General features: G+C 43.4%; 6 protein-coding genes, 1 long non-coding RNA gene and 1 pseudogene across 16 annotated transcripts; 4 read left to right on the top strand and 4 right to left on the bottom strand.

The window, feature by feature from the left end:
• The first annotated feature begins 22867 nt into the window (after positions 1–22867).
• Positions 22868–29352, top strand: LOC135552264 (glyceraldehyde-3-phosphate dehydrogenase-like). The gene is made up of 12 exons (XM_064983781.1): positions 22868–22956; positions 23467–23509; positions 25819–25918; positions 26025–26134; positions 26404–26494; positions 26761–26876; positions 27109–27190; positions 27307–27458; positions 27640–27718; positions 27836–27919; positions 28454–28551; positions 29053–29352. Exons 2-12 carry the CDS (start codon positions 23487–23489, stop codon positions 29120–29122), a joined length of 1005 nt encoding a protein of 334 aa, XP_064839853.1. The 5' UTR covers positions 22868–22956; positions 23467–23486; the 3' UTR covers positions 29123–29352.
• Positions 29353–37876: 8524 nt separating this feature from the next.
• Positions 37877–45365, top strand: LOC135552263 (glyceraldehyde-3-phosphate dehydrogenase-like). Its single transcript, XM_064983779.1, has 12 exons — positions 37877–37935; positions 38449–38494; positions 40104–40203; positions 40407–40516; positions 41959–42049; positions 42345–42460; positions 43383–43464; positions 43742–43893; positions 44118–44196; positions 44438–44521; positions 44862–44959; positions 45075–45365. Exons 2-12 carry the CDS (start codon positions 38472–38474, stop codon positions 45142–45144), a joined length of 1005 nt encoding a protein of 334 aa, XP_064839851.1. The 5' UTR covers positions 37877–37935; positions 38449–38471; the 3' UTR covers positions 45145–45365.
• Positions 45366–50239: 4874 nt separating this feature from the next.
• On the top strand, positions 50240–62883 carry LOC135552261 (non-homologous end joining factor IFFO1-like). Of its 4 annotated transcripts, none has more exons than XM_064983778.1 (9): positions 50240–51538; positions 53770–53830; positions 55120–55215; positions 55434–55574; positions 55875–56056; positions 56363–56483; positions 57076–57186; positions 57737–57867; positions 58472–62883. In XM_064983778.1, the coding sequence occupies exons 1-9, from the start codon at positions 50523–50525 to the stop codon at positions 58632–58634; spliced, it is 2022 nt and encodes a 673-aa protein (XP_064839850.1). In that variant the 5' UTR covers positions 50240–50522; the 3' UTR covers positions 58635–62883. The 4 variants fall into 4 exon arrangements, with proteins under 4 accessions (XP_064839850.1, XP_064839848.1, XP_064839849.1 ...); XM_064983776.1 differs by having other exon boundaries at positions 57737–57924; XM_064983777.1 differs by having other exon boundaries at positions 55872–56056.
• Positions 62884–63575: 692 nt separating this feature from the next.
• On the top strand, positions 63576–72686 carry vamp1a (vesicle associated membrane protein 1a). The gene is made up of 5 exons (XM_064983774.1): positions 63576–63822; positions 64766–64883; positions 66297–66455; positions 70125–70176; positions 72287–72686. Coding segments are annotated over exons 1-5 (348 nt in total). The 5' UTR covers positions 63576–63820; the 3' UTR covers positions 72304–72686.
• Positions 72687–74444: 1758 nt separating this feature from the next.
• LOC135552257 (zinc finger protein 665-like) lies at positions 74445–86493 on the bottom strand. Of its 5 annotated transcripts, XM_064983769.1 has the most exons (8): positions 86023–86493; positions 83109–83311; positions 82163–82267; positions 81989–82081; positions 81625–81735; positions 81355–81478; positions 78262–79782; positions 74445–78073 (listed from the first exon to the last, which is right to left on the bottom strand). In XM_064983769.1, exons 1-8 carry the CDS (start codon positions 86360–86362, stop codon positions 76191–76193), a joined length of 4380 nt encoding a protein of 1459 aa, XP_064839841.1. In that variant the 5' UTR covers positions 86363–86493; the 3' UTR covers positions 74445–76190. The 5 variants fall into 5 exon arrangements, with proteins under 5 accessions (XP_064839841.1, XP_064839842.1, XP_064839843.1 ...); XM_064983770.1 differs by lacking the exon at positions 83109–83311 and having other exon boundaries at positions 86023–86127; XM_064983773.1 differs by lacking the exons at positions 74445–78073; positions 78262–79782 and adding an exon at positions 80261–80866.
• A 2309-nt stretch (positions 86494–88802) lies between these two features.
• Positions 88803–102097, bottom strand: LOC135552247 (zinc finger protein 26-like). Of its 3 annotated transcripts, XM_064983753.1 has the most exons (8): positions 101523–102097; positions 95467–95669; positions 94276–94380; positions 94102–94194; positions 92461–92571; positions 92190–92313; positions 90605–91636; positions 88803–90470 (listed from the first exon to the last, which is right to left on the bottom strand). In XM_064983753.1, exons 1-8 carry the CDS (start codon positions 101863–101865, stop codon positions 89044–89046), a joined length of 3438 nt encoding a protein of 1145 aa, XP_064839825.1. In that variant the 5' UTR covers positions 101866–102097; the 3' UTR covers positions 88803–89043. The 3 variants fall into 3 exon arrangements, with proteins under 3 accessions (XP_064839825.1, XP_064839826.1, XP_064839827.1); XM_064983754.1 differs by lacking the exon at positions 94102–94194 and having other exon boundaries at positions 101523–102096; XM_064983755.1 differs by lacking the exon at positions 101523–102097 and having other exon boundaries at positions 94892–95558.
• A 1527-nt stretch (positions 102098–103624) lies between these two features.
• LOC135552256 (uncharacterized) lies at positions 103625–107256 on the bottom strand. Its single transcript, XR_010457416.1, has 3 exons — positions 106842–107256; positions 106536–106659; positions 103625–103820 (listed from the first exon to the last, which is right to left on the bottom strand). It is a non-coding gene; the product is annotated as an uncharacterized LOC135552256 (long non-coding RNA).
• Positions 107257–110809: 3553 nt separating this feature from the next.
• On the bottom strand, positions 110810–137799 carry LOC135552246 (chromodomain-helicase-DNA-binding protein 4-like; annotated as a pseudogene).
• Between the last annotated feature and the right edge of the window lie 6380 nt (positions 137800–144179).

Genomic DNA, 144179 nt, shown 5'->3' with positions numbered 1-144179 from the left:
GTCCTTGGACACTGTGCTATCTAACCTCCAAACAAGCTTCAATGCCATTCTACACTCCTTCTGTGGCCTCCAACTGCTCTTAAACGCTAGTAAAACCAAATGCATGCTTTTCAACCGTTCGCTGCCTGCACCCGCACGCCCGACTAGCGTCACCACCCTGGATGGTTCCGACCTAGAATATGTGGACTATAAGTACCTAGGTGTCTGGCTAGACTGTAAACTCTCCTTCCAGACTAATATCAAACATATCCAATCTAAAATCAAATCTAGAGTCGGCTTTCTATTCCGCAACAAAGCCTCCTTCACTCACACCGCCAAACTTACCCTAGTAAAACTGACTATCCTTCCGATCCTCGACTTCGGCGATGTCATCTACAAAATAGCTTCCAACACTCTACTCAGCAAACTGGATGCAGTTTATCACAGTGCTATCCGTTTTGTTACTAAAGCACCTTATACCACCCACCACCGCGACCTGTATGCTCTAGTCGGCTGGCCCTCGCTACATATTCGTCGCCAGACCCACTGGCTCCAGGTCATCTACAAGTCCATGCTAGGTAAAGATCCGCCTTATCTCAGTTCACTGGTCACGATGGCAACACCCACGCGTAGCACGCGCTCCAGCAGGTGTATCACACTGACCATCCGTAAAGCCAACACCTCATTTGGCCGCCTTTCGTTACAGTTCTCTGCTGCCTGTGACTGGAACAAACTGCAAAAATCGCTGAAGTTGGAGACTTTTATCTCCCTCACCAACTTCAAACATCTGCTATCTGAGCAGCTCACCGATCGCTGCAGCTGTACATAGTCTATCGGTAAATAGCCCACCCAATTTTACCTACCTCTTCCCCATACTGTTTATATTTATTTACTTTTCTGCTCTTTTGCACACCAATATCTCTACCTGTACATGACCATCTGATCATTTATCACTCCAGTGTTAATCTGCAAAATTGTAATTATTCGCCTACCTCCTCATGCCTTTTGCACACAATGTATATAGACTCTCTTTTTTTCTACTGTGTTATTGACTTGTTAATTGTTTACTCCATGTGTAACTCTGTGTTGTTGTCTGTTCACACTGCTATGCGTTATCTTGGCCAGGTCGTAGTTGCAAATGAGAACTTGTTCTCAACTAGCCTACCTGGTTAAATAAAGGTGAAATAAAACAATATATTAAAAAAACGTGTATGTTTGCAGGTTTGAGTGATTCGAACTGACGTATGTTTGCAGGTTTGAGTGATTCGAACTGATGTATGTTTGCAGGTTTGAGTGATTCGAACTGATGTATGTTTGCAGGTTTGAGTGATTCGAACTGATGTATGTTTGCAGGTTTGAGTGATTCGAACTGATGTATGTTTGCAGGTTTGAGTGATTCGAACTGATGTATGTTTGCAGGTTTGAGTGATTCGAACTGATGTATGTTTGCAGGTTTGAGTGATTCGAACTGATGTATGTTTGCAGGTTTGAGTGATTCGAACTGATGTATGTTTGCAGGTTTGAGTGATTCAAACTGACGTATGTTTGCAGGTTTGAGTGATTCAAACTGATATATGTTTGTAGGGTTTGAGTGATTCAACCGTGTATGTTTGTAAGGTTTGAGTGATTCAAACTGACATATGTTTGTAGGGTTTGAGAGAGTCGAACCCTTTGATTGTGGTACATTAGGTATTAAGTCGATGTACTAGGTTATGTTTTGAAACGGTAAAGGAGAAGTGCACGGTGTTTACTAGACAGTGGCTAGATTGGGACACATTCTAAGGCAGCACACAATTGAACCTGATCATTTATATTGTATTCAAATTAAAACAAGTAATTGAAATACATACATACAGGCAGAGAAGGTGGTGAAAACATTGAAATCAGCATTAGAGACCAATGGAGGAAAAGATTGGAGAAAGAAAGGAGAAAAATTATACAGACTATGGATAGAAGAGGGCAGTATTGCCGTGCCCAACGGGCTCCCAGTTGAAGGGGAGCCTGGTAGAATGCTGGAAGCGTGAAGCGTAAAACATACATAACCTGTTCCGAGTGGAAACAGGGAGGAGAGCTGAGTAAGGGTAAAATCAAGGAAGACATGGAGAAGGCTAAATTGAAGGAACGCATAGGACTGGCTATGCTGGAAAAACTCAAGAAAATGTGCACGGATGAAAACCCACCAAAACCATAGGGAGGTAGACTATACCCGGAACTCCCTAAAGCGCCACCACCCTATGATAGTCCACGAATAATGGCACATGTACTGGATCTCTCAGCCACAGTAAACTACCACAAAAGACCAGATGATGGCAGCAGTGGACAAGAATGGTGCCAGGCATCAGAGGGAAGAAAAGAAGAAATACAGGCTCTGGTGGAAGCTGCCAGAGAGCTGAGCAGAGGAGTGGCTGAACTAAGTAAAGTACAGATGGAAGGAGGAAATATGAGCATAGACAGCAGGAGTGAAAGTGGATCCTCTGATAATGGAATCAGATGGACTGAGACAAGCCTGACAAATACCCAAGAGGAAGAAGAGGAGCGGAGGAGAGTATGGAATGAACTCCAAGACAAACTCAGAAAGGAGGAGGGAGCAGTGAAAATACTGGAACGGACCCTGAAAGACATGGAACGGATTGAAATAAGGCGTAAGGAACAGACTACGCTGAATCAATGCACACCGACATCGGGGCCAGGTGTACATTTCATCAGGCTGGGTACGCACAGCCAAGGAACAGAGGGATATGAAGATGGTGAAGACACACCCCGGGTTGGGCCCCCACAGTGTGAGCTTGACCAAAGATTAATCTGTGGCGTATTTGAGGAGGGCCTATGGGATCAACAGTCCGCTCCTGCACACCACACCAGGAGTAAGACCAAACAGGGTGGTGCTAACATGATGCCACTAATACAACTACCTGGTGGACAAACAGTATACAAACCTTGGGCTCACAGGGACTTGCAGACTCAAGCAGAAGCCCTGCCGCTACCAGAAGAGTCTGGATGTAGGTGGGTGAAGGCCTTTGAGAGCCTGACTGCAGCGGATGAACTGACAGTAGGAGACATGGTGGCTGTCATGAATAGGTGCATGGGGGACCAGGAATGTTGTGAACTCATGAATGATGCAGGGATGAGAGGGATGTTTGCCATAAAGACTCCATTTGATCAATACCGCAATGGGATGTGGACTGCCATCAGGAGGAAATACCCCACTCGACCCAGGCCTCAGTTGATGAAATCATTGACCCTGGAAGAGGATGAAACTGTGCCGGTTTATATGAGAAAAGCCAGGATCCTGTGGAGACAGGCCTGGCTGGAATGCTGAGCCAGATAAGAATGAGATGAAACATCTATTTCTGGAACAGTGCATGAAAGGGCTGCCAGACCAGGTGCGCACAGAGTGTGAAAAAGTGGTGGGGATCACTGTGAAGAATGTGATGGAATTCACTGAGATTGCTCAACACCATGTGGAGAGATGGAGAGAAGGAAAAAAGGAAGGAAGAGGATGAAATAAAGCAACTACAGAAGAACGTCTTGAAGAAGCAACTGGCAGAGGATAAGCCAGCAAAACAGATGCCTCTAACCAGCACTCCTCAACCTGCACCACAACCTTCTGGAGCCAACACCAGTGACACTGTTACTGCTGTGGTGCAGACTATGGCGGGATTGATGACACCCCAAAGGAATGTGTATGGGGGGCAACCACCTTCTACAGGATGGCGAAGCTACAATCAAGATCCAGACAGAGGGGCTAACCTCACTTGTTATGGATGTGGAGGCTATGGTCACTGGGCATGGAGTTGTGGGCAGTCATCAGGAGTAGTCCGGAGAAGAAGTAGGGGACCTTTTGGACCCCAAAGAGGGAGAGGCCAATGGAGGACACGCAGGAACTCAGAGAGCTGGCAGGGTCAGAGAGGGGGTTCACAAGATCAACAATACCAACAACCACAATGGATTGCAGGTTGAGTTTATTTGGAGAAGGATTGAATGAGTTACAAGAAACATCGATTAAATTTAAAACTAATGATTGGAGGGAGTACATTTCCATTTTCCCAGAGACATGATATCTTAAAGGGGTATACTCACATATGAAATATTAGAAGTTTTTATTTTCTGAGGCTTAATTAAATAGGTGAAATCTTTTGATAGAGGAATGTTGTTTAATATAGTAAGAAACACTTCTTTGGAGGGGTGGTATGACTTATGACCTCCATTGTAACTTTCCTTTGTGGTCTGATCAGCCTCATTGGAAAGCCATTTGGATGGAGAATCTAAGATCATTTGTAATACTGATATTAAGATAATTTAATACAAAAAGGCAGTGAAATTTACATTATAGTGTCATTATATTTTCTCTGATGATTGTGGTGTGAAAATTAGCAAGGATAAGTTTTAATTATGGTAGACTCATGTTAAGTATTTGGGACATATTTTGAGCCAAAAGGGCAGGGAAGAAATTTAGATATTTGTGTTTGGTTTTAACACCTGTGTATAGGAGGGTGCCAGTGTACCTGTGTAATGGGGGAGGGTGTCCGTATGGGGATTACATGATCTCCAATTTGGGACAGTTCTGGGATTGGAAAAGAGGGTATTCTTATAGCATAGGGGATCCCACAAAGGTGGATAGGTTTTCCATGATATAGGGAAAACCTGGGAGCACTGTCGAACTCTGTAAAGGTGATGAAATCCTACTAACCATTAAGTCCATTAAGCTTTCTGATGCAGGAACCTATACCCTCGGTCTGGAAAGAAATGGGGCTGACACGATGGGTGTGTTCTCCTTAAAGGTGCTGCCGAGGCCACCGCGGTCCCAGACGAACCAGAGCCAGACCCAGACACACTCCTCCACCACTCCAGGCTCAACCCTTCCTCCACCAACCAAAATACCAAACCCTATCCAGGTAATTAATGTTAAGGATATCACATTACAAAGGAAGGATGGAGGTGTATACTGGAAAGTTTTTACCATGTTAAACCCAACTCCACCCTTTGTAAGACTCTGTCTTTAGTGTTCCCGGAAGTCCCTCCTCAAAAGGCTCCATGGGGTGTTAAGGCGTACGGAGGTAACTGCAGTTGCATCACCGGTACAGGTAGGGGTTATGACTATGGGCGGTTGCCTGCAGCAGATTAAAGTAGTAACATAACCTTTAATGCCACCTGGCCAGTGAAAGGCTTGAATCAAACTAAGGGTGTTGCCGATGTATGGTGGATGTGTGGCCCAAACAGGCATTTAACACCTGTCCTTAGAAATAACTGCCAGTCTGATAATACCACTAACCATTATTGAAGTTACAGCTAATCAGCTCCTGGGTTCTACTAGAAAAGCACCTAATGATGTTCACCCGTACTACAGATATAAGCGTGATGCACCTTGGTCTCAGATAACAGATAATATACATATCAACCTACTAGGTGTGCCAGTAGGTGTTCCTCAGGAATTCTAGGCCCTAAACAGGAATGATGGTTTATGGCATCTACTACCAATTCTTGGCCCTGCTATTGTGGATGCCAAACAGACCTCATGGATAAATTATATATACTATAATCAACAACGTTTTGTTAACTATACCCGCTCTGCCCTTACTGGTATGGCTGAGCAATTGGAGGCTACTACCAGGAACCACCCGGCAGAATATATTGGCTTTAGATAGGATCCTGGCCAGTCAGGGAGGGGTTTGCAAAATGTTTGATGAACAATGTTGTACATTTATACCTAATAATACCAGTCCTGATGGGAGTATATCAAAAGCATTGGTTGGGTTGGACGAGCTTTCGGGCAGAAATGAAGGGCGTGGCTGGGGTGGAGGAGTCTGGCTGGATGTCTTGGATGGGGGTGTGGCTGGGTGAGTATGCATCACTGGTGGTTACTGGATTTCTGACCCTAATTCTTGTATTTTTGTTATTGATGTGTTGTGCTGCTTGCATCGTTATCGTGTTTTAAGAAGTCTGTTACAGATGTGGTGAAGGCTTCAGGCATGATGCCTTTGCTTGATGCTCCAGTTGGAGATGCTGATACTGAATCATGCTTTCAGGGGAGGATGGGGCTGACTGAGGATGACCCCTAGTTTGCTGTGGGTGAGGTTGTGGAATGATAACTTCTTAAATACATAACGTGTACGATATAACTTGTCCTCTCTTATGTGAAGGTTCAGAGTCCCTGGGTGGCAAGGAGCCCACCTGGTACAGGATAGGAGTAGCTGAGAGGACCAGATGGTTGATAATAATGCTTTGCTCTGCTTTACTCTGTTTTCCGTGACCAAAGTTATCCTATATCTTAGATGTCCATTATGTCTTTGTTCATTATCTTTGCCCATTTTCCCACCAGTAAACCAGCAGCATGAGAGAAGTTTGGACGGGATCTCTCTCCATGCTTACCCCATTGGACTCATGTCTCACTCCTAATAGCTTCGACGAGATGCTGTGTACAGGTTGCTGGCTCAGACTCAGGTCTCACGGTAGAACTGGTAAAGGACCATACTGAATGCCGTTGTCACCATTACTTCAGCCGGTTAGAGGGGGTGTTAAGGGTCACACTGTTCTTGGTCAAATTATCCCTTCCACGCATGCAATTATCCCTTCCATGCATCACACCCTGATCTGTCTAACCTGTCTGTGTGCTTGTCTCCACACCCCTCCAGATGTTGCCCATCTTCCTCATTGTCCCCAGTGTATTTAGACCTATGTTCTCTGTTTGTCTGTTGCCTGTTAGTTTTGTTTCGTCAAGCCAACCAGCGGTTTTTCCAGTGCTCCTGTCTGTCTCTAGTTCCTGTTTTCTAGCTTTCCCAGTTTTTACCATTGTGCCTACCCTGACCCTGAGCCTGCCTGTCATTCTGTACCTTGTCACACCCCCCTGGATTACTGACCTCTGCCTGCCCTGACCCTGATCGTGCCTGAAGTTATGTACCTTTTGAACTCTGCTCGGTACTACTGACCTCTGCCTGCCTTAACCTGTCGTTTGCCTGCCCCCTCTGTTTTTGTAATAAACTTTTATTGCCTCGAAACTGTCTGCATCTACGTCTAGGGCTCATTCAGGAAATCCAGACAAACTTTTTACTGTATGACAAATTTTTACTGCTACCTTACTCTTAAAAAACTTCTTAGGGATAGCAGTTCCGCTAGCGGGACAACTTCTGGTGAAACTGGAGGGCGCGAAATCCAAATAAATAATCATGAAAATTATGGAATTTAAACATTTATGTACATATAAGTGTCTCATATCGGCTGAAAGCTTAAATTTTGTTAATCTAACTGCACTGTACTATTTACAGTAGCTATTACAGCGAAAACATGCCATGCGATTGTTTGAGGATGGCACCCCACATCAAATATTTTTACACCGGCACCAGCACATACATTCACAAATAACGATTAAATATTCACTTACTTTTTGAAAATCTTCCTCTGATTTGTCATCCAAAGAGTCCCAGCTATAACTTGTAGTGTTGTTTTGTTAGATAAAATCCGCATTTATATCCCAAAAAAGTCTGTTTAGTTGGCACCATCTATTTGAGAAATCCACTCGTTCAGCTAGCAGGGAAAGGAATCCAAAAATGTACCCCTAAACTTTGTTTCAACAATTCAAAATACATTTCTATCTACTCCTCAGATAGCCAATAATGTAATAAAACTATAATATTTATTACGGAAAGAAGTATTATCAATAGGAAACCGATTTTAGCAGGTGAGTAATGTATTCATGCGCGCACAAACAAGAATTTCCAAGACTGTGTCCGTCTGCTAAAGCTGATATTTCTTATTAGTTTTTGAAGTTACAAGCCTGAAACCTTGAAGATAGACTGCTAACACCCTGTGGAAGCCATAGGAATTGCATCCAGGGAGCTTATTTTCAATATGACCTTTCTCTTGCCTTTCTAAGAGGATGGTCTCTCTCAAGAAAACATTTTTGGTTGGTTTTTCTTTGGATTTTCTCTGACCATATCTATTGTGTTATATTCTCCTTCTTACATTATTTTAACGTTTCTACGAACCTCAAAGAGTTTTCTTTCTAATGGTACCAATTATATTAATTTCCTGGCTTCAGGGCCTGAGCTACAGGCAGTTTACCTTGGGCAAGTCATTCAGACAGGAAGTGGAGGGAAAAAAGGGCCTAGCCCTAATTAATACACATTTCTAAAACAAATGTCAAAGAGAATAACAACACACAGTTGAAACATTTTTTCCCCCAAATGTACTTACAGTATACTCCCCTATCATCTTGGCGATTTCACTCCAGAGTTACAGGTCAGGGAGTCAGAGGGATAATCCTTAGGGGAGAAATCCTGACCATCCAGCAGACCCAATCAGGTGATATTTGTTATTGAAGCAAGACAAAAACAAAGACAAGAAAACAACAACAACAGCAATACACATATATCACTCGAGGTGGGGAAAACTTAAATCAATTTGGAGTAACTGTCAACCAGTATATTACCAGTATATATTTCTTATTTTTTAGGCAGGCATGTGAACAAACTCAATTTGCTTATTTACCAAAGGGCCAGGGCCCCAGGGGACTGGTAATTCCCCCTTTGGACACATAACTCACATCGTAATGGTAAAATAGACTACAGATAGGTGTCCCACATTCAGGGGCAGCGATTTCTCTCTGCCCCCTTTCCTGGTCTGAATCACACATGGGGCTATTGATAAATTATAAACTTATTCTAATTATTAGTGTTTACATAGCCCATTTAAATCAAGCCCAATGTCTCCAGTCTTTCTATTGAGGGTGATCAGGCCTCACCAGGAAGTCAGAACAGAGATCCGAGGTCAGTGTTGGGGAATAATCAGAATTAGTTGGTAACATAGGTAAGATGTTTAATAGTCATCATATGTTTGTAAGTTACTTCTCATCAGAATGTTTATACTGTGGCCGGGGTTGCAGTTATCTGTTCTATGTCAAGACTAAGTTACTTGGGCCGGAGAGAGGCAGAGGTCAAGCGTGTATCTCTTGGCTCCACAATGTCTGTGTGCCAGTCAATGTGTCTCTGTGATCTTGTCAAGTTAGGATGGATTTGATATATGCCTGTTGATATGGAGGATTTGTTTAGGTTCTGAGTTTGAGAAAATAACATAGTTTAGGAGACAAAGCTGAACGATAAATTATGCCGATGCTGTCTGGCTATGTGTGTCTTTGCTATAAAGGATATCAGTTGCAATGTGTAAGGGACTCTCAGAGAATTCATTTATAGACACTGAATTGATCTGAGAGTCACAGGGTTGTGATGGAGCTCATATAACTAAAGATGGACTTTGTGATAACTAACTCTGACTTGTGTGTGGTTTGCTCTCATGATTTGGTAAATACAGGAAATTTCCACGACATCAGTCAGCCCTGTTAAGTGAGTGTTTGTTTTCCTGTACCTCAGACATTATTTAAAGATATTTTACATGCGTGCAACAAAAACCCTGATGATAGAAACTTCAGAAAATGTCATTTGTGTACCCTTTAAGTTGCATCCTTTCTAACCCGTGAAAACCCCACTAAAACCAAATAGAAAGACCCCACACCACAAATCAGTATTAACACCATTAAAACATATTCATAATAGGTGGATTGAGCGTGGGTACTGGTGTGTGGGGTAAAACGTAGGGTAAAAACAAACCAAATTTACTTAATTTGGGAGCTCCCTTAACAGCTGGATCCGGGTACTTTTAACTGCTCTCCCAAGGCACTTGCCTTTCAAAGGGAGATACAGAATCATTGATAAACATGAAAAAAAACTGGTAGCGGACATCAGTCTATACAGAATTATACTTCAGACACATCAGATGACACAGTGTCTTGTCAAGCTGAATAGGCAACTTCCAAGGTAAACAATCCCCCAGAGCCCCTCTCTTGTAATCATTGTCATTTTGACCTGTTGCATCGACATACTATACAAACTCTCCCTGGGATATAAACTTAGTCAAAATATAGAACCTGTTGTTTTACAAATCTGCTAGGACCTTCAAAATGTTATTGCTGGCTTATCAGCTCAATATTCGGCACAATTTTTTACAATTTTGATCTACTTCAGTTCTGGACACAGTTCCATGTAATGGAAACATATTATTGTTTTAGATGACATTACCTTCTTACTTACTGCTACCCAAACTACAGAATTTAGAAATAAATGGTCAAAAACGTTTCTTATTAAATTGTTCATACCTCTGTCCCAAATTTCCCCACTGTCTCTCTTACAGCCTGTTTGAGTTCAATGTGTACTGGTGGCTATCTATTGTTCCACTGGAAGTTTATCTCTAAACCAAAACACCAGATGGCTTAAACATGAGATCAGTGGACCAGGCCTTGAAGAGTGAGCAGCCTCTAATTTAAAAACTTCTTAGGGCTGAGATCCCGCTAACGGGATCGATATGACAACAGCCAGTGAAAGTGCAGGGCCCCAAATTCAAAACAACAGAAATCTCATAATTAAAATTCCTCAGACATACAAGTATTTCACACCATTTTAAAGATACACTTCTTGTTAATCCCACCACAGTGTCCGATTTCAAATAGGCTTTACGGCGAAAACACCACAAACGATTATGTTAGGTCAGAGCCAAGAAAATTCATATTTATATAAAAAACATCTCAGTATACATTTGCGCGTTATATTCAGTAGTTCCAAAAACAACTGATGATTTTGCAGAGAGCCACATCAATTTACAGAAATACTCATTATAAATGTTGATGAAAATACAAGTGTTATACATGTAACTTTAGATACACTTCTCCTTAATGCAACCACTGTGTCAGATTTCAAAAAGCTTTACGGAAAAAGCCAACCATGCAATAATCTGAGTGCGGCGCTCAGAGACCAAACAAGCCAAAAAGATATCCGCCATATTGTGCAGTCAACAGAAGTCAGATTTAAGATTCCTATATAAATATTCACTTACCTTTGATGATCTTCATCAGAATGCACTCCCATGAATCCCAGTTCAACAATAAATGTTTTTTTTTTTCGATAATGTCCATCATTTACGTCCACATTCCTCCTTGTTGTTAACGCATTCAGCCCAGTAATCCATCTTCATGACGCACGAGCAGATGAAAATTCCAAAAGTTCCGTTACAGTCCGTAGAAACATGTCAAACGATTTACAGAATCAATCTTTAGGATGTTTTTAACATAAATCTTCAATAATGTTCCAACCGGAGAATTCCTTTGTCTGTAGAAATACGATGGAACAGAGCTCGCTCTCACGTGAACGAGCGTCATGAGCTCAAGGCATTCTGTCAGAGCCCTGACTCATTCCCCATCTCATTCGGCCCCACTTCACAGTAGCAGCATCAAACAAGGTTTAACATATAGTGGAAGCTTTAGGAAGTGCAATATGACCAATATCTCACAGTCTCTTCAATAGGGAATGAGTTTAAAAACGACCAACCTCAGATTTCCCACTTCCTGGTTGGATTTTTTTCTCAGGTTTTTGCCTGCCATATGAGTTCTGTTATATACAAGACCTCATTCAAACTGTTTTAGAAACTTCAGAGTGTTTTCTATCCAAATATTCTAATACTATGCATATATTAGCAACTGGGACGGAGTAGCAGGCAGTTTACTCTGGGCACCTCTGGGCACCTTATTCATCCAAGCTACTCAATATTGCCCCAAGCCATAAGAAGTTGTTAAGTAGCAATGCTCAATCCCTCGGTCTTACTTCGTCAAATTACTAAAATATTGCATTATTGGATTGCAACTTGGACTCCCTTCCCAATAGGAATACCTCAATCACTACTGCTTAAACACACGGATCACTCTCAAACAACATTCTGCTTTTCCCCCTATTGCAAGGTTTAAAACAAAACAAACGTAATAACTTTCTCCATATTGGAAAACATTATTTTAATCTTAGTATAACTTCAAAAGTTACTACATATTTATTAAAATTTTCTGTTGGATATTCACTTTCTGCTCTAATATTGACTACGTTTATCACTTTAAGATTCCTATGTAAATGCTTTGGAGAGATCCATACCTGTTAACTGAGTTGCACTGCCTATCAGTCCCCTGTAGATGGCATGCTCTGTCCATAAGAAGCCTCTACCTAGCACTTTAAACAGGTGAGTAGGTGAATACAGAAAATCATTGGTTCTATGTAAGAGAGTATGGGCTTATTTCAAAATGTATTACTGGGGTGTGATGAAATCTCATTAACATGTATAGTTTTATTGGTTAGGGGTAAATTAAGTCCCATACAACGCTTTAACCTCATATTCATCAAGTTATCCATAAAGTGAGCACTCTGAACAGAATACTTTTTACACCACTTTTTACGTCTACGTGTGGGTGTGCAAGTTGTGTATTATTATTTGTTCTATTGTTACTTCATCAGATCTCTAGTATCCCATTATACAAATATTATGTTACTTTATCTCTCGTAACCCATTATACATTTGTGCTACATCACAAATTCCTCTTCCACACCAGTGTTCTATTCATACAGGGGTTTAGAAATTCACTAGTGTTCTATTTAACAGCATATTCGGAAATAGTGCTTTCTCCATACAGAATTCCTTTATAACGTTATAAATCTTTAGGTGTTCACCTCTACACCGCAGCAACAACGGTGGTGGACAGAACCCCTAGATAACGTTATAGATCTAAAAACTCAGCTCACACAGAACTGGTTGGGGTATCCATTCTTTCACGCACTCTGTAATCCTCTTTCACACAGGAGCTAGTCCCTTGACAGCTCTCGTTCAATCTGTACAGTCAGTTTAATATCCACATTTCAATCATCTTATTATCCAAATTCCAAACAGCGTAACACCCACATTTCAATCAATCATCTTATTATCCAAATTCCAAACAGCTTAACACCCACATTTCTATCAATCAGTTTATTATCCAAATTTCTAAGGATCCGCATCTTTTTTTCCAGTTTTCGCCTAAAATGATATAACCAAATCTAACTGCCTGTAGCTCAGGACCTGAATGCAGGCTATACATATTCTTGATACCATTTGAAAGGAAACACTTTGAAGTTTGTGGAAATGTGAAATGAATGTTGAAGAATAGAACACATTAGATCTGGTAAAAGATCATACTCTAACGGCTGTCTTGGGAAGAAGGTGAGGACCAAAGTGCAGTGTGGTAAGTGTTCATCTTTTTTCATGTAAACTGAATAGCATAACAACAAAGAAAACAACCGAAACAGTTCTGTCTGGTGCAGACACACAAAGACAGAAAACAACCACCCACAAAACACAATAGAAACCAGGCTCCCTAAATATGGTTCTTGATCAGGGACAATGATTGACAGCTGCCTCTGATTGAGAACCATACCAGGCCAAATACAGAAATAGCAAATCATAGAAAACTAACATAGACAACCCACCCAACTCAGGCCCTGACCATACTAAAACAAAAGACAAAACAAAGGAACTAAGGTCAGAACGTGACAAATACAAAGGAAAACCAATGCATTTTGTTTTTTTTCTTTGTACCATCATCTTTGAAATGCAAGAGTAAGGCCATAATATCTTATTCCAGCCCCAGCGCAATTTAGATTCTGTCCACTAGATGGCAGCAGTCTATGTGCAACGTTTTAGACTGATCCAAAGAACCATTGCATTTCTGTTCAAAATGACTGCCCAAATGTACCTAATTGGATTATTAATACAATTTCAAGTTCTTTGCACTCGGACGACGCTGTGCCAATCACGGCCGGGTGTGATATTCAAACCAGGGACTGCAATTATTAGGAAATGGAAGACATACAAGACCACTGATAATCTCCCTCGATCTGGGGCTCCACGCAAGATCTCACCCCGTGGGATCAAAAAGATCACAAGAACGGTGAGCTAAAATCCCAGAACCACACGGGGGGACCGAGTGAATGACCTGCAGAGAGCTGGGACCAAAGTAACAAAGCCTACCATCAGTAACACACTATGCCGCCAGGGTCTCAAATCCTGCAGTGCCAGATGTGTCCCCTGCTTAAGCCAGTACATGTCAAGGCCCGTCTGAAGTTTGCTAGAGAGCATTTGGATGATCCAGAAGAAGATTGGGAGAATGTCATATGGTCAGATGAAACCAAAATATAACTTTTTGGTAAAAACTCAACTCGTCGTGTTTGGAGGACAAAGAATGCTGAGTTGCATCCAAAGAACACCATACCTACTGTGAAGCATGGGGGTGGAAACATCATGCTTTGGGGCTGTTTTTCTGCAAAGGGAGCAGGACGACTGATCCGTGTAAAGGAAAGAATGAATGGGGCCATGTATCGTGAGATTTTGAGTGAAAACCTCCCTCCATCAGCAAGGGCATTGAAGATGAAACGTGGCTGGGTCTTTCAGCATGACAATGATCCCAAACACACCGCCCGGGCAACGAAGGAGTGGCTTCGTAAGAAGCATTTCAAGGTCCTGGAGTGGCCTAGCCAGTCTCCAGATCTCAACCCCATAGAAAATCTCTGGAGGGAGTTGAAAGTCCGTGTTGCCCAGCAACAGCCCCAAAACATCACTGCTCAAGAGGAGGTCTGCATGGAGGAATGGGCCAAAATACCAGCAACAGTGTGTGAAAACCTTGTGAAACGTTTGACCTCTGTCATTGCCAAGAAAGGGTATATAACAAGTATTGAGATAAACTTTTGTTATTGACCAAATAGTTATTTTCCACCATAATTTGCAAATAAATTCATTAAAAATCATACAATGTGATTTTCTGGATTTTTTTTCTTCTCATTTTGTCTGTTATAGTTGAAGTGTACCTATGAGGCAAATTTACAGGCCTCTCTCATATTTTTAAGTGGGAGAACTTGCACAATTGGTGGCTGACTAAATACTTTTTTGCCCCACTCTATGTATAGTCTACATTATCTATAGTCTTGTGTGTCTATAGTCTCAGTAGTTTACATAATCATAAACGCTTTGGTCTTTATAGGCTCTATAGTCTTGCTGCTTCCCATACACGTAAATAACACCTCATATTCAAAAACACCTTGTGTTATTGTGTAGGCTAGTGGTACCCTCCTTATACATCTTTATGTTTAGTTTCATCTGTTTTATCATTTATTTTACAAATTAATTTAAATTGACTTACTGAAATCAGTTGCCATCCCTCAATAGTTTGCAGATGATGTGTTTTCTGCTAGGCAACTCACAGTAAGGGTCTGGTCTGGGTGGGTCCTCTTTTGGTCAGACAGGAATTTCCCTCACACTTCATAAAATGCGCCACTGGTTTTCCTCGCAGACCCTATCTGGAAAGATCTGCAGGCAGAATCAATCATCCAATTCCGACAATCATAACGCTAGATGTAGAGTTTACAAAGGAGGGTTTAGTGTTTGCATTGAAACATGGCAAGCCCTCCATAAACATCCATAAACACTAACATAGACTCTGCGGGGTCATATTTAATAGGTCACACCATCACAAGTTGGGTTGAAAACACAAAACCAAAATGAGCATTTCCTATTGGACCAAGTCCGAGTAGCCCCTCCCCTTTTTCAGTGTGTGTTTTTCCGTTCAGTGTCTATTGGTACTTCTGGTCTGCTATCCTGTATACCTCTCTTTGTCAAACAGAAAGAAGATGGACATTTGACAGAGGCGTAGCTACAGCTGTTGGCCTAATTGATGTTCCCTAATCATGACTATATATATATACATTTTTTTTTTATTGTTTAACATTTTGATGGTTGCTTAAATGCTTATTTATGCAGAGTACTACAGGGACTGATACCCTTCTTTTTTACAGCCAGTGGCTCTATATGGTTCTCAGCCACTCAGTTGCTTCATGACAGACTGTAACAGCGGCTCGTACTGGAGGCTTTTATACTGAACACTACTCAGCCCTGATGCACACCGATCACATGTATCAACTCTTTTCTTCTCCAACTATTCTCTATATTCTCACTAGTTATTTCCATATCAGACTTTTGGGGGACAGAAAAGAAAGTGGATTGATTAAGTGGAGTCGTTGATGTAGCTAGATTGTCGATTTGATTGGAAAGGAGAATGTACAGATCTAGATGTGCTAGTTCAGAATGCTGTCGGAAGCAAACTGCACAGAATTTCTCTCTCACATTCATTTAAACAGCAATCCCCTGTATTGCTGGTTGTTTGCCCAAAAGAGCTGCAATTAGTGAACTGGAAAATGAATTGATAACCGAATCTAGATGGTAAAGCTTTAAAAAATATGTATTTTCTGATATATAGACATTTTGATAGGCCCCATCTCAAATAATTCAACAACGTCCTGTATATTTCTATTAGGAAGAGGCCTTTCTTTGACCGACTGTGCTTTACGAAGAGCCTTATTGATCAGTACTGTAAGAATAACCATTTAAATGTGCTTAAAAGTACAAGTATCCAGAATGACTGGCTACGTTGATCAGTATGGTTTGACGGATGCCTCAAGAATATTATTTCATTTAGGTAAAATGTTAAACTAATGGAAATGTATTTTGATGCTATGACCTTTTGTATTCTGGCTAATTGAATACTGTACTTCAAAACCTTGGGTGTTGTTTTTGGAGTTATCTATTCTTAAGGATTAAAGCACAACAACAAAAAACAAAAATGCTGTTTCTTATTTCTAGAAGTTCTACTATCATCATGAGCTTTGTAGGTGTATTCCTGTTTATTTACTACTTGTAATCCTTTCAGTCCAGTGTATGAGATGTCTATTGAGAAAGATAAAGGCATCTTTGTTTGCATGGATAGTATTGACAGATTATCAATCTGAAGTTCTCCAACAGTGCATCACTCTGAGATGTTATTTCCTTCTACATCAAATAACTTCATAAATCCAACATTGTACTCTGCTGGCCCATTCCCTAAGTATTAAATCTCCAGTGCAGTGTTCAATCTGGCTACAAGGTGTCTAGCTGCTCTCATCACTGCTTTGTTATAGACCATAGGATATCCCGTGCTTTCCAAAATACCAGATGGTGTCTACAATCTCCAATTTGATACTGATCTATTGATTATATAACAAATGTACACTACCATTCAAAACTTTGGGGTCACATAGAAATGCCCTTGTTTTTGAAAGAAAAGCACATGTTTTGTCCATTAAAATAACATCAAATTTATCAGAAATACTGTGTAGACATTGCTAATGTTGTAAATGACTATTGTAGCTGGAAACGGCAGATTTTCTTAATGTAATATCTACATAGGTGTTCAGAGGCCCATTATCAGCAACCATCACTCCAGTGTTCCAATGGCACGCTGTGTTAGATAATCCAAGTTTATCATTTTAAAATACTAATTGATCATTAAACCCTGTTGCAATTATTTTAGCACAGCTGAAAACTGTTGTGCAGATTGAAGCAATAAAACTGGCCTTTAGACTTGTTGAGTATCTGCAGCATCAGCATTTGTGGGTTCAATTACAGGCTCAAAATGGCCAGAAACAAAGGACTTTCTTCTGAAACTCGTCAGTCTATTCTAGTTCTGAGAAGTTAAGGCTATTCCATGTGAGAAATTGCCAAGAAACTGAAGATCTCATACAACGCTGTGTACTACTCCTTTCACAGAAGAGCGGAAACTGGCTCTAACCAGAATAGAAAGAGGAGTGGGAGGACCCGGTGCACAACTGAGCAAGAAGACAAGTACATTAGAGTGTCTAGTTTGAGAAACAGACGCCTCACAAGTACTCAACTGGCAGCTTCTTCAAATAGTACCCACAAAACACCAGTCTCAACGTCTTTAGTGAAGAGGCAACTCCAGGATGCTGGCCTTCCAGGCAGAGTTCCTCTATCCAGTGCCTGTGTTCTTTTGCCCATCTTAATCTTTACATTTTTATTGGCCAGTCTGAGAAATGGCTTTTTCTTTGCAACTCTGCCTAGAATGCCAGCATCCCAGTAGCCTCTTCACTGTTAACGTTGAGACTGGACAACAGGACAAGAAAGTCAAGGTATTGGAGTGGCCATCACAAAGCCCTGACCTCAATCCTATAGATAATTTGTGGGCATAACTGAAAAAGCGTGTTCGAGCAAGGAGGCCTACAAACCTGACTCCGTTCCACCAGCTCTGTCAGGAGGAATGGGCCAAAATTCACCCAACTTATTATGGGAAGCTTGTGGAAGGCTACCCGAAATGTTTCTCCCAAGTTAAACAATTTAAAGGCAATGCTACCAAATACTAATTGAGTGTATGTAAACTTCTGACCCACTGGGAATGTGATGAAAGAAATAAAAGCTGAAATAAATCATTATCTCTGCTATTATTCTGACATGTCACATTCTTTAAAAAAAAGTGGTGATCCTAACTGTCCTAACACAGGGAATTTTTAGTAGGATTAAATGTTAGGAATTGTGAAAAACTGAGTTTAAATGTATTTGGCTAAGGTGTATGTACATTTCCGACTTCAACTGTACATATTCCATTACAAATCAGCTGTTTCCAGCTACAATAGTCATTAACAATGTCTACACTGTATTTCTGATCAATTTGATGTTATTTTAATGTACACAAAATTACCTTTTCTTTCAAAAACAAGGACATTTCCAAGTGACCACAAACTTTTGAATGGTAGTGTATATATACAGGTAACTGCCAAAACAAAGGAAACACTTGAATAATGAGGGATACAAAGTACAGTATATTGAAAGCGGGTACTTCCGCACATGGTGGTCCTGAGCAATTCCTAAGCAGTTAACATCCCATCATGCTTAGGGTCATGTCTAAAAATGTTGGGCAGGCCCACTTGCCAATTAATTTGCCTGCAATGGTTATGCCCCATATGATAACAATGCCCCCATCCACAGGGCACGAGTGGCCACTGAATAGTTTGATGAGCATGAAAACAATGTAAACCATATGCCATGGCTGTCTCAGACCATATCAAATTATTTAATTTCTTGTGGCAGAATGGTGTCGCATCCCTACAATAGTTCCAGATACTTGTAGAGTCTATGCCAAGGTGCATTGAAGCTGTTTTGTCTCGTGGTGTCCCAATGCCCTGTTAAGACACTTTTAAATTGGTGTTTCCTTTATTCTGGCAGTTACATGTATGCGGCATTTATTCATGGTAGAGATTATTTGGAAGATTTTCTTTTTACAAGAATACTGAGTACGAACTCCAGGAAACATTCAGAGGCCTGTTGCAGGGGGTTCTATATCTGAAGTGCAGAATCAAAACCCTTATTCCTGAACGCTGATTTTCCTGCAAATGCATCGCTATTTTATTCGACCATAGAACTGAGTTTTTACATGAATAAAAGAATGATTCCTGAAATGTTAGAAAGATAAGCCTAACGACAGACAATGTGCACAACAGCTCTTTCAACTCCAGTGGGTTGCTCAAATATGTACACCATGGGCCCGTCGTGGTTAATGCCAAGTCGAGGCCAGTATCAAGTGAAGGCAAAGGCAAATGTTTAGATAGTAGTTCTGATACAAGCTATTTTGCTGAGTTCCCTAGGGTAGGGGTGGTCAAACTCATTCCATGGAGGCCAACGTGTCTGCAGGTTTCTGTTTTTTTTTCTTTACAATTAAGACCCAGGCAACCAGGTGAGGGGAGTTCCTTACCAATTGGTCACCTTATTTCATCAATCAAGTACAAGGGAGGAGGGAAAACCTGCAGACGCTCGGCCTTCCGTGGAATGAGTTTGACGCATGTGCCTTAAGGTATCCATTGCACCAAAGCCTTCCAACGCCATTCCTTCAGGGTCAAACGCTGGTCTTTGCTCCAGCACCACTCTATCATGGTCACATACATTCGATAAAACCCACATGGAAAATGAAATTGGCACAGTCCTTTCTGGCTCTTGATATGTTCCATTTTTAGGATGTTATTTGAGCTTCCAACATCAACATGTCTTGACGAGACTGAACTTGGGAGAATGTGAGTGTTGGGAGAGTGTTGTAATTGACAAATTGATGAGTATCAATATGAAATTGGCTGCAGGCACAATGAACATCAATGTCTCTGCAAATATGGTCACTCACTGAATGGAGATGAGTTGAAATGACAAAGCAATCGGCCTGTGGTAGCTCTCCAGCACCCCACATTTGAACCCTTGCAGTAGTTCAATCACATAGGCAAAGTAAAGGTCAACCTAAAAATATGGCAGATGACCTTCTCATAATCTGCCAAGCTACTGAATACATATACACTGCACTCTGGGATGGCCTATATCTCTCTATTTATATAGATTTATCATGTCAAAGAGGGTGACATTTTGGTAAGGCGACACCGAAGGGCAGGCACAACTTTACCATGGATATATTCTGTGATATGGAAATATAAATGTTTTATGAAATCTTATCAATGTCTTAATAGGCTATGTTAAGGTTGGGCAGATGCTGCCCTGGACTGGCAGCAGCAATCACTTTAATTGTTTATGGGGTTGTCATCGGAAAGGGGGATTGATTTGATTTGGTGTAACAGTGTAGCTTCCGTCCCTCTCCTCGCCTTGAACCAGGGACCCTCTGCACACATCAATAACAGCCACCATCGAAGCACCGTTACCCATCGCCCCACAAAAGCCACGGCCCTTGCAGAGCAAGGTCTCAGAGGCAGTGACGTCACCGATTGAAACACTATTAGCGAGCACCACCGCTAACTAGCTAGCCATTTCACATTGGTTACAGAGGCGTAGGTTCTGTAGGGATATATGCCGTACTCAGAACAACTGGGAACTTGAATAAATACGAGGTCAAATCATGACATCAGTGATCTTCAGGTGGGAAAGTCGGGTTGGATGACCGTTCAAGGCTATTCTTCTCTGTCGGAGCTAGTTTTTTTCAGTTCCCAGTAGTTTTGAACGCACTGAAGTCAGAAGTCAGAGATTTTTGAGTTCCCAGTAGTTTTGAACGCGGCAATAGCTAGGGGAAGAGCCCCATTTCGTTCTCTCATTATTATCTCTCTGAGGTAATACCTCCCGCTGGACTGTGATTTATGGCTAGCTACTGTAGTTCAGGCTAGGTTTGTTGTTTTATGCAGCTCCCGTTACCCCGCTGTGTAACATTAAAACGCCTGTTGGCATTAACTGTAATTCCCCTCTCTGTCCTTTTGTTATTTAAGCTAGTAGGGCTATCCCACTTCTGACACCAGTGTAGCGAACAGCGGGGAAGGGAAGTGAACCTGGGTCACTGGTGTGAAACCTTACACATTGCACGAATACAGTTAACCCACTTGGTGGGAATTGTGACGTAGCTCAAATAGCGAGGATCGCCACACTACCCCAAAAATTTGCTGTGTTGGTATCAGAAGTGGGATGGAGCCCGTGAGGCCATCGGAGAGACGTGTACATGTGAGGGATCTGGCATAGAGAAGCGTGGGGACACAGGGTAATGTAGTGACCTTAAAGGGATACTTCGGGAATTAGTCCATGATGCCCTTTATGTACTTCCCCAGCGTCAGATGAACTTGTGGATACCATTTTTATGTCTCTGTGTCCAGTATGATGGAAGTTAGAGGTAGTTTTGTGAGCCAAAGCTAGCACAATGACTGGAAGTCTATGGGTATCTGCTAGCATGCTGCTTGGTACAGTTGAAACCAGGATTCATCTGTGAAGAGCATGCTTCTTCAGCGTGCCAGTGGCCATCGAAGGTGAGCATTTGCCCACTGAAGTCAGTTACAACGCCAAACTGCAGTCAGGTCAAAATCCTGGTGAGGACAATGAACATGCAGATGAGCTTCCCTGAGAAGTTTCTGACAGTTTGTGCAACAATTCTTCAGTTGTGCAAACCCACAGTTTCATCAGCTGTCTGGGTGGCTGATCTCAGACGATCCCACAGGTGAAGAACCTGGATGAGGAGGTCCTGGGCTGTGAGGCCCAGTTGGACGTACAGCCAAATTCTCTAAATCTATGTTGGAGGCGGCTTATGGTAGAGAAATTAACATTCTCTACCAATAGCTCTGGTGGACATTCCTGCAGTCAGCATGCCAATTGCACGCTCCCTCACAACATGAGATGTCTGTGGCGTTGTGTTGTGTGACAAAACTGCCTTTTATTGTCCCCAGCACAAGGTGCACCTGTGTAATGGTCATGCCGTTTTAATCAGCTTCTTGTTATGCCACACCTGTCAGGTGGATACTGTGTGTGACTGTGTGAGAGCAAAGTCTTGCATTTCGCTCATCTCAATGGTTGCTTTCCCCTGCTCAGACATTGCATGCATCAACCAATGGTTGCTTGTCACGTCATCGACTGTGTCAGACTGACAGATTGCTATAACATATGATGTGGTTAGCTGATACATAAAATACCTGTCCAGGCCACAGGAGGCAGCAGAGGGATGGATGGGTCATAATAATGGCTGGAACAGGGGTAATGGAATGGCATCAAACAAATGAAAACCATGTGTTTGATACCATTCCACCAATTCCGCTACAGTCATTACCACCAGCATGTCCTCCCCAATCAAGGCACCACCAACCTCCTGTGATCCAGGCGTTGTAAGATCTGGCAGGCATCAGCAATGCCTAGGCAGGGAAAAGCACCCAATATCTGCAATGCTGCTCATGGTAACATCATTTGGCTGAGTCTACCTGTATTTCCATGTGTGTTAACAAGTGTCAAATTAGTTTACCAATCCATCTAGCCTCACCTGTTTCATTTATTAGTAGGTATCTTGTAATGAAACAGGCAGGGAACAGGTCTCGAACCCTCGACCTTGTAGCCCGAAGTCCAGCGCGCTATCGACTGTACCGCAAAAAGCATGCTCGAACTGCAGAGTCGATATGCGCGCTTATAAACCCAGGGTCGTTACAATATTAATGCAATATAAAATTAGGCTGCTAATGAGAACATATCTTTTTGCCAAGATGCGCCCAGTTGCCTAATATGCCATCTAACCAAAAACAATAATAATGGAGGGTACAAGGCACGACTGTCCACACCGTCCAAATGAACGCTGCAGGTTTTTTGTTCCGTATTTACTGCAGATTGACAAACCACTATGACCTTGACATTCTGACCGGGCGTGCGCACGCGGAGGCGTGTCCACGGACTCAATGGGAAGATAAAATGCGAGCGCACCTTTACTCGTCCCCGCTTTCCCTTTCGAACAAGTGGACAGACAAAGGCTCTACAAGAACGGTACTTTAAAAACGTTATTTGCTCTTTTATGCGTTCCAAAACCAACTTTAATTGACATTTTCAAGTATGCCTTAATTGTATGTAATTTACGCACTGTGCAGTGTAGGCCTAGGCGTACATGGTGTTTTGAATAGCTGTCTTTTGACTTTGGGCTAACCTATGTGTTTTCTGTGCATGCAGACTTAGTACATTTTCCATGACTTATGTCAACTGTGTACATTAACAAAACACTGCTGATAGATGGCACAGATTTAATGGCCATTTAATTTTTTTTATATATATACGTAGATCAGTGTTTCCCAAACTCAGTCCTGGGGACCCAAAGTAGTGCACGTTTTTGTTTTTTCCGTAACATTACACAGCTGATTTCAAATGGCTTAATCAAAGCATGTTGAGTTGATCATTTGAATTGTCTGTCTACTACTAGAACAAAAACCAAGTTTGTGAAATGCTGACATCAATGTGCATTCTACTCCTACTTAATGGTTTTAATTTATGTTTTACTTTCAGACTATACCATATCAGGCAAAATGGTGAAGATTGGGATCAATGGGTAACCTGCTTTTTGTCAATACTTTTTAAAGAAATTATTGGTTTTCTATCAGAACTAGAGGAGAGTTCAAAATGTCACAGAAGCAACCCAGGCTTGCGTTGCACAAATCCCTTGAGACAGTTTGTGTACTTTGGAACCAAGTTGGAGGAAAGCTCATGCCATACTGTAACTCCTAGTTCACAAGCCTGGTCTGGACACTCATGACCATTCTCTACGTATTTATAGTTTGGGTGTCACACCGCCTCTACAGCGCGCTCTCGTATCTTATCAGCTGTCACATTCCTGTATTCTATCCATCTATTAATATCCTGCTAACCTTGTCAGCTAAAGTACCCTTTTTTTGTTGAGTTCTTTGACCAATCTTATCCTTCTAACCTTTATTTGACCATTAGACTGCCGGAAGATATGACTGCTGTAAGCCCTTTCCCATAATCAATCTGTAATGATGCCCATTTCTAATCTGGGACACTGATGTGCTGATTGACCTATATACAGTAAGGAAACTAAACTCTTAAAACTGAGCGCAATCGATCCTCGTGACTGTTCAGTTCCCTCAAAGCCTATGTCATAAGACCCATAAAAGGTGTTAAGTCATACAAAACTTCATTGACTAGAACAAATTGCTTGTTAATGGTAAAGGATAGCAAGGAATTTGCTCCACAATGCCAATTTGACTGGCTCATTCTGTTGCCAAATAGGCTGCTTGTTTTTCACCTTGTTTTTAGTCCTGATGCACTTTGACTCCTTTGGTGGTCAATACATTGACCCCTATGAACAGGACCCCCTTTCAGCTGGGGGTGTGTCTGATTGTGTCACTGGGCAAAGTCCAAATGCATTAAACATTGTGGTGATCCTTATGAGTGACACTGAATCCTCAGTCGCAGGGATTTTATCATCCCCTCTGAACTTGATTGGTCTGTATATATCACAAGACAAATCTGTGCAGTAATTGGCTGCTAATGTTATGTAAATAGAAGTTATTTCAGCTGCCCAGGAATGGACTTTTCTGTTTTTTGGGATTGGGATTTAAAACAATTCTAGACTGTAATCCAGTTGACTTTGTATTTCAGTGGTGTCTAGGCTTTTCTCAGCCACTGACTGCAACTCAAGTCTCCAACATTCACAGTATTTGACCAATGTGGTCCTATCAGTAATCAGCCAGAGTTAAAACCGTAACCATCAGACTTCATTAATTTCACGTAAGGGAGCTGTCCCAAGTGGATTGCACTTAACTATCCACCCAATTTATGCTGAAACCATCTACACAACTGATGGCAAGATGTACATTAAGCTATACTGAACAAAAATATGAACCCAACTATTTCAAAATTTCTGCCGAGTTACAGGTCATAAGGAAATTAGCTAACTGAAATAAATAAATTAGGCACTAATCTATGGATTTCACATGACTGACCAGGGGCGCAGCCATGGGTTTGCCTGGGAGGGCATAAACCCACCCACTTGGAAGCCAAGCCCACCCACTGGGGAGCTAGGCCTAGCCAATCAGTTTCCCCCCCACAAAAAGGCTTTAAGACCGACTCCTCAGCACCCCACCCTCCCCTCAGACTATCCCACAGGTGAAAAAAACGGATGTAGAGGTCCTGTGTTGACGTGGTTAAGGCTGATTGGACTTACTGCCAAATTCTTGAAAATTACGTTGGCTGTGGCTTATGGTAGAAATTCTCTGCCAACAGCTCTGGTGGGCATTCCTGCAGTCATAACAATTGCATGCTCCCTCAGCTTGTGACATCTGTGGCACATTTTAGAGTTGCCTTTTAGTGTCCCCAGCACAAGGTGCCCCTGTGTAATGACCATGCTGTTTAATCAGCTGCTTATTATGCCACACCTGTCAAGTGGATGGAATATCTTGACAAAGGCTGAAATGCTCATAGAGGGATGTAAACAAACTTGTGCACCGTTTTACAAAAGCTTTTTGTGTCTATGGAACATTACTGCTGTCATATTTCAGCACATGGGACCAACACTTTACATGTTGCATTTTTGTTCAGTGTATAAAAAAAGCTATGATTTGAGGTTAATGTCCCTTTAACTGTACAGGCCAACCAAGCTTAAACAGATGAGTCTTTAACCTGCTTTTCCAATTTGTCCTCAACCCCGCACTTCTCATTTCTGGTCACGCTGCACCAACCCAACCATATTGGGCATAAACAAAGGCTGTGGGCTGCAAATGTCAAGGTTGGCAGGTGTTCTAGAGCTGTCATCAGACATGCCAGTTTAGGGCTTCTGCCGCATGCCGGTGTGGTAATATGATACATGAGGATTAACTGTAAGACTCTTTCCCCTCTCAGATTTGGGCGTATTGGGCGTCTGGTGACCCGTGCCGCTGCCAAGGGCGGCAAGGTTGAGGTCGTCGCCATCAATGACCCCTTCATTGACCTGGACTACATGGTGAACGTCATACTGCGTTAAATGCAGTACACATAAACCAGTTTTAGCTGCTCGTGTTTACTGTACCATCACTTACTGGCTTTAAAGTCCTGCCCCTGTTCCATAGGTCTACATGTTCAAGTATGACTCCACCCACGGTGTTTGGAAGGACAGCGAAGTGAAGCAGGAAGGTGGAAAGCTGATCATTGGCAATCTGCACATCACAGTTTTCCATGAGTGAGTGTGTTTTCCTTGACTTATTCTTTAGGTACATTGGTTCAAATGCCACATTTGGATGCGTTTGTGCACCCATATTATGCTTAGTGGTGAACTAAAAAGAGATTCCTCTCTGGTTCTGGGAAACTGCCCCATTGACCGAGTGCTCTAGTAGGCTAGAACAGGTATATTATGCCTATGGGTTTCACACACAGTGAAACCTTCTACTTCTGTAATTGGAACGCTAGTTTTGTAGTTTAACCCCAACTTCATCTCGTTGCGTTCTTCAGGAGGGACCCCACCGCCATCAAGTGGGGCGAGGCTGGCGCGGACTACGTCGTCGAGTCGACTGGTGTGTTCACCACCATCGAGAAGGCCTCTGTAAGTACCTCCGTTCACTAGCAGTAGGAAGGCCATGGTCACATTTTTAGGTCGTTAGTGATTTGGCGTTCATTATTCTGGTAGGCATGTTATGCTGTGTGACCACACTTTCAATTACGACCCCTTTTTTTCTCTTTAACTCCCTTTTTTTAGCATTTCATATGTCTTTTTCTGCTATGTGCTAAAGGTTGGCTGGCTTAGTTCATTCAGTAGCTTTGCATTTCCACAAACTTGACCTTTGCCCTCATCCCAACCACCCACCACAGGCTCATCTGCAGGGAGGTGCCAAGAGGGTCATCATCTCCGCCCCCAGCGCTGACGCACCCATGTTCGTGATGGGCGTCAACCACGAGAAGTACGACAACTCCCTGAAGGTTGTCAGGTGAGCCTCCTGTTGCGTTACCTTTTTTAAGGAGCGTTGGTCATTCCCTGCGGCCAAATAATGGCTGAAACGAACACATACGCAGTGTGCCGTATTCTCACTCCTTTGTCAGTCCTGAGTAATACTATTTCAATTTAAAGTGTAATTTCAGCGGATTATTTTATGACTTGGTGGCACAATGTTTAATCATTAAATATTTAGTGTCATGTTAACACTTTCTATGTCCTCACAGCAATGCCTCCTGCACAACTAACTGCCTGGCTCCCGTCGCCAAGGTTATCAATGACAACTTTGGCATCATTGAGGGTCTTATGGTAAGAATGTATCTTCATTCAGTGTTTGACTTTTTTTTTGAATGTGTCCTTTAATCTTAGTGGTGCTCCTTGAACGATGCATGGACTAATGTCGTCCCCCCCCCCCCCCCCCACAGAGCACAGTTCACGCCGTCACAGCCACACAGAAGACTGTTGACGGGCCCTCCGGTAAGCTGTGGAGAGATGGACGTGGTGCCAGCCAGAACATTATCCCCGCCTCCACCGGCGCCGCCAAGGCCGTGAGCAAGGTTATCCCCGAGCTGAATGGGTAGGAACCAATCCGGGACAATAGTTTTTTTTTAACAGAGGTTTGATATCATAGGTAACTGCTGAGATTTATATAGCCTTAGTGATTTTTACTAGGGTTTTGTTTTTTGAAGAAATTGAGGCCCACTTGCGCTTGTAATGGTGTGGATCCTGAACCTTTTGTGGGTCTTTCTGACCCACAGCAAGCTGACCGGCATGGCCTTCCGTGTCCCCACTCCCAACGTGTCCGTGGTTGACCTGACTGTCCGTCTTGAGAAGGCCGTAAGTCTCCCAACAACCTTTTTATACTAGAGGTTCAACTGGGATTTTGGTGCAAGTTACCAGCATTACAGCAACAGGCACTTCATACATGTTTACATGTTCGCTCCTCTGCTTTAGGCGCCTTATGATGAGATCAAGAAGGTCATCAAGGCTGCTGCTGAAGGACCCATGAAGGGAATTCTGGGATACACAGAAGACCAGGTAAATATTTCCCCATTCCAACCTTGTGTCCCAATCTGTCCTTTTCTTGAAGTGTGCACTTGTACACTACTTCCCATGAATTTAAAGTCATCAGATTACTCTAGATCAGGGTTTCCTGAGCCCCCCACCCTGGGTACACCTTGTTTTTTGCCCTATCATTACACAGCTGACTTGCATAACCAATTATCACGCTTTATTTGAATCTGCTGTCGTGTTAGGTTGACAAACAAAACGTTTGGGGAAACCTTGGTCTAAAGTACCCCAGCCAGGCCACATATTTGGTGTATTCCACAGCTGATTTAGAGGTGCTTGATTAGGTGACAATTTGAACAAGTAGTGCTAGTTCTGGAACACATCAAATGCATGGATGTAAAGCACACTTCAGGGGAAAGGAGTGATTGGGACATAAGGCAGCCTTTCCCTACTCCTATGCCATGGGCCTCAAGGTCATAGGCTGAAATGTCTTAAGTGGCAACTCTAGCGAGCGCTAGTGATGGTTAATCGTTTACACTAAAACTTGTTGCGCCCCCTCAGGTGGTGTCCACAGACTTCAACGGCGACTGCCGCTCCTCAATCTTTGACGCCGGCGCCGGCATTGCCCTCAACGACCACTTTGTCAAGCTGGTCTCATGGTATGTATGCAGGAACCTACACATTGTGCTCACACCAGGTGTCCACCGACTCCAACGTTTCATCGACATCTAAAGCTGTGCATCATTTGCATTGCAGTGAACGTTGCAACTGTTAAAAACATTACAAGGGGCAGTATATGTGCTTTGAGGAACACTGAAACTTGCCTTTGATTTGTTAGTTTCCATCCACAAATTGATACCTTGCCAGGATCTATACAAGGGGCAGTATATGTGCTTTGAGGAACACTGAAACTTGCCTTTGATTTGTTAGTTTCCATCCACAAATTGATACCTTGCCAGGATCTAAACCAGGAAACAAACATTCAATTAACAAAAGGGCTTATTAAATAAACTTATTGATCGCGGTATGAAAACTCAACACATTTTGGAGAAGAAAAAACAATGTTTGAACTTGATTGCCACATTAATTAACATTAGTATGGCCTTAGCTTTCCTGTGATTGTAGGTTTTTGTGAATTTTCAAACTTCTGTCTTCTACAGGTACGACAATGAGTTTGGCTACAGCAACCGTGTTGTTGACCTGTGTCTGCACATGGCCTCCAAGGAGTAAAGCTCCACACCACACTTCCAACCACTCACGACCTCTTCCTTCTCCTGAACGGGCACCCCACCAGTCCGCTGCCAGAGAGCCTGTAGTGAACTCAACTCAATGGGAACATTTTTATAAGTCACACCTCCTGTTCAGTGAGGATTGAGTATTTTTGCCTGCAGAATATTTCTGTTTACTACACTGGCTTAATTTGCACTCCTTACAATAAAAGTCCTGTTATTGAACGATCATCTAATTCTTCCAGCGCACATGTTCATTATGGCACGCAACTGTTCTGAAACATTTTTGCAATGGAACTAATGTAGCTTCCATTTAGTGCCTAATAAACACCGCACTGGGTTGACTAATGTCTCTACCCCACATTTCATCCTGTCACCACAGACGGTCCCGCCGATAAACTGGAGAGATGTGCCAGCCAAAACAGGCTGTGGTATGAACCAATCAATGAGAACTGGTTCCTCAATGGGTTTTTATCACCAGTGATGGATAAGATTTGTATACTGCTTTTCACTAGTGGAATCAATTCTTAAGTTGTCGACACACCCAATTCGCTATGAGTTAAAAAAAAAAAAAAAAGTTGAACCACAGTATTGGACAGATTCGAGCAGGTTCGTTTAATGTTTACGTTTAAGCCACATTTAGCTTGAAATAGTGTGGATCTAAAGGGAACTAGGACCTGCGGCAAGCTGACTGGCATGGCTTCCGTGTGCCCCCTTGTCTGGTTGACCTGACAATCCGTCTTGTGACGACGTAAGCTCTGTTTGCTACATACTTAAGTCAGATTGACATTGTTTGTGGTGAGTAGGAGGGGTGTTGTACCAAAGTCATCAGCGACGGGATCTCTAACAGAGTATCAAAGCCAATGGCACGTGTTCTAACTGCTGCTTTACCCATTCTGGTCCAATTTGATGGTTCGGGAGGTACTCTGATCCAAATGTTTGGCTGGTTGCGCAATCAGTCTAGATCGCCAGGCAAGTAAGTCTCCCAATCAGTATATCCTATGCTTTTGTTAGTGGCAACCAGAGTCCGGGTTGGTGTCAATTTACTAAATCAACTGAAAGTTGGGGTGGCAGGGTAGCCTAGTGGTTAGAGCGTTGGACTATTAACCGGAAGGTTACCAAATTCAAATCCCCGAGCTGACTTGGTACAAATCTGTCGTTCTGCCCCTGAACAGGCAGTTAACCCACTGTTCCTAGGCCGTCATTGAAAATAAGAATTTGTTCTTAACTGATTTGCCTAGTTAAATAAGTCCAGTGTTCTCCAATGCTTCTCTATAGCTAGGTTTCCATCAAATTAAAAATATTCCTGCAAATATTCTAAAATCTGCATAAAGAGACTTTTCCACCAAATGGACTTGAGGATAAAAGCCAGTAACGCAAGAAGTTGAAAACCTGGTGATTTTGGGAAATTTACAGCTCATTAGTTTCTTGAAATCACTATGACAACTGGATTTGTGTGCGTGCAAGCTTTCCTCTGCATTGCTTTCACATGTCAGATCAGAGAATTCTTCAAGAAAGGAAGTAAGGATACGTTTTGTAAGCGCATCGGAAAGGGCCCAAGTTTTTCCTACTCATGTCCTGGGCCTCAAATACACACTGCCATGTCTAAGCTCCGACACAAGGGAGGAGTAAAGATACATTTTTCACAACTCCCTCATCCTTCAGGTGGTGTCTGCAGACTTCCTCAGTGTCTGCTGCTCAATCCACGTTCCCTAACATGGCAGCCTTCTCTCCTCCAGAAGCTGACATTGACGCAGAAATACACCACCGCCAACCTAAGCTGTGCCACTGGAGCCTTCGGAGGAAAAGAATCTCCGAGGATCACTACATTCCAAGCCAGAACCAGAATCCTGGTCTACAAACCACTAGTGCTCCCTACCCTACTGTACGGACCACATACAGCAGGGATCTTAAAGCCATGGAGTCTCAGCACCAAAGATGGCCTCCGCAACATCATCCTCAAGGATCAGCAGGGAAGACCGGCACACCAGTGTCCTCGAGGAGAACGTCCGCAGCGTCACCACCACCCCCGTTCAACACAAGCTCTGGTGGACTGGCCATGTTGTCAGGATGCCCGCCTCCTGAAACAGTTCCTATAATCACAACTAAACGCAGGACAGCTGGCTCCCGGAGGACAAAAGAAGTGACACAAGGGCAACCTGAATGCATAAACAAGTGTTTTAGCCTCGAACATGTTAAGTGATAACTTTTCAACAACTTTCCTGAATTTTAACCTTAGTATCATGCATCGTCTATTTAGTTTTAAACTGGTTTGTATCAACCAAGTTATTCTGGAAATCTTATAACATTAGCAAAACAAACATTGGGGAAATACTGGGTTGTAGGTCTTGTGGTTATAGAAGCTGACACAATGTGCCATATGTATTTGACTGCACATTTTAATGGTAAGGCTGCATAACTCACCACCAGGTATCAAATCAATTATAAGGGGAGGGGGAATGGTGACACCTCCACACATTACATCATGGCAATCTTCTACCCAGAAGCCCTCACTCTAATACAGGAGCCAATTAGAATGGCGGTATGGATGTTGTTCACAAAGTCTGATTCATATCACAGCCCATATTCCAGTCTCACGCTTCCATCCCAGTCTTCGCCCCCCTATCCTCGATCCCACAGCCTGCCTCTCAGGGTCGCCTTGCCTAATGTCTTACCCTTTTAAACTGTACAAAGAGAGATGTATAGGCCATCCCAGATCGGTTGCAGTGCAGTAGCGTAGCAGACCATTGAGAAGGTTATCTTCCGTATTTTAATGCTGACCGTTCCTTCGCCTGTGTGTTACGCAACTAACTCGACAGCCTATATAAGCATTATGTCTACATATATGGCACGTGTATGTCTACCCTTGCTGTGTCTAAAGGATCAAGACGTCTAGCTCGTCCATAACCCGTCTGAATGTTTTCATTTCATCTGAAAGTAAGAGAACGCGAACAGGGTGTTGGATGCATGTGCCGAAGAGGACAGAAAAACGTACCAGGGAGAGCTCTGTCCTGACTCCAATAGTCAGTCAGCCCAAGGTGTTTGCAATGTCGTTCAGTATGGTGGCAATCATATATATTGTACAAAAACACATCCCCTGCAGTCACTACCATTACAAATACTTAAAGACAAGCGAGCATCACACATTTTCTTTGGGAAATGTGTTTTTTTCTAGTAATCATTTGCTTTCTTCCACCACCTGTAGCACTATAACCTTGAAAGCCACAAACACCAAAACAACTTTAAAACGTCAAGACTGGCACTGGTCAAGTAACTTAAAAAAAAAACGTATTGATACTGTTTATTTGTTACACACTACAACCATACTTGTGTAAATTCCAATGCATTTCAATAGCCATAGGTTACATGGTCAAAACATTTGATTGGGGAAAGGGGATACCTAGTCAGTTGTATAACAGAATGCGTTCAACTGAAACGTGGCTTCCGCATTTAACCCAACCCCTCTGAATCAGAGAGCTGCAGGGAGCTGCCTTAACATCCACGTCATCCGGGGAGCCGTTGTTGTTGGGGTTGAACTGCCTTGTTCAGGGGCAGATGGACCGTTTTTACCTTGTCGACTCGGGGATTCGATCCAGCAGCCTTTTTGTTACTCGCCCAATGCTCCTAACTGTCAGGATACCTGCCGCCCAGAACTAGTCTTCAAGCGCTTAAGCCACAAAAGACCAAACCATCTTTAAAGCATATTGATATATTTTTTTACCTATAACTATTTCACATTTGCATGAAGCTCCATAGGCTATAGTACTTTTTGGATTCACCACTGATCTTGAACCGTTTACGCTACAAACACCAAACCTACGTTGAAATGTAGAGTCATCTTAAATTGACCGTAAAAGCTTTTGGATACCATTTACTGTAACCGTTTTAAATGAGCATAAAAGCTCCATGCTACAATGACACTGTAACGTCTTCTCGAGACAGAATGGAATTGCAGAGAGGTACGTTTCAACCATGTTTTCCCTGAACTCAAAGCTACCCAGGGATTGGTTACACTGCATGTACATGAAAAACTCTTCAACTCTGAACTGAGCATCCTTTTCCCTCGCAAGCAAACTACTCCAGGTCAATGAACTCTCTCTTCCCACGTTCACCACCCTGCCTTTACTATGTGTGACACCCCCCCCCCTCCCCAAAACAACCCAACAAACCCCCTTCCTATTGGCTATAACTTGTAGCCGATACTCACTATGGATGAGCAAGCGCACACATTTTCATCAGGAAATGTCCTTTTCTATTTTTGGAGTATATAACTGATTGACATCAAACAGAGTTACTCTGGAATTAGGAAAGCAAACTTAGCAGAACATACCATGGGAAAATACACTGTCACCTCGTCTATCCTCGGTCCCACAGCCGGCATCTCGGTACCTCCTTGCCAAAATGTCACACATATTTACACTATAAGAAGAGAAAGATATAGGCCTTCCCCGGGCCGGGTGCAGTAGCATGGCAGACCATGGAGAAGGTTACCTGCCGTATGGTTGACCTTTAGGCTGACCTTTCCTTCGCCTGGGCCCTATGTGACGTCTGTGCTCTGAAAGAAGATGGCTCAATTTAGAGGAGAAGCCTAATTTCATGTCAACTCACTTTTCTTGCATACTCAGACATCTGTAGCATATAGACCAAGACGATCCACACAGAGAGATCACCTCTACTCGTCTTAAGGGTTTGAAACGTAGGGTGAAAGATGAACAAGCTACTGTGTGTCCAGTCATTTCAATTAATCTCCATTCAGTGACAATATCTGCAGGGACTCTGATTATGCAGCCAATTTCATATTGTCACTCATCAATTTATCAAATGTCACACCCCAAACTCTCCCAAGTTCAGTCTAGTCAAGACACGCTGATGTTGAAATCTTAAATATCATCCTAAAGATGGCATGTATCGTAAAACGGAAAAGTGGGTTTTATCGAAGAAGGGTCTACTTGCAATGATTAAGATATGTGGTTGTTTTCCCTTGAAAAGTGGAATGCGGGGACTGTAAGCCGCTCTGCAAGAGCATCTGCTAAATAACTCAGTTGTAAATGTATATTGAACGGACGTGTCATGAGTTACGGTATGAAGAGTGGTGCTGGAGCGAGAGCCAACATCTGACCCTACGGGAATAGAGTTGGAAGGCGTTGCTGTACATGTCAGAAGGATTTCAGCCGAATTGCCCCTATCCAAATCCCTATGTAAACATTTGCCTCGGGCTTTAATTGAGACATGTTACGACTTGGACCGAAACCATGGCAGGCCCATGGTGGCCACCACTGCGGCCAGGCAGATTCCTACTGTGGCGTCTTTCCCTGCATCAGCAGTGGTGCCAAAGCCCTCAGGGAGAGGAGCACAGCCGGCCCTGGCCCCCGGATCTTTACCTGGCCCTGGGCCAACCTCCAGCAGCAACTCTGGATCCACCGTAGATTCCTCTGCTGGGTGATAAGACTGTAATAAAAAAAAACATCCTCCTGACTCAGAAGTAGGAATACATGCATGAATGTAACGAATACAACATAAATACTGAGTATAAGAATGGAAGTACAGCCGGAATGGAATGATAAAAAACACTAACAATCGCCCAGCAGAACAACGACCGCTTTAAGATAACAACGAACTGTATACAGGCGGCAGTGCAAACACAACCCAATGCCAAGGATCGGAACAACAATGCCAAACATACATTTGAATGCGCACTCAACTTTATGAGAGCAGCTCAGGGGATAGTATGCCAGGAGACTCTGACCTGCTGCTGGGAAACTGTGGCTAGTGGGAGAGGTGAGCGGATTTTCTGGGCAAGCTGTAACGGGATTGACCAATGGGAGGCCTGGTCACTCAAAGTTACAGACAGTTACAGGGGGCTGAGATGCTCCCTCCCTCCGCTCATCGGGCTTAAGATGCTCCCAAAGACAAACTGCCTCAACTCCCTTCCTGATCTCTTATATCTGTTTTTGTATGCTACAGTACATTTGCATTTCCTTTTTGTGTCGATTTTTAAGCGGGTTTTAGATACTTTATGTGATAAAAATCACTGTATCAGTTAGATGTATTAGTAATATTATTGTTCTAGGAGCCTTGCAGCCTGGGCACAGGAAGGAGCTCACCCTGCCCCGTTTTATGCCTCTGCTATCTTCCACAGCAAAGCTAAAGTTTGGGGGAGCTTGAGAAAGAGATGAAGAGAGTGTCAGAGATCACCAGCGGGGGAATTCTAAACAGGTATTCCTAACGGACAGTAGAACAGGAGGAAGCGTGGTAGGAACAAGGGAACGAGACACAGTCTCAAGAGACTCACCGTTCAAGTGACGCCCGCTATCCTCAATCCCACAGCCTGCCTCTCGCTTTCACCACCTTAAATACAAAAAATATTGGTCACGTACACATGATTAGCAGATGTTATTGTGAGTGTAGCAAAATGCTTGTGCTTCTAGTTCTGACAGTGCAGCAATATCTAACATGTAATCTAACAATTCCACAACAACTACCTAATACACACAAATCTAAGTAAGGGAATGAAATAAGAATACATACATATAAATATATGGATGAGCAATGACAGAGCAGCATAGGCAGGATGCAGTATACAGTATATACATATGAGATGAGTAATGCAATATATGTAAACATTGAAGTGGCATTATTAAAGTGACTAGTGATCCATTTATTAAAGTGGCCAATGATTTCAAGTCTGTATGTAGGCAGCAACCTCTCTGTGTTAGGGATGGCTGTTTAACAGTCTGATGGCCTTGAGATAGAAGCTGTTTTTCAGTCTCTCGGTCCCAGCTTTGATGCACCTGTACTGACCTCGCCTTCTGGATGGTAAAGGGGTGAACAGGCAGTGGCTCGGGTGGTTGTTGTCCTTGATGATCTTTTTGGCCTTCCTGTGACATCGGGTGCTGTAGGTGTCCTGGAAGGCAGGTAGTTTGCCCTAGTGATGCGTTGTACAGATTGCACCACCCTCTGGAGAGCCTTGCGGTTGTGGGCGGTGTAGTTTCCATACCAGGTGTTGATACAGCCCGACAGGATGCTCTCAATTGTGCATCCTTAAATGTTTGTGAGGGTTTTAGGTGACAAGCCAAATTTCTTCAGCCTCCTGAAGTTGTAGACACATTGTTGCGCCTTCTTCACCACACTGTCTGTGTGGGTGGTCCATTTCAGTTTGTTTGTGATGTGTACGCTGAGGAAATTAAAACTTAATCAAGCCTACTACTGTTGTGTCGTCTGCAAACTTGATGATTGAGTTGGAGGCGTGCATGGCCACACAGTCGTGGGTGAACAAGGAGTACATGAGGTGGCTGAGCACGCACCCTTGTGGGACCCCAGTGTTGAGGATCAGCGATGTTGTTTCCTATCTTCACCACCAGGGGGGCGGCCCGTCAGGAAGTCCAGGACCCAATTGCACAAGGTGGGGTTGAGACCCAGGGCCTCAAGCTTAATGATGAGCTTGGAGGGTACTATGGTGTTGAATGTTGAACAACATTCTTATATAGGTATTCCTCTTGTCCAGATGGGACGGTGCAGTGTGCGGTGTGATTGCAATTGCGTAGATCATTTTTGTTTGTGCGTAGGCAATAAATTAGACTCAAATTCTGCATGCATAGTAGCCTACTGTAGTGGTAGTAGAAGCCTTCTGGGCTCAAGTTTTGCACTAATAGATCCTCTCACTATCCACACCTGTCTTGGGGGCGGGGAAGGGGGTTATAGAGGATCTTGTAAATGTCAACCTCCAGTGACTTTTGTTTTTTTTTCTTACATGGACTCACACACCCTGTCCTCTCTCTCTCTCTCTCTCTCACTCTCTCTCTCCGGGTTTATTTTGGTCCAGAGAACATTGATGCTTCGGTTCATGATAAGTAATAAAGAACCTATAACATTCAGTATCTACACTTTAGTTGCCTTTACATCCAAATTCTCGGAATATAGCATAACGTTTAAATGTATCTTGCGGAATCAGGCATCCTACAACACATGCAGGATATCACATAGCCATGGGTACCAGAACATCACATGCCCCATCATGTCTCAAAGTCAGTGTTGACTTGGACTGAAATAGGTTCCCGGTACTCATTTTGGGTTCTGGTACTGTTTACATTTAGGTGCAGGAGCTCCACAATACTTTTGAGATAATATTCTATAGGAGGAACAGGAGCTCAAGCAGGAGAACATTTGAGGTGGCGGTACTCAGCTACGGTGAGCTCCTGTACAAGTCAAACACTGCTCAAAGTGTCATACTCTGAATATGAGCCGGCTTGACTTTAGACAAGTCCAAGGGCAGCTGTGGTCTTACCTTGGGAAAAGGCCAATTGATGGACCCACTGTTATCACTCGAAGAAGCATTGGGTTTCATCCCGTGTTCTTTCGACTGTTTTTCATTGCAACATACTGTCTTGCAGCCAAGCACACCCAATGCCCTGGAAAAAAATATTATTCAAATGTTTTCCCAAAGATTATAGCCTTTAAATAAAGATCATGTTAAACAGCTGGTTAATACAATTATTATCGAACTATCAAATCAATACAAATACAAATCGTCCAATTATTTGGGCCAAGATGCATCCAGTTCATTCCACACGCAATGGAGCCAAGATGATCACATCAATAGTGGTGGGTGTCATTCAAAGGAATTTCCTGTTCTGTAATTTATGTTCGTGTCGATTGCGACAACGACCTTGGCTCCCCATCCATCTGTGGCTTGACATTCTGAAGGGGCGTGTGCACATGGCTTTGTGTTCACGTGGGGGCGTGTCCATGGACCCTATAGGAACATAAATTGCTAGCGCACCTTGCCGACATTGTGGACAGAGCAACTCACAAACGGTACTTTTCAACCTTATTAACCTCTTTATGGCATCGTAGCCAACTTGACATTTAATAGTAGAATTATGCGTTGTTGTTTTTTTGTGGCAATTTACACTTCTGCAGGTTGAGTCCTACCTGGCGTTTTGAATAGATGTCTTGTATGACTAAAATTTGTATAGATGCAGGCTACAATATGTGTAGATGAGAGAGAATAAATTAGCCTACGTGGCATGAATAGTTGAGTATTTTAGGTGAGCAACCATTTTGGCCTCTTTGAAATTATTCTAATGTCAGGTATGCATTGTGCAATTCTTGGGATTCTATAGATGCCACAAAGTAGATTTGTATCTAACATTGTTAGATTCTTTCTATAGAGACGGTTAATCAGTAATGCTTAATGTATTGTTGTACATAGATGATTTTAGTTGCTTATTCAAATTTTAGTTGCTTATTCAAATTGTGCCTCATGTCCATACTGTGCTGGGGTTTTGTAACACAAGTTAATGACCTATTATTTTGTTTTACCTTCAGCGAACTAGACCAGATCAGGCAGAATGGTGAAGATTGGAATCAATGGGTAAGTTGCATATTTTAACTTTTAAATTCTATATTTTAAAACTTAACAGGCTGCTGACAGGATCAAGTGACAAGGTAATACCCTGGGCGGCATTGCACTTCTGCACTGTACATTCTATAGGTGCTTGCTCTCAAGTTCATAAGCCTGACCAAGCTGCTGGACCATGCATTATGACTTATTTATTTTTTATTTTAGTTAGGGGTGTGTCTGCTTCTGCCACTGGGCAAATTTAGAGTATTTGAAATTGTATTGTCTTAAAGAGAACATAAGAACTCTCTGTTGACAGGATCGGGTCACGGGATAGACCCTGGACTGCATTGCACTTCTGTACTGTACATGCCATAGTCCAGGGTTCCCCAACTGGCGGCCGGCCTGCGGGTGACTTTTGTGTCGCTCCAAGTTTTCCAACAAATATATTTATGTATGTTTGTTGTTGGACATAAAACGCTGTAAAAACACCAGAAAATCAGCTCTAAGTGATTTTACTTTAGGAAATCTGTTCCAAAGTATTCCCACGTGTAATAGAAAGATATACAGTATGTGATCGTATACAAATGTAAGCAAGTTTTACTTCAATATTATATCCGTTTGGGCTTCTTGCAGTTATTTGTAATTATGTTCCGGGCCCCTGACCACCCGCTCAAGAAAAAATAAGCCTGCGGTTGAGTCTAGTTGATGGTCCCTGCCGTAGGCGCTTGCTCTCAAATTCACAAGCCTGGGGTTGTACAGTACTAGAAACTAAACAGAAGCATACAGGCTGAAATGAGAAGGGACTACCTGAACTTGTCCAATGAATGCTTATTTTCATTTTCTGTTGCACTTTTTTTATTGTTGTTGCTATGGTGTGTTTCAACACCTCCCTGGTCTGGCCACTTACCATCCTCTTCTTATTTATGGTTTGGTTGTCACAACGCCTCTTTGCAGCACTCTTGTATCTTTCCTCTCCTCAGCTGTCACATTCCTTTATTCTACCCATCTAATAATACCCCGCTAACCTTTTCAGCTGAAGTTCAGAGGTCACAGCGAGACAGTTTGGAGGAACTCTTACACCGATCCTATTCCTCTAACCTTTTATTTGACCAATAGTCAGCTGTCACTAAACTGCAGGAAGATGAAAGTTTGTTATGATAGACCCTTTCCCAAAATCAACCTAACAGTTTTACTGTGCCCACTTGAAAGACGAAACGCTGCGACCTGGAGATTGATATTTCACTCCTCCTAAGTATGGAAACTAAATTATGTCTAATGACTGACTAAAAGATCATGCTGACTGTTCGCAGTTCCAAAACAGTTTGTGAAGTATAGTATGATGTAACTTTGTTGACCAGAACTAAATGACTTGTTAAAGGAAATTGATAACAAGGTATTTTTCGCCAGAACACCTTACCAAAACCTTTATTTATTTGCCTTGTGTTCTTTCGGATGCTTGTTAACTCCTTTCTGATGAACTTTGACTCCTTTGCTAAGCCATATGTTGACCCTTGTGTGCAGGACTCATTTTTAGGCGTGGGTGTGTCTACCTGCGTCACATGGCTGCTGCCACCTGCTGGTATAGTGTGTGATATGCATTTGCTTATATATGAATTAAGACTGATTTTTCTCTTCTCAGATTTGGGCGTATCGGGCGCCTGGTGACCCGTGCCGCTGCCAAGAGCGGTGAAGTCAATGTCGTCGCAATCAACGACCCCTTCATTGACCTGGACTACATGGTGAACTTTATATAGCCTACTGCCTAATACCAAAATATAGGTTACTGAAATTGAGGGAGAAATGTAAACATATTTTACCAAAGTCAGACCTTGAGTGGGTCCTTTTTTTTTCTTTTTTTTTTGGTTAAACTCTAGAAAAATCTCAGGTGCACAGGTTTACTGTTCTCATATTCAACACTTCCCTAAAGGTTGTTGTTCCATAGGTCTACATGTTCAAGTATGACTCCACTCACGGTGTATGGAAGCACAGTGAAGTGAGACAAGAGAATGGCAAGCTGATCATTGGCAACCTGCACATCACAGTTTTCCATGAGTAAGTGTTTTTCCTTTTCTTTACTAATGTTCCAGCTGTATTCATTGGCTTATGTTGTGCATGGTTTGAAATGACACTGTTTTGTGCAGAATCAAATTGATGGGTTATATATTACTTCTGGCAATATGAGTATTTGTCTGTATCTTAAACATTCACATTGACTCTTGGGAATGTCTTAGCAGTAGGCTAGACCATGTATACAAGGTATGTGGATACCCCTTCAAATTAGTCGATTCGGCTATTTCAGCCACGCCCGTTGCTGACAGGTGCATTAAAAAAAATCGAGCACACAGCCATGCAATCTCTATAGACAAACAGTGGCAGTAGAATGGCCTTACTGAAGAGCTCAGTGACTTTCGATCTGACACTGTACTAGGACGCCACCTTTCCAACAAGTCAGTTCATAACGTTTCTGCTGTGCTAGAGCTGCCCCGGTCAACTGTAAGTGCTGTTATTGCGAAGTGGAAACGTTGAGGAGCAACAACGGCTCAGCCGCGATGTGGTAGGCCATACAAGCTCACAGAACAGGACCGCCGAGTGCTGAAGCTCGTAAAAATCATCTGTCCTCGGTTGCAACACTTACTACAGAGTTCCAAACTGCCTCTGGAGGCAACATCAGCACAAGAACTGTTCGTTGGGAGCTTCATGAAATGGGTTTCCATGGCCCGAGCAGCCACCCACACCTAAGATCTCCATGCGCAATGCCCAACGTCAGCCGGAGTGGTGTAAAGCTCGCCGACATTGAAATCTGGAGCAGTGGAAACGCGTTCTCTGGAGTAATGAATCACACTTCTACATCTGGCATTCCGACAGACGAATCTGGGTTTGGCTGTTGCCAGGAGAATGCTACTTGCCCAAATGCGGAGTGCCAACTAGAGTTTGGAGGAGGAATAATGGTCTGGGGCTATTTTTCATGGTTCGGGCTAGGCCCCTTAGTGACAGTAAAGGGAAATCTTAATGCTACAGCATACAATGACGTTCTAGACAATTCTGTGCTTCCAACTTTGAGGCAACAGTTTGGGGAAGTTCCTGTTTCAGCATGACAATGCCCCCGTGCACAAAGCGAGGCCCATACAGAAATGCTTGTCGAGATCTGTGTGGAAGAACTTGACTGGCCTGCACAGAGCCCTGACCTCAACCCCATCGGACACCTTTGGGATGAATTGGAATGCCAACTACGAGCCAGGCCTGATCGCACTACATCAGTGCCTGACCTCGCTAATGCTTTTGTGGCTGAATGGAAGCAAGTCCCCGCAGTAATGTTCCAACATCTAGTGGAAAGCCTTCCCAGAAGAGCGGAGGCTGTTATAGCAGTAAAGGGGGACCAACTCCTTATACAGGTGAACCCATCCCTGCATTGCTATGGGAGTATAAAGGACCCCTGTAATTCTAACCCTGATTTTGTGGTATAATCCTAACTTCCATCTCTTTGCTATCTTCAGGAGGGACCCTTCCCAGATCAAGTGGGGTGACGCTGGCGCTGACTACGTTGTTGAGTCTACTGGTGTGTTCACCACCATCGACAAGGCCTCGGTAAGTACCGCTCTTCACTAGCAGTAGGAAGTAGGTCACATTGACAACGGTCTATACTTGAATTCTGTGGGGGGAAAAAAGGTTTTAATACTTCATGGCTATAATATTGTGGGTGAGCAGTGAGTAAGCACAGTGCTGTATATATTTTCATGTTGTAAATTGTTTTAATCGCCTCCAGACTACCAATTTTTTTTGCATATCATCGGCTGTATGTGACTGAACCAAGCAAGGCAGCCTTGATGTTGTGTATTTGTTGTTACACAAATGTACCCTTTGCCCTCTCACCCCACCATAGGCTCACCTTCAGGGAGGTGCCAAGAGAGTCATCATCTCTGCCCCCAGCGCCGATGCCCCCATGTTCGTGATGGGAGTCAACCACCATCATTACGATAACTCCCTGAAGGTTGTCAGGTAAGCCACTCCCCTCCACCATAACATTATTTTAAAGGAGCCGTGTGACACGTACAAACAGTCCTGCCACATAGTGATATATTACTTGTACAAACAATCACTCAAACACACACTCACTCTGTTCCAGCAGGTCATAAACCCTCCCTCTGTCTTACTGAGAATGCGAGTACGAAACGTGGCCTGAAAACATCGGGACAATATCGCTAGAGAGGGTGTTTGACAGATTGTTGGAACAGAACTCTTTTCCACCATTTTGTCAAATTGTGTGGACTCGCATTCCACGCGTTGTTTACGTCACAGGGATTTCCATAGACCTTGTATTGAAATGATATGGCAGCCGCATGTCTCCTCTTGAGGTAAGAAAACAACAAATCAGACTGGATAACATGGAAAAACGATTGGTTTTAATACAGTTTGCAGCTCTTTAAATGATTACTTTATGGCCGTGTGGCACAATGTTAAATTACTAAACGTTTGTGGCGCTGTCATATTATTATTATTATTGGTTCTTATATGCCGCTTTTCTAAAAGGCAATAAAGGAAACGGCAAGATGAAACAAACAAGAACATTTGAAAGAACTGAGGTGGAGTGGGAGTTATGGGAAGGTTTAGACAGGACTAGGAGGACCGGTGGAGAGAAGTTCTGGACCCTGAGTGTAGCTGTAGAAAAGACTGTCGCCAAAACTCTGGGGTTTGGACTAGAAGAACACTCCAGCAGAAAGGGACAGTTGTGTTGCGTCCAGGTTTGTTTCAGAGAGGCAGGATTTAATGTGATTCAAAGGCGGGTGGAGGAGTGGCTTGATGTAGATATGCTGATCTTGTAGTCGGCGTAACAGTGGACGTTGAGGTTGAACTGGCGTAGCGTCTTTTCCGAGTGGGCGCATGTTGATTTATTATTGATAATGATGTCATGTCCTCACAGCAACGCCTCCTGCACAACTAACTGCCTGGCTCCCATCGCCAAGGTTATCAACGACAACTTCGGCATCATTGAGGGTCTCATGGTAAGAATGGATTCAAACAGCACAATTACCACAGGGACTGGGCTGTGGCGGTAAAAAGTGAGTCAACACTGGTGGAGACGTCAATGTACATGCTAATGCTTACAACATTAACGTTGCTGCTCTGCACAAGCCCTGGGTTGTGTTCGTTAGGGTACACAATGGAATTTTTTTTTTAAATTAGGTTTTCTTATTAGTTCAGATAGGCACCAAACAGGAAGTTACTAATGGACAACACCTCGCATAGACTAACATCCATATCACTTGTTTCTTCCCACAGAGCACAGTTCACGCCGTCACAGCCACACAGAAGACCGTTGACGGGCCCTCCGGTAAGCTGTGGAGAGATGGACGTGGTGCCAGCCAGAACATTATCCCCGCCTCCACCGGCGCCGCCAAGGCCGTGAGCAAGGTTATCCCCGAGCTGAATGGGTATGAACCAATCCGGGGCCACTGGATTCGTAATGGAGGTTTTACGACCATGGTGATAATGGATGGGATTTGTATCGTGCTTTTCACTAAGGGCGCATCTGAATATTGCAAAGCTTTTACATTTCCCTAGCCCCATCCCTCGGCTGTATATCAAAACCAGGGCTGTCATTATTTTTTTAATTCAATCCCAGAATGTTGATTTAACTGAACTTCATGACCCACAGCAAGCTGACCGGCATGGCCTTCCGTGTCCCCACTCCCAATGTGTCCGTGGTTGACCTGACTGTCCGTCTTGAGAAGGCTGTAAGTCTCCCATTCTCTGCTCTTTTTTATGTGTTTTATTGAAGTTAATGTTATACACAAGTAAAGCGACTCTGAATACCGACTCTGAATACCTTATTCCTCTTGCCCATGCTTCCAACCCACCGACAAGCTACCCTTTGTTTTTGCACATTTCCTTACTGTCAACATAACATGCAACAGGCATTTGTCTCCATTTGGTTACATTGTTCTACATTTTAATGTTTTCTCCTGTCTGCCTCAGGCCCCTTATGAAGAGATCAAGAGAGTCATCAAGGAGGCCTCCAAAGGACCCATGAAGGGAATTCTGGGATACACGGAGGACCAAGTAAATATTTTCCCATTCCAAGACCCTGCTTGAATACTATAAAATGCATCATTCCTTCCATACTTTCAGAAATCTGATCTAGCATGATTTGATAGCTGTGAGTAAGGTTCTGTGTTGCTCTCATGTCAGTGATGACCACAAAGAAGGAAATGAGGAAGGATGCATTTTAAGAGTACATCAACAGGGCCCAAGCTTTCCTTACACTCATGTACTGAGCCTCAAGGTCATATGTTACAATACCTGAGCTCAAACACTAGGGAGCAGTAGAGTGATTGTTAATTGGTGGTTCACTTCAGTTTTTCACATAATGAGCCTAAAGCCTGTTGCTCTCCCCCCTCAGGTGGTGTCCACAGACTTCAACGGCGACAAACGTTCCTCAATCTTCGACGCTGGGGCAGGCATTGCACTCAACGACCACTTTGTCAAGCTGGTCTCATGGTATTTATCTATCTAGACCTACCCCCCCCCAACAAACACACACACAATCAATATTATAATTTTGAGTATTTATATACATCATAAAGACTCCTTCCTCTTGCTCCCTCTCCCATAGGTACGACAATGAGTATGGCTATAGCAACCGCGTCATTGACTTGTGTCTGCACATGGCACTCAAAGAGTAATGTTTCCACAACACACCCCCCACCCATGGCCTCTTCCTTCTCCTGAACGGACATCCAAACAGTCCTCCGCCAGAGAAAGAACCAGTAGTAAAGTCTATAGCAATGTTTTATAATATGTCACACTTCTGTTCAGAAGACTGAGTCTGATTTTTGCCTGCAGAATATTCCTGTCCACCGCGCTGTGCCTTAGTTCACAATAAAAGTCATTTGTTTCTGAACAATTTGTTGTTGTCGTCTCAGTCCTCAGGCGCACATCTTGTAAATGCATGAATTGTTCAAATCCACGCATGAATTTAGATCTGTTTACATTTTATTTCTGTGAATCAAACTTGTTATTCAGGGTACGTTTCATTACAGCTCAACAGAGGCTGTAAAACGAAGCATTTGGACCATGAATGGCATGCTAAAATATTCCCATTTACTCAAGTCTGAGTTTTAAAATAATGTTGACAAGAGAAGTGGAGACGGATTTATCTTGCCTGTCAACACCTAGTGGGAAATGAAAGTATACCGTTTCTGAGGAGTGATTGAGAGTTCTTCAGAAGTGGGTTTAACTTTTAAGAACCTTTTTAACTGAAACCATTGTCCAGATGGAAGCAAAAAGTAGACAAGTTCAGTAGTGCATTGTTTTCTAACGAAAAATGCTTGACTCCATATTGTTTTTGGTTCCTTAAACGGGTAAACGGATTACATGATGGCATGAGCTGTAGTCAGTGATCAAGTCAATAGCTCAGTGCATTCAAATCACACGGATCACTGCTCTTTAAACACGAGACAAGGAAGGAGAACAGGCAAAGAGACTATTGTTCATGTGCGCACTTCTGAAGAAAATAGTTTTCTGTCCAATCTATTACTATTCACTTAACGATGATTAAGTATCTCTGTGCATTCGGAAAGTATTCAGACCTCTTAGCTTTTGCCAAATGTTACGTCATCCTTGCTTCTGTGATCTAGTTTACGAATATGGTCAGTGATCAAGAGGACATCGTTCAGGGTTAGCAAGAGCTGGAAACTGTATTTATTTACCATTCATCTCAGAGGCACGAGATGCAAATGTGTGGCAATTCCAAAGCAATAATGCATGCTATAATATCACATTTGCATTTTTCAAAATAAACATGTAACTTATGAAAAATACTCTTGCTTCAAATCATCACCAATGTAAACAATTAGAAGTTTTCCTGAAAAATAAACACTTTATTTTTCTCATCTGAATCAAAGGTGTTGCGTTTTGGGGATAAGCACGAGAAGTTGTCTGTCCGATGGCGTGTTCGAATGGGCCTCGCGATCTCATATTTATCAGATGGGGAAATCGTAAATATTACATGAATGGGTTTGTCTTCGTCTTATTGCCAAAGTTAGCTTGTGCCTTTTAAAATTTGAAGGCTGAAAGGGTTTGACATGCCCCATCTTGCGCTCTTTCTCTGTGTCTTATAGAGGAGGAAGATAATGTTGGGAACACCTCTCCCAGCCCGACCCCAGCTGCTCGTACCAATGCCACATCCACAAGTCAAAGCAAAGAGAAAGGCATGGCTCCTGTACCCACAGCCCTGCTTGTTGATGAGGAAGAAGCACTTTCCTCCATTCAAGGTCTTACTGCCTATGTCCACTCCCCTAACACAGGTCGGTCAAATTGACATTGTCACTGTGGAAAATGAGTGCACCCACTTAAAGGGGTAGTTTTCCAGGTTTTTACTGCAATCCTACTGCAATTGATTTTGTGTTCGAACAGGTAGACACTTTTTTTTGAAAAGTGATCTTCCAAAAACGTAGTGATATTGTGGTAATAGCATTTGTATTTAAGTATTTCTCAGCAATTTTGAAAAATATTTCTATAGAAGCATGGCAGGCATTGCTTGCTTCACATGGCTTTCTGTAGAAAACTATCCCTTTATGTTGATTGTTTCTGCCCCTTCACTTGTTCAGGACAGGACCAATGTAACAAAACAACCACTGACAAGATACCAACATCCATAACTTCAAGTATATTAAATCCTGACAAGTTTACTAGAACAAAGACCACCACCACCTTTGAGAGAACACCATTTTCCTCAATTACAAGTCAGTATACACAATTCTACCAGGACAGTGACAACCACCATTGAGAATAGTGCAACATCCTCCATTTCCAACTGTGAATATCTCTTCCTGTTACACTAGGATGCATAAGTCTGATTTTAATGCCTAGGTCGATTCCTGTGGGGGACATACTGTACACACACAGTACACGTTCAAAATGCTATTGGAAGATGATCTTAGTGAATATTTCATTCCTTCTGACATTTCAGTGGATGGCAGGCCAGAGATTGACATTAGAAAAGATGCTGGGGTGAGATCTACACAAGATGCGGCAGGAGTTCATGACCAACAGCGATCTGTCCACAATAAGAGGGCGTGCCCTGTCAGCAAGTCATGCTCTTCTCTCCACTCATCCAAGTGACTGCAAGTACAACATTCAACACTTAACCTTGGATATATGCACAACTTTTATGTATGTGTCAATATGGTCAAATAAAATCAATGTTATTTTCCCATATTTCAGCCGTCCTCGACCAAACGAGAGGAAATCGCGTAATGGAGCATCAGCGCTTGATGATCAGCAACAACGTCCCTGACATTGGAGGTCTTTCTACTCCAAGAATTCTTAAATGATCCCCAGGGAATTCTCATTTTTCTGGGGTCTTTTGGGAATTCCCCTAACCTCTCAACTCTTTCCAATACCAATACATGTAATTCACTTACGTTACACTTGTTGGAGAACTGTGCATTGAAATTACAACCATTATTAGAGATAATGGCTCGTCTGAAAAGTGACGTGTTGGTTATTTCCATTCCAGTTTTATTGCAGTCTAATTCATTCTACATCTTCCTTTCAGCCTTTGAAAATGGTGACCTAATAGACCTCTGTGCTGTATGTACCTGTTGTTGCCTGTTGTTTTAAGGTGGTGTATAGCCAGTCAAAAGAAAACATCTATTCAAAGCCATGCTTGCTTCATTGTAATACATGTACATACATACATACAGTACCAGTCAAATGTTTGGAAACAGCTGCTCCTTCAAGGGTTTTTCTTTATTTTTACTGTTTTATACACTGGAATAATAGTGAAGACATCAAAAACATGAAATCACATATATGGAATCATGTAGTAACCCAAAAAGTGTTAAACAAATCTAAATGTATTTTATATTTGAGATTCTTCAAAGTAGCCATCCTTAGCCTTGATGACAGCTTTGCACACTCTTGGCATTCTCTCAACCGGCTTCATGAGGAATGCTTTTCCAACAGTCTTGAAGGAGATCCCACATATGCTGAGCACTTCTTGGCTGCTTTTCCTTCACTCTGCAGTCCAACTCATCCCAAAGCATCTGAAGTGGGTTGGGGTTGGGTGATTGTAGAGGCCAGATCATCTGATGCAGCACTCCACCACTCTCCTCCTCCACAGCCTGGAGGTGTGTTTGGGGTAATTGTCCTGTTGAAAAACAAATTATAGTCCCACTAAGCGGAGATCATCTGTTCACCTACTCTGCGTCTCACAAAGACACAATGGTTGGAACCAAATATCTCAAATTTGGTGTCATCAGACCAAAGGACAGATTTCCACTGGTCTAATGTCCATTGCTCGTGTTTCTTGGCACAATCAATTATTTTCTTCTTATTGGTGTCCTTTAGTAGTGGTTTCTTTGCAGGAATTCGACCATAAAGGCCTGATTCACGCAGTCTCCTCTGAACAGTTGATGTTGAGATGTGTCTGTTACTTGAAGTCTGAAGCATTTATTCGGGCTGCAATCTAATGAATTTATCTTCTGCAGCAGTGGTAACTCTGGGTCTTCCATTCCCATGGCGGTCCTCATGAGAGCCAGTTTCATCATAGCGCTTGATGGTTTTTGCAACTGCACTTGAAGAAACTTTCAAGGTTCTTGATTGACTGACCTTCATGTCTTAAAGTAATGATGGACTGTAATTTCTCTTATTATTTGAGCTGTTTTTGCCATAGTATGGACTTGGTATTTTACCAAATCTTCTGTGTAGCACCCCTACCTTGTCAAAACGCAACTGACTGGCTCAAATGCATTAAGAAGGAAAGAAATTCCACAAATTAACTTTTAACAAGGCACACCTGTTCATTGAAATGCATTCCAGGTGACTACTTCATGAAGCTGGTTGAGAGAATGCCAAGAGTGCGCAAAGCTGCCATCGTGGTAAAAGGTGTCTACTTTGAAGAATCTCAAATATAACATATATTTTGATTTGTTTAACACTTTTTTTGTTTACTACACGATTCCATATGTTTTTTCATCGTTTTGATGTCTTCACTATTATTCTACAATGTAAAAAATAAGGGAAAACCCTTGAATGAGTGGGTGTGTCCAAACTTTTGACTACTACTGCATATGTTCATGTTCATTATAATTCCATGTATTCTGTGTAATTTTAAAATGAAAGGGATTTGACAAAAAAAATGCATTTTGTGAATGTGTTTTTAAAGGATCAAAACTGTGAGGGGATTATTTTATTTTTCAAACTAATGGTATCTGAGCATGTTTCAAGGGTATATCTAGATTTTCAGTGAGTGAGCAATTGTTATATTACTTTAACAGTGAATAACTGGGGGGTATATGTACATGTGTAGCATATATTTCAACTAAGTGGAGGCTTACTTTTTCACAAAACACGGCCCAAAAATTCCAATAAACCAGTAGTAGCCCATAGCTTTTAGACAATATGAGCAGAGAATTTTACACACAATCTTTGCTAATGTAAACGTGCAGTCAAGACGAGGGCCAGGCAGAAATAAACAGGGCACTGCGGTTTTTAACTACCGCCATGACTGAAGTAAACGCGCAATAGACATCCTCACTTTGGATAGGCTACTGCTTGGCTTGAGTGAATTTCCCGACACTTTTAATTGATATCATAATGTGTGTTTAACACCAATAGCATCATTATTTGTTTCAATTATTTTGTTTAAATTCTTTATTTCAATCGAATATGGCTCACAATTTAGGAGTTTTACGGCACACTCAGCGTCACTTGAGGACGTCGGAGCACATAAGAGACTTATCTCCTACGCCAAAGTTAGTAGTTGCACTGCGGCCAGCCAGGTAGCTTACGTAGCCTTCACCGCTTGATTGCTGCGGTCTTTCCATCACTGGCGCGTCTAATTTTAAGACCTGGAATAGGCTACTTGTTTAATAGCACCTATTTACCTATAGCCTATAAATTATTTGATTTGTTTTCCGGTTTTCTTATTATGTCTTGGTGGAACGCATAAGCTAAGTCGTCATAGGTTAAGGCTATTTAGGGATAGTTTTAGAGCAAGTTGGCTATTATTTGCATCAGCAGTTAGCTTTCAAGCTAAATTAAGAAGTCTGTTTTGATGCCTGATTTTGAGCATTTCAGATTTTCATACTCAAGCATGAATCCATTATTGGGGGAGAACGCGTTCCTGGTTCAGCAACAGCAGCACAACCAGATGGGGAGCAATTCTGATTATTCCATGACAGGCCTAGACTCATACGGTGCAGGTGACTCGGGCTTCATCTTGGGCGAGCACACCGGGTTTGGACAAGATGGCATATCTGGCCTGGACATAAATTCGCTGCCACCTTCAGGACTCGCTTATTTGCACCAGAACAACATGCACCGTGCACCGCCGCCCCCCGCAGCGATGGCCCTGCGTAACGACTTGGGTTCCAACATCAGTGTTCTCAAGACCTTGAATTTGCGCTTCCGTTGCTTTTTGGCTAAAGTTCATGAACTGGAGCGTCGGAATAAAGCTTTGGAGAAGCAGCTTCAACAGGCTTTGGAAAACAATGAGGACAATTCAGAAGGACACGGGAAAAAGCCATTGACTAAGGAAATGGGAGTCCAGACTGGTTTCGTAGGGCCCATCGCAGTTAGGCCCGGACATATCCCCCTCCAGAACGTCAATAACTCTGCATACCTGCCTGGGGGTCTTCTCTCTCCATCACTCAACAGGCCTATAACTCCCTCCTTTGAGTCCAACAGCAAATCAGTATTTAGGAACTCGACTCTGACTGACTCGAATGCCAACCTCAATTCCAACCAACTCACTCCACATATTTGCCTCAGTCCTTTATTAACCCCTACTGATACTTCCAATCCTATATCCAACATTAACGAGAAATATGTCAGTTCTGGGACTGGTATGTCTACTAACCCGCCTCCCCGGTTCCTTCCCGGCACCGTGTGGTCCTACAACCACGACCGCAGGTTTGGCACAGGGAGGGAGTCGCGCGTGACAGATATGGGTGTGCCTTGTGCCCAAACGGACGGCGTAGGTGTTCAAATCGACACCATCACCCCTGAGATACGGGCCCTGTACAACGTGTTGGGCAAGGTGAAACGAGAGAGGGATGAGTATAAATGCAGGTATGGATGAAGCCGTCTGGACTATCATGGTTAAAGATCTGGGTCCTTAAGCCGATGTTATTGTCACTTGTAGGCCTGATGTGTGATGTCATTTATTGTTTCTCTAGCCCATCATTATTAGCGCAACACCCCTAGCCCAGGATTGGCCAACCCTCCTCCTGGAGAGCGAAGGGGTGTGGAGGCTTTTGTTCCAGCCCTGCTCGAGTCACACATCCGGGTCTACTAATCAGTGATCCTGTTTTATAGCTACATGTCCATAACACCTCAGTGTCGTTCTGCCGACGTCTTGTCAGAATAGGAATAGAAAACTAGCAAAATGATTGCGTTAGAGATATTTACAGTGGGTTATCCTATTACAAATGTGGAGTGCAATGTATTTCAACTAACTGTAGCCTATTTTGAACCCGTTCAACCATTGAGTGTTTTTGCTTTCTTCATACCAAATTACACCCCCAGAACCCAAGAAAATAACATTACATCACCATGCAAGGTCTAGATGAGCTGCATGCGTATCTTGTAATATAAGGCAGAACTTTATTACAGGCTCTGGGGTTGTCCAGCTGATGCTCATGCTACAAAAGTACTGTGTAGCTTAGAGCTGAGTTGAAATGAAGAGACATCGGTTCTGTTGTTTTTGTCGTCGTCATCCATCATCATCCTCGTCATCATCCTCCATAAGATGGCTTCTGGTTACTCTGTAAATCTTGGAAGTGTTTTAGCTGCTCTACTTTTTGCCCTTCTTCAAATTGCCCCTGTACTCCCCAAATGATATGGCATCACAAGTATTCACTATAGGCTTGTAGGGGATCATAGTTCAAACATAGTTGAGCACAGCATTTAAAAGAACAGCATTGGCCAATCTCTTATCCAATAGGAGGATTATCTAGAGAGGGCTGAATTGGCTGGAGTGAAGTCAGCAGTACACTTGTTTTTGTCTCTTACATGGCCTTCCCCCATCTCTCTCCCCCTCCTCCGCCCCTCTGCGTTTTGTCTCAGCACCTGCAATGCAGCACTGTGCTGAAAGCTGTGACCGCTAGTGGTGTCACCAGAGGCTCTCCACATTATTCTCTCTCTCTCTCACTCTTTCTCTTTTTCATTCACCTCCCGCTCCCACTATTTCTCTCTCTCTCTCACACACACAAACTCTCTTTTCCATTCTCTCTCTCTCTCTCACACCCCCTCTACCCATCCCTTACGGCCACTCGCCCTCTGCAGCATCCGTGAGAAGATGCGGACATCACTAAATGACACCAGTAACCTTCCCTACAGCCTATAGTCCACTGTCTGAATGTTAATGGCGACAAGGCAGCGTCATCTCTCAGATTACAAGCCTCTATGACTTGCCAGTCGAAACACCCTCCTCTAATTCTATTTTATGGAGAAGGTCAAATGGCTTCACAGGGAAACATTTCCAATCATTTGCTTCGGATCTCATTTTAAAGCCACTTTCTCATAACAATGCAATATCAGACAGTTGGTGTTTGTTTAATGAGTTTCCAGGGGGCTGTGGGAAGATGGAATAGAACTTAATTTTCCATTCAATTTATGAAGTGTATACCGTTAATGGCTTGTACAACTTGCAATATAGGCTGCCCAAGTATACCATTAAAAACAGGCTACTGTATACACTGCATCCCCACTTGAGCAGACCGATAACAGTGCGTATAGGCAATGTGCAATATTGCACATGCACCCTCCTGGGCTAGACCACTTCTCACCTTCTGTAAGTGTCGCAGCCGCGTGCTCTACATGCATACTGCATCTGTTGCGTAACACAGCTGAGTAAGGGAGATCAGGCACACAACATGGATTCAAACACCGTCAAACTTTATTGAACCGCATGAACTCAACACTGTAGCTTATAGTACATGGTCTTAGGCTCTCTGTCTGATTTCTGTCTCTCTGGTATTTGTAACCAGTGTTATTATTTGACTATTTTTGGCATTGGGCAAAGTGATCTACCCTCAGTCACAGATGGTTGCAATAATTGAGGTTCTGGAGTACCCTAGTAGACAATAATGGCAATTGTGGGATTGAGCTGCTAAAATTGGGTGTCTAAGTTGAAGTTGTATCTTTGCGTCTTTGACACTGGCTGTCTGGAAGCAGTGTCGTTATAACCGTGAATACTGACGTCAATACTGTTCCTAAAAGAGAAGAGCGTGATGATGGTGTGTGATGACTCGCTCATCAATCTCCGTTCTCAACAATAGGGTGTGTGTGTGTTTCAATAGATGGGAGGAAGAGTACACAGTCAGAGTGGACCTCCAGGAGAAAGTGGCTGAGCTGGAGGAGGTAAGCCCTTAGCTGTGTCAATGATAAAGGGCAATCTGCTACGTACAGTTTTTTTTAATTCATGATATAAAGCCATTAATTCTTGAAGAATAAAACCTATAAATACCTCATGAGCTTAGTCCAACTGTCTAACCCCCTCAGAACCCAAAATACACTGAATAAAAATAGAAAGCAACATGTGTTGGTCCCAGGTTTCATGAGCTGAAATAAAAGATCCCAGAAATGTTCCATATGCACAAAAAGCTTATTTCTCTCAAATGTTGGGCACAAATTTGTTAGTAAGAATTTGATCCTTTATCAAGATAATCCATCCACCTGACAGGTGTGGCATATCAATAAGTTGATTAAATAGCATGATCATTACACAGGTGCACCTTATGCTGAGGAGAATAAAAGCCCGCTCTAAAATGTGCAGTTTAGTCACACAACACAATGCCACCGATGTCTCAAGTTTTGAGGGAGCGTGCAATTGGCATGCTGACTGCAGATATGTTGCCAGAGAATGTAATGTTAATTTCTCTACCATAAGCCACCAGACCAGGACCTCCACATCTGGCTTCTTCACCTGCAGGATTATCAGAGAGGGGAGAGCAATGGAGGTGTTGAGGAGTATTTCTGTCTGTCATAAAGCCCTTTTTGGGGAAAAACATATTCTGATTGGCTGGACTGGCTCCCAAGTGGGTGGGCCTATGCCTTCCCAGGCCCACCCAGATTAGATTAGGACCTAATGAATTTATTTCAATTGACAGATTTTCTTATGTGAACTGTAACTCAGCAAAATATTAGAAATTGTTGCATGATGCGTCTTATATTTTTGTTCAGTGCATAAGTGTGTTTAACGCCATTGTTTGTAAACAATGTAATTGTAAACAACCCCTGTATAGCTTTAAAACATGGTCAAACTATCATTTTGAGCTCATGGATGGTCAGTCCTTGTGTCCATAGCGCTGTTTATGAATTTGATATTGGTTACATTTCTCCAGCCCCATCCCTAAGCTGTTTACCTAAACATGTGGCGGGTGGCTGCTTTGTTATTGTTTGAACTGCACATGATCCCTTTAATACTTCACACTAACATTATGATTCCACCTCAGATCAGCTGGGTTGATTGGAAAGCAGCAATAGAGAGTGTATTTTGTAACTTTAGCTAGAAAGAACTACAAATTAACTATACAATACACCACCCATTTTGTTGATTTGGTGTACTTATACTCATATATGTTATGTCATAAGTGCTATGCAAATTAGGCTCTTGGTGTGTGTGTGTGTGTGTGTGTGTGTGTGTACAGGACCTCCAGGAGAGTGAGGTGTGTCAGGATGAGCTGGCCCTCAGGGTGAAACAGCTGAAAGCTGAGCTGGTCCTCTTCAAAGGCCTTATGAGCAACGTGAGTCCCTCGTAGCACTGTTGGAATAGCTCACCCCAAAAGTTGTTGAGATTTGTATACTTCAAAAGTAGTCCCACTCGTTTTTGAGTTACAAAATCTCGATACTTTTATGGTATTGGTACAGTTTGCTTCGGAAATGTCTTTGAAAAATACAAAGGAGATTTGGGAACACATATTTCCTTTTGCGAGTGTCACTCGCTCTCCGCTCTCTTTATCAGAACCTGTCGGACCTGGACAGTAAGATCCAGGAGAAAGCCATGAAGGTGGACATGGACATCTGTAGACGCATCGACATCACAGCTCGCCTGTGTGATGTGGCCCAGCAGAGGAACTGTGAAGACATGATCCAGATCTTCCAGGTCAGGACCGCTCATAGGCCGCTATACTACTAACTACACTATCTGTTAAGTAGCCCCTAGACATGGATTTAAGTACAACTTAGCTTAGCATTTACCACCGTAATGGTTACGTGTAGGATTTTTTCCAGGGTAAGCTAATTCTAGCTAAATAGTATAATGACCACGTGACCGAATCTTTGGAGGCAAGTCCACTCATATCTTCTAGGTCAACTCACACCTGTGTTATTACACCTTAAAAACCATGTTCATTACACCTTTATTGCACTGCTATTACACAGTTGTTACACCTTTATCTAGCAGATGGCCACACCTCCTTCCACTCTGACCCGCCGGCCCCGGAAACAGGCGGCCCAATCGGTTAAAGGCGGCGACGGGGACGAACCAACCAGCATCTCTGAGAGCGAGGCGGGCAAGGATGAGGAGTCGTGTAGCACGTCAGCCAATCAGATCAATGAGGAAATGCAGAGGATGCTGAACCAGTTGTGAGTTCTCTGGCTGCTCTTTAACTATGTAGGTTATGGTCAGCAATCGAGGTCTTGCTGAAGTCTCCAACGTCACACCTGGAGAGCCACTCTGCACTAAACACACTTCAAAAGCTTGTGGTCTAAATTTCAGACCGTGGTTATTTGAATCCGGACTGTTAAGAGTTTGAGCTGGATAAAAATCCTACACACTGCTGATCTCCAGGACTAGAGTCTGTCGCTTGTAAGATGTGAGTGGACCAGAGTCGGCCAGTGAACTATAAATAGATGTACAACTGGTAAGCCATACTATTGTTGGTCTTGCAGGAGGGAGTGTGAGTTTGAGGACGACTGTGACAGCCTGGCCTGGGAGGAGACTGAGGAGACTCTGCTGCTGTGGGAGGATTTCCCAGGATACACTCTGGGGGCAGTGGAGACACAGGGGGAGGTAAGCCACTATACTTGCCGCTAGACACTGGCTGATCTAAGATCAGTTATGTATTTACCAATGTAATGGTTCATGTTAGGAGCTGGCTAGGCTAAGTTGATCCCAGAACTGTGTTAATGGGCATGCTTTCACCAAAGCCACTGTACTTCCTGCTTGTCAATCATTCTTATGGTTGGGCTGCCGTATCTGTGTGTCTGTGTCCTACTTAACACATTGCATGTACGACTGTGACATTGGCATGTCCTGATCCCTGGATCACAGTGTAATGTAGATAAGCTGGTAACACACACACACACACACACACACACACACACACACACACACACACACACTTATCTTGATTTACCCCGGTACTGTTAGTCAATCTCATTCCCAATAAAAATCTGGTTAATCATGAGTGGACAATTTAAATAATAGTGACAATTTAAAAAAAATCTGTAGACAATATCAGAAAAAAGAGGCAGGGCAATGAATGATAAGTGTTTTAGATTTACATATACTGATTGAAGTTCTTTTCATCTCATTCATATTAGGCAAATTAGCACAAAACAATGTTCTCACGCTCTCTCTTTCGCGCACACACACACAACAGCAACAACAGCAGCAACAGCAGGAGGAGTCCATAGAGAAGGTAATACAGGACACAGAGTCCCTCTTCCAGACCAGAGAGAAGGAGTATCAGGAGACCATCGACCAGATCGAGGTGAGACACACGTACACACACACTCACACAAACAAAGCCCTTCTCTAAGTACCAGTTTTCCCGCTGCTATTTGTACAATATGAGGACTTTGCGGCATGAGAAGGCTATTTATAAAGCCTGCAGAGAGCGATGAAGCACTGCTGTAAACAGAGCCATAAATACATCGAAGTTTCTCTGAGATTATTATATTATGGAAATGAACAAGACGGCCATTCCATATGCTTACATGAGTTACTGTTGAAATGAGTTCCTGTGCAGATGATAAGTTAAATTGAACTAACAAATTGAAGGTGATATAGTCTCTTTATTTTTTTAATAGAGCTCCTTTCCAGAAGTCGTCCTCTTATTCGCTAAATTGCTAAATTCATTGCTAAGTACAAACACAATCAACCAAAAAAGCAAACACCGAAAAATAAAAAAAGATTTATGCAAATGACTGCGGCCTTTGGTTTTGCACTTGCAAAGATCCTGGCCCTCATTACTCAAAAAAAAAAAATTGTTCTGGTGACAATTTAAACCGGAGCGAATGTCTTACGTTGGTTCCCCGCAGTTGGAGCTGGCCACGGCTAAGAGTGACATGAACCGACACCTGCACGAGTACATGGAGATGTGTTCCATGAAGCGAGGCCTGGACGTGCAGATGGAGACGTGCAGGAGACTCATCACCCAGAGTGGAGACAGGTATCAGACACCTCCGCATGGTGCTGAACACTCTAAACGCTCAAAAAGATACCCTAGGTATGAGATATCAGTATGAGATACCTGTATGAGATATCCAAACAGTCAAAGAGTTACCCTAGAGATACCTAGAGATACGGCTGGTATTAGACACCAGAAAGCGGTGGTAGATAACAAGAGGAATGAGATCTATGCTGGAACTGAATCCTCTCGCAGGGTGATGCCAAGCACCTGGTTCATTCGTAATCATCTAACAATAACCCATGTAACGAAATACAATTCTTAATTTTGTGAAATATGTGCTGGGGATGCATCTATTACACATATGTTACAGTACAGGTTAACTCTTTAATTCTCCCAACTGTACTGATAGTGATAGAATCCATATGTCATTACATTGACCTGTCTGTGAGTATGGTAGCCTAATCCCAGATCTGTTTGTGTCGTCTTGCCATCTCCTATGGTCATTATAACGCCAATGACCATAGGGGCTGGCAAGACGGCACAAACAGCGTTGGGACCAGGCTATGAGCACGGACTGTTTGGGTCGTCTTGTCTCAAGGTCATTGGCAGTTGTATTGACTCCGCCTCGCCGTCTCCCTTTCAGGAAGTCTCCCCCTCTCGTTACTGCGGCCATGGAGGACTCTGATGACGGAGAGAAGGAGAGGAGTAAGGTGTCCCCACCCGCAGACTCTGAAAGTGATGAACCCTACTGTGACACCAAGGTTAATAGTGGTACGGTCCCTCACTTACCATGGAGGAAGTCCTAATCCTTACTGATGATGCCCTGTAGATGTACCATAGTCTGGATAGTGCTGTTGTTTACATTTTTTTTGCCATAAATGATGTAAAGCCAGCAGACTCTTTCCAGGGCCATAAGTCACCACTGCCCTCTTGTGGTTCAGGTTATTACAACACCTAATCTGATAGGACAAAATGGCATTTAGAAAAGGAAATCAATTGGATTTCTTAACATTGTGATATTTCTATGATATGAACGATCAAAATATATACCTTTTTGTTTAAGTTTGCCCATTGATCTTGCTATATGTATCAAGATTCAACCGGAAACAATTTGCACACGGTTTTTGTGGAATAGATGCCTTATGTTACATTGCAGTTACAGATTTGAAACATCAGCAGAATTTTTGAAGGCAAAAAAACAAAAAAAATGCACCATTGGCAAAAAATTGGCACAGGATAAGTCATTATATAGCAGTCTGTCACATCTGAACAAAATGAACATTTACAGTTTGCTAAAGGGAAAGGGGCCGAGCTGTTGATAGCCATCGATGAAAATCTATTTTCTTTATAGTTAATATCCTTCTCATTCCATTTTCCCCATTTTGAAAGTATGGATACAATTTCTGAGAAGCATATAGAAAGATTCAAGGATGTAAAGCCTTTTTAATCAATCTCACAACATTCATATGTACACATGTTATTATCCGAGAAGTTCACAACATTCGTATATGGACACAACATGTTATTAACAGAGAGGTTCACAACATTCGTATGGACACAACATGTTATTAACAGAGAGGTTCACAACTTTGTTATTTACTTTGCTTGGTTACATATTCATGCACTTTATTCATTTCAGCCCTTTTTCATTCCTCATTGAAATTCAGATAGCTACAAGTATTTTTTTTTAAATGAATAAATAACTTATTTTTATTGCTATTTATTTTCTATTACAATTGCAACAATGAAAGTATGACAGTTGATATGTTTTTTTTTTTAGATGAAATGCCCAGCATGATATTATGTCGTTTTGCAAAGACATTTCACAAAAGCCATCGATATAATTATTCTCAAAAGTTTAGATTTAAAAGAAAACCATTGGGACCATTAGCTTTGTACAGTCATGCACATTGCTGTAATCCCAAACTAGAACCAAACATAGGAGCATACTGCATGTGGATAGTGTTGATGTCACAACCCACATAAACGCGTCCTATAAAAGCACTCACTCAATGCAAGTGAAAACATACCCAGTCAGCAGTGAATTCATCTTCACCTGCATTGGGGGGGAAAAGCTATCTGATTCGACTGCCGTTTTGGTGCGCTTTTTTAAAATCGAGAGCCTAAGAGGTATGAGTTTAAAGGCCTCGGACAAAGGGATAAGCTAGTATACCTGTTGGTGTGATATTAATCCTGTTCAGGTCGATAAAACATACTGCTAGCAGGCTGCTTTAGGAGCTCGTTCAAGGTCACTCGGGAACGGTGACAATATTTACATAGCGCGCGACCTTCATTTATCTGAGCACGGGTAGACCACCGAGTGTGTTTAACCATTTGCTTTGTGAGATCTGTGGTTGTAGCAAAGTTTCATTGCGCTTGAACATGCTCAATGTTTACAGTTGGAGGAAAACGTAAACAACAATCCTTTCTAAGGGCTCGATTCAATCAGCGTAGAAGATCGGCGTTTATCGCACGATTGACATTCAAAGATTTCTGTGTTCGCGGAGACCGCACATTCACGGTAAACGCTACTCATGTCGGCTCAATTGGAAATGACCTTTAAATTTCAACTACACGATTCAATCGGGCCGCTCCTTTGTTTATTGATGTCTGAACGCGTCTTGTAAAAACCTTTCCCCCTACTTTGTACAGTTTTGTAAATCTCCACATCTAAAGTTGCACAAAATGATCTTGTGTTGAACAGTAATTGTGACGCTGTGTACAAATGCTCAAATATAACACCTTCACTAGCTGTTAGCCTACTGAATGTAAATAACATGTAAGTGTACACTGTGAATTTCAGAAAGTGATTTCAGACAGTATGGCTGAAAAGGTGTCCCATTGTATTGTGAGTGTCTTTGGGTGTTCTCATGGATACACAAAAAGCTAGTATACCTGTTGGTGTGCATGTATGTAGGTTACCTCTGTGGATATTATTTTGTGCAGGGTTTAAAATGACACTGTGAGTTTCTGAGATACACTGCTTTGCGCAGAATCTATTTCAAGGGTTATAATTGATGGGTTATATACTACTTCTGGCAGTATGAATATTTGTCTGTGTATCTTAAACATTCACATTGACTCTTGGGAATGCCTTAGCAGTAGGCTAAACCATCTATACACTATATATACAAAAGTATGTGGACACCCCTTCAAATGAGTAGATTCAGCTATTTCAGCCACACCTGTTGCTGACAGGTGTATAAAATCAAGCACACAGCAATTCAATCTCCGTAAACAAACATTGGCAGTAGAATGGCCCGTACTACAGAGCTCAGTGACTTTCAACGTGGCTCCATCATAGGATGCCACCTTTCCAACAAGTCAGTTCGTCACATTTCTGCCCTGCTAGAGCTGCCCCGGTCAACTGTATTGTGAAGTGGAAACGTCTAGGAGCAACACCGGCTCAGCTGTAAAAATCGTCTGTCCTCGGTTGCAACTCTCACTACCGAGTTCCAAACTGCCCCTGGAAGCAACTTCAGCACAAGGTTTGTTTGTCGGGAGCTTCATGAAATGGGTTTCTATGGCCGAACAGCCACACACAAGCCTAATATCACCATGTGCAATGCCGGCTGGAGTGGTGTAAAGCCCGCCACCATTGGACTTCGGAGCAGTGGAAAGGCATTCTCTGGAGTAATGAATCACGCTTCACCATCTAGCAGTCCGATGGATGAATCTGGGTCTGGCGGATGCCAGGAGAACGCTACCTGCCCCAATGCATAGTGCCAACTGTAAAGTTTGGTGGAGGAGGAATAATGGTCTGGGGCTGATTTTCATGGTTCGGGTTAGGCCCCTTAGTTCAAGGGAAAATCTTAACGCTACAGCATACAATGACATTCTAGACGATTCTGTGCTTCCAACTTTGTGGCAACAGTTTGGGGAAGGCCCTATCCTGTTTCAGCATGACAATACCCCCGTGCACAAAGCAAGGTCCATACAGAAATGGTTTGTCGAGATCAGTGTTGAACAACTTGACTGGCCTGCACAGAGCCCTGACCTCAACCCTATCGAACACCTTTGGGATGAAGTTTAACACTGACTGCGAGCCAGGCCTAATCTCCCAACATCAATGCCCGACCTCACTAATGCTCTCGTGGCTGAATGGAGGCTAGTCCCCGCAGCATTGTTCCAACATCAAGTGGGAAGCCTTCGCAGAAGAGTGGAGGCTGTTAAAGCAGCAAAGGGGGGAGGACCAACTCCATGTAACCGGCCATGATTTCAGAATAAGATGTTCGACGAGCAGGTGTCCACATACTTTTGGTCATTTAGTGTAGCATCTGCAAGTAGTGCACAAAAGGCACAAATCTGGTAGCCAAAGTTCCAGAAATGCGTGAAAAAAGGAGACATCTATAGGCCTACACGTGATGATAATAAACAGAGATATCCACATACTGCACCTTTGGCCATGTAGTGTATGTCTGTCTATAACAATAGCAGGAATTGTTTCAGAGTTTACTTGTTCAACCTCTCTGGGGATTCAAAACATATCTTTCATATGATAAAAACATGAATGTCTGCCTAGTTATTTCTCTAATCTTTACCGCAAAAAAAGTCAACACAGACAAATGTACAGAAAGAAGCAAGCCACACAGCAAAAGCAGTCTGAAGACTTCTATCACCATAGCGACCAATAGACTACCATACCTCTTCATGCAACTGTGTACAGAAGCTCAGCAAGTAAACTTTTGAAAAAATGGAAATGTAAATAAATCCATCTGTTGAAATGTGAATATCAGTAACAGCCGTCAAATAACACGATTGTATGTGGTCAAGAGTTAAACATGACATGTCCAGTCTCAACATTATTTGAAACGCAGGTGATTTTTTTTCCCAATATGAATTTGTCAAACAGCAGCCTTGTAAAGGAAGATTAGATTGATTTAAGGGGTTGCAAACTATGACATGTACTCCTGTGAGACCAATATATTTGATCTGGGACTGTGTGTACACTGTATCTGTGTTACTGATCAACCTCTAGGTTTCTGGAAACAAAGGGAAACAATCTGTCAATGTATTAATGGAAGTGGTGTACAGAATAAAATGTCTTGAAGGAGACTGGTCCCTGGAGTTTGTTTCTATTAATTTCCATGACAGAATTCCCCCCCCCCCCCTCAGGCCCATACTCCCAAATTATTTTATAATTCGCTTTCCGTTTAGATTTTCCTAAAAGTCAAACAAGAAACGAGTGACTATTTTGAAGTCATTGCTGGAGAGGCTTTTTGCTACGTGACCACTACAGATGACCTCAACTTCATAATGATCTGCTGCCTAAACAGGATTTCTTGCTTATGCATAAGCTCGAAGCAACCAGCACACAGACGCACTCACTCCCATCACTCACTGTATGTTGAGCTAGTTCAATTTCTGTGGATTTATTCTTAGAAGCTGACATTAGTTACTTTCAAGCATCATTGGTCTGAGATAACCGAAACAAAGCAGTATGCTCTCCCTAGAGGTTCACAAAAGCAGGTCAGAGCAGCTGTAGTTTTTCTGATGGAATTATACATTCTGAGAGAGCGCACTTTTCTCAGAAGCAAGTGATCATTTCCATTGGCTATATTTTTCAATAGTCGACTATATCGCTCCAAAACTTGTGATCTAGAGTTTTGACTTCAAATATAAGTGTTTTTACAACCATCGATTGGGACGGTCACATACACAAGGGAACCTGCTGCATCACTCTGTGTGCCTGCCGACTGCGAGTCGTGCGTCAAAGGCTCAACGACATTATCCACAGGCGGCGCATCGCAGTTGTTTCAGCAGAGAGTTTGGAATAAATTGGACCAAAGTGACAGAAGACGTCTGGATTCCTACGGAGTACTGAACCAATCGTTCCCTTGTCTGTGGATAGTACTACTTTCACAAACATAGCTATAGTCTCTCTCTCTCGCTCTCTCTCTCTCGCTCTCTCTCTCTCGCTCTCTCTCACTGTGCGAGCCCGCCCTCTCTCCCTTGAAAGCGGATTATTTATTATAAAGCAGCTACCATCGACATGTGAGTAAACTGAATTGTATCCTGTTTTTAAATCCAGCTAAATGTATACGATGTATTTCTAAAATAGTGTCTGAAACGGTGTGTTAAACAATGATTTTAGGACGTTAGAGAAAGTGTTTGTTTTGGTGTTGTCAACTCAATTGAATTATGGGTTAAGGTCCTGCTAAGCTAAAGCGCTATTAAAATAGTTGCTGTTGTATATTTATTTTAGTATTCCAATAGTCTACCCGAAACAATCAAATAGCAGGCCTATTACAATGAAACGTTAAACTTACATGTCTCTCAATATATTGTCAGTCTCACCATATCATTGGTAGAATGCCTCATTCATCAATGACTCAGTCAATATTCATCACTGTGCTCAACTTCATATGGGCTTTTATTGAAGTGTTGTAGTGTTTAAAAAAAATATCATTTTGATAGTTTTTTCATCAACTCGGTCACTTGCCTACCGCACTCTGCCTGGCTTGTTTATCTGAAACAAGATGCATCCATCTTTGTTAAGAGCAGCCTTCATGGCTTTTTCCCCCACTAATCCCTCTCCATTTTGCCAGTGGAAATCAAGCCTGTCTAATACAGGCTCTGTACCAAATCAAAACCAGAGTGGTTGTTTGGTCAGAGTTTACTCAGACATGATGATATGATTTGCTTTTATAGTTTAAACACGATATGGACAATTGTATACCATAGCAGATATATAAAAACAACTGACAAAAACTGCTTATTAATAGTTAGTGTTTGAAGAGGCCCACTTCAGTTATTCTTCACTTAGATGCTAATGCTAGTATAGCCTACTTACTATATGGCTTAGCAAGATCGGATAAAAATCAAAGTCTATGTGCTTGCAGCAAAAAGGTTATGATATTAGTTCCTAACTAGCAGTAAAATGTCAAACAGGTACACAGTTGCTGTTGTTAGGAACATAATGCCTCTCTCTCCACAGGTCGACCCCAGACGCAGGAACCTCGGGAGCCGCTGAGGGAGAGGGGGGGCCTTCGGGCGCAGCACCCAACCTCACCAGTAACCGACGGCTACAGCAGACACAGGCACAGGTGGACGAGGTAAGACTCTGAGAATAGGGCCGTTTTTTAAAAGTGTTGCCCTCTTGATATGTCAGTGCGATTCATTTATTTAGACGATCATGTAAGCAACCTTTATCTGTCAGGGATGTACAGAAGGCGTATATGTGAAGCAAACTATTATAAAGACCAGGTGGAAGGTGGGATGAGACGATAATGAAGGGTATGAATAGAGGGAAGGAGGAAAGGATGAAGGGTACACTCTTTACTGTAGTACGACGTAAGATGACAATTGTTTCCTGAGAAAATCAAAGTCAAGAACGATGGGAGGACGGGGGTCCTAGGTGGAGAAGATGGGCAAGGTGATGGGAGGCAGGAAGGGATTAAAGGATGAGTGGTCCATAAAAGGAAGAATAATCGAAGAAAAGAGGGACGAGTCTGTGAGAGGGGGCTGATAACATTGGGGCCGAAAACATTGATCACAGAGACGACCTGACGCATTCTCTAGCCATCTGTGTGAGTCACATCAACCTTTTAAAGTTTAGGTTTTTACACATCCTTTGTAATCCCCCATAATGAGGATGAAGAGGGCCCACAGAGGTAAAAACGTTGCTATTGAAATACCGTAGCGTTCAACCAACGATTCACAACATCCGTTCTGTTCAGGCGTGATTGATTACCTGGTCATTGGGTAATGTTGACCCTGTCCTTACCATCTACCGTACATCACTGACATTAGCAGCTAAAAGTTCACATTACTTCTACTCTGTCAGAATTGATTTCCTGACCATTTGGGGCAATGCTATCCTCCACTGCAGACGTTCTACATGTAACTGACTAAAATAATGGAAACACTTGAGTAAATGAGGGCTACAAAGTATATTGAAAGAAGGTGCTTCCCCACAGGTGTGGTTGAGGAGTTAATTAAGCAATTAACATCCCATCGTGCTTAGGCTCATGTATAAATAAATGTTGGGCAGGCTATTATTTTGGCTACCATGGCTATGCCCCCATAGGATGACAATGCCCCCCACAGGGAACTCTTGGTCACTAATGGTTTGATGAGCATGAACATGGTGTAAACCATCTGCCACGGCCGTCTCAGTCACCAGATCTCAACCCAACGGAACACTTATGGGAGATTCTGGAGCGACTGAGACAGCGTTTTCCACCACCATCAACAAAACACCAAATAGTGGAGTTTCTTGTGGAAGAATGGTGTCACATCCCCCCAATAGAGTTCCAGACACGTATAGAATCTATGCCAAGGTGCATTGAAGCTGTTCTGCCTCGTGGTGCCCCAACGCCCTATTAAGATACTTTGTGTTGGTGTTTCCTTTATTTTGGCAGATACCTGTAGGTTTCTTCATCAACAAGAATACAGTGCTGAGGTCTGGTAAAGACAAACTAGCATGATGCCGACTGTCCACTCCTTTCTACTCCTGTCTCCTATAGGTTGTGGACATCATGCGTGTGAACGTGGACAAGGTGTTGGAGAGGGATCAGAGACTGTCGGAGCTGGACGACAGGGCCGACGCGCTACAAGCCGGGGCCTCACAGTTCGAGAGCAGTGCTGCCAAGCTGAAGAACAAGTACTGGTGGAAAAACCTCAAGGTTCGTGTTTGTGCGTATGTGACCGACTGGGGTCAAACCCAGTTCTCCTGCGCGCCGCAGGTCTGTATTAGCCCTCTGAGTTAACGCCTAGGCATTACTTCAGGGGGCTAACATAAGTCTTCAGGTCTCGTGCAACTCTTCACACAAGCAGGAGTCATTTGTGAAATAACCTTCACATAGGTCACTTTAATTATAAAGTGAGTTTGCTGTTTTATGCTTAGGCTTGCATAGTGCAGGCTACCATAGCATGGCTGTCACACACTAACTGTATATCATGATAAGGTATTGGGGTATTTCCAGTGCTCAGCCATTTTATACAAATTATTTCCCTATCCAGAGAGCACTCTCTCTCCAACATATCAGACCTAGGTTCACATAGTATTTGAAATCCTTCACTTTAGCTGCGCTTGACTGAGCTTACCTGGAACCAACAGAATATGGAACCAACAGAACATTCCCAAAAGTGCAAATCCTGCCAGTCTATGTGACCCTTTGCCCCTACAACTACCATCTTAGGCCTTTGTTTTCTCCTTTCTCCTGTGACTTCACTTAGGGCTCTATTCACTCTGTACCGCTGAAGTGTTACAGATTGCACGATAGAAATGTAATGGGAATTTCCAGTTGAGCCGACATATGCAACGTTTTTTATCGTGAATGCAGCCACTAACATGGGAACATTGCCTTGAAATTTCAATCACACTGTAACGTTGAACTTTGGCGATACGGATTGAATAGAGCCCTTACTAGACACAAAATGTAGATCCTTTTATCAACCATGCTTCAATCCACCTTTCTCACAGCATGAATTTATAAACTCTCAACCAACCCCCAACCACCCCCTTCTGCTTTTGAGCACAGATGGCTGTCCCGTCGCCTGTCCAATCACGTGTGTCCATTGAGGAGGGGGAGTGGTTAGAAATCCCAATCTGGATTACAGTGTGGTGCAGGATTATAAACTCAGCTGTGGCTCGACTCGTGATGTAACCCCTACAGCTCATCCCTTTCTCCCTCTCACTCTAATGCATGCTCCCTCTATTCCTCTCTTCCTCTGTTATGTACTAACCCTCGCTTCCTCTCTCTCCCTCTCTCTTTTGCCCTCTTGCTCACGATCCCCTTGTATAATCTCAGTCATCCAGTCTCCGCCCCCAATAGTTTATTTGTATTTTTCTCCTCTCTTATGCTCTACAGAGCCGGCTCTAATATAATATTCATCACGGCTAACCTCTCTCTGAAGTTGAATTATTATTTGCCATACAGGCATAAACCACATCACACCGATGTACCTGTTTAGGTCATTGCTGATGTAAAAAGGTCTTTAGAAAGGAATGTGATTTGATGATTGGCTTGCAGTAGTGTCATAGTCATGCTTACGTCTTCTTGGCATATAATCCACATTGGACGTGCTGCAGCAGTATTATAGTGCTTTTGTTTCTAAACTCAGCAACAACAAAAAAAACGTCCTCTCACTGTCAACTGCGTTTATTTTCAGCAAATTTCACATTTGTTCATACAAATATTTACACAACAAGATTCAACAACTGAGATACAAAGTGAACAAGTTCCACAGACATGTGACTAACAGAAATGGAATAATGTGTCCCTGAACAAAGGGGGGGGGCGGTCAAAATCAAAAGTAACAGTCGGTATCTGGTGTGGCCACCAGCTGCATTAAGTACTGCAGTGCATCTCCTCCTCATGGACTGCACCAGATTTGCCAGTTCTTGCTGTGAGATGTTACCCCACTCTTCCGCCAAGGCAACTGCAAGTTCCCGGACATTTCTGGGGGGAATCGCCCTAGCCCTCACCCTCTGATCCAACAGGTCCCAGGCATGTTCAATGGGATTGAGATCCGGGTTCTTTGCTGGCCATGGCAGAACATTGACATTCCTGTCTTGCAGGAAATAACCCACAGAACGAGCAGTATGGCTGGTGGCATTGTCATGCTGGAGGGTCATGTCAGGATGAGCCTGCAGGAAGGGTACCACATGAGGGAGGAGGATGTCTTCCCTGTAACACACAGCATTGAGATTGCCTGCAATGACAACAAGCTCTGTCCGATGATGCTGTGACACACCGCCCCAGACCATGATGGTCCCTCCACCTCCAAATCGATCCCGCTCCAGAGTACAGGCCTCGGTGTAACGCTCATTCCTTCGACGATAAACGCGAATCCGACCATCACCCCTGGTGAGACAAAACTGCGACTCGTCAGTCAAGAGCACTTTCTGCCAGTCCTGTCTGGTCCAGCGATGGTGGGTTTGTGCCCATAGCTGATGTTGTTGCTGGTGATGTCTGGTGAGGACCTGCCTTACAACAGACTACAAGCCCTCAGTTCAGCCTCTCTGAGCCTATTGTGGACAGTCTGAGCACTGATGGAGGGATTGTGCGTTCCTGGTGTAACTCGGGCAGTTGTTGTTGCCATCCTGTCCTGCAGGTGTGATGGTCGGCTGTACCGATCCTGTGCAGGTGTTGTTACACGTGGTCTGCCACTGCGAAGATGATCAGCTGCCTTTAAAAAGGTTGGCTTTCCAGTCCGCTGCTCTTGGATTGAATCCCGGCCTATGTGACGCACTACAGTTTGATCTGTTTATAATCAGTAGCTGATCTACTGTACATTGTAAATAATCATGCGAGAGATGGAGAGAAGCAACAGCAAGCAATATACACTATATATACAAAGTATGTGGATGCCACTTCAAATTAGTGGATTTGGCTATTTCAGCCACACCCGCTGCTGACAGGTGTACAAAATCGAGCACACTGCCATGCAATCTCCATAGACAAACATTGGCAGTAGACTGGCCTTACTGAACAACTCAGTGACTTTCAACATGGCACCATCGTAGGAGGCCACCTTTCCAACAAGTCAGTTTGTCAGATTTCTGCCCTGCTAGAGCTGCCCCGCTCAACTGTAAGTGCTGTTATTGTGAAGTGGAAAAGTCTAGGAGCAACAATGGCTCCGCCGCGGAGTGGTAGGTCACACAAGCTCACAGAATGGGACCGGCGAGTGCTGAAGTGTCGGGAGCTTCATCAAATGGGTATCCATGGCCAAGCATAGTTTTCGCTAGGCCCTTAGTTCAAGTGAAGGGAAATCTTAACACGAAAGCATACAATTACATTCTAGACAATTCTGTGCTTCCAACTTTTTGGCCATGGAAACCCAACAGTTTGCTCCATACAGAAATGGTTTGTCAAGATCGGTGTGGAAGAACTTGACTGGCCTGCACAGAGCCCTGACCTCAACCCCATCAAACACCTTTGGGATGAATTGTAACGGGAACTGCGAGCCAGGCCTAATCGCACAACATCAGTGCCCGACCTCACTAATGCTCTTGTGGCTGAATTGAAGCAAGTCCTCGCATCAATGTCCAAAATCTAGTGGAAAGCCTTCCCAGAAAAGTGGAGGCTGTCATAGCAGCAAAGGGGGGACCAACTCTATATTAATGCCCATGATTTTGGAATGAGTTGTTCGATGAGCAAGTGTCCACATACTTTTGGTCATGTAGTGTATATGCAAAGAGCAAGGTTACAGCTGTCATGATGAGAAACTAAGTAACATTGAAGGGATTTTAGATTCAGCCCTCTCCAGATTAAACATGATACAGAAATGTGTTAGGGATAATATAGAAGTGTTCATATTTGAAGTTTTTATATCGTTTTTTTTTTCAGATGATGATAATAATGGGAATCATAGGAGTCATATGTGTTGGAGTTGTCTTCTGTAAGTACCATATATATATATCTATACTGAATCAAAATATAAACGCAACATGTAAAGTGATGGTCCCATGTGTCATGAGCTGAGATAAAAGATCCCCGAAATTTCCCATACACACAAAAAGCTTTTCTATAAAATGTTGTGCACTAATTTGTTTACATCCCTGTTAGTGAGCAGTTCTCCTTTGCCAAGATAATCCATCCACCTGACATGTGGCATATCAAAAAGATGATTAAACAGCATGAAATGCCACTCAAATCTGCAGTTTTGCAACAACATAATGCCACAGATGTCTCAAGTTTTCAGACGTTTTAGCAAATTTGTCAGCTCGTCCAACCGACCTCACAAGTAACCACGCCAGCCTAGGACCTCCACATCCTGCTTCTTTACCTGTGGGGTTGTCTGAGACCAGCCACCCGGACAGCTGATGAAACTGAGGAGTATTTATGTCTGTAATAAAGCCCTTTTGTAGGGAAAAAACTCATTCTGATTGGCTGGGCCTGGCTCCCAAGTGGGTGGGCCCTCTCCCAGGCCCACCCACAGCTGTGCCCCTGCCCAATCGTGGGAAATCCATAGATTTGGGCCTAATTTATTATATTTCAATTGACTGATTTCCTTATATCAACTGTAACTTAGTAAAATCGTTGCCATTGTTTTATGTTGTGTTTATATTTTTGATCAGTATACATTTTCACTTACAGACGAAGTCTGCTTCACTTGAGTTTGTGAAATTGTGAAACACATGCACATTTATTTTTGTATCGCTATAGCCTGTAGTCTGAAAACAACTGTTTACTCTGTGATATTTATAGTGCATTCAGGAAGTAGTCAGACCCCTTTACTTTCCCCACATTTTGTTACGTTACAGCCTTATTCTAAAATGGATTAAATATTTTTTTCCCCTCATCAATCTACACACAATACCCCATAATTACAACGCAAAATCAGGTATTTAGACATTTTTGCAAACATATTAAAAAAACGGTCACATTTACATAAGTATTCGGAACCTTTACTTTGGCAGCGATTACAGCCTTGAGTCTTCGAGTATGACGCTACAAGCTTGGCACACCTGTATTTGCAGAGTTTCTACCATTCTTCTCTGCAGATCCTCTCAAGCTCTGTCAGGTTGGATGGGGAGCGTTGCTGCACAGCTATTTTCAGGTCTCTCCAGAGATGTTAGATGCTGCCACCATCATGCTTCACCGTAGGGATGGTGCTAGGTTTCCTCCATTTTGTGACCCTTGGCATTCAGGCCAAATAGTTCAATCTTGGTTTCCTCAGACCAGAGAATCTTGTTTCTCATGGTCTGAGAGTCCTTTAGGTGCCTTTTGGCAAATTCCAAGCGGGCTGTCCTATGCCTTTTACTGAGGAGTGGCTTCCGTCTGGCCACTCTACCATAAAGGCCTGATTGGTAGAGTGCCGCAGAGATGGTTGTCCTTCTGGAAGGTTCTCCCATCTCCACAAAGGAACTCTGTCAGAGAGACCATCGGGTTCTTGGTCACCTCCCTGTCCAAGGCCCTTCTCCCCCGATTGCTCAGCCTGGCCGTGTGGCCAGCTCTAGGAAGAGTCTTGGTGGTTCCAAATTTCTTCCATTTAAGAATGATGGAGGCCACTGTGTCCTTGGAGACCTTCAATGCTGCGAAATGTTTTGGTACCCCTTCCCTAGATCTGTGCCTCGACACAATCCTGTCTTGCAGCTCTACAGACAATTATTTCAATCTCATTGCTTGGTTTTTGCTCTGACATCCAGTCAGCTGTGGGACCTTATATAGACCGGTGTGTGCCTTTCCATATCATGTCCATTCAATTGAATTTACCACAGGTGGACTCCAAGTTGTAGAAACAGGAAACACCCGAGCTCAATTTCAAGTCTCATAAAGTCTTTGAATACTTATGTAAATAAGGCATTTGTTTTTATTTTTAATACACTTGCAAAACATTTGACATTATGGGGTGTTGTGTATAGATTGTATTGTGTGTAGATTGATGAGAAATTATTTCATCCACTTTTAGAATAAGGCTGTAACGTAACAAAATGTGCAAGAGGTGAAGGGGTCTGAATACTTTCCGAAGGCACTGTACATGGTCTCTTTCATCTTCTCCCTTGCAGTGTATTTCTATTATTGAGCTGGCCTCTTCAGGGACGGACAGCAAGCGCAAGACGAGATACTGAAATGCCGCCAAATCCACGTGTGAATCCTGCCTTCCCTTGACCCCTCCTTCATCCCTCTCTTCTTACCAATGCCTTCCATCTGAAAACCACCATGCACGCGTAGACGTCGGCGCAGTGCCTCTCCCTCTTCTATCCTCACAGTTGTTCTCTACCGCTGTGTCCTTGAGCAAGGCACTTAATCCCTACAATTGCTCTGGCGGCACTGCTCGGCGGCTGACGCTGTGCTTCCCCGGACCTTGTGGGTGTGCGTGTGTAAGGTTGGGTATTGTGACAGAAAATCAATCAACTTCTGTTGTAAAATGGACAATAAAGTATCTATTCTATTTTTGGCGCTCTCTCCAAGTCTTTTGTCTTTCTTCACCCCCCCATTTGTGCGTTCTCCCTTCAAGGGACAATTTGTGATTGCACAAGGCTTATAACATTTAAATGACTGCATGGACTTCTCTGATATATTGAGGGGGAAAAGGCAGGGGGACCACATGGACAAAGGTTATAGAGCTGGAACAAAGGGGGAGAATGAATCCTGTTTCAAAAATGAACCCTGATCGCTCCATGTTGAATGAGTTTCCCTCCATTTTTTCCAATCAATGATTGTCCCTTCTGTTTTTCAAATTAATATGCACATCTTGTGAACTAACTTGTTAGGTATTATACTGGTCTTTTGATATCCACATATCCTTTGTTTCTCTCCTTTAAGACCCGTATACCTCCCTCCAATCTAACGTCACTGTAAAAAGATACAGTAATAGCAAAGACGGACAACAGGATATGAGAAATTGAGTTTCACTTTGACTACACTGTACTAAACACACCCCCATGTAGGTTTATGACAGTAAACAGAGGGAAATATAGTTCACCCAGTTTACTTTAGTGGACAATCTGCACGGATGTAAAATATCATACATAATGGAATGGTTCAGATTTATGTACAGAACAATAAGAAATGGTCTGAGACCAGGTAGCCATTGACGACTAACAAATCAACCAATATTTGGATATTGCCACCGAGTTTATCCCCTGAAAGTAAGTTAGATGATTAAAACTAATGCCATCCTGAACTACCCAGTAACAGATAATTTTAGCCAAAAAAAACCTGGTTGCCTCTGCCAGGATGCTGAAACTTGGCCGCAAGTGATTTTCCAGCAAGATAAGAACTCAAACAAACATCTAAACCAACAATCTTATCTGCTTATTTGTGGGTTCTATCCATAGAGATCCTATTATATTACTAGATGGCGTATGTCATATATCCTCAAAGTTCCAAAATGGCAGCCATCTTGGTCAGGGAGAAATCCAAAACCAGTCTAATTGGAATGAATGGCAGTAAAGGCATAGGTGATGCATTTCCTGCTTTTACATATGTAGGAAAATAAAAAGCATGTGATGTCATAAATTGTGTAATGGGATTTTAGTCACCCTAAAATATTGTCATCTAATAAATACAGTTTATATGAATTATATACACATTCTGTATAAATATCAGATTTGTTCTTGGAAAGCCGTGCGTGCCATTATATGATACAATATCAGTAGGTGTTGCATTTACTACTTGTCAAGCCCAAATCAAACGAAAAGCATTTTTATTTTTTACAAGCAGGAATGAGAGAATACAGATGGGTCGCGAGCGTCAACACCGTCAACGGCATCATGTGCTTCAATTTAGAAAGCACGTGAATTTTTCTCGCGGCTACACAAAGCAACGCTGGTAAAAGTGAGCAGATAAATTGCCAGAAAATAAACGGTGTGCATTATGTCAGGAATTAACATTTATAGTCAAGTGCCTATTTTGTGTTAAATTTAGCAGCCAGTGTCAATAATACATATTTGAAAACAATAACTTTATGCCTACCTGTTCATTTCAACACAGGCATATAGCCTAGGCAGGCTATGGCTGGGAAAGTGAAGGAACTCTGTCCAAGAGAGAATACTGTTATGTAGAAAGAATTAGACAAGCTAAATTCTTTATATAAACCGCTACAGTAGGGTAGCTACAACTCTCCTTGTGACCCAACATAACAGAAGGCCGATACAGTGGCACCCGTATGACATAAAGTGAGTCAAAAAGGAACACAAGAACTGACAAGGGCTACATAGCGAACATAAAAATACAACCGTTTATTATGGAATTCACGCGCTCTACTCTCGCAAGCAAATTGACACCGTCGCTTTGTGTGGTTTCGGCTTAAATCCTATCAACTGATTTGAGACCGTGTATGGCTGTGGATTGACTAAATTGTTTGAATGCAATGTTCGCATATTTACGGTTAATAAAAAATAAAAAAAATGGAGTCATTCCTCTAAAACTGTCTTGCTAGCTAACAAAAATACAGTGCAGGTAAATTCTTCACAATATCTTACCACAGCACTGGCAAACCATGTTGACAAACTCCCTGACCAATATGACTGACCTTTGGACCATCATAAGAAGGTTCATGAATATTCTAGTATTCAAATGCCTAATTATACAAATGTAATTATTTGCATAATTTCTAATCCCCTTTAATTTATTCCCCCACCACCACTCCTGATTGCACTAAACTAATGGACAACCATAATTCTACTAACAGCTATTTTTACTCACATGTACGGTACATGCAGTTAAATAATTATACATACAGTACCAGTCAAAAGTTTGGACACACCTACTCATTCAAGGATTTTTCTTTATTTTTCCTATTTCTACATTGTAAGACAAGACATCAAAACTATGAAATAACATATATGGAATCATGTAGTAACCAAAAAAGTCAACAACAAAAAAAATCTAAATATATTTTATTTTTGAGATCCTTCAAAGTAGCCACCCTTTGCTTTGCACTCTTGGCTGGTTACTACATGATTCCATACGTGTTATTTCATAGTTGATGTCAATGTCTAGTTTTACAATGTAGAAAATAGTCAAAAATATAGAAAAACCCTTGAATGTGTAGGTGTGTCCAAACTTGACTGGTACAGTATGTATAATTTGTACATGTAAGTAAAAATAGCTGTCTTCACTATTATTCTACAATGTAGAAAATAGTTCAAATTAAAGAAAAACCCTTACATGAGTAGGTGTCCAAACTTTTGACTGGTACTGTATATTCCTAATTTTCTCTTTCTGCAAATGCTGGATTATCACCCGCAGTGGCCAATCCATCAATCATTCTTCAAGCCTCAAAATGTCCACAGATTAAACCATCTTTCCAAGTATGATGCCATTTTACAATTGAAACCCATTGAAAACCTAACCTTTGAACTAAAGAGGGCGGTCCATAAACGCAGACGAAGGATATCAAGGATCTGGAATGAACGTGAGGCATTCATTTTGACCCCTACCTTTGAACAATTATTTTATTTTTTAACATAATCTCTTTATCTGAGCAATTCTATTAGTATAAAATAATATTTCCCTTTTTCTTAACATACAATATAGCTCAGTATTTCAAATATTTATTTGTTGAATTTTTGCTAATATTTATCAAGGGTGTCAATAATTTCAGACCCCACTGTAGTTTGAATTTTTAATTAGCATGTTTTAGGAGGACTTATTCCCCCCGCTGCCCTTCCTTCACCCGACAGTTGACTAATGGCAGATCAAAACTCATTTCACACATATAATAGTTGTCGCCTACAGACCAGATTAAAATCACAATAGTCTGATGAGTGACAATATTAGGCTATCAATTGCCAATTGTGAATGAAGGATTCAGCACCGAGCATAGCGCCTCGGTGGGGCTTCGTTCATATGATGACGAGTAATATGTAACGTAACAATTACTTTTCTCAAATGTAATGAGCAATATATAACAGATTACTTTAATGAATCCAAACACTGATCGAAGACCACAAATCCCCAACATTACAATGATGTGTAATGTAGGGGGGTATAATGTAGGGGACTTGTATGGCTATATAAACACAACTTGTTTTTTTGGTGTACCCTCAAAAGTGTTCTACGGTTGAACGCCATGCCACACACTTGACATTTGAACGGCTTCTCTCCAGTATGGATGAGCATATGTCGTTTTCTATCTTTGCTGACATAAAAGCGTTTCTCGCATACGGGGCACGGATACGGCCGCTCCCCTGTGTGTCTCCGTAGATGCTCCTGCAGCTCACTCTTCTGCCTACAACCTTTTCCACACTCTTGGCACTTGAATGGCCGTTCTCCAGTGTGTGTCCGGGTGTGTATCCTCAATTCAGCTGTAGATTTGAAACCTTTCCCGCAGAGATCACAGAGGAACGGTCTCTCGCCAGTGTGGATTAACATATGCCTTCTTAACCATACCAACTGAAAAAACTTCTTCCCACAGTCTGGGCAGATGAAAGCCGCATCTTTGTGATGTAACATGTGTTGTTTCAATAGCTCTCTTCTCTGGAACCTTTTCCCACAAGTGGAGCAAGAGTGGGGTTTTCCCTCAACATGACTCTTAGAGTGTGATTGTAGTAGTTTTTCACTCCGGAAACCCTTTCCACACTCGGCGCAGAGGAATGGTTTCTCCCCTGTGTGAATTCGCTCGTGAATAGTCAGGGTATACTGTGTTCGGAATAAACGCTGGCACACAGAGCATTGGTAAGGAGTGGACTCATTTCTCTGATGTAAGCGCAGCTCAGTTAACGAAACAAAAGTCTTCTGACAAGAAGGGCATGGGAACGGTCCCGTAAATTGATGAGTACGACTGTAGTGGCTCTTCAGGTCCATGCCCTGTGAAAAGATCTCTTCACAAAAGGTGCACTTCAAGATGTCAGGGCACTTGTTGAGACTTTCCTTTTGGTGAGAAGCAATGTGCCTTACCATGGTTGCTTCAAATTTAAAAGTCTTCTGGCATATGGGACATGCTTTGGGAATTGTCTTTTTATTAGAGGACTGTGCTGTAGTACTGGGAACTTGAGAGGTTGTTGGTTCCTGGGTTGCTGTACTGGACGGCTGAGGAATCTCATTTTTCTTTTCCCTAAGAGTCGTCGACCATGCTGGCCTACTCCCATTTTTGTGACTTCTATCTAACCGACAACCTCTTTTGCTCTGCTGGTGTCTCTTCCTTTGACTGTGGGATACAAAAGCCTTCAAACATCGGGGACACTTGAAGCGGCTTTTGTCTGGGGCATGATGGTAAAAATAGTGGCTTTTCAAACTAGACGTTTGTGAAAAAGTTGCATGGCATACAGGGCACGTTTTGGAATGATTTGTATTTAAGGGACGTCCTGGAGTTATGCGTGCAGAAGGGCTATTTGACCCCAACTCCTTCCCTTTTTTGACGGCTTCACTTGTAGGACAACCTCTTTTGTTACTCTGGTGTTTCTTCAAAGCACTAAGGAAGGCAAAAGCCTTCAGACAAAGAGGACACTTAAAAAGTCTTCTGCCTTTGTGAAACACAATTAGATGCCTTCTCAACATATACTGAACTTGAATAGTCTCATGGCTTAGATGGCATGTTTTTGGATCAGTACTTGCATTACTGGACTCTCCCGAGATCCTGTCCTTTCCATGCTGATGTTCATTGACCTCCTGTTTCATCATCTCCTCACAATCATTCTGCCAATGTTTTTGTAAGTCGTCCGGATGGTCAAAGCCTTCCCCACACTGGGTGCACTGGTGAGGGCTCTGCTCAGTGTGAGATCTCATGTGTGTTGTCAAATCCTTTGCTTCAACAAAACTCTTCCCACATAAGGAGCATATTTTGGCGCGTTTGCTTCTTTTAGAAGACTGCCCCGTGGTATGGGAAGCAGGACGAGGATCACCACCTGGTGTTGAGAGGAGAGAAGTACCATTGTTAAAGAACACAGAGATGTCACTCTCAACCCAGTTATTTCACACACAACTGACATGCCCCTAACTTAAACCATGGAATTAATTCTACACACACACACACACACACACACACAAAAGGCCATAAATATATTGTTTAAAAATATACAAATGTTTCACTCACCTGTCACAAGACCGTTGTGTTCAACTTGGGTTTGCGGCACTACGGGCTGAAGTTCCAAATCAGACACATCTTCAACTGCCCGTTTTCTTCCAATATTAATTTGGCTGTCACTTTCATCCCTCTTTCTCTCTTCCGTTGGCTCTCTGGTGGGTGTCTCGTCTTTCCCTTTTCTAGAAACCATTTCCTCATTTAGATGCTCCGACTCGACATCCACAGAAGGCCCTTCATCCTGATCTGAAGACATGACTTCATCTGAAACCTTGACAGTTTCCTTGGAACCAGGCATGTCAGGCATGGCGGCGAGAAAGGTGTGCAGTTCAGAAAAGAACGGACAGGTCGCTCGGCCACTACTGCTTGGGTTCCTCAGTGCTTGTCTGTAGCTGTGCTTCATGTGCTTCATCTTTGATTGGCACTGCTTCCACGTCCTTTTGATGCCAATGTTCTTTAGCCGCTCTGAAACTTCACTGTACGCGTGTTTCTTTCGGTAACTCTGCTCCATCATCTGAAGAACCTGTTTGTTTGACCATACAGAGATCAGTGCTTTCGTTCCCTCCAGGGTCCAGGTCCGTGTATCATTGTCTACCAATGTTGTTGAGGACATATCTTCAACCATCTGTTTGCGAAGTTTTCTGGGGGGGATTTTCATCTTGCTGTCACTTTGAGGGCTGCAAAAAGCATCATCCCTCTTTCCCTCTTCTGTTTGCGTTTTGGTGAGGGTCTCGTCTTTCCCTTTTCTAGAAACCATTTCCTCATTTAGATGCTCCGACTCGACCTCCACGGGCCCTTCATCCTGATTCAAAGACACGACTTCATCGGAAACCTTGACAGTTTCCTTGGGCCCAGGCATGTCAGGCATGGTGGCGAGAAATTTGTGCAGTTGAGAAAAGAACGGACACGGTCGGCTTCTTGGGTTCCTCAGTGTTTCTCTGTATCTCCACTTCAAGGCTTTTATCTTATTGTGGCACTGCTTCGTCGTCTTTTTGACACCAAGCTCCTTTAAACACTCCGAAATTTCTCTGTACACATGTTTTTTTCTATAACTTTGCTCCATTTTATGAAGAATCTGTTCATCTGACCATACAGAGATGAGCACCGTTGTCTCATCGGGGGTCCAGCAGGTCCATCCGACGTCATCTGCTGTCATTGATGACGTTGAGGACATGTCTTCTCCATCGACAATCTCGACCTGTAAAACATTATAAGCCAACTGATGTTGCAGTCTCTCCTCATAGTTCTTCTCTCCCCATTCTTTGTTCCTTCTATCCATCATTTCCACTGTCTTATTAACCGTGTCCAAACTCATCCCCAGCTCCTTCTCTGCATGATCTTGCTCCTTCTCTGCATGATCTTGCTCCTTCTCTGCATGATCTTGCTCTATCAAAGTGTCCCTTTCTTTTCTGGGTGCACATGTGTCTATAGACTGGCTATGTGAGCGTGCTTCATCAATGTCCATTTCCACCCTCTCCGAGAACGTGTGAGACAGTGAAGAGAGGATGCGATCATCAGCACAAGATGAATGACCTGAAACATTGAAAAAAAAGAGAGAAAACAATCAAATATTTTGTCTTCCTGTGACTTTAATGATATATACTCATTGATTCTTGAAGAATATACATTGCACTCAGAAGGTATTCAGAACCCTTGACTTTTTGCATATTTTGTTATGTTACAGCCTTCTTCTAAAATTGATCAAATTGTTTTTTTCATCAATCTAAAACACAATACCAAAATATGACAAAGCAAAAACAGGTTTTTAGAAATTTCTGCAAGCATATATAAAAAATAAAAAACTGAAATATTACATTTACATAAGTATTCAGACCATTTACTCAGTACTTTGTTGAAGCACCTTTGGCAGCGATGACAGCCTTAAGTCTTCTTGGTTATTATGCTACAAGCTTGGCATACCTGTATTTGGAGAATTTCTCCCATTCTTCTCTGCAGATCCTCTCAAGCTGTCAGGTTGGATGGGGAGCATTGCTGCACAGCGATTTTCAGGTCTCTCAAGAGATGTTCAAGTCTGGGCTCTGGCTGGGCCACTCAAGGACATTTAGAGACTTGTCCTGAAGCCACTCCTGTGTAGTTAGTCTTGGCTGTGTACTTAGGATCACTGTCCTGTTGGAAGGTGAACTTCACCCCAGCCTGAGGTCCTGAGCAGGTTAACATCAAGGATTTCTCTGTACTTTGCTCTGTTCATCTTCCCCTTGATACAGACCAGTCTCCCAGTCCCTGCAGCTGAAAAAAGGGTGCAAGGTTTCCTCCAGATGTGACACCTAGTATTCAGGCCAAAGAGTTCAAACTTGGTTTTATCAGGCCAGATAATCTGGTTTCTCATAGTCAGAGTCTTTAGGTGACTTTTGGCAAACTCCAAGCGGGCTGTCCTGTGCCTTTTACTGAGGAGTGGCTTCCGTCTGGCCACTCTACCATAAAGGCCTGATTGGTGGAGTGCTGCAGAGGTGGTTGTCCTTCTAGATGGTTCTCCCATCTCCACAGAGGAACTCTGGACCTCTGTCAGAGAGACCATCGGGTTCTTGGTCACCTCCCTGTCCAAGGCCCTTCTCCCCCGATTGCTCTGTTTGGCCGGGCAGCCAGCTCTAGGAAGAGCCTAAAGGTATGTTATTGCTTTGTCATTATGGGGTATTGTGTGTAGATTGGTGAGAAAAAAAACGATTCAATACATTTTAGAATACGGCTGTAACGTAACAAAATGCTTAAAAAGTCAAGGGGTCTGAATACTTTCCGAATGCACTGTATATGCTTGTTTTAATCCATTATTTGTAAACATACTTGTAAACTAACACTTTATAGCCTCAACATGGTTAAAATGATAATTTTGGAATCATGGATGGTCAGTCCTTGCATCCATAGCGTCGTGTACGAATATAAGTGGTTACATTTCTCCAGCCCTATCTCTCAGATGTTTACCAAATCGATACCTTGAAAATAGAAACAGAGCGTCACCCATAGCATACGCCCAGGTTTCCTGTCAAACAATGGGAGCATCTCTGCAAAAGTTCCTGTCCAGTGTAGCAGGTTTAAATGTAATACATTTATTTCCCACTTATGGGAACAGAGCTGGGAACAAAAGCCTACCATTAGCGAACAAAAGGCCATGGCATCTGTGGTGTTGGAGGAGAGTCTTCAAAGGCTGAGGTTGAGTCACAGACTGTGCACACTCCTTCAGCATAGAGGGGGCAGGTCTGAGCCAGGACGCAGTCTGAGAACGGGATGTGGTTTTAAATGTGCAACAAATTCAATTGACCAAATAACAACAAGAATGTATGGTACACTCAGCAATATGACAACATCAATTCAAAAATCGGCCAAGGCTGACACCGCCGGCTCTTCCCAAATTGCTCATACCTCTTGAAATGTTGGTGTTGGGAGCAGTTTCTCTAGCCTGGAGAGGAACTCCCACATCAGAGTCTGCAGTGCCGTGTCATACAGGGGGCCAAATTCCTCTGGAAAAACTTCCTAGACGAGTCGAGTATAACAGATTAAATAAATGCATTCTTAATTGAGTGTGAGGCATCCTATTGACATAATTAGTAACTATACAAGTCAACTCGATATTAGCTAATGCAAGCTGAGGTTTAGCTGTAAGGAGTAAGACAGTAACAAGGATTTCAATGGAATAGGATATGGAATAGACTGCGCATGCACTGCTGTTCAGTTTAACTCCTAGATTTCAATGTCAGTTTAGCAGAAATATTGTTCTCACACCAACCTGGAAGAAGTGTTCCCTCTCAAGTGGGTCATCTAGAAGAGTTTGGACAAGTTCCAAGAAGTTTGACTCTGATGCCTCCACCTCTGTATCTATCTACAGAAAGTATACATAACACAGTAGGCCAATTAACCTGGCCGGCAGAGTTACAAGTCTTCATCACAGACTGGCACTCACCTCCTTTTCTCTATGAGTGATGATGCAGGTCCTCATCCTGCTCAGGTGTGGCTGGATGGTCTCCGGGTCGGCTGAATGATCAGAGCGACACAACTCCAGAACCAGCTGTCAACAAACAGGTAACACTGAAACATTTTGGACACAAACCAATCTGGCAGTGAGCACGATATAGGAATGTTCTAGTATGTGCTATATACTATAAAGTCAAAGCCTGTATCAAGTGAAGCAATGTCACTCAGTCGCCATACTGGCCATACATACTCGTGAAAAGACCATAGCTGTTTGGCTAACACAGAAACTGTGACAGAGAGCATGATCAGAGAAAGCAGCAAAAATGATTGGTTACGTGGAACCTTCCTGCTGCAGAACCCATTGTAAATCAGTTATATGGCATACCTCCACTTAGTACCAAAAAATATGGTCTAGTTTTAGGGGCCCTTACTGTAGAGGACTCAACAATGATCATGTGTGTGAAATATAACAAACATTGATTGATTAGACATGATTCCATTTGAATTATTTGTGTACTTGTTTGACATTTTATTATTATCGAGCAAGTAACATACTGTATGCAATTCGCTGCACCCGCTATAACATCTTCTAAACTGTGGACGCGACCAATAAACTGATGTGATTCTCTATTTTTACCTTTATGGGGAGTCCCATTGAAACCAAGGTCTCTTTTATTTATTATTTACCTTTATTTTACTAGGCAAGTCAGTTAAGAACAAATTCTTATTTTCAATGACGGCCTAGGAACAGTGGGTTAACTGCCTGTTCAGGGGCAGAACGACAGATTTGTACCTTGTCAGCTCGGGGACTTGAACTTGTAACCTTTCGGTTACTAGTCCAACGCTCTAACCACTAGGCTACCCTGCCGCCCCCTTACAAGGGAACCCTACATGCGGACAATGTCACCCAACCACACCCCCTCTTAATTTCTCACCTGTGCCCGCAGTCCCATGACGAGCTGGACTTTCTCTCTGTAACTCATCAGATCAGGGGTTATCTCCAACACAGTGGTCACAAACTCCTCCACCAACCCGTAGTCCACTGTGTCTCTGCGCTGAACAACTTGCCATAGAGCTGCGGACACCAGCCGCAGTGGAGGAACCAGAAGACGCAGAGACGACAGAGGAAGAGGACGACCTGGTAGGAAAGAAACGCTTTGTTGACGTTCCAAGCCACCTTTATTGCGATTGCGGACTATCAGACTTTTACACATCATGTGGTTTTGTTGCTGGGTAGCCTAAAGTGGGTGGCAGTAGTATGGAGCGAAATGCCTGCCAAAAGGTTGAGCGTATGTATCGTTACGATCGGATGAAAAGCCATGCGTGAAACGTAAACGCAAATTTTTTATCTGTGAACATACAAACACCATGTTACGATTACAGACTAACATTGCAGGCTTGAACAAATCTTGTGTTGCAATTCTGACATATACAATAATACCTTTCAGAGTTTGGGCAGTTTCGTCTCACCAACAACAACAAAAAACATACACCAAACGGTCTGTGAGGGGTGCTAACAAACATAACACACGCAAACAAGCATAACACCGTATTAAAAAATTACGTAGACATCCCCATGCATGCCCCTTATCAAAATATGACTAATTCGGTATTGCACCACCCCATTCTCTGGGCTCTGTTTGCAATCATAACCAGTAGTATCTACCAGGAATAATTAATCATAACCAGTAGTATCTACAAGGAATAATTAATCATAACCAGTAGTATCTACAAGGAATAATTAATCATAAACCAGTAGTATCTACCAGGAATAATAAAACATGGAACAATAATAGATGTTTGGTGAATCTATGAATTATATATGGCCACTGGAGTCTTTGCTACTCAAAATATATTAGAATATTTTTTATATTGATTTCATCACTAAATTTACATTTTGCCAAAGCATATTCTGTAGGAGGGGTTAATATGAAGTTAAAATAATTTGACATGATTTATATGAATCGGGTAATGAACACACAGACTTTGAAAATAACACGGGAGAGGTTAAATGTAGTCTGGCATAGGTTTATTCCCACACTTTACAATAACTCTGTTGCAGTGGTCTTAGGTAGTCACCATATAGGCTACTCCCTCCATCGACACACTGCTGCCCAGTTGAAGAGCTTGTGATCTCCATGCAGCACCACGCGCCATAGAGTCATTATAGCCTCATGTAGGACTATTTGCCTACTAGCCAAATAAAGTGCAGAGCATGCGATCTTCAGTTTCTTGGCCATTTCTCGCATGGAATAGCCTTCATTTCTCAGAACAAGAATAGACTACCGAGTTTCAGAAGAATGTTCTTTTTGAGCCTGTTATCAAACCCACAAGTGCTGATACTCCAGATACTCAACTAGTCTCAAGGCCAGTTTTATTGCTTTTTTAATTAGAACAGTTTTCAGCTGTGTTAACATAATTGCAAAAGGGTTTTCTAATGATCAATTAGCCTTTTAAAATGCTAAACTTGGATTATCTAACACAACGTGCCATTGGAACACAGGAGTGATGGTTGCTGATAATGGGCCTCTACACCTATATAGATATTCCATAAAAAAATCTGCTGCTTCAATCAAATGTATTTACAAAGCCCTTCTTACATCAGCTGATATCTCAAAGTGCTGTACAGAAACACAGCCTAAAACTCCAAACAGCAAGCAATGCAGGTGTAGAACTACGATGGCTAGGAAAAACTCCCTAGAAAGGCCAGAACCTAGGAAGAAACCTAGAGAGGAACCAGGCTATGAGGGGTGGCCAGTCCTCTTCTGGCTGTGCCGGGTGGAGATTAACAGAACATGGCCAAGATGTTCATACGTGACCAGCAGGGTCAAATAATAATAATCACAGTGGATGTCGAGGGTGCAACAGGTCAGCTACAATAGTAATTTACAACATCAACAATGTCTACACTGTATTACTGATAAATTTGATGTTATTTTAAATGAACAAAAAAAAAGAAGCTTTTCTTTCAAAAACAAGGACATTTCTAAGTGACCCCAAACTTTTGAACAGTAGTGTATGTTCAACCTTTTGGCAGCTCTCTCACTCCATACAGTATCCTAGAAGCTTGCCATTGATTGGACAGTTTGTTACTACTTCTACACTGTCAGTGAAATGAGTAAACTACATGAATGAAGGTAACTAAGATTTTTTTTAAATAATAGATTACATGCATTTATTTGACACTCCTCAATATAACAACTAACATATACTACAGTCAATTTAACATAATGAAGCTTTGATTTTCAGACAGTTTTTTTATTTTTTAAACCTCCCCACCTTGCCCAAATCTGATCAGAATTTTATTTTGATAAACTGGGCCCTGCTGTTTTCTTGAGCAAGGCACTTAAACTCCCCCAGCTGTTCTCCATCCAGGGGTGCTGCACACTGTGCCTCTCAACGTGTGTGAGTGTGTGTTGTCTGTGGGATATTGGGAAAGAGGACGAATTCCCATTTCAACTAAACTTGTCCTCCAGCCAGCGCTCTGCTCTATCTTTTGAACCTTTTTTCTGGTCGCAATTAAGCCTGGTTACAATCTTTAGACAGGCAGCCCAATTCTGACCTTGTTTTTCAGTAATTGGTATTTTAACCAATCAGATCAGTTCTGTAAAAGAGTTGCTGTGAGAAGAGCTGATGTGATTTGTCAAAATATCAATTAGTGGGGAAAGAAATAACTGAATTGGGCTGCCCATCTAAATGCATCCTTAAAATCTTGAAAACGATGATCTGTGTGACTGGGTTTACACGGGCAACCAACTTTATTTTACACCAATTGGTCTTTTGACCAATCACATCAGATATTTTCACATCAATAGCGACACTGAAAACTATTCATTTCAATTTGCTTACCATTATCTTCCTCATCGTCGGTTTCCTTAGACTCGGGCATGTCAGGCATGGCGGCAAGAAATTCGTGCAGTTCAGAAAAGAACGGACACGGTCGGCTGCTGCTCGGGTTCCTCAGTGTTTCTCTGTATCTCCACTTCAAGGCCTTCATCTTATTTTGACACTGCTTCCACGTCCGTTTGACACCAAGGTCCTTTAGCCGCTCCGAAATTTCGCTGTAAACATGTTTGTTTCTGTACGTTTGCTCCATTTTCAGAAGAATCTGTTCGTTTGACCATACGGAGATCAGCGCCTTTGTCTCCTCCGGGGACCATGTCCATCCGACATCGTCTGCCAATGACATTGTTGATCTAGTTGAGTTGATAATAGCCTACAGCAGCTAGAAAGTTAGATAGTACAAGGTTAATATTAGTGGTAGTACCTAGCTAAATTCAAACGCTTCGGTCGCCTGAAGAGTGGACTACTCCCTCTTTGGCTGGCTACTTCGTGACGTATTGACGTCATCTACAAGGACCCGTGGTCGAGTTCCAGGTGGTCTTCTTTGCAGTCGTGCTGCGTGTCTGAATAGTGCCAAAGATGTAAGAAATGGAAAGGAATACGGACTAATTTACCGAATCAAGTTTGATTTAAATGTCTCTGTAAAACAGGCCAGATGATTGTATCAATGTCTGCACACGGAGTTCAATTTGATCATAATACATGTATTCTATAGAAGTGGCGAGGTCTGACATAATTCCATATTTCAGAGATTACAGAAAAGCATGTCTTATTTAATTAGGCAATACATTTTACATTTATGAAGTACTTTGAAAACTTGAATGAAAGAGTGCCTTCATGTTCCATCATAGACCTATGAATTAAAATGTTTACGCAAGAAGGCTTACCATTTGTCCTATGGTTTAGGTATCGGTTGCGGATTTACCATCAAGGGGCCTCGTAAAAAGGATTATATTTTTAGGAATCCAGTCTCAATTTACTGTTGGTAGTAGAATACACAAGGTTGCAATTTCTAAATTGGTAGTGCATCAGTAGTTGATAGTCACTCAGTTAGCCCACATCAGTTAAAATGTTATATATTCCTAGGTAAATTAGTCTCGCTTGTAGTAATCAGGGATGAATTACCGACCGGGCACGAAGGGCACCTCCAGGGGCCCCCCTCTAGCCTTTTGGGGGCCCCTCTTGATTTTGTTAGTCAACCAGATATTGTATGAACATGGCATAAGTCAAGGGAAAATGTGTAAAATTGCAGGAAATTAGTTTTAAAACTGCAAATGTTTCTCTTCACCACATAGCAAATTGTGCAGTATTCCAGGAAAGTAGCTTTAAAACTACAAATATGTTCTCTGCTCAGCAAAATGTGTGGAATTGCTGAAAATGGACTTTTAACATCGAATTTGATCATTATATTATTTCGATCACCCAAAAAAATGGATGTTGAGGTGGTGTTGAACAATTGAAGCACCCTATCGATATGGCTCGAGTCTGATAATCTGTGCAATATGACTGAAATTGCAGGCCAGAAACATCAGGGTCATTCCTACAATGTGGTGCTTTTTCTGTTCCCAGGAACTATCACTTCTTATTTAGTGTAAAATGTTGATTCCAAAAAGCTTTAAATATAAAAAAGTCAAGTGTCACCGTAAAAACACAAAAATGTGGATCTTGAAAGGAAATTGTATGCATACATTTTTTCAGTGGATGTAGGTTTTTTTTGTCATGAACTCGAGTGTTATCCATCAACTTCCATAAGAAATAGAACCCATTAAAATATTTAAAAGCTTTCTTCATTATATTATAGCCCTAGTTAATTTCTCTCTCTTCAAAAGTTTTTTCATGATTATTGTATTTATTATTTTATTTAAGATTTGTGTGTCCCTGATGTCACTTCCCACCCTGTTATTTTGTTGTACTACTCCTTTAAAACAGCCCCTTCCTACAATGCCACCACATAGAGCTTGCCAGCTTGTAATCCTTTAAAGCAGACATTCCTATGGGGGAAAATTAAAATGGGGAAAGAATAGGGTTTTGGGTTAAATGCCGATAATAAGGTCGGAGGTTAACACAGGCTTAGGAGATCTTATATACGTTTAGTTTATTATTACATAAATGTTTCAAACCTCAAAAGTCTCGTTAGCTGACGAAGATTATCTCATAGAACAAAAACGGGTCAGATCTCATAAGCCTGTGTTTATCACAGACCTTATTTTCGCCGTTTATCCAAAACCCCTACAAAAGACGCCATTAATTTCCCCCCATAGGCTTTGTCCAAGAACCATGGAGTTAGTGCCTACAAAACAACACCAATATTTACTATTTCTCTCTATTCAGGAAGTGTCATAACTTTTTTTGGTGGGAAAACAATGGTGCAAAGCTAAATAAATAAACACATCTATTTTTCCATGTTGTTATTCTGTATGTCCCACTCAAATTCCTCAAAATGTTAAAACGTTTGATAGGGAAGTTAAAATCCGGTTCAAGTGTTCACCATTATTCTACCTCAATCTTGCTCTCTGACAGAGCTATGGCTAATTTTGGCTCCAAATGTCCAGTTGTTTGACACTGTTAGGATTATGTACCTAACCGGTTGGAAAATGCACCTAAACATTTAAGTGCCCGAGCTTGACCAATATGTTTTTCATAAAGTCAAACATGTCATTTTTCTGATAAATACACACAAAAAAAAATCTAAAGATACTTTTCCCCCAAAAGTTAGAAGGTCCAAAAGGCACCGCAGACTAGGAATGACCCAACTAAATAACTAAAATAACCAAATGCTATGCCCATGCCTTTAAAAAACAATTTAATAACAGTCACATACATAACACGTCCTTTAAGTTGTTGTTTTTTTACAAAACCCATCATTGTAACAAAAAACAAACATAGGCTACTACTCCGGGGTTTATATTGTTGTTGTCACTTTGTAAAATAATTGTTCTTAACTACATATTATTACTTGACGGGACGCACATCATAAAATGTGGCTTACAGGAACAGGTCTAGTTCTGTCAGTCAGGAAACCACTTATTATAATGCTGTGTTACGTAGGGGACTTGTGTGCCTATATGAACACCTCTTGGTTTGTTGGTGTACCCTCAAATGCCCTTTACGGTTGAACGCCATGCCACACACTTGACATTTGAATGGCTTCTCTCCAGTATGGATGAGCATATGTCGTTTTCTATCTTTGCTGACATAAAAGCGTTTATCGCACACGGTGCACGGATACGGCCGCTCCCCTGTGTGTGTCCGCCGATGTATCTGCAGATGACACTTCTGCTTAAAACTTGTTCCACATTCTGGGCACTTGAATGGCCGTTCTCCAGTGTGTGTCCGGGTGTGCAATCTCAATTCAGCTGTAGATTTGAAACCTTTCCCGCAGAGATCACAGAGGAACGGTCTCTCGCCAGTGTGGATTAACATATGCCTTCTTAACCATACCAACCGAAAAAACTTCTTCCCACAGTCTGGGCAGATGAAAGCGGCATCTCTGTGATTTAACATGTGTTGTTTCAATAGTTCTTTTCGCTTGAAACTTTTCCCACAATGGGAGCAGGTGTGGAGTTCTCCCTCAACATGAATCTTAGAGTGTTCTTCCAGGGTTTTTGCATCCCGGAAACTTTTTCCACACTCAGCACAGAGGTACGGTTTTTCCCCTGTGTGAATTCTCTCATGAACAGTCAGCTTGTCGAGTGATAAGAATGAGCGCTGGCACAAAGAGCACTGGTAAGGAGTGGACTCATTTCTCTGATGTAAGCGCAGCTCAGTTAACGAAACAAAAGTTGTCTGACAAGAAGGGCAGGGGAACGGCCCAGTAAATTGATGAGTACGACTGTAGTGGCTCTTCAGGTCCATGCACCGAGAAAAGATCTCTTCACAAAAGGAGCACTTCAAGACGTCAGGGCACTTGTTGGGGGTCGAGTTCAGTCCAACATTTCCATTTGACCCCAACTCCTTCCTTTTTTTGACGGCATCACTTGTAGGACGACCTCTTTTTTTACCCTGGTCTTTCTTCAAATCACGGAGGCACCCAAAACCCTTCATACACAGAGGACACTTATAAAGGCTTTTGCCTTTGTGAAATACAATAAGACGGTTTTTCAACACACACTGAAATTCAAAGGTCTCATGGCATAGATGGCATGTTTTTGGATCAGTACTTGCATTACTGGACTCTCCCGAGATCCTGTCCTTTCCATGCTGATGTTCATTGACCTCCTGTTTCATCATCTCCTCACAATCATTCTGCCAATGTTTTTGTAAGTCGTCCAGATGGTCAAAGTCTTCCCCACACTGGGTGCACTGGTGAGGGCTCTGCTCAGTGTGAGATCTCATGTGTGTTGTCAAATCCTTTGCTTCAACAAAACTCTTCCCACATAAGGAGCATATTTTGGCGCGTTTGCTTCTTTTAGAAGACTGTCCCGTGGTATGGGAAGCAGGACGAGGATCACCACCTGGTGTTGAGAGGAGGATACAGAAGGTAGTCACTCACCCCTAACTGGAGACTTGGATTTACATTTTCCACACACGTAAAACATCCATAAATGAATATATTGTTTTAAGTAATATTTCAAAATGTTTTACTCACCGGTCATCAGAAGGGTCTCATCAAGTTGCGTCAACATCACTACGGGCTGAAGGTCCAAATCTGACGTGTCTTCGACCATCTGTTCGCAACGGTGGGATATTCCTCCGATTTTCACCCTGCTGTCACTCTGAGGGCTGTGAAAAGCCTCATCCCCTTTCCTCGCGTCTGCTTTCACTCCGGAAGCCATTTCCTCATGTAGATTCTCTAACTTGACATCCACAGAAGGCCCTTCATCCTGATCGCAGAACATGACTTCTGGATCCGAAACCTTGACCGTTTCCTTCGACTCAGGCAACTGGGTATCAGTTGCATCAGGCGTGGCGGCGAGAAAGGTGTGCAGTTCAGAAAAGAACGGACAGGTCGCTCGGCCACTACTGCTTGGGTTCCTAAGTGCTCGTCTGTAGCTGTGCTTCATGTCCTTTATCTTTGTTTGACACTGCTTCCGAGTCCTTTTGACGCCAAGGTCCTTCATCTGCTCTGAAATGTCGCCGTACACATGTTGTTTTCTGTAACTCTGTTCCATCTCCTGAAGAATCGGTTTCTTTGACCATACAGAGATCAGCGCTTCCGTTTCCGTTGGGGTCCAGGTCTGTCCGACGTTGTCGGCTGTCGTCGAAGACGTTGAGGACATGTCTTCTCCATCGACAACCTCGACCTGTAAAACATTATAAGCCAACTGATGTTGCAGTCTCTCCTCATAGTTCTTCTCTCCCCATTCTTTGTTCCTTCTATCCATCATTTCCACTGTCTTATTAACCGTGTCCAAACTCATCCCCAGCTCCTTCTCTGCATGATCTTGCTCCTTCTCTGCATGATCTTGCTCCTTCTCTGCATGATCTTGCTCCTTCTCTGCATGATCTTGCTCCTTCTCTGCATGATCTTGCTCTATCAAAGTGTCCCTTTCTTTTCTGGGTGCACATGTGGTTACAGACTGGCTATGTGAGCGTGCTTCATCAATGTCCATTTCCACCCTCTCTGAGAACTTGTGAGACAGTGAAGAGAGGATGAAATCATCAGCACAAGATGAATGACCTGAAATAGTGGAAAAGAGAGAACAATAAAATGTCTTGTGATTGCTACATGTTTTTTTTACACCTTTAAATCCATTACATACCCATTGATTCTTGAAGAATATAAATTATAAATGCTTCATGAGCTTAGTTCAACTGTCGTACCCCTATCAGAACCCCAAATATAAGATTGTTTGTAAAAAACGCAATTGTAAAACACTGCATAGCCTCAAAACATGGTTAAAACTATTTTGGTATCACGGATGGTCAGTCCTTGCATCCGTAACTCTGTTTAGGAATATGAATGATTTAATCTTTCCAGACCCATGTCTCAGCTCTTTACCAAATCGATATCTTGAAAAGAACATATTAAGCGTAAATGAATGAAGAGCCACACTGCTTCCGCCCAGGTTTCCTTTCAAACACCAGGAACATCTCACGCTCTGCCAACGTTACATGTCCAGTGTAGCAGGCCTGTTAGTCTCTGAGCAGGTGGTTACAAACACGATTTAAAAATGTTACAAAACATTTATTTTCTACTGTTATGAAAACAGAGCTGGGAAAAAAAAGCCTACCATTAGCGAACAAAAGGCCATGGCATCTGTGGTGTTGGAGGAGAGTCTTCAAAGGCTGAGGTTGAGTCACAGACTGTGCACACTCCTTCAGCATACAGGGGGCAGGTCTGAGCCAGGACGCAGTCTGAGAACAGGAGGTGGTTTTAAAATGTGCAACAAATTCAATTGACCAAATAACAACAAGAATGTATGGTACACTCAGCAATATGACAACATCAATTCAAAAATCGGCCAAGGCTGACACCGCCGGCTCTTCCCAAATTGCTCATACCTCTTGAAATGTTGGTGTTGGGAGCAGTTTCTCCAGCCTAGAGAGGAACTCCCACATCAGAGTCTGCAGTGCCGTGTCATACATGGGGCCAAATTCCTCTGGAAAAACTTCCTAGAAGACACATTAAAGTACATCTGAGTGGTGTGCAACAGATGAAATGCATTCTTAATTGAGTGTGAGGCATCCTATTGACATCATTAGTAGCTGTACGTTGTTGGATTCTAGCTTGAAATATACTTCATGTTTCCATACTAGAACTTATTGATTAAACTTATTGTTTCTAAAGAGGGAGGCAAAGGGCAATAGTTAAGTCTGATAAGGCAGGCCAGCTGCGGGAGGAGCGAATATTGTCAAGTCAACTGATGAAGTGAGAGGAAACCTCTGGGGGGGGGGGGGGCAGAGGGGCCCACCACAACAACCCTCCTACTACAGTCCTCTCATATCACTTCCACGCACACGGAGGTTCTAGCGTCCGGCAGTGAGAGGACCCAATTAAGGTCCTGCCTAGCAACAGAGAAGTATTGGCTGTCGAGACGTGCAAAGAGTTGACCCCGCCTATTAGAAGGTTATAAATACATGTGCTTGTGTCATCATGCCTCGTCTTCGCAGCTGTATGACCCAGTGGGTGAATAAACTTGATTTGAGATTTTTCCTAGTTGTCCGTTGGAGTTTTTAACTCCATTTGTTCAGAACCTAACAACGTCAACTCAATATTAGCTACAAGTTGCGATCCGGCAGTACTGAGTAGTGGGAGTGATGAGGATTTCAATGATTTCAATACCATTTTTTTTTGCATTTTATTAGGATCCTCATTCGCTGTTGAAACGTGACATAATACAGAACATTAATAGACAAGAACAGCTCAAGGACAAAACTACATACAACTAAAAAGGCGGCACACGTAGCCTACATATCAACACATACACACAAACTATCCAGGTCCAATAGGGGAGAGGCGAGGTGTTGCTTTCGCTGGGTTTTTTTAAACCAGGTTTGCTGTTCATTTAAGCAATATGAGATGGAAGTGAGCTTCATGCAATAACGGCTCTATATAACACGGTCCGCTTTCCTGAATTTGATTTGTTCTGGATTTGGGGAGTTTGAAAAGACACCTGGTGACATGTCTGGTGGGGGAACTGTGTGCGTGTCAGTGCTGTTGATTATGTTAACATGAATGTTCAACACAAGTGATTCAGTCAGTCTCTCCTCAACTCTTAGCCAAGAGAGACTGGCATGAATAGTATGTATATTAGCCCTCTGACGTACCTAAGACGTACCGCTCTGTTCTGGGACAGCTGCAGCTTAACGAGGTCTTTCTTTGTTGCACTTGACCATATGACTGGACAATAATCACGTTAAGACAAAACTAGAGCCTGCAGGACTTGCTTTTTGGAGTGTGGTGTCAAAAAAGCAGAGCACCTCTTTATTACGGACAGACCTCTCCCCATCTTTACAGCCGTTGAATCTGTATGTTTTGACTATGACAGTTTACTATCTAACGCCAAGTCATTTAGTCTCCTCAACCTGTTCAACAGCCACACCATTCAGAATGAGGACAAGATTGTGCATACACACACTGCTGTTCAGTTAAACTCCTAGATTTCAATGTCAGTTTAGCAGAAATATTGTTCTCACACCAACCTGGAAGAAGTGTTCCCTCTCAAGTGGGTCATCGAGAAGAGTTTGGACAAGTTCCAAGAAGTTTGACTCTGATGCCTCCACCTCTGTATCCATCTACAGAAAGTATACATAACACAGTAGGCCAATTAACCTGGCCGGCAGAGTTACAAGTCTTCATCGCAGACTGGCACTCACCTCCTTTTCTCTATGAGTGATGATGCAGGTCCTCATCCGGCTCAGGTGTGGCTGGATGGTCTCCGGGTCGGCTGAACGATCAGAGCGACACAACTCCAGAACCAGCTGTCAACAAACAGGTAACACTGAAACATTTTGGACGCAAACCAATCTGGCAGTGAGTACGATGTAGGAATATTACAGTCGGTGGTATATACTAAAGTACAGCCGAAGCCTGTATTAAGAGAAGCCACGTCACTCCGTCGTCATATTGGCTACGCCCACAAGGTGCTTCTTTTCATTGGGAAGACCACAGCTGTTTGGCTAGCAGGGGCACCTAGCGTGCGAGCTAAATCAAAACGTCAATACAATACAGCATAGAAAGCTTCTGTTTAGTGTTTTGCGACAATTAATTTTGTTGTTATTTGATAAAATCATTTATCCGACTAGTCCTTCTCCTGCGCCTATCCATCCAGACCTTGACAACAGGTGGCATGATCAGAGTGTGCGGCTAATATGATTGGCCATGTGGGACTAGTGCAACCTGCCTCGCCTCCTGCAAAGCTCATTGTAAATCAGTTATACTGCATATCTTCACTTAGTCATAGAAATATGGCAGTTATGTAAGGGCCCTTACTTTAGTCAGCAGCATACCACTGCTGGCTTGCTTCTGAAGCTAAGCAAGGTTGGTCCTGGTCAGTTCCTGGATGGGAGACCAGATGCTGCTGGAAGTGGTGTTGGAGGGCCAGTAGGAGGCACTCTTTCCTCTGGTCTAAAAAAAAAAATAATATCCCAATCCCCCAGGGCAGTGATTGGGGACACTGTCCTGTGTAGGGTGCAGTCATTCAGATGGGACGTTAAAACTGGTGTCCTGACTCTCTGAGGTCATTAAAGAGCCCATGGCACTTATCGTAAGTGTAGGGGTGTTAACCCCAGTGTCCTGGCTAAATTCCCAATCTGGCCCTTAAACCATCACGGTCACCTAATAATCCCCAGTTTACAATTGGCTCATTCATCCCCCTCCTCTCCCCTGTAACGATTCCCCAGGTTGTTGCTGTAAATGAGAATGTGTTCTCAGTCAACTTACCAGATAAAATAATGAATAAATAAATACTGTAGAGGATGAAACAAACATCAATTTCTGTAGGGGGATTTTGACAACACCAGGTCACACAATTTTCTACCTCAACCACACCCCTCTTAATTTCTCACCTGTGCCCGCAGTCCCATGACGAGCTGGGCTTTCTCTCTGTAACTCATCAGATCAGGGGTTATCTCCAACACAGTGGTCACAAACTCCTCCACCAACCCGTAGTCCATTGTGTCTTTGCACTGAACAACTTGCCATAGAGCTGCGGACACCAGCCGCAGTGGAGGAACCAGAAGACGCAGAGACGACAGAGGAAGAGGACGACCTGGTAGGAAAGAAACGCTTTGTTGACGTTCCAGGTCACACTTTTTGAAATTGCAGCATACAGATGAGCAGATCTCACACATCCCGGTCATGTTTTGTTGCTGGCTAGCTAAATGTGGGTGGCAGTAACCTAGAGATTTACCTTCCACTGGACAGGTTATATATCCTAACCACTTCTCCACTTTCATAGTGAAACAGACTTGAGCCTACATGAATATAGGTAACTAAGATTTTTTGTTTGTTTAAATAGAGCCTGCATTCCACTTACATGTAAGTACATGCCTTTATTTGATACTTCTCAATATAACAACTGACCACATACTGTACCTATACTGCAGTAAATTTAACATAATGAAGCTTTGGTTTTCAGATGAAAGATTTTTTTTTTCAAACCTCCCAACCTTTGTTAAATTGAAAATATCTTGCTTGTGGTGCCATTCAACTTTCTAAATTCATGCTGTAGCCACCCTTCCAGCAGGATCAAGATTAACGGCATCAAAACAATCCTAATCTCAGCCTTTGGGTTTTGAAAAATACAAAAACAACATTTATTCCTGAATAAAAGGTCAGATTGGATTACCAAATATGAATCCCTATTCTGAGAATCAGCATCACATCACACATGAAATACCCCATTCTAACATTTAATTCAATTCGATTTCTAAAACTAGTTTTGAAAAACTGGGCCCTGCAGTTGTGTTCTTGAGCAAGGCACTTAGGCCCCCCCCCCAGAGGCGCTGCACCCTGTGCCAAGGCCCAATGCAGTCGAAAACTGTTTTATATATACTGAAAAAAAATATGAAATGCAACATGTGAAGTATTGGTCTCATGTTTCATGAGCTGAAAGTAAAGATCCCTCACAAAAGGCTTACTTGTCGCCAATATTGTGCACAATAAGGGGACAATAAGGCCACTAAAATCTGCAGTTGTGTCACACAATGCCACAGATGTCTCAAGTTGAGGGAACATGCAATTGCCATGCTGACTGCAGGAAGGTCCACCAGAGCTGTTGCCAGATAATTGAATGTTCGTTTCTCTACCATATGCCACCTCCAACTTAATTTTAGAGAATTTGACAGTACTTCCAACCCGGCCTCACAACTGCAGACAATGTGTAACCACGGACTAGAGGTCGACCGATTATGATTTTTCAACGCCGATACCGATTATTGGAGGACCCCCCCAAAAAAGCTGATACCGATTAATCGGCCGATTATTTTGTTTCCAATTATTTATTTTCAATAATGACAAGTAAAACAATACTGAATGAACACTTATTTTAACTTAATATAATGCACAAATTTAGCCTCAAATAAATAATGAAACATGTTCAATTTGGTTTAAATAATGCAAAAACATAGTATGGGGGAAGAAAGTAAAAGTGCTATATGTGCCATGTAAAAAAACTAACGTTTAAGTTCCTTGCTCAGAACATGAGAACATATGAAAGCTGGTGGTTCCTTTTAACATGAGTCAATATTCCCAGGTAAGAAGTTTTAGGTTGAGATTATAGGAATATTTATCTCTATACCAATCGTATTTCATATACCTTTGACTATTGGATGTTCTTATAGGCACTTTAGTATTGCCAGTGTCACAGTATAGCTTCTGTCCCTCTCCTTGCCCCTACTTGGGCTCGAACCAGGAACACATCGACAACAGCCACCCTCGAAGCATCATTACCCATCGCTCCACAAAAGCCACAGCCCTTGCAGAGCAAGGGGAACAACGACTCCAAGTCTCAGAGCGAGTGACGTTTGAAATGCTATTAGCACGCACCCCGCTAACTAGCTAGCCATTCCACATCGGTTACACCAGCCTAATCTCGGGAGTTGATAGGCTTGAAGTCATAAACAGCGCAATGCTTGAAGCATTGCGAAGAGCTGCTGGCAAACGCACGACAGTGCTGTTTGAATGAGTGCTTACGAGCCTGCTGCTGCTCAGTCAGACTGCTCTATCAAATCATAGACGTAATTATAACATCATAACACACAGAAATACGAGCCTTAGGTCATTAACATGGTCAAATCCAGAAACTATCATTTCGAAAATAAAACACTTATTCTTTCAGTGAAATACGGAACCATTCCATATTTTATCTAACGGATGGCATCCCTAAGGCTAAATATTGCTCTTACATTGTACAACCTTCAATGTTATGTCATAATTATGTACAATTCTGGCAATTAATTACGGCCTTTGTTGGGAATAAATGGACTTCACACAGTTCGCAATGAGCCAGGCGGCCCAAACTGCTGCATCTACCCTGACTCCTTGCACGGAACGCAAGAGAAGTGACAATTTTCCTAGTTATAAGAAATTCATGTTAGCAGGCAATACTAACTAAATATGCAGGTTTAAAAATATATACTTGTGTATTGATTTTAAAGAAAGGTATTGATGTTTATGGTTAGATACAATGGTGCAACGACAGTACTTTTTTCGCTAATGCGCTTATTAAATCATCACCCGTTTGTCGAAGTAGGCTATGATTCGATGAGAAATTAACAGGCACCGCATCGATTATATGCAATGCAGGACACGCTAGATACACTAGTAATATCATCAGCCATGTGTAGTTAACTAGTGATTATGTTAAGATTGATTGTTTTTTAAAGATATGTTTAATGCTTGCTAGCAACTTACCTTGACTTCTTGCTGCCCTCGCGTAACAGGTAGTCAGTCTGCCATGCAGGCTCCTTGTGGAGTGCAATGTAACGCAGGTGGTTAGAGAGTTGGACTAGTAACCGGAAGGTTGCAAAAACGAATCCCCGAGCTGACAATGTAAAAATCTGTCATTCTGCCCCTGAACAAGGCAGTTAACCCACCGTTCCAAGGCCGTTATTGAAAATAAGAATGTGTTCTTAATTGACTTGCCTAGTTAAATAAAGGTGTATTTTTTTTTAAATAAATAAATAGGCAAATCGGTGTCCAAAAATAGCGATTACCAATTGTTATGAAAACTTGAAATTGGCCCTAATTAATCGGCCATCCCGATTAATCGGTCGACCTCTACCACGGACAGCTGATAAAACTGACGAGTATTGCTATCAGTAATGAAGCACATTTGTGGGGAACAACACAGTAAATCTCATGAAATTGTTGCATGTTGCGTTTATATTTTTGTTCAGTATATATCAGTATATCTAACATTAAGAACACCTTCATAATATTGATGCACAATTCTTGATACACAAGGGAAACTGTTGAGTGTGAAAAACCCAACAACATTGCAATTCTTGACACAAACCAAAGCGCCTGGCACCTACTACCATACCCATTTCAAATGCACTTAAATCTATTGTCTTGCCCATTCACCCTCTGAATGACCCACATACACAATCCAGGTCTCAATTGTCACAAGGCTTAAACCAAAAAGTGTATTAAACAAGTGACATCATTTAGGGATCATAGCTTTCACCTGGTCAGTCTGTCATGGAATGAGCAAGTGTTCTTAATGTTTTGTATCCTCAGTGTATATTTCCACACTATGAGGTAGGAATAATACTGTGACAATGTGAAAATTATGATAATGCCCTTTAGTGTAAAAGCTGTATGAAAATAACACCTGAAATGTCAGCCTGTTTTGGTGGGATTGAATTTTGGTCACCTTGATATACTCATTTCTTGACAATGGCTCACTGCTCTTCGTACTCGGCGACTTCAACGTCTGGCTTCAATTAATTTCTTTCAATGCTCTCTTTCCCATCCTTGCCTCTTTTGACCTCACCCCTTTCCACTCACAATGCAGGCAATACCTTTGCCTACTAATCTCACTGAAACCCACCCCCAGATACCCAGATGGTAATGCACTGTCACAATCTTTGCTCTCTCTCTCTCTATCCCACTACTCTCTCCTCTTCTATCCTATCATATATACATTCTGGTACATCCTTCTCCCTCCTGTATCCTGATTCAGCCTCTTTCACGCTACTCCCCTCCCTTTCCGCATCCTATGACTCGCACTCAGTGGAGACTGGTGGGAGGAGCTATAGGGGGGATGGGCTCGTTGTATTGGCTGGAGTGGAATAAATGGAACGGTATCAAACATATGGAAACCACGTGCTTGACTGCGTTCCTTTTATTCCATTCCAGCCAAAAGAATGAGCCCATCCTGCTACAGCTCCTCCCACCAGCCTCCACTGCTCACACTGTCCCCTTTCCTCCCAGCCAGTTTGGCCCTCCCCTCCTGCTCTGTGGCTGAGTGACTCATTGCAAGCTTACAGAACAGGGCAGTTGGCAGCTGAGTGAAAATGGAGGAAAACTAAACTTACAGAGGACCGGTCATCCTTTCCCTCCCTCCTCTCTAGCTTCTCTTCCTCTGTATCCATTGCTAAAGCCTCTTTCCATTACAAAATGTCAAGCTTCTGCCTCTAACCCTAGGATACTCTTTTCCACCTTCTCCTCTTTCCTTAACCCCCCCTTCTGCGGACGACATGGTCAATCCCTTTGACATGACATCCTCTCCTCACGAAACCAACACTCGGCTTCTCTGACTTAAAAAAACAGACAGGTATCCCTTCTTTCTTTTCTTTCCAAAACACTTGAGCATACTTTCTCTGACCAACTCTCTCACCATCTCTCTCTCAGAACGATCTTCTCGACCTGAAGCGGTCAAACTTCAAGACGAGTCACTCAACCGGAGACAGCTCTTCTCTGTGTAACGAAGGCTCTCAGCACTGTCAAAGCTGACTCTCTCTCCTCTGGGCTCATCCTCCTAGATTTATCCTCTGCCTTTGACACTGTGGACCACCAGGGCTGGGCGTCTCAGGCTCTGTGATTGCATCCTACATGGCAGGCCACTCCTATCAGGTGACCAGGGCTTGGTTCTAGGCCCTCTCCTCTTCTCTCTATACACCAAGTCATTTTTTCTCAGTCATATTGTCACATGACCTCTCCTTTCATTGCTATGCGGATGACACTACACCCCCCACCCCCCCCTTCTAACACCCAGGTGGCAACACGCAGAGTGCCTGGAAGATATCTCAGCATGGATGTCAGACACCCACCTCAATCTCAACTAGATGGAGCTGCTCTTCCTCCTGGGGAAAGCCTGCCCTCTTCAAGACTTCTCCATCACGGTTGACAACTCCACAGTGTCCCCCACCCAGAGTGCAAAGAACCTGGACAACACCCTGTTGTTCACTGCAAACATCAAAGCAGTAATTCGCTCCTGCAGGTTCATGCTCTACAACATGGGTTGAGTATGACTCTACCTAACACAAGAAGCAGCGCAGGTCCTAATCCAGGCACTTTGATATTTCGATTTAAAAAAACGGCTGTATTGGACCTTTAACGTGTGTGTCTGGGGTGTTGGGAAAGGCTGAGGACGAATTTCCATTCTAACCAAGTGACAAGGGTGGGTATAATTTGCGGAACGTTCCAAAAACTAAGTAAATACAAAGTTGTATAGCGGCAGAATAAGATACCGGGTAGTGAGTGGGCTATTGAATTACGTTTTTCACTCGCCACGTTTATTCCTAAAACTTTCTGTCCTCACTCTGGACAAAGGTTAAGAATAAGCTACGTGGTGAGTTGATGCCTGTTCGGCAACTAGTTATCTAGGTGAATTGATCAAGCTACTTTGTATGCGTTGTTTGTTGGCAACCTTGTACTTTAGACGTTTTTGGAACGTTCTGCAAATTATACCCACCCATATCCTGGCCTAAATTGTGACTTCGCTCACACACTATAAATTCAGACACTTACCCGGCGACAACAAAACTCTTAAATCTTGATGAAATATAAAATAATATTACTATTTTTTTTTGTAATTTATATCTATAAATAGTTCAAGAAAGCAATTAGCGATGATGGTGTGTCACTGAAAACTACACATTTAACCTTTGCTTACCATGTTCCTCGTCGCCAGTTTCCTTGGACTCAGCCAGATCAGGCATGGCGGCGAGGAATTCGTCCGGTTCGGAAAATAATGGAAAGGTTGTTCGGTCACTACTGCTTGGGTCTCTGCGTGTTTGTATGCATCTCCACTTCAAGGCCTTCATCTTATTTTGACACTGCTTCCACGTCCGTTTGACACCAAGGTCATTTAGCCGCTCCGAAATTTCCCTGTAAACATGTTTGTTTCTACACGTATGCTCCATTTTCAGAATATTCTGTTCGTCTGACCATACAGAGATCAGCGCCTTTGTCTCCACCAGCGACCGTGGCCATTCGACATCGTCTGCCAGTGCCATTGTCGGCAATGTTGAATTAGTTTTATTGATGGTAGCCTACAAAATCTAGTAAGTTAGCACATGGTTAATATCAGTGTTAGTAGCTACATTCAATACCTTTGGTCGCCTAAACAAAGTGGTGGGCTACTTCCAAACATGACGTCATCTACAAGAAGCAATGGTCGAGTTCCAGGTGGTCATCTTTGAAGTCGTCCTGCGTATCTGAATATTGCCATATCGAAAGATGTTAGGAAATAGAACGAAAGGAATACAAACGGCCGTGCCGAAGGACAGCGTCCGTTTGCCGTTTCTCTGCAAAACAGCCAAGTAGATAGTATCAATCCAATCATAGCAAATGTATTCTGTAGAACAGGTGATGTCTGACATAATTCCACATTACTGGGAAGCATTTCTGCTCCACATTTGATGTATATTATGTACTTTGAAAACTTCTCTGAAAACCTTGACACGGAGGTGTGTCACCGGGGCCGAGCTCCCTGACCTATATGTCAGAGGGAGGCCCGAAAAATTGCCGAAGAATCCACCCAAGCCATACACTGTTCACTCTGCTACCTTCCGGCACATAGCCGCAGGAAGTAGGGGTGCTGCAGTACTGCACTGGGTCTTTACTAGTTTTTACTAGTGCAGGCGGTGGAAAAAGTTGCAGCACCCCCAAACTACTTCCTGTGGCTATGGTCCCAGAGCGTCGGCTCTTGGACCAACAGGCTCCAAGACAACTTCTAACCCCAAGCCATAAGACTGCTAAATAGCCATTCTGCTATATAGTCAATGAATGGTACACAAACTATTTGCACTGACTATCTTGTACTGATCCTATGCACACTTACTAGACTATACTTGATATTCACACACACACACACACTACATTGACACTCCCACACATTACACTCACCATTTGCTGTTTTTTAATTATCTATCCTGATGCCTAGTCACTTTACCCTGACTTCATGTACATATCTACCTCAAATACCTCGTACCTCTCTGCACATGGATCTGGTACTGGTACTCCCTGTATATAGCGCCATTCTTATGTTTAATTGGAGCCTAATGGGAGGGACATGTAATCTGATGTATAGCTATTATTGGCAGGTGGGCAAACTCTTTGTTGGTCTGTTAACTTATACCGTCTGGTGATGTCACCAGGCAGTCCAAACCCGCTGCCTTGCAAAACAAGATATTTCAGGCGGTCTTTTTAAAACAGCTCTTACACTAAAAGGGCATTATCATTTTCACAAGTTCAGTATTATTCCAACCTCATACTGTAGAAACAAATACAGTATATATGAACCACAGGAAAATCACGTATTGGACTGCACTGCCCATTTAAGAGGATCAACTGACATTATGGTCACTGAGCTGAGATTCTTTATCATGTGTGCCTCTGCTTGAGAATGAGCTAAACTCTGAAAATCTAAATGTGGTCAAGAAGTGTCAAAACCGGACGTGTATCATTTCTCTATTATATACACATTCGGATATTCTGGATTGTATCATATGATTTTCGAATTGTGCATCCATTGATTTGGAAACGTGGAAAATACACAGAAATTGCCACACCTGAAATGGTCAGTACAGATACAAAACTAGTTAATATCGATACAATATTGTATTTTGTTGAGATAGTGACACTTTTGATATTAACAAACTGCTGTATTGTTGTATATTGTGCATTCTGAAAGTATTCAGACCTTGACTTTTTCTACATTTTGTAATGTTAGTTGTATTGTAAAATTGATAAAATTATTTATTTCTCCTCATCAATCTACACACAATACCCCGTAATGACAAAGCGAAAACAGGTTTAGAAATTGTTGTAAAAAAAAAAAAGTTAAACAGAAATACCTTATTTACATAAGTATTCAGACCTTTTTCGATGAGACTCGAAATTGAGCTCAGGTGCATCCTGTTTCCATTGATCATCCTTGAGGTGTTTCTACAACTTGATTGGAGTCCACCTGTAGTAAATTAAATTGGACATGATTTGGAAAGGCACACACCTGTCTATATATGGTACCACAGTTGAGAGTGCATGTCAGAGCAAAAAACCAAGCCATGCGGTCGAAGGAATTGTCTGTAGAGCTCCGAGACAGGATTGTGTCGAGGCACCGATCTGGGGAAGGGTACCACAACATTTCTGCAGCATTGAAGGTCCCCAATAACACAGTGGCCTCCATCATTCTTAAATGGAAGAAGTTTAGAACCACCAAGACTCTTCCTAGAGTTGGTTGCACGGCCAAACTGAGCAATCGGGGGAGAAGGGCCTCGGTCAGGGAGGTGACCAAGAACCCAATGGTCACTCTGACAGAGTTCCAGCGTTCCTCTGTGTCGATTGGAGAACCTTCCAGAAGCCACTCCTCAGTAAAAGGCACGACAGCCCGCTTGGAGTTTGCCAACATTCACCTAAAGGACTCAGACCATGAGAAAAAAGATTCTCTGGTCTGATGAAACCAAGGTTGAACTCTTTGGCCTGAATGCCAAGCATCTGGAGGAAACATGCTGTGGGGATGTTTTTCAGTGGCAGGGACTGCGAGCGGCAGGGACTGTGGTTCTATGTTTTATGAGAAAGATTAACGGAGAAAACTACAGAGAGATACAGTTGAAGCCGGAGGTTTACATACACTTAGGTTGGAGTCATTAAAACTCATTTTTCAACCACCACAAATTTCTTGGCAACAAACTATAGTTTTGGAAAGTTGGTTAGGACATCTACTTCGTGCATGACACAAGTCATTTTTCCAACAATTGTTTACAGACAGATTATTTCACTTATAATTCACTGTATCACAATTCCAGTGGGTCAGAAGTTTACATACACTAAGTTGACTGTTCCTTTAAACAGCTTGGAAAATTCCAGAAAATGATGTCATGGTTTTAGAAGCTTCTGATAAGCTAATTGACATTATTTGAGTCAATTGGAGGTGTACCTGTGGATGTATTTCAAGGCCTACCTTCAAACTCAGTGCCTCTTTGCTTGACATCATGGGAAAATCAAAAGAAACCTGCCAAGACCTCAGAAAACAAAATGTAGATCTCCACAAGTCTGGTTTATCCTTGGGAGCAATTTCCAAACGCCTGAAGGTGCCACGTTCATCTGTACAAACAATAGTATGCAAGTATAAACACCATGGGACCATGCAGCCGTCATACCGCTCAGGAAGGAGAAGCGTTTTGTCTCCTAGAGATTAACGTACTTTGGTGCAAAAAGTGTAAATCAATCCCAGAACACCAGCAAAGGACCTTGTGAAGATGCTGGAGGAAATGGGTACAAAAGTATCTATATCCACAGTAAAACGAGTCCTATATCGGCACAACCTGTAAGGCCGCTCAGCAAGGAAGAAGCCACTGCTCTAAAACCGCCATAAAAAAGCCAGACTACGGTTTGCAACTGCACAAGGGGACAAAGATTGTACTTTTTGGAGAAATGTCATCAGAACATTGTCATCCCGTCATCAGAACATTGTCATCAAGTTGGGTCAGCAGCACTACGGGCTTAAGGTCTAAATCACACGTCGTCAACCACCTGTTGGCAACAGTGTTTTTTCCTTCCAATATTCATACTGTGACGTTGAGGACTGTGAAACACCTCATGGCCCTTTCTTTCTACCGTTTGCTCCCTGGTGAGTGTCTTGGGTTTTCCTTTTCTAAAAAACATTTCCTCATGTAGATGCTCCGACTCGACATCCACAGAAGGCCCTTCATCCTGATCTGAAGACATGACTCATGCCACTACTACTAGGGTTCCTCAGTGTTTAGTCTGTAACTGTTCTTCATGTCCTCTATTGTAATTTGACACTTCCACCCTCTCTGAGAGCGAAGTGAGACAGAGAAGAAGAGGAAGCAATCATCAACACACGATTAATGACCTGAAAGGAATAAGAAAACATACAATCAAATATTTGTCTTTTTTTTAAATTATTTTTAATCTTTACCCCCTTTTTCTGACCAATTGTCTCCTCGCTGCAACTCCCCAATGGACTCGGGAGGCGAAGGTCGAGTCATGCGTCGCTCGAAACATTAAACGGCAAACCGCGCCTCTTAACACCCGCCCGCTTAACTCAGAAGCCAGCCACACCAAGGTGTCGGAGGACACACTGTTCACCTGATGACCGAGGTCAGCCTGCAGGCGCCCGGCCTGCCACAAGGAGTCGCTAGAGCACTATAAGCCAAGTAAAGCACTCCCGGCCAAACCGTCACCTAACATGGACGAAGCTGGGCCAATTGTGCGCCGCCCTATGTGACTCCCGATCACGGCTGGTTGTGCTAAAGCCTGGGATCGAACCCGGGTCTGTAGTGATGCCTCTAGCGCTGTGAGGCAGTGGCTTAGATCGCTGCACCACTCGGGAGGCCCAATATTGGTCTTTTCTAAACTAAAACTAAAACATAATTGCCTAATTTCTCTGAAAAGGAATGCAACTACACTCCACGCTGTCAAATGTCCATTGTGGTAATTGTTTGACTGCTAACATTAACAGAGGCATGTCTTACAGATCAAAACCACTCCATCAGTCTTCCAGACACATGTTGTCTGTGGCCGGTATAACAAGTGTCATTGATTAGTGGGAGCTTTTCAACTGTGGCTGACATGTATGTGTCTCTAGCAGGTGGTATGCAACTATGATTATTTGCCACTTATGAAAACAGAAATGTGAAAAATATGATAAAAAGCCTACCATTAGCAAACAAATGGCCATGGCATCTGTGGTGTTGGAGGAGAATCTTCAAAGGCTGAGGTTGAGTCACAGACTGTGCACACTCCTTCAGCATAGAGGGGGCAGGTCTGAGCCAGGACGCAGTCTGAGAACAGGAGGTGGTTTTAAATGTGCAACAAATTCAATTGACCAAGTAACAAGAATTTATGGTACACTCAGCAATATGACTACATAATACACAGTGGGGCAACTTCCTGTTAGTACTACCAGACAAAGACATCATAAATTCAAGACTGCCACAATTCTCTCTTCCCAAATTGAACCTACCTGTTGAAATGTTGGTGTTGGAAGCAGCTTCTCCAGTCTGGAGAAGAACTCCCACATCAGGGATGTTTTATTTTATTTATTTTTATTTTATTTCACCTTTATTTAACCAGGTAGGCTAGTTGAGAACAAGTTCTCATTTACAACTGCGACCTGGCCAAGATAAAGCATAGCAGTGTGAACAGACAACACAGAGTTACACATGGAGTAAACAATTAACAAGTCAATAACACAGTAGAAAAAAAGGGGAGTCTATATGCAATGTGTGCAAAAGGCATGAGGAGGTAGGCAAATAATTACAATATTGCAGATTAACACTGGAATGATAAATGATCATGTACAGGTAGAGATATTGGTGTGCAAAAGAGCAGAAAAGTAAATAAATAAAAACTGTGGGGATGAGGTAGGTGAAAATGTGTGGGCTATTTACCAATAGATTATGTACAGCTGCAGCGATCGGTTAGCTGCTCAGATAGCTGATGTTTGAAGTTGGTGAGGGAGATAAAGGTCTCCAACTTCAGCGATTTTTGCAATTCGTTCCAGTCACAGGCAGCAGAGTACTGGAACGAAAGGCTGCCGAATGAGGTGTTGGCTTTAGGGATGATCAGTGAGATACACCTGCTGGAGCGCGTGCTACGGATGGGTGTTGCCAACGTGACCAGTGAACTGAGATAAGGCGGAGCTTTACCTAGCATGGCCTTGTAGACGACCTGGAGCCAGTGGGTCTTGCGACGAATATGTAGCGAGGGCCAGCCGACTAGAGCATACAAGTCGCAGTGGTGGGTAGTATAAGGTGCTTTAGTGACAAAACGGATGGCACTGTGATAAACTGCATCCAGTTTGCTGAGAAGAGTGTTGGAAGCAATTTTGTAGATGACATCGCCGAAGTCGAGGATCGGTAGGATAGTCAGTTTTACTAGGGTAAGCTTGGCAGCGTGAGTGTGTCAAACATGGGGCCGGATTCCTCTGAAAAACATCCTAGAAGACAGAACATCAAATTACAACTGGTGTTTTGGTCAGAAGCAATCACCCGCCGTCGTTATGGCACGTTTCCTCTGTAATGCATACAAGTTGAGGTTCAGCAGTAAGGAGTAAGCCAGTAACAAGGATTTCAGTGGAATAGACTGCGCATGCACTGCGGTTTAGTTTACCTCCTTGATTTAAATGTCTGTTTTAGAAATATTGTTCTCACACCAACCTGAAAGAAGTGTTCCCTCTTTTTTGGGTCATCTAGAAGAGTTTGGACAAGTTCCAAGTAGTTTGACGCTGATGCCTCCACCTCTGTATCTATAACAGTTAGTAAATTAACCTAGCCAGCAGAGTTACAGTGGTAAGGGGAAAGTTTGTGAACCCTTTAGGGTTTTCTGTATTTCTGCATAAATGGGATCAGATTTTAATCAAATTTCTAATAATAAAGTGAAGCCGATAAACAAGTCAAACTCTGAGCGGTTGTTTTAAAAATAGAAAGTTACATATTATTTGAAAGCTACAGGCATTGTTTTTTGGGAAATCGATATCAAATCCTACTACTGTCATAAGAAACCCCCATGCTGAGAAATAAGTTCAGACATTTTGGGACAGTGACTCACGCAAACCAGATGCAGCTGGTTTCAAGTGGCCAAGATACATGTGATCTCTTATTGCTATCTAGTGGACGAACTGGGAATCGGCGAGGGGATATATTTACATCAATGGATAGATGGAGCTTTCAGCTTTCTCCTCACATATACAGTGGGGCAAAAAAGTATTTAGTCAGTCACCAATTGTGCAAGTTCTCCCACTTAAAAAGATGAGAGAGGACTGTAATGTTCATCATAGGTACACTTCAACTATGACAGACAAAATGAGAAAAAAAATCCAGAAAATCACATTGTAGGATTTTTAATGAATTTATTTGCAAATTATGGTGGAAAATAAGTATTTGGTCAATAACAAAAGTTTATCTCAATACTTTGTTATATACCCTTTGTTGACAATGACAGAAGGTTTTCACAAGGTTTTCACACACTGTTGCTGGTGTTTTGGCCCATTCCTCCATGCAGATCTCCTCTAGAGCAGTGATGTTTTGGGGCTGTTGCTAGGCCACACGGACTTTCAACACCCTCCAAAGATTTTCTATGGGGTTGAGATCTGGAGACTGGCTAGGCCACTCCAGGACCTTGAAATGCTTCTTACGAAGCCACTCCTTCGTTGCCCGGGCGGTGTGTTTGGGATCATTGTCATGCTGAAAGACCCAGCCACGTTTCATCTTCAATGCCCTTGCTGATGGAAGGAGGTTTTTACTCAAAATCTCACAATACATGGCCCCATTCATTCTTTCCTTTACACGGATCAGTCGTCCTGGTCCCTTTGCAGAAAAACAGCCCCAAAGCATGATGTTTCCACCCTCATGCTTCACAGTAGGTATGGTGTTCTTTGGATGCAACTCAGCATTCTTTGTCCTCCAAACACGAGTTGAGTTTTTACCAAAAAGTTCTATTTTGGTTTCATCTGACCATATGACATTCTCCCAATCTTCTTCTGGATCATCCAAATGCTCTCAAGCAAACTTCAGACGGGCCTGGACATGTACTGGCTTAAGCACGGGGACACGTCTGGCACTGCAGGATTTGAGTCCCTGGCGGCGTAGTGTGTTACTGATGGTAGGCTTTGTTGCTTTGGTCCCAGCTCTCTGCAGATCATTCACTAGGTTCCCCCATGTGGTTCTGGGATTTTTGCTCACCGTTCTTGTGATCATTTTGAACCCACGGGGTGAGATCTTGCGTGGAGCCCCAGATCGAGGGAGATTATCAGTGGTCTTGTATGTCTTCCATTTCCTAATAATTGCTCCCACAGTTGATTTCTTCAAACCGAGCTGCTTACCTATTGCAGATTCAGTCTTTTGATTCTGGTGTCCTTTGACAGCTCTTTGGTCTTGGCCATAGTGGAGTTTGGAGTGTAACTGTTTGAGGTTGTGGACAGGTGTCTTATACTGATAACATGTTCAAACAGGTGCCATTAATACAGGTAACGAGTGGAGGACAGAGGAGCCTCTTAAAGAAGAAGTCGCAGGTCTGTGAGAGCCAGAAATCTTGCTTGTTTGGAGGTGACCAAATACTTATTTTCCATCATAATTTACAAATTAATTAAAAATCCTACATTGTGATTTTCTGGATTTTTTTTCTCATTTTGTCTGTCATAGTTGAAGTGTACCTATGATGAAAATTACAGGCCTCATCTTTTTAAGTGGGAGAACTTGCACAATTAGTGGCTGACTAAATACTTTTTTGCCCCACTGTATATGCTTCCTGTGAGATGAAGGTGTGGCACGTTGCACAAGCCCTGCACTTTTAAAGTGGCTGCTCCAATGGAAATTTGTGCATGTTTAGAGTACCACTATTAGGTAAAAGATCTGACATTCTAATTTATTTTGGAACAGCAATTGGTGACATATTTGATCTTAAACCTAGACTTTCAAATCTCTTATTCCCAAACATGGGGACAATTGGGTGTGGACCCCTCACCCCCTGAAAAATAAAACCCCAAGTAAATGTACTTTTGTTTGTTGGTCTGCTGCATCTTGGGCTCTGTAGTAGTCACATTGTTTCTGAATCCCAGTGTTGACCTTTTTAACAGTACTAAGCATGTGTTTAAGACTTAGTTTTGAAACCAAAATCTACTTAATGAGCATTCATATATTCACTCTGAAGTGCCAGAGTGCACTCTGGGCCTTTGTAAGCCTTCATAAAATAATAGCGTTTAGAGTGCACGCTGGACGCTTTGGCCGAGGAGCAGGGTTGATCGGAGCGTTCTTGACCCAAGCTAACTTTGGCCAGCTACTTCCAGATATAAATGAGAGAATACCCCACTCTGACCATTTTACTCACCCTGTTCTGCATATTTTCACTAGACTTGCTTATACACCATTGAATCATTCCCTCCAACCCCCCCCCCCCACACCCACAAAATCACATGATAAAAAAACAAACAAAAACCTTTATTACATTTTTATTTAGGTCCCAAAAAAACCATCATAATAACATTATATCAATAATATTAATAAAGTCAAAACAAAAGGAAAAATTAAAATAGCTATTATTTCCACAGTGTCCAGGAGTCAGCCTGTAGGAACGCTGCAAGTCCATATTATATAAAGGGCCGTGGTTTCAAGCTTGGGCGCATCATCGTCTGCTGTGCCGATCAGGAATGTAGAGGTGGTGAGGTTCAAGGGGGCTAAGCCAGGCTACTGTTGTGACAGCTGTAGGAGAAAGAACACAACAAGAACATTACAAAACGTAAGACTTGTGCACAAAACATTCACACATCCCTCATTGGGGTGGGCGCTTACCTGCGGTTGTTGAGGCTGTGGTTCGGGGCCTCTGCTGGCCAGGCGGCTGAGGATGTTCCTCTCGGACATCTGGAGTCTCACTGCGACCGGGGGTATCCGGGCAATGGTTGCCGGGAGACGGGTCACGTCTGCTTTCATGTCACTGAGCAGCTCCTCCAGCTGTTTCAGCACTGAGAGGGGAAAGAGAGAATGAGAATCTGGAAGTGCTTGCCAACATACATATGCCTATATACAGTGTATTCAGAAAGTATTCTCCAAATTGTCTTACATTACAGCCTTGTTCTAAAAGTCATTAATGTTCCTCATCGATATATACACAATATCCCATAATGACAAAGCAAAAGACAGGTTTAGAAATTGTTGCAAATATATTTTTGAAGGTCCATCATTGCATCAGTCTTCAATTATATGAAAAAAAAGCAGAAATACCTTATTTACATAATTATTCAGACCCTTTGCTATGAGACTCGAAATTGAGCTCAGGTGCATCCTGTTTTGTTTCCATTGATCATCCTTGACGCATCTACAACTTGGAGTCCACTTGTGGTAAATTCAATTGACTGGACATGATTTGGAAAGGCAACACCTATCTATTTAAGGTCCCACAGTATGCAGTATTAAAGGTCCCCAAGAACACAGTGTCCGCCATCATTCTTAAATGTAAGAAGTTTGGAACCACCAAGACTCTTTCTAGAGCTGGCTGCCAGGCCAAACTGAGCAATCGGCGGAGAAGGGCCTTGGTCAGGGAGGTGACCAAGAACCCAACGGTCACTCTGACATGGCTCCAGAGTTCCTCTGTGGAAATGGGAGAATCTTCCAGAAGGACAACCATCTGTGCAGCACTCCACCAATCAGACCTTTATGGTAAAGTGGCCAGACGGAAGGCACTCCTCAGTAGAAGGCACATGACAGCCCGCTTGGAGTTTGCCAAAAGGCACCTAAAGACTCTCAAGACAGTGAGAAACCAGATTCTCTGGTCTGATGAAACCAAGATTTAACTATTTGGCCTGAATGCCAAGGGTCACACCTGGAAGAAACCTGGCACCATCCCTAGGGTGAAGCATAGTGGTGGCAGCATCATGCTGTGGGGATATTTTTCAGCGGCAGGGACTGGGAGACTAGTCACGATAGAGGGAAAGATGAACAGAGCAAAGTACAGAGAAATCCTTGATGAAAAGCTTCTCCAGAGCGCTCAGGACCTCAGACTGGGGCGAAGGTTCACCTCCCACCAGGACAACGACACAAAGCACACAGCCAAGACAATGCAGGAGTGGCTTCGGGACAAGTCTCTAAATGTCCTTGAGTGGCCCAGCAAGAGCCCGAACTTGATCACTGGAGAGACCTGAAAATAGCTGTGCAGCGAAGCTCCCCATCCAACCTGACGGAGCTTGAGAGAGGATCTGCAGAGAAGAAAGTGAGAAACTCCCCAAAAACAGATGTGCCAAGCTTGAAGCAGCATACCCAAGAAGACTCGAGTCTGCCAAAGGTGCTTCAACAAAGTACTGAGTAAAGGGTCTGAATACTTATGTAAATGTGATATTTTTGAACTTTTTATACATTTGCAAAAATTTTAAAAAAAATGTTGTTGCTGTGTGATTAGATGGTATTGTGTATAGAATGAGAGGGGGAGGGGGGGGGTGTATTTACTACATTTTAGAATAAGGCAGTAACATAACATAAATGTGGAAAAAGTCAAGGGGTCGGATTACATATATAGTACCAGTCAAAAGTTGACACCTACTCATTCAGGGGTTTTCTTTATTTAAAAAAAAATGTTCTGCATTGTCGAATAAAGACAAACATTTGGAAATAACACATACGGGAATCCTGTAGTAACCCAAAAAATGTGTTAAATCAAAATACACTACTCAAAAAAATAAAGGGAACACGTCAACAACACAATGTAACCCCAAGTCAATCACACTTCTGTGAAATTAAACTGTCCACTTAGGAAGCAACACTGATTGACAATAAATGTCACATGCTGTTGTGCAAATGGAATAGACAACGGATGGAAATTATAGGCAATTAGCAAGACACCCCCAATAAAGGAGTGGTTCTGCAGGTGGGGAGCACATACCACTTCTCAGTTCCTATGCTTCCTGGCTGATGTTTTGGTCACTTTTGAATGCTGGCGGTGCTTTCACTGTAGTGGTAGCATGAGACAGAGTCTACAACCCACACAAGTGGCTCAGGTAGTGCAGCTCATCCAGGATGGCACATCAATGCGAGCTTTGGCAAGAAGGTTTGCTGTGTCTGTCAGCGTAGTGTCCAGAGCATGGAGGCGCTACCAGGAGACAGGCCAGTACATCAGGAGACATGGAGGAAGCCGTAGGAGGGCAACAACCCAGCAGCAGGACCACTACCTCCGCCTTTGTGCAAGGAGGAACACTGCCAGAGCCCTGCAAAATGACCTCCAGCAGGCCACAAATGTGCATGTGTCTGCTCAAACTGTCAGAAACAGACTCCATGAGGGTGGTATGAGGGCCCTACGTCCACAGGTGGGGGTTGTGCTTACAGGCCAGACACCGTGCAGGACGTTTGGCATTTGCCAGAAAACACCAAGATTGGCAAATTCGCCACTGGCGCCCTGTGCTCTTCACAGATGAAAGCAGGTTCACACTGAGCACGTGACAGACGTGACGCTGTGGAGAATGTTCTGCTGCCTGCAACATCCTCCAACATGACCAGTTTGGCGGCGGGTCAGTCATGGTGTGGGGTGGCATTTCTTTGGGGGGCCGCACAGCCCTCCATGTGCTCGCCAGAGGTAGCCTGACTGCCATTAGGTACCGAGATGAGATCCTCAGACCCCTTGTGAGACCATATGCTGGTGCGGTTGGCCCTGGGTTCCTCCTAATGCAAGACAATGCTAGACCTCATGTGGCTGGAGTGTGTCAGCAGTTCCTGCAAGAGGAAGGCATTGATGCTATGGACTGGCCCGCCCGTTCCCCAGACCTGAATCCAATTGAGCACATCATGACTCGCTCCATCCACCAACGCCACGTTGCTCCACAGACTGTCCAGGAGTTGGCGGATGCTTTAGTCCAGGTCTGGGAGGAGATCCCTCAGGAGACCATCCGCCACCTCATCAGGAGCATGCCCAGGCGTTGTAGGGAGGTCATACAGGCACGTGGAGGCCACACACACTACTGAGCCCCATTTTGACTTGCTTTAAGGACATTACATCAAAGTTGGATCAGTCTGTAGTGTGGTTTTCCACTTTAATTTTGAGTGTGTCTCCAAATCCAGACCTCCATGGGTTGATCAATTTGATTTCCATTGATGATTTTTGGGTGATTTTATTGTCAGCACATTCAACTATGTAAAGAAAAAAGTATTTAATAAGAATATTTCATTCATTCAGATCTATGATGTGTTATTTTAGTGTTCCCTTTATTTTTTTGAGCAGTGTTTATTATAGATTCCTTAAAGTAGCCAATTGATGACAGTTTTGCACACTCTTGGCATTCTCTCAACCAGCTTCATGAGGTAGTCACCTGGAATGCATTTCAATTAACAGGTGTGTCTTCTTAAAAGTACATTTGTGGAATTTCTTTCCTTCTTAATGCATTTGAGCCAATCAGTTGTGTTGTGACAAGGTAGGGGTGGTATACAGAAGATAACCCTATTTGGTAAAATACCAAGTTCATATTATGGCAAGAACAGCTCAAACAAGCAAAGAGAAATGACAGTCCATCATTACTTTAAGACAGGAAGGTCAGTCAATCCAGACCATTAAGGACTTTGAAAGTTTCTTCAAGTGCAGTCACAAAAACCATCAAGCGCTAGGATGAAACTGGCTCTCATGAGGACCGCCACAGGAAAGGAAGACCCAGAGTTACCTCTGCTGCAGAGGATAAGTTCATTAGAGTTACCAGCCTCAGAAATTGCAGCACAAATAAATGCTTCAGAGTTCATGTAACAGACACATCTCAACAGCAACTGTTCAGAGACTGAGTGAATCAGGCCTTTATGGTCGAATTGCTGCAAAGAAACCAATACTAAATGACACCAATAATAAGAAGAGACTTGCTTGGGCCCAAAAACACAAGCAATGGAAATTAGACCAGTGGAAATCTGTCCTTTGATCTGATGACTCCAAATGTTAGATTTTTGGTTCCAACCGCCTTGTCTTTGTGAGACACAGAGTCGGTGAAGGGATGATCTCTGCATGTGGGGGGCGGCAGGGTAGCTTAGTGGTTAGAGTGGTGGACTAGCAACCGGAAGGTTGCAAGTTCAAAACTCCCGAGCTGGCAAGTCTGTCGTTCTGCCCCTGAACAGGCAGTTAACCCACTGTTCCTAGGCCGTCATTGAAAATAAGAATTTGCTCTTAACTGACATGCCTAGTTAAATAAAGGTTAAAAAATATATATGTGTGGTTCCCACAGTGAAGCATGGAGGTGTGATGGTGTAGGGGTGCTTTGCTGGTGACACGGTCAGTGATTTATTTAGAATTCAAGGCAGCATTCTGCAGCGATACGCCATCCCACCTGGTTTGCGCTTAGTGGGACTGTCATTTGTTTTTCAACAGGACAGTGATCCAACACACCTCCAGGCTGTGTAAGAGCTAAGAGTAGGCTGTGTAAGAGTGCCCGATGAATGATATCTCTACCTCCCTGCCTGGCTCTACCATTATGCCCCCTCCTGTTAAGTTACTTCCTTTCTTACTTGGAATGAAAAGCAACGTGTAAAATACATCTATTATTATTATCTTTACAAATCTTCAACTAAGCCTCAAAGTACTTTATGTTAGGTTGATAAATGTATTACGGTCTATTTGTCAGCAAAGACACTATCCTTCCTATTCCTTTGCACAGGGTCACGTTCAGTAGGCACAAAACAGTCAGACAAAGTTAAAAATGGGGAGGTACCATAGGATGCATTTGAATTTTCCGTTACCAAATTTTTTTTCTACAGCGTGACCTAATTAACTCGAACCGGCCGTACTAGGCGAGTTCCAGCTGGCTGGTTTACCTTTGTGCAGGACGGCGTTGGCGGGCTTGTTCCCCGACATGGACTCCTTGCTGAGGTGTTGGTGGGACTCGGCCAGACACTCCACCTCACTGAAACGCGTGTTGAGGGCCATGGAGGGGTGGGAAGGGTCCTCCGACATGTTGAGGTAGGCCGCCCGGCGCAGCTGCTCCTCGATCACCAGGGCCTGCTCCAGCAGCTAGGGGGAGGAGGGACGAGAGGAGATGGGGAAGCAGAGGGGTGGATGAGAATAGAGCAATACAAAATGAGCAGCGTGTACATGGAGCACAACAAAACTTTACGCGATACGAGTGAAAATGAGAACTGCTGACAAACAGGCCTGGGAGGGGGGTGGTGTATAACAAGAGGTAGCTTATAAATGTCCATGGCTAATATAGGGTTAATAAAGGCCTTTATACCTTGAACCTCCTGGCCAGAAACTTGTTTTTAATCTCCAGGAAGTTGCCTTGGTTCATTTCAGCCTTGAAGGGCTCGTTGAGGATGGCGAACTTCACGTCGTTCTGGATGTCCTGCCAACGCGCGTAGCCGTGTCTAGGGGGTGCCAGAGTCAAGGGAAATAAACAAAAACAGACTGGCCCCACTGTTTGCGGTATGACCCAATATTGGCCTAATGTATGTGACCATTAATACTTGAAGCTGGCCAGTTATTAGATCTGTTGAGACTGTACTTTTTCCTGCTTACAGGCACTCCACCGTGGAGGCAATTTTCCAATGAGCGTTGCACTGGTTACATTTTGAAGAGAAAAATGTGACCGTAAACCACTGATGTTTGTTTGCAAAGAGCCACGGTGGGCAGCATAGTTTGTCAACAATGGTATAAAAGGATACTGTATGATGCCAGCCAGAAGCCAGTAGTCATGGCGACGGTGCCAGATCTCGTTGGTCTTCTTGGTGACGGTGGCGGCCCTCTCCTCGTTCTGCCACAAGGAGTGCAGCTCTGTAGGAGGGAGAAAAAGAGTGATTCCCTGAAGTAACAATTGAGACCATTGAAAATGCTATTTAGTCCAAGAGGAGTGCTTAACCATGTATGAAACCAACCAAAAATCAGCTGAGAACGTGCGGAGATCTGTGCATGCGTGTGTGTTTGTGGTATGCTTTCCCTCTTGACACTCCAGTTCTCTTACCTGTGAATCCTCCGTCGGCAATGTTGAACATGAATCTCGTCTTGGCTTTCTTCTTCTCCTCACTGACTCCGGCCGCCGCTCCCTCCTTCACACTGTCCCCGTTCTGCAGCTTGGCCAGCTCCTCCGCCTTCACGCCATCCTTCTCCTCCTTTTGCTCTGCAGACAGAACGAGGTTGAAAATGGTGCGTGTGAGAGAACGGAGTGAAGCAGAAACGTGGACCGACAAGGCACGGGACCAACAGTATGTCCTTACTGCAGTTTGTTGATTGACGAGTGCAAAATGAGAATGATGGCGAGAGGAGCTACCTTTCTTTTCCTCTGAGGCAGGAGTGGTATCCATCTTCTCAGTCTTCTCTTTCTCTTCTGCTGCAAATCCAGAGGGATGGAGAGAAAAGGGGGGGGGGGGGACATTAGCAAACACCAAAACGAGCGTCTAATAGAATGCAATAGAAATGGCACTGTGGAAAAATTGAGCTGAACCATATTCTATTACGCCATCACCTTTGGCCTCGGAGTCTTCCGATTTGACCTCGGACACGTCCATCTTGGCCTCTGCTGCTGGAGACTTGGTCTCCTCTCCTCCCGGAGCAGTCTCCTCTGCAGTCTCGCCGTCCTTCTCCTTTTCCGCCTCTCCGTTGGTAGGCTTGTCTGTTTCCATGGGCTCTCCTTCATCTTTCTCTTTCGGTTCAGGGGAAGGAGTCTTCTCCTCATTATCGGGGATCGCATTTACCTGAAAGAGAGGAACATTTTGTCGAACCAGAAAGCACAGAGAACAGCACAGACGTTTTAAAACTTACTAAAAACGAACTATTCTGGACAAGGAGCTCCATCTCAAACTTCACAACAATGATATTTACTGTGGTATCAATACCCCATGTACAAGTATGATAGATTGGTTGGCTTTAGTCAGCCATTGTCTATTGACCAATGTGGATCAAGTGTATCATTCTTTACCTCTGGGTCTTCCGTCTTTCTGGACTCCTCCTTCTCAACCTCGCCATCTTTCTTCTCCTCTTTCTCGCCATCCTTCACGGCGTCCTCAGTCTTCGAAGGATCGTCTGCTAAACCGACAGGACATCAGCTCTTAATCCACCTTCCACATCTCCAAGCACTGATTGACAGTTACACGTTTTACACACCCAAGCAAGCGCCACTTTTTCCAGGGTGGTTTCACTAAAACCAGCATAACAGCAGCAGTGGTTTGACCCTGCATGTCAAGAGTCCTGGAACAGTGAGAGGTTGTGGAGGAAGACAGGGGGAGGGAGGGGACAGAGTTGGTTTACCTGGGGCAGGCGTGTTGGGTTGCGTGTCTGCGGGTGTGCCAGTGGAGGGAGTTTTGGGGGCTGGGGAGGGCGAGCACACAGAGGGGAACAGGGGTTAAAAGCATAATCGCAGGAGAGGGCGGTGCGGGACGCACTTGCAGAGATTTTGGGTTACAGACCATAGGTCACTACAGCAGGGAAAGACTGATTAGCCGTAGGAAACGCAGGAAGAGCAAGGATCGGGGAGAGGGTTGTGGAAGAGGGCGTAAGTAGCGGGCTGTACCTGTGGCGGGCGTGTTGGGCTGCGTGTCTGCAGGCGTGCCCGTGGAGGGGGTCTTCCCTGGGGAGTCGGGGCGGGCTCCAGCTGCAGCGGCCGCAGCCTTTTTACTCTCCTCCAGCTCCATCATCCAGGGCATGGACCACTGGCCGTTGACGTGCTCGAACTCCTGGACCTGGTGGGAAACACGGTCAGGGACACGCTACACTCTCACTTCAGCGTACGGCGGCTGAGTTGAATTCCTCCCAACTATCCCAAACCAGCAGCGGGGCTCTACCTTCTTGCGGATCAGCGACATCACACCGATGCGGGTGAGTACGTGTTGCCGCGACAACCCTTCGCGGGGGACGCCGTCGGCGAAGGTCTCGGCTCCGTCGGCGCCGGGCTCGCACAGGTGCCTCATGAAGAGGGAGACGTACGCCCTGCGAGAGAGAGGATCCGATGTAAAACAAAATATAGAGGACAAATTCAACCAATATCAAGGCATTACTATTGTGGATTTACACTATAACATGTTAGTTACTCACTTGAACTCTTTCTCAGATTTCCCGCGCAGGTCTCTGACCAGCCACTGGGTGGTGAAAGCGTCCTGAGGAGGCATCCCATAACGCATCACTGCATTCAGGAAGGCCTTCCTCTGGCGAACGTTGAAGCCCAACACCTGAACACCAGAGGGGCAGGGTTAGCGTGGAGTTAACAGGTCGTCCACATATTGACCCCTCAGCTCAATTTTTCCACAGTGCCATTTCTATTGCATTCTATTTCTATACAAGCCAATTGAATGCCAAGAGACAAGTGGTGGGTCGGCCCATCTGTAGATAAGCTAAATTGCAAACACATTTCAGGATCATGCAGAGCAGTGGTTCAGAGATGGACATTGAGAGCTGACCTCAATGTTGCCTCCCACTCTGGCCAGCAGGGGGGGCAGTGGCTTGTCCCGGTCGCCCCGCATGCCTTTCCTGTTGGGTCTGCGAGAGTTGGCTGCACCGCCAGAAAAAGGAAAACACGAAAAGTTATTCTCTTAAGCTTCACAAACTACACACACACACCCACCCACTCTTGTAAACACCACCGACAGAGACGCCATCTGTCCACACACACTTTCGCTTACCTTCTGCCCGCTCATCAAAGTCCTCGTCACCCTCCTCGGAGGCCACAGAGTAGTCCGAGTTGTTGTCCGATTGGTCATCCTGCCAATCTGCTTGGAGACAGAAGACACGGGGCGCAATTTCAGTACACAGTCCAGAAACTTCTTTGAACTTATTAAAATATGAACATTTAAGGGGGGGTGGAAGAGAAGATTCTACAAGGAAGTGGACTTTGAGTAAAAGGTTGACATCCAGACCAAGCACAGAGCACTAGAAGGAAACCAACATCACAGATATGGGGGTGATGTGTCAACTTGCCCACAAGCAGTGCCCGAGTGTGAGTAGCTGACTCAAACCACATGTGGGACATTGTTTAAGTTAGTATGTGTACAGTTAGGAGCCGAGAAGAGATGTACTGTTTCCCCGACTCAAAACAGGGAAGGGGTACAAAACACAAACAACCGCAATTCAGTCACACACGCCAACTCATTCTTCAAATCTCGTAGGGTTCTACGATTAAAGAGGGCCATTTTCATCCTCTCGGTGAGGGGCCTGAGATCATGGTGGCCGTGCAGTGCATTGTGGGTAGTGCAGGTCACGCCCATTGCAATGCATTGTATTCAGGGGTCAAAAGTCAACAAGGAAAGCTGCCATTCCAACAGAAAACTAACTTGGACTTGGAACAGATACCCCACTCACGTTAAATGTCATTCTGAATAGCTTGGATTGTTGCTGGGAATAGAAGATCACGAGCATGTGTCGGAAGATTTACCAGGCTTTCTGAGAACTGTCACAGAGGCTTTCTGAAGAGGTGAGGCAAATGGGAGGAAAATTCTAATTGCCACCACAACTGGAGACGTACCTCATGCAAGAGGTGAGGAGTAATCAAACCAACACAAACACCTGACACCACTCAGTTACTAAGACTTCACCAGTGAAACACACACACACCACTCTTTCTCTCACACACACACGTAAGTAAGTAATGGCGCTGGCGCTTGTTGTTGTTACCCCGTCTACTACCTCGGTCCTCCTGGGAGCCGTCGTTGTAGTTGACCTGCTTGCGGATGCGCTTGCCCTTGCCCAGGTTGCGGGCAAGGTCCTCCTGCTGCTGCTCATAGTGGTGCCTGAGCAGCTTCTCCCAGTAGTCTGGGTCGACACTCTCCTCCTGCTTGATGATCTCCCTCTGCACTTCCTCCTCCTGAGGGGAGGGGGCAAGAGAGAGAAAGGAGAGAGAGAGGGAGGGAAGGAGAGAGGTGAAAGGAGAGTCATTGATCAAGTGTGCAGGTGTCAAATGAGACGTCAGTTACACACACACCATCTGGGCTACAGCAAGGTCACTTGGGAGTCAACCTTCTAAAAATATAAAACGTCACTCTGGGTCAAAGTGTCCGCTAAATGACGTTTTTAACCCCCCCCCCCCCCCCCCCCAAAAAAAAAAAAACTTACCGCCTCCTCCTCGTCCTTGACCACGTACTGGGCCACCTTGAAGGAGCCGAGGTACTCGTTCATGCTCCCGATCTCCGTTTCCTCCGGGGTTTCGGACTCCTGGTTCCTGTCCAGCAGCCTGTCCACCGCCATGTCATCGTAGTGGATCACCTGGCTGTCCTCCTCCTTGTTCTCACCTGAGGGACATTAATTAAACATTTTCAGAACATGGTCCAAACATTATCAGAACGTTATGATGAACGTGTTATAAACATTGTCATTACCTTATCTTGAACTAAATCTGTTCTAGACATAGTCACATCGGTTTACCCAAAATGTTGATAATTTCACCTAATAAGCACAAATAAGTAATAACCAACAAACTATCATCTTATTTGACTGTTCGTATCTGCTGGCATTTGCTTGTTTTCTGTTCACCTGCAACACGCTTCCAGTAACCTGCTGTGGGCAGGTAAAAAAATAAAATAAAAAATATACAATAAGACAACGTTTCATTGCTCCCTTTCAAGACAACTGAAAAGTGATTTGACAGATGAACAACTATCCACTCCATCCATGTTTACAACAACAGTAGCCGTTTATTTATTTTTTTATACCTTCTTTGTCCCCCTTTCCAAGCTCGTCCTTGAACAGCTCCTCCGTGCCGAACTTGAGGATGTCGTCCAGCTCCTGTTTGGACATGGAGCCCGTCTTGGAGCCCAGACCAGGACGCACCACCAGGTGGGTCAACATCATCTTCTTCTTGGCTACCTGGAGAGGGAGGGAACGTTTCAATGTCTGCGTCGACTTTCTTCCTGCCCGTATGGGCCAAGGAAATGTAATGAGTCGCGCTGACGACAGACGAGGCTCGCTTCCACACACACACACACGACATTCATTGGATCCAACAACAAGTTAGCAATTCTATGATACAGGCGGCTGTGTTGCGTAGGGAAGAGGTCATTCTGATGTTGCAGGAGAGGGGACAGCCTCTTTACCTGAGTGATCCTCTCCTCCACAGAGGCCTTTGTGACGAAGCGGTAGATCATCACCTTCTTGTTCTGTCCAATACGGTGAGCTCTGCTGAACGCCTGAGATGAGGAAGACAGACAAACAGTATGACCCTTTCATCCTTGCAACCACCTTAATAAAAGTTGATATAATAGAGAACAAGGAGATGGTGAATGGCCCAATCATAAACTGATCCATAAGCATTTGGATTTGACAGGTGTAAGCAATATGGTAATAGCTCCACCTTGCACTTTGATAGGCTAGGTGGAAGGTTCACCATAGTACTTCTACTAATCAAATTCTCGAAGATCATTGGGCTTGAATTGAGATTGGGCCGGTGTGTGATGGTTCCAAGTGTGTTACCTGGATGTCGTTGTGGGGGTTCCAGTCGGAGTCGTAGATGATGACGGTGTCGGCGGTGGCCAGGTTGATACCCAGACCTCCAGCTCTCGTCGACAGCAGGAAAGCAAACTGCAGCGCTCCCGGAGCTAAGGAACAAAACAGATCAACCACTCAGACCAAATCACTATACGTATATATCAATCACTTTCTACATCAATAACTATCTATATTTACATCAAGTCACTTGCTTTCTCTCTATCATCATTCACTTTACGGGAATTATTCTGTTTTTTCTGGCCCACCAAAATCCAAACAAGCAAAAAAAAAAAAAAAAAAAGTATAATCATTATTATTTTCGGGATGGAAAAATGCGTATTTAAACTTAGAGCTGGACTCCTTAATGGTGAAACAGTAAGTCTGCAATATTACAACAAAGTAGTAAACAACGAACACTGTTTTTCTCCTCGGACATCATTGCACGCGCGACAGAAGAGCACAACATGTGCTGCAAAATAAAGTATGCCGCTCCTCAACAATAACGGGTTGTGAGGGCGGCGAGTGGCACCGTTTCCACCTACACCTAAAAACCCGATAAAAACCGTGTAAAAAAAAAAAAAAAAACTATATATTTTGTATTTAATATCACGTTTGAGAACTAACCAAAGCTCGACAGTCAGGGAGGACAACAAATTCCCCCAAAAACTATTGCAACAAAGACTCAGAACTTCTTTGGAGCCCTGTTTTAAATCGCTAGTATTCTTAAAACCAAATTAACTTGAGATTGCATGCACCTGCGTACTAAAACAAGCCTGATTTCAACGAAAACCCCACAAGAATAAAACAGCGCTTTAGATAATCGTACATTGATATCAGACGGCGGAAAATGTCGCCATCTCGGTTGTCTATTCCCGCACAATTGAAATAAAGAACTAAATCAGGAGCTTCAGAAAACGTAAGGCTGATGAATGTAAAATAGCTTACTGTAAGAATAGGAGTAGCCTAATAGTTCTGCAGACTAGGTCATTCAAAATGTTTCACCATAAATGTCATTTAATTTGATTAAAATTCAAATTAACACTTCAAATAAACAGTATCAGTCAAAAGTTTGGACACACCTACTCGTTCAAGGCTTTTTCTTTATTTTTTACATTGTAGAATAATAGTGAAGACATCAAAATGACAAAATAACACATATGGAATCATGTAGTAAACAAAAACCAACAAAAAAAAGTGTTAAACAAATCAAAATATATTTTATATTTGCCTTGATGACAGCTTTGCACACTCTTGGCATTCTCTCAACCGACTTCATGACACAGTCACCTGGAATGCATTTCAATTAACAGGTTTGTATTCTTAAATTAATTTGTGGAATTTCTTTCCTTCTTAATGCGTTTGAGCCAATCAGTTGTGTTGTGACATGGTAGGGTTGGTATACAGAAGATAACCCTATTTTGTAAAAGACCAAGTCCATATTATGGCAAGAACACCTCAAATAAGCAAAGAGAAACGACAGTCCACCATTACTTTAAGACATGAAGGTTAGTCTATCCGGAACATTTCAAGAACTTTTCAAGTTTCTTCAAGTGCAGTTGCAAAAACCATCAAGCGCTATGATGAAACTGGCTCTCATGAGGGCCGCCACAGGAGAGGAAGAACCAGAGTTACCTCTGCTGCAGAGGATAAGTTCATTAGAGTTACCAGCCTCAGAAATTGCAGCCCAAATAAATGCTTCACAGAATTCAAATAACAGACATCTCAACATCAACTGTTCAGAAGAGACTGTGAATCAAGCCTTCATGGTCAAATTGCTGCAATGAAACCACTACTAAAGGACACCAATAATAATAATAATAATAATAATAATGAGAGACTTGCTTGGGTCAAGAAACACGAGAAATGGACATTAGACCAGTGGAAATGTGTCCTTTGATCTGATGACTCCAAATTTTAGATTTTTGGTTCCAACAGCCTTGTCTTTGTGAGACACAGAGTAGGTGATCTCCGCATGTGTGGTTCTCACCATGAAGCACGGAGGAGGTGTGATGTGTGAGGGTACATTTCTGGTGACACTGTCAATGATTTACTTAGAATTCCAAGACACATTTAACCAGCATGGCTGCCACAGCTTTCTGCAGCGATACGCCATCCCATCTGGTTTGCTTTTAGTGGGACTATCATTTGTTTTTCAACAGAACAATGACCCAACACACCTCCAGGCTGTGTGAGGGCTATTTGACCAAGGAGAGTGATGGAGTGCTACATCAGATGACCTGAACTCTACAATATCATGACCTCAACCCAATTGAGATGATTTGGGATGAGTTGGACTGCAAAGTGAAGGAAAAACAGCCAACAAGTGCTCAGCATATGTGGGAACTCGTTGAAGAGTGTTGAAAAAGCATTCCAGGTGACTAGCTCCTGAAGCTGGTTGAATGTGCAAAGCTGTCCTCAAGGATAAAGGGTGGCTACTTTGAAGAATCTAAAATAACATATTTTGATTTGTTTAATACTTTTTTGGTTTACTACAAGATTCCAAATGCGTAATTTCATAATTTTGATGTCTTCACTATTATTCTACAATGTAGAAAATAGTCAAACTAAAGAAAAACCCTTAAATGAGTAGGCGTGTCCACATTTTGACTGGTACTGTATATAAATCCCTCTTGATATTAAAACAATGATATGATATATACACCTAATTTAGATCTGAAGACTACAACTATATAATAGTCACACTGAAATTGCAGTATACATAGTGATCTAGTTAGAGACTGAATGAGGAAGTTTGTGTGGGGTGAGCCTCACCATTGAATCTGTCGATGGCCTCCTGTCTCATGCCCCCGGTGATGCTGCCGTCGATACGCTCGTACTTGTAGCCCTCGTTCTCCAGGAAGTCCTCCAGCAGGTCAAGCATCTTGGTCATCTACGACAGAGGGAGTGAATGGGCCCGTGTGAGGTGTGTGCTTTTCGTATCCAAGACCTTTGAAATGTTTGGATCCTTCTTGACGTAATATGATTCGTGGACTCAAATAAAATATTGATAATATGCGTGTGTGTTGGTTAACTAACCTGAGAGAAGATGAGTACTCTGTGCCCACCGTCTTTCAGCTTCCTCATCATCTTCTGCATTAGCGTCAATTTCCCGGCAGACTTAGTGAGGGCGCTACCGTCGTACATCCCATTGGGCATCTTTGGGGCTTCCTGTTTGGGGTGGGGAACCAATCAAGAGTCAGAGCTTCAGCTATATAGAGCCTTACAGGAAAATACTACAAGTTATAATGCATATCATGAAAATGCTTTTGACGCAAATAGTATCTAGGATTGTATATACAAAATGAATGCACCACTACCCCACTTAGCCATCACAATAGCATGGTCCATTCCTATTCAAATGTATTAATAAGTGGGTCATACCATGGCAGCCACAGGGAAGAGGTAGGGGTGATTGCAGCACTTCTTGAGGTCCATCACCACGTTGAGCAGGGATACTTGATTTCCACCACTGCGCGTGTTCAGGGCCTCAAAGTTACGGGTGAGGATGAATTTGTAGTACTTCCTAAAAATAGATATTATTTTTTTTTTTAAATCCACAATTAATACCTCTTCCACAGTCCAATTATATTGTACAGTTCTCGTGAGTTGAGTATCCAAGGGAAGATTGCGTTTAAGTAAGTCTATGGACGATGACTAATCATTCTAATTATATATTTGATCCCATCACCGTTTTAGCCAAGTTAGACAGCACATACAACTGAGTCAACCACTATTCAAATGTACCCCTTCACCACACCCTATCTCTCCATGCACTTTCACTCACTTCTGCATGGGGCTGAGCTCCACCCTGACGATGAGCTCCGTCTTGGAGGGCATGTGTTTGAAGACGTCAGCCTTCAGTCTCCTGAGCATGTGGGGTCCCAGCATGTCGTGCAGCTTCTTGATCTGGTCCTCTTTGGCGATGTCAGCAAACTCTTCCAGGAACCCCTCCAGGTTACTACACAGAGAGAGGAAGTTGCAGGGAAGTAAGTAAAGATTTAACTCTAAAATAGCTGGTCTAAGATGAGTGGGATGTGATACAGGTGAAGTGGTCGTTGGGATTGAGTGGGAAAGTAATGTGGACAGAATGTGCACACACACACCTGAATCTCTCTGGCGTGAGGAAGTTGAGGAGGTGGAACAACTCTTCCAGGTTGTTCTGTAGAGGTGTACCGGTCAGTAGCAGCTTGTGCTGGAGAGGATAGTTGTTCAGCACTCTGAAGAACTGGAGGGGAGAGAAAGAGTATTATTCATCTAAAAATGAAACACTTCTGTATTTGTCAATGGTACTTTCAGCCATACCAGTTTAGCTGGAGTTTCATTGTACAATGAGGGTATCCAACTAATGAAAAATAGAATTTGGGATTCCTCATTGCCCTTATACTTCCAAATTGATAGTTTTCTTGAATAAGGGAATATGTTGCACATAACAGGTAAACTACCTCCATAACACAACTCTAATCTCTCACCTTGGACTGGTTGTTTTTGAGCCTGTGGGCCTCATCGACTACCAGACAGGCCCAATCTATGGAACCTAGGATGGCCATGTCAATGGTGATCAACTCATAGGACGTCAGTAGCACATGGAACTTCACTGATGAGTCTTTCTACAAGGCCACGACAGGGAGAACGGTTAAAAACGTGACACACACCAGCATATCATTGAAGGAGTGATACATTTCAAATAAAATTGTCAATATATCTCCTTTGTCGATAAACAGTTCTAATTCATCGGTTCTTTTTAAAAACATTTCCCCCCGTAATTCTCACCTTCATCTTAGAAGCCCTCTTGCCTCCGCGGATGGCGTTGTTCTCGAAGGAGAACTCGTTCTCTCGGATGACGGCTCTGCTGTCCTTGTCTCCTACGTAGGTCACCACGTACATGTCCGGGGCCCACATCTCAAACTCTCTTTCCCAGTTAATGATGGTAGACAGGGGGGCGCTCACCAGGAACGGGCCCTTGGAGTGACCCTATAAGGGGGAAAGAAAAAAGTTAATGAAAATAAGATAATTTGTATGGGTGGCCCCAGCGGGAATCAAAAACACTATCATTGGTGTTGCAAGTGCCATGCTCTACTAACTGAACCACAGCTAATTTAACTTAATAAAATATAATTCTAATGTTAAAATATTGTGTCGTCAAATACATTGCATTCTACACTCCGATCAATAGGTGGCAGTAGTCTCCGCGTGATCACCACCAAAGAGTGTTAAAACAAAGCTCAAGCTATATGCCGTCAGATTTCACCTGACATATTATACAAACTGGATGGGCTGGTTGGTATTGGTCTAAAGGGCTGCCTAGTTGGCATTTCTGATCAGTTCCAGTTGAAATAATGGCTACCATTTGGCCTTATAAAAAATAACAACAAAAAAAGTAAACAATGACATTTATCAACAAGTAAAACGGAAGAAGATATAGTTTAACATGCGTCTTTCTATAAATAAAATGGGGCCAATGTGTGCTGCGGGGACTTGCTTCCATTCAGCCACAAGAGCATTATTGAGGTAGGATGCCACCAAAAGTGTTTGATGGGGTTGATGTCATTGGTCTGTGCAGGCCATTGTCATGCTGAAACAGGAAAGGGCCTTCCCCAAACTGTTGCCACAAAGTTGGAAGCACAGAATTGTCTAGAATGTCATTGTACGCTGTAGCGTTAAGATCTCTCTTCACTGGAACTAAGGGGCCTGGCCCGAACCATGAAAAATAGCCCCAGACCATTATTCCTCCTCCACTAAACTTTACAGTAGGCACAACACATTGGGGCAGGTAGTGTTCTCCTGGCATCCGCAAAACCCAGATTCATCCTTATGACTGCCAAATGGTGAAGCATGATTCCTCACTCCAGAGAACGAGCTTCCACTGCTCCAGAGTCCAATAGTGGTGCACTTTACACCATTCCAGCCGACACTTGGCATTGCGCATGGTGATCTTAGGCTTGTGTGCGGCTGCTCAGCCATGGAAACCAATTTCATGAAGCTCCTGAGGAACAGGCAGTTCGGAACTCAGTAGTCAGTGTTGCCATCGAGGACAGACGATTGTTACGCACTCCAGCACTTGGCTGTCCCGTTCTGTGAGCTTGTGTGGCCCATCACTTCACGGCTGAGCCATTGTTGCATCACATCATCACATTCGGCCGTGATTGGGAGTCCCATAGGGCAGCGCACAATTGGGTGAGTCATGGTTCCCCCTTATATATCTTAATGTAATGACATGGGGGGGGGGGGGGATGGCAGATTTTTATCAAATACTTGTCTGTAACAAGTTAACAAGTTATCCAGCAATGGAAATCTTCCCTGGTACCCTAGTAAAGACCCATATCCACTTTCACCCTTATTCTCTCCCACACACACACACACCTCTTTGTAGAGTGAGTAGAGGAACACGGCAGTCTGCACAGTTTTGCCCAGTCCCATCTCGTCAGCCAGGATAGTGTCTGTGCCCTGTGCCCAGGAGAAACGCAGCCAGTTGAGACCCTCCAGCTGGTAGGGGTGCAGGTTGCCCCCCGTACTGTCCAGGTAATCAGGCTGCCGCTCAAACTTGATGGTGGGCTGAAGAGGGGGAAGATAGAGAAGAACAGTGAGTTACTGTTGATGTCAAGACACACCACTAAGCGGGAAATATGCACCATAAGGGATTTATCATGTGTTTGACATAACATAAAGCTGCAGAAAAGGAGATGCTAAAAGTCCATTTTAACGGTAAGATACTGAGCAATTTATGACGACCAGGAATACCTGGTAAATCACGAGAAACCATATCTCTGATAAAAGACAAGCCGTGTCGCCAATCCAATAAAAATGACAACAGTCAACACTTACATCAACGACAGGATTCTCAGGAGGCCGGTCCATCCTCTTCGTCTTGCCTTTCACCTTGATCTTCTTCCCTGGTTTACCCTCGTCGCCCATCATCAGCTCCCTGAAACAGACGAGAAAGAACATTGTTACCCTCGGAAACAGACGAAGAAGAAACTCCTTCTCGATTCCACCTATACAATGTAGAGTAGGTGGCAATAATGCATTAGTTACCTGTGGTTCCAGTACTGCTGTCTGAAGACGTCGAACTCTGGGATGTCCATGTCCTCAGCCTCCCAGGTGGCCTGGTCGTAGGCCAGGTCTTTCCACTTGATGAGGTAGTGTACGTTATTCTTCTTGTCCTGACTGCAGTCCACAAAACAGACAAAACTTGGTTAGCAAGGTTGCCAATTAAATCCAGTAGGCATGCATGCATACACATTCAAAAGTATGTGGACACCACTTCAAATTAGTGGATTCGGCTATTTCAGCCACACCCGTTGCTGACAGAAGTATAAAAATCAGGCACACAGCCATTCAATCTCCATAGACAAACATTGGCAGTAGAATGGTCTTACTGAAGAACTCAGTGACTTTCAACATGGCACCGTCAAAGGATGCCACCTTTCCACATTTCTGCCCCGCTCAACTGTAAGTGCTGTTATTGTGAAGAGGAAACGTCAAGGAGTAACAACGGCTCTGCCACTAAGTGGTAGTCCACACAAGCTCGCAGAACGGGACTTCCATGCACTAAGCGCATATCGCGTAAAAATAGTCTGTCCTCGGTTGCAACACTCACTACCAAGTTCCAAACTGCCTCTGAAAGCAACGTTGGCACTAGAACTGTTTGTCGGGAGCATCATGAAATGGGTTTCCATGGCCGAGCAGCCGCAAAACAAGCCTTTGATCACCATGCGCAATGCCAAGCGTCAGCCGGAGTGGTGTAACGCTCGCTGCCATTGGACTCTGGAGCAGTGGAAATAGATTCCCTGGTGTGATAAATCACAAGTCTGGCAGACGCCAGGAGAACACTACCTGCCCCAATGTATAGTGCCAACTGGAACACCGACTAGGAGCCAGGCCTAATCTCGCAACATCACTGCCCGACCGCACTAATGCTCTTGTGGCTGAATGGAAGCAAGTCCCCACATCTAGTGGAAAGCCTTCCCAGAAGAGTGGAGGCTGTTATCGCAGCAAAGCGGGCACCAACTCCATATTAATGCCCATGATTTTGGAATGAGATGTTCGACAAGCAGATGTCCACATATACTACATGACCAAAGGTATCTGCAACTGATTGGTTGAAATGATTGCTTTGACCCATGAGACATTTGCATCACAAGGAGAAACCCTTTACCTGACAAACAAAACATGCAGATTTCATCAAGTGTGCAGGAGTTCTCCTTTCCATTGAAGGGAAAATCCTGACTAGACACTCATTCACAAAGTGTAAGACTATGTGCCTGGCCTTGCTACTCAAAATCTGCTGCTATTTTGGAAACGTTAACTCTCAATGAGACTAAAAACACATTTGAACCCCCTTTAGCAGCCAGTCAGGGAGTCTCGTCTGACCTGTGGTTGAGTATGCGGTGGATCATCATCCAGGCGATCTTGATGCCAAAGCGGTAGTACTTCTCCTCCATCTTGGCGTAGAGCGGGTCCTTGGCCTTCCTCTTCGTGCTCTTTTCCTCGTCGCCCTCGCCAAAGTCTACGGAAGGCGGCTCGTCCATGTCGTTCTTCCTCTGGTAGTTCCTGAACATCACCTGACAGTGCAGCTCCAACTGGAGGCAGGGAAAAGGTGGGTGAGAGGGAGAAGTGTGTGCGTGTGGGTTGTCGAACGTTGGTGCGACAACGCTCCTCTCTAATCCATTTCAGTGACAAAGAAGCGAGTGTCTGAACATTTCTTGTGTTTGTTTGTTTCAGTGTGCGCCGTGCCTCTGAAAAGCAAAACTAAGATGAGCAACAACTCAAAATGAGGGTAGGTGTGTATGGGTGCGATTGCCTGCCACGTGGTGGCCGAGCGTAAGCTGTGTGTGTGTGTGTGTGTGTGTGTACATACCTGCAGCTCAGACACCCAGGAGCAGTGCCAGTAGGACATGTTGCTCCACTTGGCGAAGAACTCCCTCTCAGGGCGCCCAGCCAGAGGGGCGGGGTCGGGCTGGTCAGCCGGGAGGTCTGGGGGGCGGGGGATGGGCGTGGGCGGAGGGGGTCGCCCCAGCGCCACGTCAGAATCTTCTGCACCTTGCCCTTCATGGGTGGACACTGGGGAGGGGAGGAAAGAGTCAGTGAAGAGGTCAAATGTCTTTAAACCCGCTCGCTTTTCAGGACAAACGGATCATAACGACATGGTGAAAACTCCTCGTCTACAGATAAGTTAGGTAATGTTACATTCATTGTGTTGAACCATTTAGTCATTTTGTTTTCCCAATACACTACACAAGGGGGTAGGGAGCTAGGTTTAAATTTGGGAAATAGAATTCACTTTACCATGTGTAACTGGCTGTGCCCCGTGTCAATCACCCTCCGGGTCCCACCCCATTGATTTACTCATGGTTCACTCACAGTGCAGCGTGGGCAGATCCACTCTCCGTTGGGTATCTCAGGCAGGGGCGGGTTGAGACAGTGGATGTGATAGGAGGAGGGACAGGAGTCGCAGCAGAGCAGCTCCCCACCATCCTTACACACCCTGCAGAACTCCATGTGGTGGTCGTCCTCCTCCGGCTCTACCTCCACCTCCTCCTCCTCTTCTTCTGAGCCCTCCTCCCGCGCCTCCCACTGTTTGCCCTCCTTCTCCTGTGGATGGGAGAGGGAAGGGGTTGACGTGGATGGTCGTTGAGCAACTGGAAAGGGTTAACTGTTTGACCGGTAGGGAAGCAAAGATAGCTCTCAAATTGCTCAAATGTGTAACTAACAGTACCAGCATATACCACAGTACTACCAGCTAGAGGTTTATGATCATTGACTAATGGTTGTCAATATCAATAGCTCCTCATTACCCTCGACCAGATTCCTCTGTATTTTGTTGTCACTCCGATTGATCATTCTGGTTGGCCGACCAGTACCATATTGCCCGGTCACTTACTCCACAGAGCCGAGCTGTTCATTGGCTAAGGAAGGTGTCACTCACGCAGTGTGGGCAGCTCCAGGTGCCCTCTGGGGCATTCTCCATGTCGGGGTCCAGGCACACCATGTGGTAGGCCCGGGGACAGGTGTCGCACAGAATGATCTCCCCTCCCTGCTGGCACACCTCACAGTAGTCCTGGTGGTCCGTCTCATAACCGTCACCATCCTCCTCGACTGGAGGGAAGGAACAAAAGGACAGAAGTGGGTGAGAGCAATTCAAACTTAGATACGGTACATTCCCTGAATAACCCCCCCCCCACCCAAAAAAGGAATGCATGGTCAACATTTTTGTTGTTTGACAAGCACCTTAATGAAATACCTGCGAGGCTATAACACTTTAATCAATCAGAATGCGTTTTATAAAAGTGCTGTAGAATGAAACGTTAGGGAATGGACATTGTTGTTCATCGCACCCTTTTACTGTGTAGGTGGAGTCATTCATATGCAATCTAGGAAGCATTTCAAACTCCTGGGCGATATGTATCGATACTCTGACGGAAGAGTTTGTCTACTGAATACATCAGTGTGTGTCAAACTATTTTTTTTGTATTGGCAGAACATGCTGCCCTGCAGAAAACATACAGTCTTCTAGTGGCCCAGTAAGACTGAGTAGTACTGGCTGAGTCAAAGCTAATTGGACATGCACACACATCCAAACTACAGCTGTGGAGTCTAGCAACTCAAGACCACTTTTAAATTGGGTTTGAGACATACTGCATCACAGCCATGGATGAAACACAACTTCTTGGGGTAGAGATATGTATCAGAGCCATGAAAGAGACACACACACACACACCTGCAGAGTACAGACCCTTCTTCTTCTTGGGCTTGCTCTTGGGCTTCTTGGATCGGCTGCTGCGGCTGTTGGAGCCGTCCGACACGGACACGCTGTTCATGCTGGCGTCGTCAAAGTCACTCTCGACGTCAGGCTCATCCTCTTCACTCTGATAGGAACAGCCAGATAGAGAATGGTTAGGAACTTCGTTGTAAGGAGAGATGTGTCTAGGTTGAAGGCCTCTATGCCAAATGACAAAATCATTTTTGTCATCAACACTGAAGTCAATATGAGCCAAGAAAGAGGTGACTAAACAGTGGGGCCGGGAACAGCCAGGGACCTCACAATACTTATGTCCTGATACGATATGTATTGCGATTCTCACAATTCTATATGCATCGCGACGCGATGTTCCAAGCACTTACCGAGGAGCGTTTCCTCTTGCTGTTGAAGCCTCCGAGTTTGATCTTGAGCGGAGCTACCTTCTTTGTAGCCACTTTCTTCTTCTCTGCGGGCTTGGGGGTGGGCCTGGACTTCTTACGAGCATTAGGACCTTTGCCCTCTTTGGTCTTGGCCTTTTTCAGAGGCGGGGCGACCGGTGGCTGGGGCTCGGCGACCGGGGCGGGAGCGACCTCCGCCACCATGCTCTCCACGGCGGCAGACACGTTGGCGGCGGCCAGGGCTGCAGTAGCGGCGGCGGAGCCTCTCAGGGGATTGTTGGTGCTGAACTCACGCCACTTGGCACCCAGTACCATCATCATCTTGGACACGGCAATCTTGGGGTTCTTGGCCGCGATGAGCGGTCTGAGGGAGAGATGGGGGTGGATGGTGAGTAATGAGGACAACAACAAAAAATACACAAAAAGAGTGAAACGATAGACGAGAGCAGGGGGAGAAAGGAGACAAAATATTTGAGAGAGCAAAAAGTGGGGTGAAAAAGCTTAAAATATAATTCATGCAGCAAGCATTGACAAGGACAATCTCATTTACCTGACATATTGACTGAAGGCCTTGTAGTTGGTGAGGGAGCGGTAGTCCTCGTCGCTGAAGACGTGGTCAATGTCCTCCATTCCCCAGTCATCCAGGAGCTGGGACGACGTCTTAGGCTCCTAGATGAGACAATTTAACATGAACGTTTGCGTAAAATGTGGTTCTTTCCAGTTTTTTCTTTACTGACTGGTCTATTGTGGTGGGACTATTTCTTGCCCTCTGAGTGTTGCCATTGTGTTCAATAGCTACTGGGTCTTTGTTAACTCTCGCACGGCTTTGGACAAAAGCACTTTCCTCCCACCATTGGGGACCATCGGTTATTTTAAGCCGCATGCATTTATACCATGTGGCAAGAGCTTGCCTTGACAAAGGGCCAATGGCAGGTAGTTTGGTGTTGCCACGGTGACAGTATGTCCTTGCATAAGTGCACTTACCACTACCAGTCACCCTAGTGGTAGTCAACTCAGCATGGTAGTATTGATAACTTATCTCCATCTAGAGGTTACAAGTAGCTTATTCAATCACTTTCTCAGGAGCTCTGAGTTTTAGTTGCATAATGACAATTCAATTAACACCATTAAATATTATTTGATCTCCCCCCCTCCACAACTCTCTCCACCCTCGAACTAAAAACTCACCAAGCTATCGTCGTCGTCGTCCTCATCCTCCTCTTCCTCGGGTTCAGGGTCCTTCCTCTTGTCCTTTCCTCCTCCATTTCTGTCAGTGCTGGTGCTGCTCCTCTTCTTCTCCTTGGAGGTGCTCCCCCTGTTCTTCTTCTTCTTCTTCCCCGGGTTGTAGTCGCTGCCCTCGCTGTCAGAGCGGGGCACCGCTCGCTCCTCGTCCCTGTCCACCTCAGGGGTCTCCATGGGCTCAGGGGAGCTCATTGGCACATCCTGGAGAGGACACATGACACATGGGGGGGGGGGGCTTATGAGTAAGCCCAATGGCTTCTGACAGGTGGCAGGTCCCTCCACTGGCAGACAAACGGAACATGGTGCGTCCCAAGAACGTACAGATATGATTAGAGACGTGGTCATGTCACTGTAGCCTACCTCTCTGCGAGAGGTCCTCCTCTTGCTGCTTTTGTTCTCCCGGCTCTTTTTGGCCTTCTTCTTCTTCACCTTCGGGGCCTCATTCTCTGACATCTCCTCTTCCTCATCTGCAATGAGGTCAGAGACACAGCTTAATAATAGCTGTAACGAAGAAGGTCAATTGAATATCCTTGCAACCTTGGTAGCTGCAAAGTCATATGGAATCGGGTTCCAAGGCCTATTATGTAATTGCTCATGGTAAATGTAAGCAAATGGCTGTTGGCATTGAAATCAGCACCAAGTAGCCATGGTCTGACATGTGATAAACTGTCTGTAAGTCAAAATGAGGGGTGCTAGGTGTCTAATTAAATGCCACCTCATCATTATCTGGGTTATGGTTGAGTCCAGTTAGCCCAATTGTAGAATTGGATGTCCCACAAACAAATTGGAAAAGATGGCTCTTCCAAGTTATTATTTAGATTAGAGTCGGGTTATATATGGTCAATGATTTTCACGTGAGAGGTTTGAATGCAAAATTATTATTTTTTTAAATATTTTACTAACGACTATCTAAAAGGTGGCCTGGCGACGCCTGCTATATCTAAAATCGGAAAAATCCATCGCCTTAACTTCCCCATCGAGGATTCTAATGGGATATGCTTTGCCGTCATATCCGAACCTGTTGTGTAGTAAACAAAGTAGTCAGCTAGCCTAACGGTTTTATTGTCATTCGCCAGCTAATGTAGCCATCTACGTTATATAAGTCAAATGCAGTGACACGTTCCGTAAAATGTACAGAGAGTGAATTGGCTGCATTTGTTTCTACCACGCAAAGCGGCGCTACCAAGCACCCGATGATAGGAGGAGAAAGTCGCCGTCGTCATCTGCCATCTTTCAAGCTAACTGGCTGGCTCCATCTTGTCATCGGGCACGTAAAAATACCGGTAACATTTGCTAGGCCGCAAGAATATGCCGGTGGGTCGGCATGATATGTGTAGCCAAAAGTTGAAGTTCTGTAAATTGCTTCCGTACGGGAAAACATCTGTCCGTTTTGCAAACTTACATTTCAACGGCTACGGCTTGCAATAAAAACCGAAACAAAACGTCAACTAGCATTGTTAGCACACGCAAGCTAGGCTAACGCGTTAGCCGGCTAGCTACAGTAGTCAGTCACTCAACTAGCACAACTTAGAGGCTGGTGTCCACTGTTCCTGCAACTACTTAGCTAGTTAGTTAACTTTTACATAACTAGTTGGCCAACTAACCGTAAACACTGTGATTCTTCTTGCTTATATAACGTTAGCTTACCACAACCTGACAAGTTAACAAACCACAACCAGTATCAACTAACAACCTACTTGTATGTTAGCTCTAGTTATCCATATATTCAAATTCACGTCACCTTCAAGTTCTTTACATCTTTGGCTCAGTTTTACGATTAACTCGTATGATTTACATAAAGTGTATAACATTTTGATAAGTTAATTTCGTTGCCATAAACATTTATTGAAGTGGTCCTACCTTGCATTAGAGGCCGGTCCTCTGGGGCTCCAAAATCATCCCTATCGTCCTCGCTTCCAGACATAATGCTAGCTAACTTTAAATTTTAGTTAGCTAACTTTAAAAAAAAGTTTAATTCCGTGTTGCCTCCAGAGTCCTGTCCCAGTATTGAGTCCGTCCAGGTGGAGCGTGGAGTAGGACAGGTCGGGTCCGCAAGGAGGTGGAAATAAAAAAATAAAATTTAAGTGAATATTCAGAACTGATTTCGTGCATTGAACAATATAAATACATAAATTGCCTCTTAAGTAGGTGAAATAACTTCTGATGTCAATTGTTCTAGCCAACACTAGGCTACTCAAGTCTACCAGCCTTTCAATCTATGCGTAGTCTCGCTACATTATAGCTAGCTAGTTAGCCATTAGACATGCCATCGTCGTGCTACTAGTTTTCCGTCCCACACTTGGTTAGCTAGCCCGCTAACTCCAGCTCAATCACCGGCTAGGTTCAGAAACGAGTCACACATTCGTCCCAAAACATATCAATAAATGACGAATTTCAATTGTTTTAATTTGATAATTGAATGCTCCAATATTACAAATACAATTCTAAACAAACTACAGTAACGTTACTCACAAGTTGAATGGTTCCAATGTTTGAAAACAGAAACAACGAAAGGAGACGTTTGCCTTTCTTTCAACAGTTTTTCTATTTTGGGTTACAATAGCAAGCTAACGTTAGTTCCAATAATTAAAATGCAGTATTTGTCTTATGTTGCCTGGCGATGCACACGACGTCGCCGTCTCCCTCTCTCGCATTAAACACCCGCGCACACACACACACAAAGAGATCAGGGGGCAGACATCCCATAATAACCCCCCCCCACACACACACACACACACCTCCCCCACTCTGCATAGTTACCTTGCAACATACAGACCATAATAATCCACCCCCCTCCTCCCTCACATGGAGTCTCTTCCCCATTCCTCCGTGCCCCCCTAGCAACCAACGTTACTATGGGAACACTCACCCCCACCCAACATCCCATAATAATAATGAGCATAGTCACTGACATCCCACAATAAGCATAACTCCAAAAAGAGAGAGGGATGAAAAAAATACGTCACATGGCAACTCCTCCACATGACTGCATGTAAACTTCTGTGTCACAATCTACATGTATGTAGAGACACTGTACTGTAGGAGCATATTTCAGCATCTACTGACACAAAGCATGCAGACGCATATGATATATAGGAGCCATATGAACACTTATAAACCATTACATTCCTTGTGGAGGGTCACCACAGGGCACACTCAGGTAAACGCTCTACTGTGAACTTGGGGAGACCCACTTGAAAACCATTGAATGATTGCAATGATTTGCTCTACCCCCATTATTTAATCTACACACAAACCAAACCACCATGAGTCAAATAAAAACATGTTGTTTCCAGTCTAAGCAGACACAAAGGCAAAACAGAAGTGCCATTAACTCAGGGAAACCCTGCTGTAATGATGGCCTTAGGTATATTGATAGGTCACCATGCATCATAGACACAGACTAATGAAGCCTTATTTCAAAGCTATGTCTCAATCAGACCTCTGTATCTTCCTAGATCTAGCCTAGAAAGCGTAACCAAAGGCTGAGACCCAGGGTCTGCGAAGTAGGTCTTGTGAAGGCCTATACTGTATTGCACTCAATGGTGGGAAAATTGTTTGAATCCTATCATGATTCTGTAGTGCTTCGCACTGCATGGTTATTCAAGTGCAAAGTACTGCATATAAAGCTAGGCCAAAGCATTGATAATGTACAATGTGGATATGAAATGCAGGCTTATGCAATTAGCTCATAAGTGATGCAATGGGCCTTTTTCAGTACTGGCAAAAAGACAGACTGCATCTACCACCATGTGTGTTGCATTGTGGCAAATGTAGTTTGTGTGAAACACCGCATTTAGCACAGCCAAAAGCGTAAACCATCACAGAAATCCATCCCGAAATGTACATAAATTAAAGGGGTTACGGTTTTATTAATTACTGATATAGTCAGGGTTCAAACCATTCTAATTAAACTCCAGCCTATTCAGGAAGTGAACTGAAATGGAACATTTCCCATTCTGACATATCCTATTATTCTTCAAGTCATGAATTGAATTTGAATGAGTTTTCTTGAATGGCCTTGAATTTAAATGATTTCACCCCACCCGCGTGGATATGATTTGTGTATGAACCTTCAGCCATGTACTTTTCCAGATCAGATTCTGGGTTGTGTAAGTGGACAGCTATTCAAGTATATCAATACCTTATGTTAGAATTGTATAAACTCTAGGCCTACATTTAGTTTTTGACACAATACATTTCCAATGGTACCTTCCACAGTCTTTCTGTCTATCCTTCAACCCTCTCTCTCTCGCCCTTAGCTCATCACTGGAACGAATTGCAAAAATCTCTGAAGCTGGAGTCTAACTTTAAGCATCAGCTGTCAGAGCAGCTTACCGATCACTGTACCTGTACACAGCCAAACTGTAAATAGCACACCCAACTACCTCATCCCCATATTATTACTTACCCTCTTGCTCTTTTGCACCCCAGTATCTCTATTTGCACATCATCATCTGCACATCTATCACTCCAGTATTAATGCTAAATTGTAATTATTTTCGCCTCTATGGCCTATTTATTGCCTACCTCCCTACTCTTCTACATTTGCACACACTGTACATAGAATTTTCTATTTTTATTTTATTTTGTGTTATTGACTGTACTTTTGTTTATGTGTAACTCTGTGTTGTTGTTTTTGTCTCACTGCTTTGCTTTATCTTGGCCAGGTCGCAGTTGTAAATGAGAACTTGTTCTCAACTGGCCTACCTGGTTAAATAACGGTGAAATAAAAATAAATAAAAACTAAGCTAAGGACCCTGGGATTAAACACCTCCCTCTGTAACTGGATCCTGGACTTCCTGACTGGCTACCCACAGGTGGTGATGGTAGGTCACAACACACCCTGCCACGCTGACCCTCAGCACAGGGGCCCCTCAGGGGTGTGTGCTTAGTCCTGTTCTCCCTGTTCACCCACGACTGCACGGCCGCGCACAACTCCAACATCATCATTAAGGTTAGCCGACAACACAACGGTGGTATTCCTGATCACTGACGACGATGAGACAGGGAGGAAGTCAGAGACCTGGCAGTGTGGTGCCAGGATATCAACCTCTCCCTCGACGTCAGCAAGACAAAGGAGCTGATCGTGGACTACAGAAAACGGAGGGTCAAGAACGCCCTCATCCACATCGATGGGGCTGTAGTGGAGCAGGTCGAGAGCTTCAAGTTCCTCGGTGTCCACATAACTAAGGAATCATCATACTCCAACACAGTTGTGAAGAGGGCACAACAACACCTCTTCCCCCTTAGGCTGAAAAGATTTGGCATGGTCCCTCAGTTCCTCAAAGTTCTACAGCTGCTCCATTGAAAGTGACCGCAAGGCGCAACAGAGTAGTACGTATGGACTAGTACATCACTGGGGCCGAGCTCCCTGCCATTCAGGACCTCTATAACAGGCGCTGTCAGAGGAAGGCCCTAGAAAGGGTCAGACTCCTGCTAATTAGTTAAATACATTTACATTACATTTAAGTCATTTAGCAGACACTCTTATCCAGAGCGACTTACAAATTGGAGTTTAGTTAACCAATAGCTACCCGGACGATCTGCATTGACCCTACTGGTACCCCATGTATATAGCCAAGTTGTCATTACTTATTGTGTATTTATTCTTCATGTAGTTATTATTTATTTATTTTCTCTCTGTATTGGGGGGAAAAGCCCGTAAGTAAGCATGTGATTGATGGATTCACTGCAGTCCTTTCTTGGCCCCTTTCACTCTCTCTCTTTTAGCCTACAGTTCCACTCTCACTCAGCACACCTTCATTTTCTCTCTCTCTCTCTCTCTCTCTCTCTCTCTCTCTCTCTCTCTCTCTCTCTCTCTCTCTCTCTCTCTCTCTCTCTCTCTCTCTCTCTCTCTCTCTCCTGGTTTCTTGCTCTCTCTCTCTCTCTCTCTCTCTCTCTCTCTCTCTCTCTCTCTCTCTCCTCACCTCTTCCTGGTTTCTTGCTCTCTCTCTCTCTCTCTCCCACTTCTTCCTGGTTTCTCTCTCTCCCTCTCTCTCTCTCTCTCTCTCTCTCCCACCTCTTCCTGGTTTCTTGCTCTCTCTCTCTCTCTCTCTCTCTCTCCCACCTCTTCCTGGTTTCTTGCTCTCTCTCTCTCTCTCTCTCTCCCCCACTTCTTCCTGGTTTCTTGCTCTCTCTCTCTCATGGTGAGGCAGAGTACCGGCACAAAGAACAGCGGAAATGAAGCACAAGCACATTCTCTATCTCTTCTATCTTACTTGCTCTCTCTCTTTCCTCCCCTCCCCCTTCCTCTCCTTCACTGTGGACACAGTGTTTGTGTGTGCAGGGAGGGGGCGGTGGGGGTAACATCCCATAATCACCAATCATAAGGATATGGGGTGGTTGTCAAGGATACCCGCACGCAGCCTGCCCCTCCCCCACACCGGGGGCCGTACCACTAAACATCCCATAATATAATTTCAGAGTAAAAAGAAAGTACAGACCATAATATTCCTTCCTGTCCCAGTTGTCGCTATGGAGATAAGCACCCGCGAGGGGGTGGGGTTTACAGGCGGGGTCAGATTACCACGTAAGCCAAAATACAGACCATAATACTCCTTCACCCCCCACCAGTCCCCCCTCCCTCCACACCCTCTCCATTCCAGAGATCCTTTAATGTTACACTGTCACTAGGCAAAGGAGTTCATATGGATATGATCATACACACCCACTGATATAAGCAGAAAGCACACCGGCAGACAGATAAGAAAGCAACCGCTTGACGGACAGTCGGACAGGTAGACACACGTGATGGCGTGCACACAGGAGGTATTGGCTTGCTAACGAGTCAATGCACATACTGCATTGTGAAAACAGAACAATATGCCCTGTTTGACGGACAAAAATAGGTATAGCCTATCTATTTGCATAGCCATTATGATCATTCATTTCCAACATCCTGAGCTGTATGTGTCTTCAAAAATAGGACGGATGTAATTCATCTGAATGAATCTATGGAGATAGGACAATAGCAGAGACAGATAGCCAAGGAATAGAATACCGTTGATGTCAAGTTCAATTTCACCTGTGGTACAAGAACTCTGAAAACCAGTGCAATGATGATGTCTCTTTCTGGTCAATATAACTTCTGGAATTCAGTGTCAAGGTTTCACCCTGCTATTGTACATTGCATTTCATTGGCTTGTTAACATTTTTCCTTTGTTCTTATCAATGGGGCGAATGTATGCATATATACATCCTGGTTTCATAGAGCAAAGATCTCCAACCTTTGCTCAAGGTCTATGTGAAGAATAGTGAGACAGTATGAGCAGAAGACGTACTTTGGCAGACTGAGTTTCCCAGACAGACAAATGTCTCTCTTCTTAGTCCCTCTCTGTCTCTCAGGTCTGTCTCCTTTTTTATTCAAACCACACCTGAGGATAAACATCCCATAATACGCAACATGTAGTGGAGCCTTGATCTCGATGCGTACTCAGGGCTCCCTTGGTAACACCGACACATTCTCAGGCAGGGAGGAGGGAGGCCTACAGCACAACACTCAAAAACAGGCCTAGGCCAGACCATAATATTCAACCAACCACCCCCTCCCTCCCTAATCCCCCCTTCCCTCTTCCCTTTCACACCACCCGCCTCCCCCCTCTCACCCCCCTGCCTTAGTTCCCGCCCCCACCCCTCCCCCCGCCTAACAACGCCCGGCACACCATAATATGCAGAGCTGCTGCCCACCATCCCTCCCTCCCTTCCCCCTCCCCCATATCCGCTGCCACTCCATAATAATCGGAGTGTTAATTCGCCTTCCCCAGCTCTGTCTCACTACTGTCTCATACACACTCCTTACAGAGTCTTCCATTTTTTTTGTTACTGAAGCTGGGGGCACACAGGAGCCCCAGAGCTCAAAATACACTGCGTGCTGCCCGTGACGTCTGCAATGAACTTCATCATGCTCAAGGGTTCTTCTCTTTTATTATTGTATCTTTCTCTTGGCAGCCTTTATACAACCACAGTATGGTTGAATGTATGCACACACCACGGCTATAGGCTACACCGGGCCCCATTTTCAAAACGTTGGCATAGGTGTACCATGCGCACGTCGCAATCTGTGTGATTTCCTCAGGTTGTTTGTGCTATTTGGGGGCTGTTTCAACCTGAGAGTCACCTAAGGGAGATGGTCAACGGTCATAGGGGCTGAATGGGTAAATGGTGTAATGGGCCCTATTATAAGAATGCCATGGAGATCTGACTGAGTCCTTACATCCAGAGAAAGGTTGCTTTCTCTTTGCTCCCAGTTCCACTCAAGAGGCCTTACACACATCACCATTATCTCTACCCCCCCCTCCCTTCCCCCACCATCGTAGTGACAAAACAAAGAACATCCCATAATATCACCGTTGGGCCGCCTCGCCGTCACAGTATGCATGGTAACCGGTTATGTCAGAGATAGAGGGACTGTGACGCTTGACTGTACTTTCGACATACAAACCAACGCATGAGCCTTTAGGCAGTTCACATACAGACGTAAACAATGAGGTGAAATGTACATGCTATTGTTAACCGTGTATGTGTAAATGTCTCCATGTATGTTTTTATGAACGTGCATATTGTATATATCACCGATGTAAACAGATACTGTCATTCGGATGCAAGAGAGATATGCCATTTCAATTTCCCAATATTTGTGGGACATACCTTTTGTTTAGGCAAACAGAGAGGTCAGGTTTCTATCCCATAATTCCTCTCTTCTGCCCCCCCCACTGTTGCCCCTGACAACATTCTCATAATGAGGTCAAATTGCCATCCCATAATATGCGCTAACCAATCTGACTCGGGCAGTGTGGGACACACAGCAGACAATGTGACACCGGCTAACTCCACCCACATGACCACACAAGAAGGCCGACACGTCTCATTTCTCTGTGGATAGCTCAGGAACCCTTATTTCACTAGACCCTTCTTGAATCCTTAACATCAGGCTCATCGACTTGGTTATAAAAGGGAGCTGACAGTCTGTACTTCTCTGGATTGTATTTGACAGGTAGTTGGTTGTCCTACACAAGTCACAGAAAGGCCACTATCAATACATGTTTTTGGAGGTGAAGTAGCCCATGGGAGCATT

This window comes from Oncorhynchus masou, chromosome 13 (assembly GCF_036934945.1).
Source record: "Oncorhynchus masou masou isolate Uvic2021 chromosome 13, UVic_Omas_1.1, whole genome shotgun sequence".
Taxonomy (NCBI): Eukaryota; Metazoa; Chordata; class Actinopteri; order Salmoniformes; family Salmonidae; genus Oncorhynchus; species Oncorhynchus masou.
This window is presented reverse-complemented; position numbering and strand designations above follow the sequence as displayed.

Coding starts and splice junctions, on each gene's coding strand:
- LOC135552247 (XM_064983753.1), bottom strand. CDS start 101,865: ATGGCACTGGCAGACGATGTCGAATGGCCACGGTCGCTGGTGGAGACA. Junction 94,195..94,275: donor TCACTCATAGAGAAAAGGAG/GTGAGTGCCAGT, acceptor TACTTTCTGTAG/ATGGATACAGAGGTGGAGGC. Junction 91,637..92,189: donor TGGCCTTTTGTTCGCTAATG/GTAGGCTTTTTT, acceptor CCACTATTTCAG/GTCATTCATCTTGTGCTGAT.
- LOC135552261 (XM_064983775.1), top strand. CDS start 50,523: ATGCCTGATTTTGAGCATTTCAGATTTTCATACTCAAGCATGAATCCA. Junction 53,831..55,119: donor AAGTGGCTGAGCTGGAGGAG/GTAAGCCCTTAG, acceptor GTGTGTGTACAG/GACCTCCAGGAGAGTGAGGT. Junction 56,057..56,362: donor CAGAGGATGCTGAACCAGTT/GTGAGTTCTCTG, acceptor TTGGTCTTGCAG/GAGGGAGTGTGAGTTTGAGG.
- LOC135552264 (XM_064983781.1), top strand. CDS start 23,487: ATGGTGAAGATTGGGATCAATGG. Junction 27,191..27,306: donor GCATCATTGAGGGTCTTATG/GTAAGAATGTAT, acceptor CCCCCCCCACAG/AGCACAGTTCACGCCGTCAC. Junction 27,920..28,453: donor TGGGATACACAGAAGACCAG/GTAAATATTTCC, acceptor GCGCCCCCTCAG/GTGGTGTCCACAGACTTCAA.
- LOC135552257 (XM_064983769.1), bottom strand. CDS start 86,362: ATGTCATTGGCAGACGATGTCGGATGGACATGGTCCCCGGAGGAGACA. Junction 83,312..86,022: donor CGACGATGAGGAAGATAATG/GTAAGCAAATTG, acceptor CTTTCCTACCAG/GTCGTCCTCTTCCTCTGTCG. Junction 82,268..83,108: donor TCATGGGACTGCGGGCACAG/GTGAGAAATTAA, acceptor GTTTGTTGACAG/CTGGTTCTGGAGTTGTGTCG.
- vamp1a (XM_064983774.1), top strand. Junction 64,884..66,296: donor CACAGGCACAGGTGGACGAG/GTAAGACTCTGA, acceptor TGTCTCCTATAG/GTTGTGGACATCATGCGTGT. Junction 66,456..70,124: donor ACTGGTGGAAAAACCTCAAG/GTTCGTGTTTGT, acceptor TTTTTTTTTCAG/ATGATGATAATAATGGGAAT.
- LOC135552263 (XM_064983779.1), top strand. CDS start 38,472: ATGGTGAAGATTGGAATCAATGG. Junction 40,517..41,958: donor CACATCACAGTTTTCCATGA/GTAAGTGTTTTT, acceptor TGCTATCTTCAG/GAGGGACCCTTCCCAGATCA. Junction 44,522..44,861: donor TGGGATACACGGAGGACCAA/GTAAATATTTTC, acceptor CTCCCCCCTCAG/GTGGTGTCCACAGACTTCAA.